The 144,179-nt window shown below is 39.1% G+C and overlaps 1 protein-coding gene and 1 pseudogene across 3 annotated transcripts; one reads left to right on the top strand and one right to left on the bottom strand.

Moving 5' to 3' along the window:
* The first annotated feature begins 24,531 nt into the window (after nt 1-24,531).
* LOC100581284 lies at nt 24,532-24,975 on the top strand (annotated as a pseudogene).
* Nucleotides 24,976-70,326: 45,351 nt separating this feature from the next.
* Nucleotides 70,327-122,019, bottom strand: AKAP11 (A-kinase anchoring protein 11). Of its 3 annotated transcripts, none has more exons than XM_003270026.4 (12): nt 121,731-122,019; nt 107,223-107,322; nt 101,092-101,208; nt 97,878-97,925; nt 96,438-96,572; nt 94,816-95,080; nt 89,750-94,250; nt 84,985-85,140; nt 80,446-80,529; nt 79,632-79,678; nt 75,889-76,049; nt 70,327-74,501 (listed from the first exon to the last, which is right to left on the bottom strand). In XM_003270026.4, exons 2-12 carry the CDS (start codon nt 107,271-107,273, stop codon nt 74,361-74,363), a joined length of 5,706 nt encoding a protein of 1,901 aa, XP_003270074.2. In that variant the 5' UTR covers nt 107,274-107,322; nt 121,731-122,019; the 3' UTR covers nt 70,327-74,360. The 3 variants fall into 3 exon arrangements, with proteins under 3 accessions (XP_003270074.2, XP_030669195.1, XP_030669196.1); XM_030813335.1 differs by lacking the exon at nt 121,731-122,019 and adding an exon at nt 121,282-121,406; XM_030813336.1 differs by lacking the exons at nt 80,446-80,529; nt 121,731-122,019 and adding an exon at nt 121,282-121,407.
* Between the last annotated feature and the right edge of the window lie 22,160 nt (nt 122,020-144,179).

The raw sequence follows: 144,179 nt of genomic DNA, 5'->3' as shown, positions 1-144,179 counted from the left end.
TGCGCCCGGCTGTGAATAATTATTTTGAGGGTCTCCAAAAACTCTCCCCATTTGGGAGCAGGGCTGGGGGTGTGGAGGGAAGACCTTGATCAGCCAGGGGTAACCAGAAGGCTTCCTGTCGGCGCTGGCCAGCCAGCTGAACTGCACTGGGCAGGGCAGAGGCTGGCAATAGGAGATGGGGGAGGATGCTGACGTGCCACAGACAGAGCACAGAGTTTTTCCTTGGTCAGGAACAAAGCTGTGCACACACCTCAGTCGTTAAGCTCTTAAAAAGGAGAATCTGATGCAATGAATTAAAGGGCATGGAGGAGCCAGAAAGGTGGGAGCAGAAGCCACGTCTGTGCCCTGCTTGGCTTTGCCCTGGCCCTGAGCTGACAGGCAGCACGTAGGCGCTGAATCAATCTCCCACAGATGAGTTTTTGGATTAAAAGCCAGCAATGGTTGAGGGAATTGATTGTAGACTAGAGGAAGACACACAGAGTGTACTGGCCTCACAGACAAAAGGTGTCTGTCTGCCTCCTACACAGCGTGGGTGGGCCACGCTCCTCAGTGTTCTCTGTGTGCTCTTTTCTGTCTAAATGTCAATCGTGGCCAGGTCTGGTCAGGGCAGTGAGACTGCCTTGTGGTAAGAAATCCCACACTTTCTCAGCAGGTTTCCTCTGATCTCAGGCCCTCTGGGCTCCACCTGGATCAGGGCCTAAGGTCCAGGATCTTTCTAGAAGCCCAGCATTCCATGCCTCATTTACCCGGCTTGAGGGCAGCTTCTGGTGAAGAAACCATCTTCACTTGCTTCTTTTTTGTTCTCCTACAAAACCACTGCCTCTCTCCATCCCATCCACTTGGCAACTCCCACCCCAACACTGCCATGCTTCACTCCTCAATGACAGTTTCAAGGTTTCTATTCCAATCCATATTCAGACTTAGGGGTCCCCTTGGAACACAACACTTAGAAGAGAAGAGCAAGATTCTAATCAGCAATGAGTCCCCTCATTCGGCCTTGCTTTCTACTGATTTCTATGTCTTCTCCTCCTGCTGTTCCTCCTGCCCCACACAGTCTTACTGCACCTGTGTGCCCTGAGTCAGAACCTCCACAACTTTTGGTGGGAAGAGGCAAGCTCAGAGGTTCTCTGTCCTGTCTTCCTTCTCTTGAACTTCTGAAAGCCCACCTATTCTACAGGAGCTCCCAGCTACACAGACCACGCACACTGTGCTGTTTTTCTACAGGACATGTTCTCCTGTTGTTTGTAGAATCTTGTGCCCAATTGTGCTTTCTGACTGCTAGCTTAGTTTGTTCTCAAGACAGGAAGGAAGTGTGATCTGATAAATAGAGCACTTGCCTGGAAATTGGGATACTTGCGTTCTCAATTGGTCTCACTGTGGAAAAAGTATGTTGACTCTCTGGGTAAACTGATATCTCGACAGGCTTGGGTGAATGAGCAGGAAACGTGGCAGGCATCCAGAAGGCACATCCTCAGTCACTGGCCCTTCCTGTATTTAGGCACACAATAGTCGCAGTTCCTGGATGGCTCCTAGGATCAGTAGGTACCCTACTTCATGGTCTTCTTCCTCCTCTCCTTTCCCCAGTCTTGACTATTTGGCTCCTGCAGCACTAGTTGATCAAAGAAACTCAAACCTTAGACACACAAAAAGTCAATTATTGTCCAATATGCTTCATAAACAGCTACCCTGAGAGTGCCTAAGGGCCAGGCATGCATCATAAGTAGCCTGGGCTTGAAATGAGTGAAGATGTACATAGAGCATGCTCTCAAGAATTCTGTTAAATGATTTCTCACTCGTAACTCCTACACATAAGGGTCAGGACACTTTCAGTCTTGAGTGACAGAAATTCAACTCAAATTAGCTTAAACCAAGAAAGAAATCCATGAGTTTATTCACTGGAATGCATTTGACCTCGGGCAAGGCTGATGTAAGGTTTCAGACAATGTCATCATACACGTGCCTCTGTCTGCACCTGCTAGACAGGTGCTCTCCAAAAGGTGAGAAGGTGGTTGCCAGCATAGAATTCCAGTGGAATGAAAATAGTTTCCAACAGTTCCAACAGAAAGGTCCTGGGAAGCCTCTGCTTGGGTCATGTGCCCATTTCTAAACCACTCCTGGGTCACGTGGCTTCCTCTGTGGCAGGGTGGGTCTGGCTCCAGTTGTGGAATACGTTCTCCACAAGACAGAAACATCCAGTTCCTAGAAGAATGGAAATGGATGCTGGACAGGCAAAACACCCAATGTCTCCCACACCACCCTGAGCCAGCAGTGAACCAGAACTGTAGAAACTCTCAGCAAACTGGGATGCCAAATGCATCCAGGGAACAGTCTTCCAAATCTCACAAGTTTCCAATAAAAGACAAAGAAAGAGCGGAGGCTGGATCTGTGGAACATAACAATGTGGCACTCTATTTCTTTCTATTACTGGATAAAGCGTTTCCAGTGTGGTAGAGCTAAATAGCCACAGACTTTGCTGCAATCATCAAAATGTTTTTATGACTCATGAGATAAATGAGAAAAACACACGGAAGAGTCAAAGTTACACTGAAGTTAGATTGTAATCACACCCTTTACTTCTAACAACCCGCTGACAAAGTTTCCTGCTGAGAGCACATTACTGACTTATTTTCTCCATAGAGGGCATCTGTCAATCCTAAAGCAGATTATCGCCTGGACGGATTATGTGAGACCTGGTTTTCACACAGGTTGGTGTCCTGTCAACAATCAATGCAGCTCCTGTCTCTACCACTGAGGCAGTCTGCTGAAGAGAAACACTGACCCACTGGCCCAAGAATCCAAATTTGGGGATATTGAGTCTTCTGATGGCCCACAAATCTGCTTAAATGACAACACTTTCTTTAAACACTACAAGAAAGGCTCATAGGTGGATGACGATGCTTTTCTGCACTAAAAGGATCAGTCCTCTTTCTAGTAGTGAGGACACTTTAACACCCTGATAGTCTTTCCAGGAAGTAGAGCTTTCTGAGACAGGCCTCCAAGTCATAGAAGAGGGCCTCAGACAGAGCTTTCCCTGACTTTGTGGTAACCGGGGTTTTCTCACCATCAGGCCTCTGTGCCTCCAATAGGCCCATGTCTCAGTAACAGCAAACCACCAAAATTCATTGAGCACCTGCTGTGTGACAAGCATGGGAACACAAAGATTAATGGGGAGAGATATTCCCTGGCAAGATGGCATTTTGAGCTCCAGTTGTGGGCCCCCTCATCTCTACTCCAAACACAGCAATAATATGTAAAACATATATTTCTGTAATAAATATAAAATCACACTGAAAAATCAGATAAATACTTCCATGAAAAAGAAAGAGTAACAAACAGTGTCAAAACCATGGGCCTCTTGGTCTCTTGGTCATGAAGGCATAGATGACCAAAGTCTGATTCTTTTTGAGTAACAGGGAGCAAAACCTTCCAGATATGGCAGAGGACCCAAGTCAGGATCACCACCTGAAGCCAGGCATGGTGCTGAGCTCCCTTGTTTGTAAAAGGAGGTGGAAAAGCTAAAACACTGGCCCTTCTATAGGCCAGTGGACTGGCAGGAAGCAGGCACAGCCCTGGAGCCCCATCCTGGGGGAAGCCACTCACCAGCTGAGTGGCTGCAATGCATGTATCCCCGGTACATGAAGTAAGAGCCCATCCACCAACATTCAGCCTGGATCCAGAACAGAGTTCCTGGGAACCAGAGAGAGGCAATGTCAAAACCACTAACTGGGGAGGAAAATAACCCAGAGCTATGGGGAGAAGTGCGCTGCTCAGGAAGAGCACACAAACCTAAATTTGGAAGAAAATTTAACAGGAAGAAAGTTAGACAACAAGCTCAAAGACCAGCAACATTTACACCCTCCAAATAGAAACACCTGAGCAATCTCAAAATCATTTAAAAGAAGCATGCTTAAAACCCTCAGAGATAAAGGAAGTAATTACATCTATAAGAAACAAACAAAAAAAAGCAGATATGAATAAACAATATATGGTTCTGAAAAGCAACCAAATACTAGTCCTGAAAAGAGAATATACTGTCATTGAAATTGAAAGCTCACAGACTGCCCAGAAGATAGCACAGAAGATAAAAAAGACATGAAAAGTGTCATCAGAAGCCAAGAGGACAGACTGAGGGACTCCAACAGAAGACTCACAGCAGCCCCAAAATGAAAGAATAGAAGAATTGGTGTAGAAAAAATATATAGAAGGAACTAACAGTTCATAATTTTCCAGTATTGAAAAAAATCATAGATTTATAGTGACCACTGGACACCAAATATATATATTCCTAACTAGACGCATTGTAATGAAACTGCAGAACATTGCTATAGAGAAAAAGATTTAAAATCTAACAGGGAAAAAGACAATCCACAAAAGAATAGCAATAAGACCAACAGCAGACTTCCCATCATTAACAATAAATATCAGAAGACAGAAGAGTGATGTGATCAAAGCTTAAGGAAAAATAAGTATTATTTACCTATTCAAACTATCATTTAAGAAGAATGTGAGGTAGATACTTTTAGACATATGAAGTCTAAGAACTTTTAACACCTATGGACACTCACTAAATGAAAAATAGTTCCTCAAGAGGAAAAAGGATCACAAAGAAGGAGTACAAATTTATTTTAAATGGTGAGCAAAGAAACTGGTAAATTATATTGATAATTTAACTACTAACTGTCAAAAATAACTCTTTTATTTTAAATTCTAGATGACAAAAATAAGGAAGATAGAGGAATGAGAATGAATGAATAATTTTAGATGTTATTAGAAAATTCATGTATGGTAAAGATATAACCTACCAAAAAGTTAAAGGTATAGTTTCCAAAGCAATGGAGAGAAAAAAGTGTTGGGAAGAAATTAAAATGTATGTATTTTTAAGATGTTAACAACAAGTCCAAATATGGTGATAATCACAATAAATATCAACATTAAATTCATGTATTAGAAGACAATCAATCAGGTTGAATTTTTTTAAAAGCTCATGTATTTTAGAAAGTGCACACTGTTGGCAAAGCGGTAGAGGGAGTCGAAGTAGATGTCAGGGTTTCCACCACAGAGACTTGGCTCTGCCACACATGAGATGAGGAAGACCTTACCTAAGGCAACTCTGGGATGGGGCTGGAGAGAAGAGGAGGGCCTGAAAGGACATACAGCAGGAAGAACTGATGGACATACCAGCCAACTGGATTGAGCTAAGTTCAAAGAGCCTCCTTACAAAGATAGCACAGTTTTATGCTGGGTAACATCTACAAATTGGTGATGGTTAAAAGTCAAGATACTGGCCAGGCAGGGGCTCACGCCTGTAATCCCAACACTTTGGGAGGCCGAGGCAGGCAGATCACCTGAGGTCAGGAGTTCAAGACTATCGTGGCCAACATGGTGAAACCCCGTCTCTACTAAAAATAGAAAAAATTAGCTGGGCATGGTGGCGGGCGCCTATAGTCCCAGCTACTTGGGAGGCTGAGGCAAGAGAATGGCATGAACCTGGGAGGTGGAGCTTGCAGTGAGCCGAGATCTTGCCACTGCACTCCAGCCTGGGCAAAAGAGCAAGACTCTGTCTCAAAAAAAAAAAGAAAAAAGAAAAATTGACTAGGCATGCTGGTGCATGCCTGTAGTCCCAGTTACTTGGGAGGCTGAGGCAGGAGAATCGCTTGAACCCAGGAGGTAGAGGTTGCAGTGAGCCTCGATCACACCACTGCACTCCAGCCTGGTGACAGAGCGAGACTCCATCTCAAAAAAAAAAAAAAAAGTGAAGATACTGATCAAATTGCCTACACAGACAGGAGAAGACTAAGGCACAAATCCTTGGCAACACCAGCTCTTAAAAGCCATACAGAAGAAGACCCAACCAAGAACCCCCAAAACAGATAAGATCAAAAGAGAATTTTGTTATATCAGTCACTGATTTAAGGGGTAGAGGGTCACCAACATCAGTTAATTTTAGAGGTCAAGATAAAGCAAGAACCAAGAAGCATATAGTGGATTTGACAATATGGAGGTCACTGGGGAGCTTTGGCCTCATTGATAAATGAGTCTTGTGTCAGATTGAATCCCAGAAACCTGATCCCATCTACCCACAGATTTTCTCCAGATGACCTTGGTTATTAATTAGACAATTTAATGCCCATAATTAAACATCATCTTCTTGTAGCCAGGATTCTCCTTGACCACTCTTGACACTTCTTCAAAATTCTCATGATAGACATATACACAATGGAATATTATTCAGCCTTTTAAAATAAATAAAATCCTGTCATTTGTAACAACATGGATGAAGCTGGAGGTCATTATGCTAACTGAGATATAGAAAGATAAATACTGAACAATTTTACTTACATGTGGAATTTAAAATAATCAAATTCATAGTAGGATGGTGGTTGCCAAGGGTTGGCAGAAGAGGGAAAGGGGTGATGTTGGTCATGAAGTATAAAAATTGTAACTACAGGCCAGGCACAGTGGCTCACACCTGTAGTCCCAGTACTTTGGGAGGCTGAGGTGGGAGAATTGTTTGAAGCCAGGAGTTTGAGACTAGCCCGGGCAACAGACCAAGACCCTATCTCCACACACACACACACACACACACACACACACACACACACAATTAGCCAGTCAAGACCACCCACTTGTAGTCCCAGCTACTCAGGAGGCTGAGGGGGAAAAATTGCTTGAGCCCAGGAGTTCGAGGTCAGAGTGAGCTAGGATTGCACCACTGCATTCCAGCCTGGGCAACAGAGAAAAAAAAAAAAAAGGCTTAACTTTGTAGAGGCAATATATATGTTAATTACGTGGAAAGCAGCGATTATTTCACAATGTATACACATATCAAAACATCAAGTTGTATGCCTTAAATATATACAGCCTTCATATGTCAATGATATCTTGAAGCTGTTACCAAAAAATCAAGAGCTCCCAATTCCCATAATATCTACTTCAAAGCAGCTGGCTTCAAGAACAGATGTTTAAGCTCTGCTCCCTGACTTCTCTGCCCCTAGTTTCAGGATTTTCTCACTTTTTTTTTAAGGAAGGGATGCACCTTCTTTTGTTTTGGAGGGGTAGAAGGAATCAGTCATCTTATGTTTATGTTCACAGTAGCCAATATTTACCAAGCACCTTCCATGTGCCAGGCACTGACCTAGGGGTTTTCATATACTGCATTTAATTTTCTCCTTACAAGCTTGTGGTAAGGCAGGAATTGTTGTTCCATTTTACAGAAGAAGGAATCCTCAGAGAAAAATTACAAACACTGCTTCTTTTCAGCTAAGGGTGAACAGAAACACTTCAGATGCCATCACTCCAGGGTCCAAGTTCTACTGTAGCCATGCTGAACATAAATAACATGCCATGGGTCCAATAACATGAGCTGAATTGTGGAATGATGAATACTTTTTTAAACATTTTGGGTAGAGTGTGTGAATGGAACTGCCTCAAGAAAGTAGACTTGGGGAAGGAGGGAAAAAGTAAGCGGGGAAGGAGGGGAGAAAGGGAGAAAAGGCAAGAAGAGATTGTGGGAGTAGTGGGGAAGACTAGTGGCACCAGGGACTTGGGCCAGAATGTGCAGCCACCACAGGAAATACTCAACCCAAACAGCCTCCCCGCCAGGAAGAGCAGACAGCTTACACCTGGCTTCAATAAAGAGCTCATCCTGCAAACCCCGCCTTGGTCTTGCAATGGTCATGAAATATTGGGTTTTTTAAAACCCAAAAGGCAACTTGCCTGGTGCTCTGCCACTTCAATCTCTGTATTGTTTTTGGAAGCAATGAATTTATTTATGTTCTGCTCATTAAAATGCTGTTTGAAAAAAAAATACTGCTATTTATGATGGCCCAAATTGAAAGATCCTTTTCCAATGAACAGAATGCAGGTGGAAAAGCTCATTGATAATTAATTGCTCCTTACCACCAAACACATTAATTTTTCAGCGAACCTTCAGGTAAGACAAACTAAAAAACATGTTCCTTGACAGCCCCTTTGCTTTCTGCTGACACAGGCATGTGAGAATAATGCTTTAATGGTCTTTCTACAGTCTCCTTTATAGCACCTGCATCATCAATACCATTTCAATGTTCTCCATGTCATTGCCTGGACTTGGACAAAAGCTATTGTCAGTCTGATCACTTATGGTTTCTTTAAGTTGATGATTAAGCCAGCAAAATTCTGTTTGAAACTGCATCTAATTTAAGGTTTCAAGATCCAACCATGTATTTCCACTTGTCTGTGGTCCCAGTATTCTACTTGTCTTAAAGCCTCCCCAAATCAGTAGATATGAGCTCCTAGCTGCCCCACTCAGCAGCCTAAGGACATTGGTGAAGTACTTTCTCCATGTCAGATCACAGTTTCTGAAACCATTTCCTCTCCTCACTCTCCTTGACCTCTCTTCATCATTTGGCTCTATTAACCACACTCTCCTTGAATCAATCTCTCTCTCTCTTTCTCCCTCTCTCTCTCTCTCTCTGTCTCTCTGAGACAGAGTTCTCGCAGATCTGTTTGTTTAAAATCTCTCTCTCTTGCACCTTCTCTCACCATGTGACGCCTGCTCCCCCTTTGCCTTCCACCATGATTGTAAGGTTCCCAAGGCCTTCACCTGATGCAGATGCTGGAGCAATGCTGCAGAACCATGAGCTAATTTCTTTCTAATATTACCCAGCCTCAGTTATTTCTTTACAGTAATGCAAAAACAGCCTAATACATCATACCTTCTTCTTCCCGTCTTTCTCTCCCTCATCTCTGAGGCCTGGAATAGAATTTGGACAGTTTACCAGGTTGCAATAGTCTAGGTTGGGATATAGTAGCATAAGATTCTGTCTCTTAGCTCTCATCACCCAGCACGGCTGTGGCTTTGGAGATGTGGAGTAACTTGGATGCTTCTGATAGGAAACTTTCTTAAGAAACTTAGTTCAGCTTAGTGAAGGGCATAAAATTCATGAAGATACTAAGGTGTTTCCTCCCACCTTAAAGCTAAGCTACATATGGTAATAAATCATTTTCATGAGAGAATAGCTTTGTGCAGCCATTCCGGAAAGCAATCTGGCACTACTTAAGCAAATTGACTACTTAGTTACACTGTATGACTCACCAATTCCACTGCAGGTGTGTGAGTCCATGAGGGAAGCTGTATGAGAATGGTTGTCGTGGCAGAGACTTGGAGGCAGTCTTGGTGTCCACTGGCTGAGTAGATAGGTGAAAGGGGTTATACACACCATGAAGACTCTTCAACAAGTAGAAGCTAAAAACCAGATGTACACACATCATTATGAATAGATCTTTAAAACACAGTACTGAGTTTCTGAAAAGGAAATAAACAGAATACAGTATTTAGCACAATAGTATTTACATAATTAACAATACCTGCCCATGTAATTGACCACCATTGGAGAATGCAAGGGAATCAACTTACTAGTTTTTAAAACTGGTAAGTAAAAGGGAAAAATCAAGCATTTATTCTGATCCCTTTCTAAAATATACCATGGATAGTCAAACAATACAAGGAGAAGTTTCTTTTTATAGAAATATTCCAGCTAGTAAACAAAGAAGAAATCCCAGAATTACAATATCATCAGTTTGCAAACTCAACTGTGGCAAATAGACTCTAAGACAGCCTGCAATTATCCCTGATACTTACACCATTGTGCAATCTCCTCTCCTTGAGTGTGGATGGGACCTGTGATTTACTTCTAACCAACACAATATGTAAAAGCTATGGGTGTCACTTCCATGATTATGTTACATACAACTGTAGCCTCTCTCTTGCTAGCAGACTTTCTCTGTAGATATCTGTCCTGCTGACTTTGATGAACTAAGCTGCTATATGGGGAGGCTCACAGGGCAATCAACTAACGGTGGCCTCTGACCAACAGCCAGCAAGGAAATAAGGCCCTTAGTTAGACAACCCCCAAAGAATGAAATCCTGCCAACAGCCACATAAACTTGAAAGTGGATCCTATATTAGTCAAGCCTCAGGTGACACCCCAGCCCTGGTCAGCACCTTGTTTGTAGACTTCTGAGACATCTGGAAGCAGAGGAATCAGCTGATTCATGCCTGGATTTTGATCCACAAACACTGAGATAATTAATATGTTTTGCTATAAACCACTAAGTTTGCATCAATAGTGTTACACAGCAATAGATAAGTAATACAAAAATAAATAGTCCTAGGCTTTGATCATCAGTGGCTGCTAATGTCACATAAAAAAGAGACAACCACACATTATGCACATCCTGACGAAAGAACACAAGACAAACCATGAAACACTCTTGTTAAAAAAATTAAATACAGATGTGATGAGATCCCTAGATTCAGCTACCAACTCAAAGAAACTACAAAAGAACAGAGGAACTCGTTAAACTACACCACAGGGATGCAATCAGCAAAATCTACATTTTGTTAAATTCTATGGGACAAAACACCTGAGTTTCTCAACAAACAAACTGTAGGGGAAAAAAAAACAGATTCAGTAAGAAACCTACTAATTAAAAGAGACTTACATAAACCAATCACTATGTTTGGGCCTTATTTAAATCTGGATTCATATAAACAAACTGTGGAAAAAATAATACTCATTAGAAGATTGGAAATTTGAGGATTAGCTTTTTGATATTAAGAAAATATTGTTCTTTTAAAGCTACTGACGAGGATTTTGTGGTTGTGTTATCTTGCAGAAAAACACACTCAAATATTTATGGGAGAAATGATCTGATGTGTGGAAGGCAGGCAGTGGATGGGATGTAGACGAAGTAAGACTGGCCATGGCCTGATGGTAGTTAAGGGTGAATGATGGGCACGTGGGATTTATTATATTCTTCTATGTCTTTTTGGATATGTTCAAAATTCCCCTCCATAATAAAAAGTTTTTAAAATAACATACAAACAAGAAAACAACAAACACTTTGAAACAACAGTCACAAGCAAAAAGGCACAAACATTAGACAAGCTGCATATGGGGGGGAGAAAAACAACAGTGCAGAATGGGGATTTAAAAAATGAATAAATAAGCAAATGAATACATAAACTAATGAGGGCCCCAGTGAACCAATGATGACGGTGATTATACACAGAAGAGTATGATTAACTCAATCCACTACTCACTCAGGTCCAAAAGAAAAAAAGTTTCTCAGGGCTTTATTTGTTAGAAGCTCCCCAGCCTGCCCCTTGTCTGAAGCCTGATGCTAGGACTGTGTACTTCTCTAAACTTCATCCAATTCCCTGAGGCTACATGCTAATCTAGATGTGCATCACATGTCCTTCAACGGTCTCCCTTCCTCTCTTAGATCCATTCTCTCCCCGCAATCCTCCCTGGCCCCCACCCCCACACTGATTTACAATTTTCGTGAAATACAACCTTGTCACTGTTCTGCTCAAGATCCAACAACGGTTTCCCAGTAACCTACAAGATACAACACAGTTAAAATCTGTTTCCCAATATTCAAGACCTTCAACAACTGGCCTGCCACTCCTTTCCTACTTTCGCCACTTCTCAACATGAACTCAGCACCCCACCCAACTCCCAGCACCCCACACTCCTGTTTCCCAGCTCAGCCACAGCCAGCCAACCCGATTACACCCTCCTTAGCACGTGCAGTGGTTCTCCCTTGATTGCTCCTAATCTTATCTATAACAGGGACACACCCCTCTTAGCTCTGCCCCAAGAGGAGGGGTTGCTAATCTGATTGGGCTGCATTACCAATGCACCAGCGAGTGTGTCCAGGAATTTGTTCCTTCCGGTGGGTTCGCGGTCTCACTGACTTCAAGAATGAAGCTGCGGACCTTTGCCATGAGTGTTACAGCTCTTAAAAGTGGCAGGGACCCAAAGAGTAAGCAGCAGCAAGGTTTATTGTGAAGAGTGAAAGAACAAAGGGTAGAAATGGACCCAAGCAGGTTTCTGCTGCTGACTGGGGTGGCCAGCTTTTATTCCCTTATTTGTTCCTGCCCATGTCCTGCTGATTGGTCCATTTTACAAACCCCTAGCTAGCTATAGAGCGCTGATCGGTGCGTTTTTACAGAGCACTGATTGGTGCATTTTACAAACTTCTAGCTAGCTACAGACCGTCCACTGGTGCATTTTTACAGAGCACTGATTGGAGCATTTTACAAACCTCTAGCTAGCTACAGAGTGCTGAGTGGTGCATTTTACAATCCTCTTGTAAGACAGAAAAGTTCTCCAAGTTCCACTCGACCCAGGAAGTCCTGCTGGCTTCACCTCTCATGAGGGGGCGTGGTCCGCAGCCCCACGCTGGGGTGAGGTTCTCTGACACTGTGGACTCCAGTTGGCTGAGGCCATAAGCAGAATGGAGCTGCTTCCCCAGCGCAGCTGAATCAATTCGCTCTCTTTCTAGGGACCTTGTTCATCTCTCATCCCTGAGACAGAATGAGTAAACTGAGGTAAGACTGTCTGGCTCTGAGCTGGCCCAGTCGTCTTGCTCTCTGCCCCCTCCCCTCTGTGCACCCTGTGCTCACGGGCAGGTGAGTAGGAGGAAGTAGCAGCTTCCCTAAAGCTGTGAGCCAGCTGAGAACCTCAGCCTCCATGGAGCAGAGAACCCCCGCCGGTTCTCAGGGCGATTTAAGATGATGCGAAGTTAGGTTAAAACCTAAACAGCTTCTGCACAGCAAAAGAAACTACCATCAGAGTGAACAGGCAACCTACAGAATGGGAGAAAATTTTTGCAACCTACTCATCTGACAAACGGCTAATATCCAGAATCTACAATGAACTCAAACAAATTTACAAGAAAAAAACAAACAACCCCATCAAAAAGTGGGCAAAGGACATGAACAGACACTTCTCAAAAGAAGACATTTATGCAGCCAAAAAACACATGAAGAAATGCTCATCATCACTGGCCATCAGAGAAATGCAAATCAAAACCACAGTGAGATACCATCTCACACCAGTTAGAATGGCCATCATTAAAAAAGTAGGAAACAACAGGTGCTGAAGAGGATGTGGAGAAATAGGAACACTTTTACACTGTTGGTGGGACTGTAAACTAGTTCAACCATTGTGGAAGTCAGTGTGGCAATTCCTCAGGGATCTAGAACTAGAAATACCATTTGACCCAGCCATCCCATTACTGGATATATACCCAAAGGACTATAAATCATGCTGCTATAAAGACACATGCACACGCATGTTTATTGCGGCACTATTCACAATAGCAAAGAGTTGGAACCAACCCAAATGTCCAACGACAATAGACGGGATTAAGACAATGTGGCACATATACACCATGGAATACTATGCAGCCATAAAAAATGATGAGTTCGTGTCCTTTGTAGGGACATGGATGAAACTGGAAAACACCATTCTCAGTAAACTATCGCAAGGACAAAAAACCAAACACCGCATGTTCTCACTCATAGATGGGAATTGAACAATGAGAACTCATGGACACAGGAAGGGGAACATCACACTCCAGGGACTGTTGTGGGGTGGGGGGAGGGGGGAGGGACAGCATTAGGAGATATACCTAATGCTAAATGACAAGTTAATGGGTGCAGGAAATCAACATGGCACATGGATACATATGTAACAAACCTGCACATTGTGCACATGTACCCTAAAACCTAAAGTATAATAAAAAAAAAAAGTAAAAAAAAAAAAAACCTAAACAGTACTCAAGTGAAAATCGTAAAGAGTGGAAAATGCCCTTAAAAATGTCTTAAACTGTTCCTAGAATACTGCCTGGAATAAAAGGCTATACGTATACAATTCTGTGTCTGTTCTCCCAATTCTTTGTTGGTCATTGTTTCTTTCTGACTTTCAATTAATTCTTCAGTTGATTCCTCCACTCTTCCACCAGCCTCGGCCAGGCCTCCTGAACAAAGTGCTTCTCTTCTCTGAGGGAGGCTGGAAAATCATTAAAATCATTTACAAGAGGGAATAAGAGAAACCGGGGCTGGCAGTGAGTGGGACAAGGGAACCTCTGGGGTTGTGATGAAGTTCTGTTTCTTGACCTTGGCTGTGGTTAATACAGGTGTGTTCACTGTGTCATAATTCATCAAGCTGAACACTGGTGACTGTGTGCTTTTCTATATGATCATAATACTTCAATTTTTTAAGGTTTATTTTAAACACAAAATTCTTCCCCTAAACTTTCCAGCAATGCTGGACTGTTCCAGGCTTAATGGTCCAGGACCCATGATATCTGCCCCCAGCCCTCTCTGTTTTCCTTTACCCAGTAGTTGAATTCCAGTAAATTAATTGAGGGTAGGATGAAAGTAAATTATAAAGTAGCTCCATTACTAACTTGCTGTGACTTTTGCAGCAGTTACCATGTTGTACAACAGATCTCTTAAGCATATTCCTTCTTTTAGTTTTAGAAAAATTTAAATATTTTTCTTAGTGTGACAGCTCTTACATAATATTCTAAAATGAATTTCTGTGCTGCTTCTTATCTTTCTACCGTTGGCTACCAAGTTATAACCCAAGAGTGCTGTCCTGGGCTACACTGCATCTTCCCCAAATTTATATGTCGAAGTCCTAACCCGCCAGTACCTCAGAATGTGATTGCATTTGGAGATAGGGTATTTAAAAAGGTCATTGCATTAAAACAAGGGCACATAGAGTGGGCCCTAATCCAAAATAACTGGTATCCTTATAAGAAGAAGAGATAAGGACACAGACAAAGACAGAAAGAAGACCAAGTGAAATCACAGAGAGAAGACAGCCACCTACAAGCTAAGGAGGGAGGCCTCAGCAAAAACCAACTCAGCTGACACCTTGATCTTGGACGTACAGCCTCCAGAATTGAAAGAAAATAAATTTCTGTTATTTAAGCCAACTTTATTATGGCAGCCCTAGCAAACCAATATAAGTATCAATCTCCCTTGCAAGTGAACTATTGTTGTAATAAATAACACACAATTTCATTGTGTATGTACCATCTCCAAGTAAACTGGAAACTTTTTGATGTTAGTGAATGTGACTTTTATTCCTTAGACCATCTCATAAAAAAAAGCACCATTTATATACATAATAGATGCTCAGTAAATATTTAAAACCCATTTCTTAAACTGCAGGATATATGAAGACCTCTTTGTCTTCCTCTGTTTCAGGGTTTCAGCCTTATTGACATTTTGGACTGAACAGTTCATTGTTGTAGAGGGCTGTCCTATGTGTTGTAAGACATTTAGCAGCTTCCTGGGACCTTCCCACTAGACACCAGTAGTACAAACCCCCTTCCCATTGTCGTGAAAACCAAAAACATCTCCAGAGATTGTCAAACCTCCCCTGAGATTCAAGCCACTCCTGGTGGAGGACTGATCATTTCTTTTTCTCCTCTTCTTGGATATTTTGTTTCAAGTATTATACAAATCTGGAGATTACTTAGAGTTACGTATTATGAATCCTGAGCATCATCAGGGTAACAAGAAATAAGGCCAAATTTATTGGGGGAGGGTGGCTGGTGCACCTCTGATTATGATTTGGTAGGGCTATTTTGTCAAATCTGGCCTGTAGGAAGAAGTTTCTATAGTAGGACAAGACCAAAGAAAAGACTAAAAATGTCAAGACGGTGGTTTCTGCTGAGTCAGAAGCCCAGGCCTCTCTTCCCAAGATTTCACCTCCTGGACACTGGTCACTAGCTAGGATCAACACAGGCAAGGAGTTATTTCTATCTCCAGTAGGATTGACTATTTTAAATGATTTGCGGATTCAGCCATTTCATAGCAAACAAATCCCACATCACAAAAACCACCAGGGAAATTGCCACTAATGAGTATGCTTGTTAACGACCTTAGTAAAGAAGGCAAGAAGGCGGTGGCTGAAACGGCTGGGCCCCAGAACTGTGGTCTCCCCTCTGAAGCTGGCCTCACACCCTGAGGCTGAGGTTAGTGTGAGAAGACAGTGTGACCTCTCACTTCCTACCCACCTCCCTCCTGGAGAACCATTTCAGGACCTCAGGATTGGCCTCTGGATCTCACCAACTAGTGCCCATGACTTTCACGGGTGTAAAAATAAAATTATGGTGGTGAAGCTCATGGGGTCATCCTATCTACTAAGAATCTGAAAGAGTGATGGGTCATGCTTTGTGGCCCAAACCCACAATCTAGTCTGATGGTTCCATTGCCTCTACCATCTGATACGATATCACATGGAGAGAAGAGGCAGAGCCTAGGAATAAGGCAGCCTGGAGCCAGATTATGGATGGGCTCCATGCCAAAAATAATAAATATAGATTATTTCTGGATGTATAAACTTCCCATGCCAAGAAGTCATTTTCTCTGATGTTTGTGGGGGAAGCATGGACATGGTATTGAAGACACCAGTGATTTAGTTAAATCACAGGAAACTCCTATAATCCCTGTGCTACTAGAATTCCCAGCAATACATTTATGTAAGTAACTATAACATGAGATAATAAAAAGCTACCTAGAAAGAAGAAGAAGCAGCCCAATACTCTTCAAGTCTCTTTAGAAGCAAAAGAAGTACTTTTCTGATGCAAAGCTTAGTAGCAGATATAGTAACACTTTCCATTTCCACTTTCTGAATTACTCATCGCACTATTTACCATCCCAGAGGTACCGAGGGTAACAGTGAGACAAAAATGTACCCCCCACTGGGACTAAAAAGGAAGTCTAGGTTGTATTTCACACCTGCTCCCTCTCCTTTAGCTCTGCATTGGGTGACAGATGCAAAACTCCTTCAGATTTGACTAAAGGTAACCCACACTCCTGGAGTTTGAGTGAATACCCACAAGCCACAGGCTAAATATGTCAGAGGGAGTTTTATAGGGGTTCCCACAGCTTCCCCATTTCCTTCCAGCTAAGCAACATGATGCCCAGGGTTCTTTTGGTGCGGTGCAGCTTGGAGATTTGATATATGCAAAGGGGTGCATCTGTTTCCAGAAGGGCATAGTTAGCTGCCATTGGCCATCATGCTCGACACAAACTACTCCACGTTCACATCATCACAATTTACATTATCTTCTATATCATTTTCTGTGACACATTAAATTCCCCATGCAAAAGCCATTTTCCTATCTCTTTCCTTTGCTAGAAAAAGAAGTCAATAACGACCACATTGCTTAGTGGTTACAATAGTTTTATTGCTTTTGTACTAGGTTATGATAGACACTGCACAGACATTTTAATTCCATTTAACAAAAATAAAACAGAAATACAATTTTCAAAATGAAATTGAGTACTGGCTGGGCACAGTGACTCACATGTGTAATCCCAACACTTTGGGAGGTCAAGAGCAGGGAGTTCAAAACCAGCTTGGGCAACATAGTAAGACCCCATTTCTACAAAAATAGAAAATCAGCTTGGCATGGTGGCATGCACCTATAGTCCTAGCTATTCAGGAGACTAAGGTAGGAGGATTGATTGAGCACAGATGTTCGAGGCTGCAGTGAGCAAGGATGGACGTACTGTATTCCAGCCTGGGCAACAGAGCTAGACCCTGTTTCAGGAAAGAAAGAAAAGGGGGTGGGGGGAGGAAGGAAGGGGGGAGGAAGGAAGGAAGGAAGGAGGGGAAGGAAGGAAAAAAGGAAGGAGGGAAGGAGGAAGGGAGGGAGGGAGCGAGGGAGGGAGGCAGGGAGGGAGGGAGCCAAGTACCAGTGCTGAGGACATGTAGTACACTAAAAGAGCCTATAATGTGAATTTCAGCTTTGTCTGCCACCTTGAAAAAGAGTAATAGAAAAGTCTTTTTTTTTTTTTTTTAACATATGCTGTGTCTCACAAGCCCTTCATCCAACGGGAAAACAGCAAGTGTGGAAAATTTAGAACATGTCTAGTATTAGGGCATAGCCCAAGTTGCTGTAGCAAAGTTACACAAAACACAGTGCCTCAAGCAGAATGGAAGCATATTTCCTTTTAACAGAGGAGCACATATGTTGTGGGTAGGGCAGAGCCAAAAACCTGACTCTGCTCCATGAGGTCCTCCAGGGACCCAGGATCATCTTCTTTTTTAAAAAAAAATTAAATCTAATTTCTATAGAGCCAAATACACTTTTCCAAGTGTTTCCACTTGTTGCCCTAGCAACATTTCCTAGAATGTTGCTCTCATCTGCAGCACCTCCTCTTTATTCTGCCCCAAAGGAAGGGTAAAAGAGAGTACAGAGCAATCAGTTTCTTTTTAAAGGGTATTAGTAAGAAGTTGCAACTCATATCCCATTGGCCAGAATTTAATCACATATCTAGCTTAAGTTACTCCAGGAAATGGAGTTTGTGTGCCCAGTTAGAACTTGGAAGATCATAATACAAAAAGGATAAAGGGGGAAATGAATACAATTATGATATGCCACAACGTCAAAATCTTTACAAAGCTTGGGGATTGGATTCTTTTCTAATATCTTTCAACAAATGAGAATATAGTACTAGAACGCAATTTGCAAACAATCAACACAGCAAAAGTTTCATGCAATGATAGTCACTTCTGGCGTCTTTGTTGTTAATTTTTGTCTATTACTTACTTCCACTTTTTTGCAAAGATTGGAATCAATTAAAAGCATGAAATTATCTGTCAAATCTGAGAGACTGATGCCAGATAGTATGTTTGTTATTTCCCTTTAGCACTATCCAAAATTTATTTTCAATGACTCTGGCAATCATAAAATGAAGAAGTCTGTGAAGCAAGAACACTTCAGCCCAAAGCATTTCTGCAGTGTTTGGCAAGGGTCTACAGTTCAGAGTTATCTGTTGACCACATCAAATACCTTGTGCTGTTTTTGAACTATGTATTTCCTATGCTATAAGTTATGACTCTGATCTGATCTTAATTTCCCATGACAATTACAAAAATGCAAGAAGGACATAGTTCTGTAGAATGTCAATATTCCTTTAGGTAGTCCTTGCTTTTGATGAAAGCATGACTAATTGTTGGCAGAAAAAAAGACAACTCTGAGTGAAGGAAAATAAAAGATGCTATCAGTGTGTTAATGAAGAGATTTTTATGGCCTACAAACAAATATATGATGATGTCAGTTCCAAATTATCAAAACAGCAGTTGATACAATGTTTTGTTTGTTTAGAAAATGTCAGTGCCTTAGAGCAATAACTGCTATAATCCATTGTCATGATGTATTGCACTGATGGCACAGCAGAAGTAGATATTCTTCCAGCCTCAGTAGTGATAATAATAGTAACAACAACATCAGTAATAGTGGTAGTTATATTTTCCTTGATTCTACTCTTTATTGGACACTATGCAAATTACTTTTTATGCAACCTTTCTTATAATTTTCACAATAATATTGCGAGGTAAATAAAATAGGCATCACTCTCAGGAAGCCTCAGTGAATAGGTTGACTAAGCTCATCTGGTAGTTGTGGCAGTGGTGATAATGAAGATATATGAAGTGCATTCTCTGTTCCAGACCATGTACTGAGCACAGTGAAGCTGGGATTCAGAGCCATGGCATCTTTGCCGTGGTGCCTCATAGACACAGGCAGAAGCCAGGTTTGTCACAAGCCACAGGATTCATCCTGCTGTAGGCAGCCACTCAAGTTGCCTCAGAAAGCATAAGTTCTGAGCATGCCAACAAGTCTTGAAGTGATGTGACATTCTAAAATTAATCCAATCCATGGGATGGTTAATACCCATTCCATCACATGAAGCACCTACTTCCTCCTACAATGTATTGCATCTGGTCTAAGAGGGATGGATAATGGCCAGACTATATAGTAAAGAAGTGCTGGAATGGAATTTGGGGCTATCGACAGCTGTGCTTTAAGTCAAATTCTCCGAATTTGTCTGAAGCAGACAAATACAATGGTGATCAGAATACCATACTCCACTGCTATAGTTTGAACATGTCCCCTCCAAAATTTAAAATAGTATTAGGAGGTGGGGCCTTTAAGAAGTGATTAGGCCATGAGAGCACCTCTCTCAAGAATGGGATCAGGCACCCTTACAAAACAACTTGACAAAGGGAGTTTGTCCCTCTTTGCCTTCCGCCTTCCTCCATGTGAGGACACAGTGCTCCTCCCTCTGAAGGATGCAGTTTTCAAGGAGCTGTCTTGGAAGCAGACAGCAGCCCTCATCAGAGGCCCGAACCTGCAGTCACCTTGATCTTGAAACTCTAACCTCCAGAACTGTGAGAAATAAACTTCTATTCTATATAAATTACCCAGTCTCAGGTATTTTCTTATAGCAGCACAAAATGGACTAAGACATCTCAAATACTTCAAAGTGGGGGAAAAAATTAAAGGAAGCATGAACCAAGTGCCAGGGAAGAGATTCCATGTCATTTTATAATTATTTCCAGTACCTAGCCCAGTGCCTTTCCAATTGTCAGTGCTCAATAAATAATTGTGATTGTATTTTAAGGGGGAAAAACTGAATTAACTATGCAGGTCATTTTATCTGTTTTCTGAATTTTAAATAATTGGGTTTATGACTAGTAAATTGAACAAAGAGATTTTGGTTAGCTGATTACATTGAGGTGATGCTACCTCGCATGATTAAATGGCAGATTTCTATGTTTTGATTTTCTTCTATTAAATAGATAGAAATAAGGACCCTCTTGTTGACAAATTTTTTTTTTTTTTTTTTTTTGCAAGCGCCTGCATCCACTCATCTAAAATGTAAACTTCTATTTGTAAAACATGTTTTAACAGCTTTTAGAAAGTCATGACAAATGGCAGGAGGAAGGCATAATGAAAGTCAAAAATTATTATTAACTACTTTGGATATAAGTGAGTTTAAAATAAACTTCCTGAGTTTTATTACTGTCATTATTACTATTAGCAGTTGTATTAATATTTACTTGAATCTTATGTCTTTAATAAAAAAAATTTTAAACCCAGAGAAGTTTTTAGTGTTGCAATGGCTATTAGAATTTTGTCTCACTTCCACAGAAGCTCACAATGACAAGCTCAACCAAATAATAGAGATTCTGACAGTTTCTAACTCTAAACCTGTATGTCTCAGCATGTGTCTGTCATCATACTTGCCTGGCCACCCACTCGAGGGGACACGGGGTAGGGTCTCTCTGTCTTAGGATTCGTTGTATTTAACCCACTTTACCACAGCCCCTGTAAATTCCCACAAGTTTTTCCTAAAAGAATAATCACCTTAATTTGTAAATTCCTTAAGGGGAAGGATTTTGTATCCTTTTTTCCTTAGTGACTATGAAGTTTCTTCTCTAGGTTTGATGAACGATCATTAACTTTGATGAAAAGAAACAGGGACCAAAGTGAACCTATCAGTCATCACATCAGTTGATAAGCAAACTGAAGATGATTTAAAGTGATAAATCCTGAGGTAAATGGGTAGATTTTTCACATTTTCGGTCACACACAGTTTCCAAGTCACATCTAGAATTGGCGAGCAACGCCTTATATACGCCGGGTCCATTGTTGCCAAAAAAGCCACAACCACAGTGATGAAGTTTATAAACCTGATGAAGACATTCACATCAATTCTGTTTATATTTATTGAGTGCATACTCGGCCCAGCACTATCATGGGCACTGTGAGAAATATTAAAAACTCAGCCGGGCACAGTGACTCATGCCTGTAATCCCAGCACTTTGGGAGGCCAAGGCTGGTGGATCACTGAGGTCAGGAGTTCAAGACCAGCCTGGCCAACATGGTGAAACCCTATGTCTACTAAAAATACAAAAGATTAGCTGGTGTGGTGGTATGTGCCTGTAGTCCCAGCTACTCAGGAGGCTGAGGCAGAAGAATCGCTTGAACCCAGGAGTCGGAGGTTGCAATGAGCCAAGATCCCACCACTGCACTCCAGCCTGGGTGACAGAGTGAGACTTCATCTCAAAAAAAAAAAAAAAATTTCAATGAGACTCTATAAAGAAGACATTACTAACAATTCAAGAGAGTTAACCCAAAAGATTATGGTGTCTGTGGACTTGTTGCTTGTGGTTTCCAACTTTCTAGTCTTAGGACCCTTTTAAACTCTTAAAGCTACTGAGAACTCCAAAGATCTCTATTTATGTGGTTACATCTATCAATATTTAGCAGTTAGAAATTAAAACTAAAAGATTCTTTAATATGTCGTAATGTATTTTAAAATAAGAATAAGCCAGGTGTAGTGGCTCACACCTGCAATCCCAGCACTTTGGGAGGCCGAGGCAAGTGGATCACTTGAGGTCAGGAGTTCAAGACCAGCCTGGTCAACATGGTGAAATGCCATATCTACTAAAAACACATAAAAAATTAGCCGAGTATGATCTCAGCTACTCAGGAGGCTGAGGCAGGAGGATTGCTTGAACCCAGGAGGTGGAGGTTGCAGTGAGCCAAGATAGCACCACTGCACTCCAGCCTGGGCAAAAGAGCAAGATTCCATCTCAAAAAAATAAAATAAAATAAGAATAAACCCATTGCCTGTTAACATAAATAACATATTCTTATAAAAAAAGAACTATACCTTTTAAAACAAAAAAAAATAGTGAGACTGATGTGGAAGCTCAATAAGTTACTCTCATAGAAGTAGAGGATAGAACAGGGGGATCGAGAGGCTGGGGAGGAAGGAGGGAGAGGAGATGACAGATTGGTTAGTGGATACAGGATTACGGCTGGATAGGAGAAATGAGCTCTAGTGTTCTTTAGCGCTGTAAGGTGACTAGTTAACAATAGTTTGTTCTATGTATTCAAATAGCTAGAATGTTTCAGCACAAAGAAATGATCAATGTTTGAGGTGATGGATATGCTAATTACTTTGATTTGATCATTACACATGGCATAAAGGTATTGAAATATCACACTGTACCCCACAGAGATGTACAATTATTATATGTCAATTAAAAATTAAAAAGAGATTAACATCAACTAATAATAAAATGGAATGATCATAAACAGAAAAAACAACAGATCATAGAGAGAAGGATTGGGAGGAGGGAGGTGCATATGGTCATGAAAGGACAACAGGAGGGACATTTGTAGAGAAGGAACTTCTCAATATCTTTACTGTGGCAGAAGAAACATGAAACCACACATGCATTAAAATTGCACAGAACTAAATATACACACGCATACAAAAAGATAGAGTCACTCTCTCCCCAGGCTAGAATGCAGTGGTGCAATCATAGCTCACTACAGCCTCGAACTCCTGGGCTCAACTGATCTTCCTGCCACAGCCTCCTGAATAGCTGGAATTACAGACATGAGCTGCAGTGCTCAACACACTGTATTATTTTCTACAATTTTCTGCAAATCTACATGTATCACAAATTTAAAATTTTAATTTAAAAAAATCAGTGAGAAAACTGGCATTGTTTTATATTTTTGCAAATTTCCTTAATATCTGGCTTAATAGGGGACAGCTGGACCCTCAAATCCACTTGTGCATTCAATCGGTTACAAGGTATGCTTTTGGTTGAAGTATATGAAGAAAATTCAGCCTCACACAGATATGCAATTGAAAAGAGGAGAAGTAGTATAACAGCCATTTCAAATCATTGGGATATTCTTCTCTAATAGTGCACCAAACCTGAACAAGTGGTAGTTTCTTAAAGATGGGCTGCAACGTGGAATCTAAAACCATTACATTAAAATCCATTAGCCTTCCTTACATTTTGAATTTTTTTTCTGTATTAGCCCATTTTCATGCTGCTGATAAAGACAGACCCGAGACTGGGCAATTTACAGAAAGAGGTTTATTGAACTTACAGTTCCACATGGCTGAGGAGGCCTAACAATCATGGTGGAAGGTGAAAGGCATGTTTCACATGGTGGCAGACAAGAGAAGCAAGCTTACGCAGCAAAACTCCCATTTTTAAAACCATCAGATCTCATGAGACTCATTTACTATCACAAGAACAGTGCATGAAAGACCCACCCCCATACATAATTCAGTCACCTCCCACTGGGTTCCTCCCGTGACACATGAGAACTGTGGGAGTTACATTCAAGATGAGATTTGGATGAGGTCACAGCCAAACCACGTCACTTTGCAATATCATGCATTGGTCTTTGGGAAAATATCAGCAGATCTCTGAAATAGTGACAATTCTAGTATAAATATCAAAACATTACATCCATTCATATGACCACTGTTCTCATTAGAAAAGCCTTTAAGTATTGCAAAGCTGCCAAGCTCATGGTGGCATATGCAAGTATCCCAAAATTCTAATTTTCACTTAAGAGCTCAAATTTTATCATTGGCTGTAAATACTGTCATTTGTTTTCCTTGTAATGTCAGACTCAAATTTCTCATTTTTTACAAAATGTCTGCCAAATATACAAGTCTGAATAGCCACAGCCTGTCTATCAGTTGGCCCTTCAAACAAATACGGTGTTCCATGGAAAAGCAGATAGTTGAGCTCGCAGCTCAAACAATCACAAAAGTGCCTTTCCTCAGGAGCCTGCATTTATTCATCTAAAATGTAAGTTTCTGCTTGTAAAATATGTTTTAATAGCTGTGAGAAAGTCATGACAGGTGGGTTGAGGCAAAACTATCCTCACAAATCATATTGCCACTGTCTGGTGGGGAAAAATACAATGATCATTAGTACAGTTTAGTGCCACTGCCTCAACTGGTCCTAAGGTACCAAAAATTGCATCCAATATCAGCAGTCCAAGTCCTTGCACACCTGCTCTCTCACAGCTTCTTTCTCAGTCTAGGCCAGCATTACCATGGTAGATGCCTTCCTGTGCACCTGGAAGCTCTCAGACAGCAAGAATTTCGATGACTACATGAAGTTAATGAGTGCAAGTTTTGCTACCAGGCAGGTGGCTAGCGTGACAAAGCCTACCACAATCATCAAAAAGAATGGGGACATTATCACCTTAAAAACACAGAGCATGTTCAAGAACACAGAGATCAGCTTTAAGCTGGGGATGGAGTTCGATGAGACAACAGCAGATGACAAAAAGGTCAAGTCCATTGTGACACTGGATGGAGGCAAACTTGTTCACCTGCAGAAGTTTAACGGGCAAGAGAGGACACTTGTGCCAGAGCTAAGTGATGGGAAACTCATCCTGACACTCACCCAGGGCACTGCGGTTTACACTCGCACTTATGAGAAAGAGGTATCATCTGCCTGCACTGTCACTGACTGCTCCTCTGCTACCCTTTGACTCAGCACCACATTGCCTCATTTATTTCCTCTGCATTTTGTACAAATCTACCTTGTTGAAGAATTCTTCTGAGGTCGCGTGCCTCAGAAGAATTCATATCCAGCTCCAGTTCCTGTTGTGTATGTGGTTTGTTTTTTAATGGCATTCAAAGTGTGCTCTGAGGTCAACAAAGCAGAACCAAGGCCAAAAAAAGAAAAATTGTCCAGTATCAGTGCAAAGTCAACCTCGTGAAATGGGCAAATCGTGTCTTTGAATTATTATGAAAACAGCAAAAACTCTTTTCAGGTATAACTGAAAAGGTTTCAGGACCCCACTTAGAAAACTGCCGAGGCAGAAGAACCTACCACGCTAATTTAAGGATTTAATTTAATCATAATTTAAGGATTTAGGGTTCTTAGTGTCCCTTGACTTCATTAGCGGCACCAGTGACTATTAACTCAAGTATAGAGTAATGTATTTAACATCATCTGATTATAGATTAATGCTTCTGTACCATTAAAATCACAGTAGTTTGCAATTGGCCACCACAGATATTGTTAGATGCCAGCATAAAATAAAAACCCCATTACCAATTCTCTTTTATTCTTAAAGGCAAAAGCATTTTCTGGCCATCTTCCTCTAAATTACCCCTGATGAATGGCTAGCAAGACAAGTTAGCTTTTCGGATTTCAGCAAGCTCTGCAGTGGTGAGCAAAAAAAGAGAAGAGGCTTAAATGTCCCCAACCCCACTTAATAAGGTCAGAAAGACCACAGCCCCAGCAGTCAGGATTCTTTTAAAGCCTTTTATCAGGTATGCCTCTGTGCTTGCCTTAGACTAATTTAAAAGCAAGAGTGTCAGAAAGTGAATCAGCGATTTACAGAAGAAAATGCCAGAAAGCGATTCTAACTTGGTTTTTAGCCCTATAGCCTTTTTCCTTCTATTGCAAATATACCCAGTACAGTAAGTGCTTTTAGGCATAGTGTATGGGGGGAAAAGTGCATTCTACTGCTAAATTGCATAGGAACAAAAGAGCTTGAGTATTTTCATTATAAAAACAAACATCTGACAAAAAATATATATATAGGCTAAGAGGTTGATATGGTAGGTTGTGAAAGGGGCCAAGATCTCTGCAGGGTAAAGGAGTTCATTCAGCGTGGTGCTTATTCATCCCAGTCTGCATCTTCCTGCACCTTGTTATATCTATAGAAAAGCAACATTGCATCATAAAAGAGTGAGCTCCTTTAAAAAAAAAAGCACTTGCTTTTTTAAAACAGTTTATGATTTAAGCAGATAGCTTAGAGAGTTTCCACATATCCCCCACACACACACCCATGCAGTTTCTCCTCCTATTATTACATCTTGCACTAATGTGGTACAGTTGTTACAATTAATGATTCAATATTGATGTATTATATTAACTGAAGTTCATGGTTTACATTAAGATGTACTCCTTACGTCATACAGTTCCATGGGTTTTGATAAATGCAGAATGTCATGTATCTACTCCCATAATATTATGTAAAACAGTTTCACCACTCTCAAATCCCCTGTGTGTCATCTGTATTCATCCTTCTTCTCCCCACCCTCCCACCCCCTGGCAACCACTAATCTTTTTACTGTCTCTTTAGTGTCTTGATGTGATGGATTACATTAACTATATTTCAAATGTTAAACCAACCTCACATGCCTGGAATAAATTCCACTTAGTTGTGGCATATACTAATTTTTATATATTGTTGGATTCAATTTGCTAATATTTTTTGAGGATTTTTTATCTATTATCTATTTTCATGAGAGACATTGATCTATAGTTTCCTTTCTCATTGTGTCTTTATCTGGTTTTGGTATTAGGGTGATTCTGCACTCAAGAATAAGCCAGAAAGTGCTCCATTTGCTTCTATTATCTACAAGAGGTTATAGAAAATTGCTATTATTTCTTTGGTAAATGTTTGGTAGATGTACCAGGAAAACCATCTAGGGCTGGTGCTTTTTTTTTCTTTTTTTTTTTGGAAGGTTATTAATTATTGACTTAATTTCTGTAATAGATATATGCCTATTCACAATATCTGTTTCCCTTTGTGTGAGTTTCCCATATATTTCTCCTTGTATTGTGTGTCTTTCAAGAAATTGGTCCAGTATATTTAAGTGTCAAATTTGGGGGGGTGGGGCATAGAATTATCTATAATATTCCCTTGTCACCATTTGAATGTCCATGGGATAAGTAGTAATGACACTTTTTTCATTTTTGATATAAGGAATTTGTATCTCCTCTCTTTTTCTTCGTTTGTCCGGCTAGAAATTTTATCAACTTTATTGACTTTTTCAAGAAACCACACAATTTCCCTGTGACAAATGTACCAAACCAATAAAAGATGTTGATCATAGTGCGAACTAGGTAAGCATATATGGGAAACTCTGCACTAAAAAGTTTTCTGTAAATCTAAAACTATTCTAAAGTAAAAGGATTGTTTAAATAAATAAAAATAGATATAAGCAAAATTCATATATGTGATGTATACAGTTCATAAGACACATGTGAAACATATCAACATTGTCAAGAAAGTTTGAAATTGAGGTATACTTATACTTTGGGAAAAGGCATGGGTAGAAATACAAGTATCAGTAGCATAAACAAGATATTGATAAAACATACATCAAACCAAATAATATACCTTATTTTCACAGTCCAGTGAGATACTTATTAATTTTCTGACCACAACACAATAAAACTAGAAACTGACAACAAAATAAAATTTAAAAAGTATCTTCCTGGAAATAAAAATTTGATCTATAAATAATTCTTTCATCAAAAATAAAGTAAAACTTGAATTATACATTCTTTAAGAATTAATGGCAGTAGGACTACTCCATAAAAAACTCAAAAAACATAGCCAATGTCACTTTCAATAGAAAATCCATTACTTTTAACATTGTTATTACATAAGAAAAATTTCAATTAAATCAAAAAAGCATTCAACTTAAGAAGCTAAAAACCAAAATTAAAAAGCAGTAAATAAATAAATAATCAGAAATAAATTATTTAGGAAAAAATAAAAGCATCAGAAGGAATAAGATGTATCACTGAATAGATGCTAAAATAAACTAACCTCTGAGAATAGAAAGCACAACTGCATAATAGTGGGAATCTTTTAAAGAGTTTATAACCCTACATAGAGATCAGATTTTTTTGTAAAGGAATACTGTGTAAAAAACTTATGACTGTAATAATTGTAGGAAATTAAAATTAACAGAATTTACCCAAGAAGAGATAGAAAAACTATTTTTTAATTGAAAACACAGGTAAAGATTTACACCCTGAAAGTGGATAAGGCCTGATTAATTTTATAGAAAAGTTACAACAAACATCCAAGAAATAGATAATTCCTGTGATATTTATTGGTTTTAGCAAAGAAAAAATCTGAAACATTCCCATTTTTTTAAGACTTACATAGCTCTGATCCCAAAACTCGACCACAACAACATCAGAAATAATTGCCTTATAATTTTGTTCCTGAATATTTATCCAAGAGAAAAATTTAAAATTGGCAAATATTTTAGTAGCCAAAAATAAAAAAAGCAAATATTCATGGTACAATAAAGGGATAATGCATATAATTAAAAGGGTTAATTTTAAGAATGCCAAGATGGTTCAAACTGAGAAAATCATTTATAAAAGTTACCATGTAAATTGGTCAAGAGAAAAAAAAACTGGCATCTCCGTAAATTCCAAAAATGCTTTCGATAAATATTCCTACTGATCAAAATATTCAGTAAAATAGGAATGGATGGATACCTCTTTATCACAATACTTATTTCTCTCTGTCTCTGTGTGTGCGTGTGTGTGTGTGTGTGTGTGTGCATCTATGTGCCTGTAATCAAGAGTCAAACATGCTTCAAATTAATCAAGAACCAGAAAGTTTTCCTCAATCACCATTTACATTTAACATTGAACAATCTAATCAATGCAATTGCACAGAAGGCCACAATGAGTCTATATTGGAAAGAAAGTGGGAGAATTCTATTTACAGCTGAAATAATCACAGCTTAGTAACGTGGAAGCTTACTAAACCAATATGTGGAAAATCAATTGCTTTCCCATAGACAAATAACAGTTAAAAATTTTAGGGCGAGTTGCACATGCCTGTGTCCAATAGCAACAAAATCATGAAATAGCTATTTGGGAAGAAGAGCCAGTTAGTTCCTAGATGCCTTCAGCTGCCCTCCCTCAGGGAGTCAGCAACTCTGGCTCAGCAGAAAGCTCTAAGCCCCTACAGGCAACCTCCCAAGTAATTAGTGGGTGGTCACCAATCACTTCTCACACTAGCAAAGCTGTGATTTCACTTGCAAAACCTAGGTCTTGCTAACTTGATTTTGACTCTGCCCCTTCCAACTCCTCTATAAGCACAGAAGGCAGTAGAAATATTAGGGTTCCTCTCCTGGAGTTAAAACCCCAGTGCATCCTGTTCTTGAGTGAATGATGCCATGTCTCCTGCTGGCCCTGAGTCTGCAGCCTTCCTCACAGATCTGCATCAGCCTGTCTTGTGTGTCATTTTCTCCACCCTTTGTGAACCAGTTAGAATTTGATCAGGGAAGCAGAACTACTACAGATATTAAGGAATAAGACATTTATTATCTGAATTGGGCCTTAGAAAATTGCGAGAGAAACTAGGAAAGTGGAGCTCTGAAAGGCATCAGAGAAAAGTCACTCCCTATCCCTGAGGTGGGTACATGAGTCAGGGCTTGCAGGAAGTGAGGCACACGCAGCTGCTGCAGAGGAACCGAAAGGGGGACTGGTTTGGAAGTCCATGGAAGGCTGGTACCTCCTCATGGTTGTCACTGTGTGAGCTTCAGGGAAGTATCTGTGGGTGCACCTGGAGTCACTGCCAGTGGGGTGACCTGGAGGCACCTGGAGTCACTGCTTGTCAGTGGGGTCAGCACAGGAAGGAGAAGGAAGACATGGCATTGGGAGAAACAAGGACAAACTGAAACCCACCGGGACCTCTGCATCTGTCCTTCACCACCTCTGACTGACAACTACTGATTCATTTCTGACTCCCAAAGCACATGAAAGTTTCTCTTGTAGCCAACCCTAACCTGGGTCAACAGGGGAAAAAAGTCTGGAAAAAGTGGTTCCTGAGTAGCTGTCTTGACATGGCACAAAACATTACACTTTGCTGAATAACTAAAAATAAACCTCATCAGCAACGCATGGGACTTCTATGGAAAAAACATATAAAACATAAAACATTACTGATAGACATAGAAAGAATATGAATAAACAAGAAAGGTATTGATGGATAAAAAAACTAACATTATGGAGATCTCAGCTTTCCTAATTCATCTATAAATTTGGTATGATCCAAAAGTCAATCAGGAATGCTTCTGAAAGATTGCTGGCAGAAAAACATAAAAAAAAATCCATCTTAGAAACAAGAAAAATTGGAGGTGGGGTCAGCAATAGGGAACTTGCCCATTGTATATTTAAAAATACATAACAATAATAATTTTATAAATGAGTCACTAGTGCAGGAATGGGTCAAATGATAAACTGAATAGAAACAATAAACAATCTCGTAATAGGTCCAAACATGTAGAAAATAAAGATCAATTTTAATCTCAATGGGGAAAATATGATACATTTAATGAAAGATGTTGGAAAATTAGGTAGCTATTTGGAGTGGGGTGAGAAATACAAAAAGATCCATACCCCTTTCTCTGTATTAAAATAAATTCCAGATATCTCAAAGATTTGAAGACTTGAAAAATAAAATTAAGTAAGTACCATAAAATGATATGGTAGAATATTTCCATAGCTGAGGGAATAAAAGTAAGCATCTCTTTCTCCATCTCTCTCTCTCTCTCTCTCTTTCTCTCCCTCCCTCTCTCTCTCTCTCTCACACACACACACACACACCACCACCACCTACCAAACCAGAAATTAAGACTGATAAATTTGTTTAAATCATCACCACATCATTAGAAAGGATTGAAAAAAAATTAACCTAGAGGAAAATATTTGCAGTATATACAAAAGACAAGGAATTTATAACCCCTATTAGGGTGTGAGGCACAGACATTCATGTTATCACTTGTGGAAGTATAATTTATATAATATGTATCAAAGCATAAATTTATATAATATGTATCAAAATGTTAAATGACCCAATAAACTAACTTTTTAGGAACTTACCTAAAGTGATTATCACCCAAATGGAAAAGAATACGCCCAAGGATATTCATTATAGCATTGCTTCCCATAGCCAATCAAAGGAGACTCTTTTAATAATAATGGGGCCATTAACAATAATGATGAAAACTTTTATCATTTGACCATAGAAATCTGTTAAGATACATTGTTGAGTAAAAATGCAAGTTACATAATCCCATTTATATAAAATTATATGCACATATTTTAAATAAATAAATGCACAGAAAGGTGTCTGGAAGGACATATCAATTTGTTAAGAGTCATTACTCCTAAAGGTTTGGATATCAAGTTCCCCTCTATCCTGAATTAAATTTTTACCTTAAGCATGTATAACGTAAAAATATTTAAGCTTGGAGTTTCTTTTAAACAAGGCATTTCTTTAACCTCCACAATCGTCCATCTTCAGGACTGCCTCCTTATCTCTTGGAGATCCCTCTTAGCCATCACACTCAAACTTGTTTCCCTCTAGAGGCGCAGGATACTTCTCCCTTCAACTCCTTCTTGGATGAGGCCTTTGTTAGGATCACTTATGAAAGCGTGATTCTGGCCAGGTGCGGTGGCTCACGTCTGTAATCCCAGCACTTTGGGAGGCCGAGGCAGGCGGATCATGAGGTCAGAAGTTCGAGACCAGCCTAGCCAACATAGTGAAACCCCATCTCTACTAAAAATACAAAAATTAGCTGGGTGTGGCGGCATGTGCCTGTAGTCCCAGCTACTCAGGAGGCTGAAGTGGGAGAACTGCTTGAACCCAGGAGGTGGAGGTTGCATTGAGCCAAAACCGCACCATTTGCACTCCAGCCTGGATGACAGAGTGAGACTCTGTCTCAAAAAAAAAAAGCGTGATTCTACTCCTAATACATGTTAATTGGAGAAAAAATTTAAATACAGAAAATCACCAGAAATACTAATAAGAATCGCCTGAATTCAGTGGCTTAACTCCTTATTGCCATGTTTCTACTTCCCATTCCCCATCATTTCTTGCCATGCTTTTTTTTAAATATTATGTAATTTGAGGAATATATCCAGGAAGTCATGGCGTGCAGTTCAGCAGCCCCTTTCTGGAAAGCTCTGGCTTTTGTTTATGCAGCAGGAGCCTCTGAACAGCTGCCTTGTCAGACAGGTCAGTGGATGGAAAATCTACAGAAATAAATTAGTTGTTACATACTCTAACTTCCTTTTTCAGAGCTCTATCTCGGGTCTAGATCTCAACTTATATGTAGGAGGTGGTGCCTACAGTCAAAGTGCTTCATTAAGGGCACACTCATTCTACTGGTACAATAGCCATCTTCTATTTGGAGGCTGCAAAAACCAACCACTTATAGGTTTCTTTCCATTCTTGTAACCATTTGCATTAAGAAGGATGAGATGGAACTGAGGGAGAAGTATTAATCAGGATTAGCTACTTCCCTGGAAATTAAATAATAACTCCCTAGATAATCTAAATGTCCAAGGCAAGGATAATTTGCTCTCCTTGAAAGGAGGAAACAAAGGTAAGGGAAAAGGTGAAATAGCAGTAGGGAGCAAAATATTTGGAGTGGTTGCTGTGTGCTAGATGTTTTACTGGTGCATTCAGACACTCAGAAATACATATACATTTGGGAGGCTGAGATGGACACATCACATAAGGTTAGGAGTTTGAGACCAGCCTGGCCAACATGGTGAAACCTTGTCCCTACTAAAAATACAAAAATTAGCTGGCGTGGTGGCTTGCATCTGTAGTCCCAGCTACTCGGGAGGCTGAGGTAGGAGAATCGCTTGAACCCGGGAAGGAGAGGTTGCAGTGAGCTGAGATCATGCCACTGCACTCCACCCTGGGTGACAGAGCAAGACTCCATCTCAAAAAAAAAAAAGAAAGAAAAAAAAATACATATACAACCCTCTTGTGCTACCAATTTTGTTACCTTTGTTTCAAAGAGGAGAAATATGAGGCTTCCAGAGTTAAACAAACAAACAAAAAAACACAGGCTAAGGTCACGCAGCTAGGGATGGCCTAGAACTTTCCCAAAAACTGGAGAAAATCAAAATGCACACCTACCCCCAGTTGTTTCATGAAATTTAATACTAATGAAATCAACTGACTTGTACAGATAAATTTGAGTGAAAGGGCCATTGAGAGAAACTATCTAGTTCTTTGACTTTTGATGGGGCTGGACCACAGCTCTGCAGTGCAGTTGAATTCAATTCAACATATCACTTCTTGCCTGCTTCTATGTATGAGGCAATGTGCTTTATAATCTTCAAAAGAATAAAACTGAACACAGTTCATTAAAATATACATCAACATATTATGATGAACTAAATTACCACAATTGAGGGCACCTGGAAATACTAATTCTGAAGTCCACTGTTTGTGAAGAATTTAAGCCTACTTACCAGGCTAGAGGAAAAAAAAAAGTCCTCTTGGCTTATCTCACTTTGAAGAAAGTACCAGCCTTCCACGGTTTTGTGCTTGCATTCCCACACTCATGTGCTAATCTATGTATGTTTTCCTGATTCACTGACTTACATATTCTACTAAATGGCTCTGTTCCCCTCTTCCCACGTGATAGATTTGCGTTCTGGTCAACACTAACCAACCCAAGGCAGCTAGGACAGGAGTGACGTCACTGATCATAACCAGAGGAGGAGCAGGCCTGACAGAAGGGAATGTATTGGATTGTATAATAATCACAGTTCATTACAACGGCGGCAGCAGGCTTTGGTGGGCCCAGCACCGACACGGGTCCTGATTTTGGCACAAGTGGTTACGCGACTTTAGAGAAACAACTTCAATTTTCCTTCATTTATAAATAAGGAAAAACAGAGATCTGAAGGGTCAAGATGTCTTAAGACTGCGTTCAGCACTAACATGCAAGCTGATAAAATCATGTAATTTTTTAAAACCACTACTTAACATGAATATATATTATATTTATTCAGTGTTTCATTTACCAACCAATATATTTGGAAAAATACAAAAGCTTTTCCAACAAATCTTCCAGAGGCTGCCCAGCTTCTCCTCCATATTTCCGCATCTTATCTAGCTGGAGCTATTTTCACTCCGTATCAGTCTGCTGGTGCTCATCTTTGGACAAAAATCAGATGGGCTACTGACTTTTATTGCACTAAGACTTTCTGATAAAGCAGGAAGTTACCGGCCTAAAATTACCCCCATCTTCCAATTTTCTTCCCACATTGATTATAATTTTTAATTCAGCTCCTCAACCTTTTACTAAATGCCAGCCCGTGAGCCAGGCAAGGTGCTAGGCCTTAGAATTCAAAGAATTGACAACCCAATTTCTGGTCTGAACACTTTTGGTAACAGCAAATAATAGTTCATATATATTGAATATTTACCAGGCATTGTTCTAAGGGATTTACATGTATTACTAACTTAATCCTCACCACATTTAAGACATAAGTGTTATTATTCTCGTTTTATAGATAATGTGAAAAAAACTAGAGATGACTCAGCAGCTAGGTAGCAGAGCCAGAATTCAAATTCAAGCAGTCTTGCTCCAGAATCCTTGCTCTTCACCACTGTTGAAAGAAACCAACACATAGAAAAGAAATTCCATGTCAGAGGACTTTCTACTCCACAAACCCCTGAACCTAATCCCTAGCAATAGGGTCCAGGGACCATTAAATGTTAAAAGCTGCATGCAGATGATGTTGATGCTTAGGTCTAGTTGAAAAGCACCATCATACAGAGACTATGACAGATGTGAGATTCGAGGCGGCACTCAGAATGGTTCAGTAAGGGGAGGTGGGAAAGGCTTGCCAGAGGAATGAACGTGAGCTGACTCCTGGTGAGTGAATAGGAATCTGCTGGGAGAACCAGAAGAAGCAACACAAAGTGAGGCAGGTGTACAAAGGGACGGAGGCATACGATGTTAAAAGATTTCACAAGAGCTGAGTGAGGGCAGAGAGGTGATAGGATCCAGATCACAGGAGGCTTGGAGAGCCCTGGTAAAAGAGTTGACTTTATCCTAGTAGCAAAGAGGATTTTAAGCAAGAACCAGTTAGGATCTGATTTGTATTTTTAGAAAAATAATTTCATTATTTACCCAAAAGTCATTCAGAAGCAAGTTGTTTAATTCCTGTGTAATTGCATGGTTTTGAGTGATTTTCTTATTCTTGACTCCTATTTTTATTGTGCTGTGGTCTCAGAGTGTGTTTGGTATAATTGCGGTTCTGTTGCATTTGCTGAGAACTGTTTTATGTACGATTATCCGCATAGTTATTCAACATCCAAAAGGCTGCCCAAGCATGATCACCTGATGGCTTCGGAGTTCCCAGCAGTACTAGCAGAAGCCATGTGGCATCTTGAGACTTAGTATCAGAACTTCCACAAAGAAACCTGATCAAAGACAGTCACAAGGTGAAATATAAAAAATTGGCCGGGCGCGGTGGCTCACGCTTGTAATCCCAGCACTTTGGGAGGCCGAGGCGGGCGGATCACAGGTCAGGAGATCGAGACCACGGTGAAACCCTGTCTCTACTAAAAATACAAAAAATTAGCCGGGCGTCGTGGCGGGCGCCTGTGGTCCCAGCTACTCGGAGAGGCTGAGGCAGGAGAATGGTGTGAACCTGGGAGGCGGAGCTTGCGGTGAGCCGAGATCACGCCACTGCACTCCAGCCTGGGTGACAGAGCGAGACTCCGTCTCAAAAAAAAAAAAAAAAAAAAAAAAAAATTGGAAAGTAGACCCCACCTCTTAATAAGAGGAATTGCAAAGTGCTGTGGCCATGTAGGAGATCTATCTTGGGAGAGGATAGGAGGAATAACTGAGTTTCAATATTCCATGCTGCACTCAGATTGTCCTTTCAATCTTTTCTACATCTTTTTATCCACAGTCCCCACTTCTATTTCTATCATCCTATGCCTAGGCAACCATTCTGACTTGTTCATCATGCATCTTTTTGTTTGTATAAGTTCCTGCGAAAGGTATATTGGTGTTTTGTATGCATGTGCTTTTGACTTATGTAAAATGTATTTTGTGAATATCTCACCTATTTCTTACTTTATCCAGGTTTATACCTTTAAAATCTCTTCTTAATGCTATGATCCATTTAATGTTATTCTTGCATTTATCAATATACTCCTATGAGATCATGATGGGTTTATGAAAACATTGTTGGATTTAGTTAGCTAATGTTTTATTTAAGGATTATGCATCTACATCCAACAGTGAAATAGGCCTATATTATTTTATAGTTGTAAAACATAGTCTATACTATGTTCTACATACTCATCCTTTGGTCTTTATGGTGACTTCCTTTATGGCTTAATAAATAGTCTATTTTCATTGTCTTTGATGTTCTCATATTTCACTGTAATCTATCTAGGTATGGGGTTCTCATTATCTTGCTAGGGGTCTTTTAATATGTTTTTGCATCTGTAATTGCATCTGTTAATCTCCATTATTTAATCTCCATTATTTCTCCAAATATTTCTTTTTTTAATATTTTTCTTTCTGGGACTCCTATTAGATGCATAATAGATATTTCCACTAATTCTATCTGTGCCCTTAGCTTTGGCTTTTCTTCTCAATTTTCTGTCTCTTGACCCTTTCCTGCAAACTTCTAGGAGAGTCCCTCAATCTGATATTCTTTTCTTTTCTTTCTTTCTTTCATTTTCTTTTTTTTTTTTTTTTTTTTTGAGACAGAGTTTTACTCGGCCACTTAGGTTGGAGAGCAGTAGTATGAACATGGAGCCTCACCCTCCTGGGCTCAAGTGATCCTCCCAACTCAGCCTCCCCAGTTGCTGGGACCACAGGCTCACACCAGCACACCTAATTTTTTAATGTTTTTGCAGAGACAAGGTTTCACTATGTTGCCCAGGATGGTCTCTAACTCCTGAGCTCAAGGGATCCTGCCACCTTGACCTCCCAAAGTGCCAGGATTACAGGCATAAGCCACCATGCCCAGCCTCAATCTGATATTCTAACTCACAAGCTTAGTTTCAGCTGTATCCTTCTAAGTATTAACCACTTCACCGCACTATTTATTTCTAAATTTCTCATACATATTTCCATTTTGTTCTTTTTTGCTTCTCAACTTGTTTCATATCACTAATATTGTCCCTTATCCCTCTGGGTATATTAATCATACTGTAATGTTCAGTGACTGTTTTGAATGCTAAAGGTGTCCAATTTATTGTTTTTAAGGTAGTTATTTTCTGGAAGCTCATTTTCCCTAGGAGTATTAGTTCCTGTTTTCTGGAAACGTGTTTTGGGAAAGAACCAAAAGCTAGACCCTGGTCTGTGTCACTGCGGGCAATTTTAAGGAAGAGGGGGATGAGCCCCAAGGTGGGGAGTCCCAGGCACCATAAATCATTGTTGGCTACTCCCAGCAGCTGCATCCTCACCAAGGAACTACTCCAGCCAGAGTGGTTCATTTAAGTCCTAGAGAGGCACAAAGCTGGAAGGCCACAGTATCCCTCGTCCTAAGAGCTAGAAGAAGGCTGCAAGTCAGCAGATCCATCTGTACCTGTTTCCTCCATTCCTCAGTTCAGCATGACTTTTGTACCATCCTGAAGTTGCCCCAGAGCACTGGTACCAGGTGTGCCACTGTATGGCATCCTATTGCTGCTGTAACAAATTAACCACAAACTTTGTGGCTTAAAACATTTATCCTCTTACAGGTCTGGAGGTCAGAAATCCAAAATCAGTCTCACTGGGCTCAAGTCAAGGTGTTGGCAGGGCCAGTTCCTTCTGGAGGCTCCAGAGGAGAATCCATTTGCTTGCCTTTTTCAGCTACTAGTGGCCACCTATATTCTTTGGCTTGTGGCCTCTTCCTCCATATTCATCACTCCAATCTAGGCTTCTATGGTCACATCACCTTCTCCTCTGACTCACTCCTCTTATAAGAACTGTTGTGATTACCTCAGGCCCACTCAGATCATCCAAGATAATCTCCCCATCTCAAGATCCTTAGAAAGATGACGTTTTCAGGAAGTGAACACATCTGGGAGCCATTATTCAGCCTATCACAGCCACCCAGGTTCATGTAGGCTGAGGAAACTTCGATTATACAGACACGTTAGATGCACCTACTATGTGCAGAGTATTGGGCCGCGGGAGAGGAGTGGATGTTAGGAAGCACAAACGCAGCCTGTGAATATAAATGAGACTGTAGCTTCACCTATAAATAGATGTATAGTACAGAAGCTGTACAAACGACAGACATGGAGATGAAGACGATGTGGGGTGAATATAAAATTAACCAAATTCACAGTTGTCGTGTTCCAACTCCGCCCTGCAGCATGGCTGTGCTGGGAGGACCTTCCATTGCTGGAGCATAGGCGCTTTCTTGGGCTTGATATGGGGATGTTCCTCTTGAACCATTAATCTCCCTTCTTAGGCAGGTTCTGTGCTAGGCACTTGGGACTCAGAACTGGGGGAGGTGGTGTAAAGATGGATAAATTGCAGCTCCCTCCTATCCTTAGAGAGTTCAGCCTAATGGGAGAGTCAGACACACAATGAATGGTACAGGATGACACCGTGTGCTACAGCAGGGTACTCACCAAGGCCAAGACACCTGACTACCCACCAGGCCGATACCAGTGAGAGCTTCACCAGTCCCCAGGTGAGGACGGAGACAAGGGCAGCCCTCGCTCAGAGGACCACAACTGCAGAAGGGCTTGAAGGAGCATGAGACATTCTGGACGCAGCCAGCATTTGGCAGCTTTAATGCCTCTCTCCTCCTGAGCTCTTAGGAAGAGATGTCATCAAAGTCCTCCCCTTCCCTCCCCCTCCAACCTTCCTTCTTTCTCTCCTTTCTTCTTTCCCATTTCCCCAGTGGGGGGATGAGGAAGGAGACCTTACAGGCCATTATAGTACCATGTTCCCCCCTCAACTTAAGTCCTTACCTGGCAACAAACCGAATGCAAAGGGCTTGGTAAGAGAGAGGGGAAAATCAGCTGCAGTGATGGCAGCCCTCCAGAGGCCTCCTGATCACTGTTTCATCTCCGGAAACTTTTATCTCACACTCTCACAGCACCTGCCTTCAAAGGCCTAAAAGCCTCACAGATACTCTCCCACCCCTTGAAGGTAGGCAGGGCTCAGCTCTCAGAACTTCACTTCACAGATAAGAAAAGGAAGCCAGCAGGATCGCACTCCTGTGCAGGTCTCTCGGAGAGCTGCAGAGTGCTCAGGCTCAGAAACACCCCTGACTCTGGACACTGGATCCTTGGGGAAGATAGAGCACACAAAGCCACAGATCTGTCGTTACAGGACAGACTCTGAAAATAATGATTCTCCAAATTGCCTTGGTCCATGACCTTTTTTACACCCTCATCCTGTTGCTAGAAAGGAAAAAAGACTAAAAAAGCACCACCTCCTTGAATCTTCCTCCGTAGTATTTATTTCCACTGCCTCACAGAGGAGAATGCATTAAAATTACCGCAGCAATGGAAAATGAGAAATGACTATTGTTTGATACAAATTGGACCAGATATCTTAGACCATTACTAGTGTGTCTCCTTCATAAACACTGAGTCAGGAAATCCACAAAGACCAAACTGACATCAGAGTTCCTTTCTGGCTAATAATGACTCCTTAACTAGACAGAAGTGAACAGCACCCAACTGTGGTGCTAAGCCTCTGTGTGCATTTCTCCCTAGGAAGAAATTGGGAGATTGCCCACGTGGGCTCATCTACAGAGCCTCGGCCCTGCGATTGCTACTACGTGTACTGCAGAAGGTTGGAGCAAACATCTGCTGCTCCCTGCACTGATCTTATGAGCAGTACTCACTGCAGAGGGTGTGCTGATGCTGAGAAGGCTGCCCTTGGTCTGTGCATGCATGTAGTGCATCAGACGACCAGGTTTCAGGGTCCACGTGGATTACCATAAACAATGCAGTCAAGTTAGAGCAGTGGCAGTAGGTTGGCTTTGATTCAAGCCCAGTTCAGAAACACAGATAGAAAGAAGAGGCCTCTGGCAAATCAGTCTCCCAAGGCGGACTGACTGGTGGCATTCAGAAAACCATCATCACCAAGTCATTACAGTAATTGTATTCACAATTTCCATGGCTTGCTTGAATGAGTTATGTTTGCTCCATGAGTAACACAGAATACACTGCCATGTTTTCACCCCAGATGTGTAATTAAATCATCCTATTCCCTCAGTCATGTACTTCCTATGCTTAAAAACAAAAAGGTGGTTGTACTTTATAAGATCAGCTTGGGGCTTTCCAAGGAGTCTATAATTTTAAAGCATTTGATCCTTACAAATTCGCAGTATCCAAGGAAATCCCTGAACCAGATAATGTGAGAATCTTTAAGAACACCGATGCTCCTGGAAGCATATTTTCCAAATATAAAAGAACAAATTCCATGATTTTCAGTCTATCAGTCTTTAGTAAATTTAAAAATGAAGGATCTGAATGAAAACTAACCCGTACTTTCTGTGAGGGCCCAGGAACCATTCCTAGCTTCTTCAATTCCCTTGCATCTCTTAACATACTTAACACAACAGGTGCAAAGTAAATGTTGCTGCTGTGCATTAATTCATTCATTCAAAAATGGTTTTTGAGTGCTTATTACAAGCCAGGCACGTTTAGGCACTAAATATACAACGGAGCAAAACAGACAAAAAAAATCCCCACCTTTTAGGTTTTATATTTTAAATTTTCCAACTCATCATCAGCAGGACAAAGATAAAAAGCAATAAAGTCACTGAGATCCCTGAATAGACTTTTCTCAAAAGAAGACACACAAATGGCCAACAGGTATATGAAAAAATCCTCAATATTACTAATCATAACGGAAATGCAAATCAAAACCACAATGAGCTATCACCTTGCATCTGTTGGAATGGCTAGTATTCAAAAGACAAAAGATAACAGATGCTGGCGAGAATGTGGAGAAAAGAAAATCCTTACACACTGTTGGTGGGAGTGTAAATTAGGACAGCCACTATGAAAAACAACATGGGGATTCCTTAAAAAATTGAAAATAGAACTACCATATTATCCAGCCATCCCCTTTCTGGGTATATTTTCAAAGGAAATAAAGTCAGCATGTCAAAGAGTTATCTATACTCCCACGTTCACTGCAGCATTATTCACAATAGCCAAGACATGGAATCAACCTTCATCAATGAATAAATAGATAAAGAAAACATGCTATATACAAAAGTCTAAAAGCATAGACCTTGAACTCTGAAAGAAGCTTAGAAGCCTTGGGGAAGGGGGATATTTTTACTTTTCACTTTATTTCCTCCTATGTTGTTTGGGTATTTTTTTTCAATGAGCATATTTTACTATTTTAATAAAAATATATTTTAAATGTATATACCTCCAAAAAAAGGAAATGTACTATATATACACAACAGAATACTATTCAGTCTTAAGAAAGAAGGAAATCCTGTCATTCACAACAATATGGCTGAACCTAGAGGACATTATGTTAAGTGAAATAAGCCAGATACAGGAAGACAAATACTACATGAGTTCACTTACGTGTGAAATCTAAAAAGGTTGAACTCATAGAAGCAGAGAGTAGAATGCTAGTTACCAGAGACCGGAGAGGTTGGGGGTAGGGGTAGATGGTGGTCAAAGGATACAACATATAAGCAGACAGGAGGGATAAGTTCAATAGTCTATTGTACAACATGGATACTATAGTTAATAACAATGTGTTGTATTTTTGAAAATTGCTAAGAGTAGATTTTAAGTATTCTCATCACAAAATTAAGTATGTGAGATAATGATTATATTAATTACCTGGATTGAACCATTCCACAATGTATACATATTTCAAAACATCATGTTGTGGCCGGGCACAGTTGCTCACGCCTGTAATCTCAACACTTTGGGAGGGCAAGGTGGGCAGATCACCTGAGGTCAGGAGTTCAAGACCAGCCTGGCCAACATGGTGAAACCCCATCTTTACTAAAAATACAAAAAACTTAGCCAGACATGGTGGCAGGTGCCTGTAATCCCAGCTACTTGGGAGGGTGAGGCAGGAGAATAGCTTGAAGCTAGGAGGCAGAGGTTGCAGTGAGCTGAGATTGCACCACTGCTCCCCAGCCTGGGCGATAAGAGCAAGACTGTGTCAAAAAAAAAAAAAAAATCTGTGTTCACAATAAATATATACAATTTATATTTGTCAATTAAAAATAAATAATAATGGAGAAAAAGTCACTGAGATCACAGACCCTGTGCCTTCTTTGTCACCACAACTGAACCCTAGGAATGGGAGGGTGGGGAGGATGGATGAAATGGAACTTAACAGGAGGCAATTGATTTTCTGGGGCCTGGATTTATTGCAGCAATTAACAGGGCTACTGTAAAATAGGTTGTTTATCCTACTGCCTAATCAAGAATCTCTAAATAATTTCTTTTTCTCTTCCTAGTGCAAATGTAAATTTTTAAAAATCTTATTTCAAATAATGCACAGTAGCTTTGCTAGTTGTATGAATAAAATTCAACTGGTCCAGTGAAAAAGCCAAACTCAAAATATGTAAGAAAAAAGGGGGATCTTACTTGCTCCCATGATTGGGACAGCAAAGAGGTCAGGCTAGCCTCAGGCACACTGGATCCTGGAATTTCAAAAGCCGTCTTCAGGATGTCAGCTCTTTCTCCCAGTCTCCCAGCCTCACCTTACTCTGCGTGCTCTGTTCCTGGCGAGCTCACTCCATGTAGCGGCTCAAGTGGCTCCTACAACTCCGGGTCTTGTGATCCTTTACCCTTGTGATCTTGGGGGTAAATCTGGCCTTAGGGACACCAGTAACTCCCAAAATGTAATCAGGGCAGTGTCTCTCTCTATACCCATGCCTGCCAGTCTCAGTCTTCTCTCTGCCTGCCAGCCTCACTCTCTCTGCTGTAGCGCACATCCCCTATGCAGAGGGAGAGGGGAGCACCAGGTCACAGAGGGTTCCAGTCTTTCTAATCCCCAGCTCAGCATATCTTGGGGAGAGAGTGGTAGCCCGCCATCCCAGCGGTCATATCAAATCCCTGGAGAGGACCCTGATTGGTCCAGCTCAGGACTAGACCATCAGGCCAATTACTGTGGCCCTAAGGATAGGATATCATGACTGGCCAGACCTGGATCATGCATCCATTACTGAAGCTGGGGCAAGGGAGGGCCCACCAAATGCAAATGCATTACTCTCCCCTAGCCCCAATGGATTTACATGACTCTTTTTTAAATCACCCAAATTTCTTACAGCTTCACCCCAGTTGCCCTAGTTAAAGCACAGCTTTCAAGTGCTCAGCAGTCCCCTGTGGCCAGTGGCTACCTTATTGGGTGGTATTGTTCTAGACCCTTGGCCAGGGCTCTCCTCTTTTACTCTGGGGAGTGCAAAGCATTTGCTCAAACATGAAGTCATTGTATTAGTTTCCTCTGGGGGCTGTAACAAATTACCACAAACTTTGTGGGTTAAAACAACAGAAACCTGCTCTCTTACTGGAGGCCAGAAGACCAAAATGGGTTTCACTGGGCAGAAACCAAGATATAGGCAGGGCCACATCCACTCAGCAGTTCCTGAGGAAAATCTGTTTCTTTACCTTTTCCAGCTTCTAGAGAGCATTCCTTGCCCATGGCCCCTTCCTCCATCTTCAAAGCCAATGTCATGGCGTTCTCAAATCTCTCTGCTTCCATTGTCACATTGTCTTCTGCCTTCTGAGTCAGACCTCCCTCTGCTTCCCTCTTATAAGGATGCTTGTGATTACACTCAGGGCCTACCCAGATAATCCAGCACAGTCTCCCCATTTCAGGAGAGTCCCTTTATCCATATCTGCAAAATCTCTGATATCATTTAAGGTAACATTCATAGATCTCAGAGATTAGGACCTGGTTATCTTTGGGGACCATAATTCAGCCTACCACAGAGGCGTTGGGGTGGAATGAGCATTCCAAACAGAGGGAACAGCCTGTTACGGCTCAACTGCCGGTTGGAGAAGGCACCCCCCAGAGCTGCAAGGCTACTGAGATTGAAGCATAGAGAGCTCAGAGGGGTGGATGAGATGGGGCCAGAGGAGTGAGCGAGAACCCCAGCACTCAGCCAATGCCACGTGAGAGATTTGGGTCTTTTCCTGAAGAGAAATACAAATCTGTTGGGAAGGGGAAAAGGGATGCATTTGCATTTTTAAAAGGTCACTCTGGAGAGTGAAAAAGAAACAGAAGGAGGAGAGTCACTGAGGGTAGAGGAAGACCAGATTAGGCTGCTAATGCGGCATCTCAGTGAGAGGTTGTGGTGGCTTGACTACAGTGGTGGCAGTGGAAATAGAAGGAGACAGATATGAGAACTCATTACTGGTAGCACTGATAGGGATTGGTAATGAATTTGCTTCTGGAGAAAAGTGAAGGAGAACACAGTCCAAAGGATAGCTCCTGGGTTCTGGCTTACATAAATGATGGGGCATTCAGAAAAACTGGAAGAAAACCAGAAGGGGGCATTGGAAAGAGGATGGGCAGCATGAATTTAGTTGGACCTCAATTTTCAGTGCCCTAGAGACATTCAAGTGGAGATGTCTAGCAGGCATACTAGTCTGGAGCTCAGGGATATGACTTAGGAATCATCAGTACAGAGGTAGTCACTAAAGCCCTTGCCTCAGATGTTGATGCTTGGGAGGGAGAAGGAATGAACAGAGCAGAGAGTCTAGGGCCGAGCTTTAAGAAACATCAATACTTAATGGCTTTGAAGGAAGAATCTTCAAAAGAGACTGAAAAAGAGTAGCCACAAATAGAAGGATGTGACACAAAAGCCAAGAGAAAAATGTGTTTCAAGGAGGAAGTGTCCAATAGGATCAAACAGTGGGAACAGATTAAATAGTATAAGGGCTAAAAACTACACATTGGGCATAAATGTAGCATCTAAGTATTGTTTTTTACAACTACCTCACTACCACCAAGCACATACACTGCACCCTGTACATATTAGGAATTCATTAAGTGCTGACATATCAATCTAGCAATATACACTGCATAATAGGAGGCAGTGTGGTGTAGTCAGGAAAGCATAAGCTTTGAATGCCAGCCCATCCACTTGTTAACTGGCATGCCTTGAACCGGTCATCCAATACTCTCTGGGACTTGATTTCCTCATCAGTAAAATGGGGATGGTAATAATAGGTTTAGTATGGGTTCAAGAAATTGTGACAATTAATGACTATTCTTCAAGGTGATTTTGGCAAACTACAGGTTAAGTGAGCTGTCCAAGGGCCCATCAGGTGCCAAACCAGTGTCTCTTGACTGCCAGTCCAGTGCTCTGATAAGGAAAAAATCTCTCTCGGGATCTCAGGGTTGTTGCTTTTTACCTCTACCGTTCTGGTTTTATTGTTCAACAGTCATTCTTGGATACCTGTGATGTGAGAGATCCTGGGTGTGGGACTGGAGATGGGAAGCAGAGTGAGATACAGTTCCTGCCTTCTAGCAGGTCTTGGTCCCATAAAGGAACAGAAAATATAAACAGATAATTATAATATCAAGTGATAAACTCTTGGGCAGAGTCTTCAAGGGCAAACCACAGTGGGAACCCCAGAACATGGGGGAGGGAAAAGAGAGAAAGTCTTGGTAAGTGAGAACAATACCTCCTGATTTAAGCTGTAGCTAGGAACGTGTGATTGCTTTTCTTTTCCTTCCATTAGAATCAAGAATTTCAGGTCCAGAAACGACTTTCTAAAATTTTCGCACTCCTGTATCAAAGATGGTGGAATTGAAGACCAGAGAGGTGAGGTATTTCCTAAGGTCAAGAGTTGGCAAAAAAAATCCAGGAGTCCCAGCCTCCAGTCTATGGCTCATTAAGCTCAGCTGTATCTCAGTAGTCATCCAGCACAGCGGGCTCAACTGACTGCTCAGCTGGGCTGGCCCATCAACTCAGATAAGAATCACCTGCATCAACACCTGGAAGGGATCACTTGAATCCCAAGAATCAGAGCCTCGAGGAATTGTTTGGCATTCACTGGCAGATTGTAAGAAATGTATTTCTACGAGAGATAAAATGTATTTCTATGGTTTTCTTTCCTTCAGTAGCTTATGTATCTGGTTTTAGGAATATGGGGACAAATGGTGGGGTAAGGAAAGGCTAACAGAACCTTCATTAAGACTGGGGATAAAAACAAATTGGGAATAAGGAGAAAAAGATGACATTCTCCTTATAGATCAAAGTAGAAATCATTGTGACAAAATCTCCGCATTAAAAAAAAAAAAGTCCTGCCATTGTGGAGAGCAGTTGGGAGACTTCTCAAAGAACCAGGAGTTGAGCTACCATTTGACCCAGCAATCTCATTACTGGGTATGTACCCAAATGAAAATAAATCGTTCCACCAAAAGACACATGTACCCATATCTTCATCATAGTGCTAGTCACAATAGCAACGACATGGAATCAATCAAGGTGCCCATCGATTGCAGAATGGATAAAGAAAATGTAGTACCTCTATACCATGGAATACTAAGCAGCCATAAAAAAGAATGAAATCTTGTCCTCTGCAGCAACATGGCTGCAGCTGGAGGCCGTTATCCTAAGCAAACTAACACGGAAACAAAACAAAATACCACATGTTCTCACTTACAAGTGTGAGCTAAACTTAGGTACTCTGGACATAACGATGGGAACAGTAGATACTGGAGACTACTAGATGAGGGGAGAGGGAAAAGGGAAGAGCTGGAAAGCTACCTTTGGGGTATATGCTCACTACCTGGGTAATGTACTTCAAATCTCAGCATGATGCAGTATGTCCATGAAACAAACCTGTACAGGTTCCCCCAATTCTAAAATAAAAGTTAAGCAAAATGGAAATTCAAGGCCCATAATTTCAAGAATATTCAATACAATAAATTTACAAAATAAGTTAGTAAAATGAGACATTAACCTCATAATTCAAAGCCATTTAAGGAACGACAGAGGGATAGGGAGAGAAATCTGACTCAAAAAAACTGAAAACGAAATGTATCATTGTTACAAGTAGATTAATAGATTGCTGTTGAGTAAATCTCTTGGAAGTTAAATTTTAAAATGAGGTTGATCAGGAATGTCATATACCACACACCATTTGTTTGTGAACAGACATCTGCAACAAAACCTGATGATACTTAAGGAGTTTGTTTCCTGAAAGTTAAACATGCTATCTGCTTTGTAAACCCTGTCTTTATAGATGGTTAAAGTATAAGCTTCTATCAGCTCCTTTCCTAACTGCAAATTCCATGTAGACTCCAAATGAATTTATCTGGAAAGTCCCTTGAATTCTTTGGAATGGAATTAGACCTGTGGGTCATTTTTCCAAGTCATGCCACGGCCACTTTCAATATTTTATAGTGACACTTTCTTAAACAACTTAAACAAGGAGGGACTAGTATAATCAAAGATAGCTAACCAAATAATCAGCAAACAGATTTGTCTGAAGATAACATTTTTAAAAGTAACAGTATACTTTTAAATGCGGTAAAGGCCTCATTTATCCAGCATTGTTAAGCAATGAGGTTGTCCATATAAGTGCATTGTCCAGATAGCAGCTGATTTACCCTTTAAATGACAACACTTCAAAATTATCTTGATGGAGATTAAGATGTACTACACCCGTCCTTGCTAGCTTACTTGAACCAATATGTTTTTGCTAAGCCTTTCTTTCAATGACTCAAGATCCCCAAATATTAATATCTATCATGTTAGCTGTAGGATTATCCAAGAATTGCCTGGAGTCCCTAGGATTTTAGCTGTAGACCCCACTCTCGGGGTTTCTTGATTCTTATATGTCCCTTTCCCCTTTTGTCCCTTTTTCTTAAAATTGTCCACAGGTCTTCCTCCAGCAGTCATTTCTCTCTTTTAATTTGATACTCTTAAAAGTGTCTTCTTCCTTTTTATTTTCAATTATGAAAACAACACATGCTCATTCCCTAAGACTTGAAAAATATGGAAAATTTAAGAATATTCACCTAATCATATACAGATATTCCACCTTTGTCTTTTTTTTAACTCATGAATTTGTTTTAAAATATACTGAGAAAGCAATAGCTGCAGTCATAAATAGTGATGTGTATTGCTTTTTGTGCTTAAGGTGGTAAACATTTTTTTCTTCAAAAGAAACATCTTAAGGGCAATGTAGTATTCCTACAGAGGAATTTTCTTCACTTAAATAGTTCTCCTTATAACTCACATGTAAGTAACCTCTGATTTTTCGATACCACCTTGAAGCAGCATACACATCTCAAAATAAATCCATTTCATAAAGCACGAGGGAAAAATGTAGATTGCATTGATTTTATGGAAAGACAGGGAAGAATTTACTTCATAATTTACAATTGAATAATATCCACCGAAATAAAAATGTACTAAAAGGATCATTGCAACATTGTTTGTAAGACAAAGGCTAGAAGCATCTTAATAGCCGTTTATAAGGGACTGGCTTTATATATCTATGAAATGAGATACCATGTTGCCATTCAAAAGAATTATATAGATCTATATTGAAGATATGAAATAATCACTATGATACGTTCAGATAGGAAAATACGAGGTGTGAAACTATACATATACATGTACACATGTATATGTGTGCAGATATATATATACACACACACAGATTGACACACACACATTTCAGATTCAGACACAGGAAGGCATACACATATATACGCCCTAGAAACTCAAGGTGATTCTGGAGGGATACACAAGAAACCAAACAGTGACTGCCTCAGCCTGGGGAGGCCTTGGGAGGCTATGGGTGGGAGTTTCATTTATGATTCACTCTTGGCTATTAATAGAGGGCTGTAACTGTGATTGTCACATCCCCATGTGCACGTATCACCCTCTTTCAACACCAACATGAATTCATTTAATTTTTAAAAGAATAATAACAATAGTAAACCCTTATTATTTACTCCATGCGAGGCAGTGAGAGCTTATAACATGTAATCCACTTCATCCTCACAGATTATTTTCTGTGAAGGATACATACAAATATTATCTCCATTCTGTGGATAAAGAAACTAAGAAACAGGGGAGTTAAGTAATTTGCCCAAATTGCACTTCTGGGAAGCAACAGAGCTGAGATTTAAACCTAGGTGGATGGGCCCCAGAGTTTGTTTTTAAAGCTCCAAAACATACAAGCTACAAGCACAAAACAAAAACGAAAGGCATGAAGCCATTTACAAAGGCAAAATTGACTTTAAAAATGAAAGAAATTATTGATTTTTAGGAAGGAAAAAAATCCACACAGGTACTAGGATACTATTTTTCTCTCACATCATCTTTAAAGCTTAAAATTGAAAGCAACAGTATAGTGGTGAGTGACAGCTATACTGGAAAAAGAATTATGCTGGGCATTTTTAATGAATATAGACAAAGTAGTTTTTATATAGTTAACACTGTAATAACTGGAAAAACACTCCCTTACTGCAGAATCCCTCCAACAGCATCACCCCAAGGTCCCTTCCCATTTCTATTTCCACACCTCTCCACGGGTGCCACAGCTCTCCCATAGAACTACTCAGGGACCCTGCGGTCCGGCCCTGACATGTCCCACCCCTGTGCTCTGTTGTGCTAGAACTGTTCTTTCCACCGTGCATTCCTGCCGATCACAGTCCTAGATGTCCTTCGAGGTCATGACCAAATTCCACCTTCCACAAGAACACTCTCCTGGTCATCTACGTCAAAGCTCTTCTCTCCCTCCTCTGGGGCTTCCTTAACAGTCCACTCAGTAGAAAGGTAAACACAAATAAAGAATGCAAAAAAAAAAATGAAGATTTTGAAAATGCTTATCTACCTCTCCCTCGAAATGTAGGTCCCAGGGGAACAAGAACACTATCTTTCCATTATTTGCCCCACCACCCTCACACTGTCTGGCACAATATTTGAATCACTGTTCAAAAAAGATTGCAAGAAATGGAATACAGGGAATGGTGTGAGTTCTTAAGAAACCTGGGGCAGATGGACGAGCAGGAAGTGTGAGCAGCCGCCGATCTGCTCTGGGATGTGAGGCATCTTTGCTCACTCCAAGGTGTGAGATAAAGATGCCTCTCACACAAGAAGCAGGAGTTTGCTGCCAAAGGAAGCAGATGTTTTGAAAGAAACAAAAACTGTTGGGTAACATATTTCCTTCCATAGTGGGACCTGCGTGATGCCACCAGCCTCCAAAACTCAATGGACCTGGGAGCTCCCAGGGCTACTAGAGAACTGCTAATGGCAAAAGATGAACTTGTCTTCACCCTATCCTCCCAATCCTCACCCCTGGTCTGTGTTGTGTGTGTGTTTAGGGTGGGAAGGTTTGGCATATTATACATCGAAGTTTTATATTAGCAAGAGGGTTTTTTTGTTTTGTTTCATTTTATTTTGTTGGAGAGGGTTTGATCTTGTGGGCCGTGGCTCTGAAGAACATTAAGGATCCAGGGTTAACAGAGTTGATCCACACTTCAACAGGAAGAGAAACTGTCCTTGCTGAATTAAATGGAACCCCTGAAGGAGAGAGAAAAGGAAAGCAGGAGAAAGACCAAAAGGGGAGTCTGGGCACCTGTGCTAGGTAGGTGTCCTGCCCAGAGGAAACACTATAGGATTCCCCCCTCCCGGAAAAAATGCCTGCACCACACTCTGGCCTCTGGGTGTGTTCCAATTGGCATAAGGAAGGAGGGACCTTTTGCTGATGGACCAAGTCAGCCCATGGGCCTTTGCAGGGATTACAGGGTAGGACCTGAGAGCCAGTTTGCAGCATTTCAATGCTCAAAGAAGCCAGGCTTCCCCCAAAACTGCAATATGCTTTCATCATTGGGTAGCATTCTAGATGCTCTCGGACAGTTTGGAAAGAAGAAATGGGTGAGGGGTTAGGGTGGAATCCCACTGAGACCTTCCAAAGGAAGAAAATGAAGGAGGTGACTGCAAGGTCAGAGCTGGGTGGCTTGAAGCCCAGAGGAGCATCCTTGGGGAAGGCAGAGGAAAGTACCCCTCAGTGTGAGGCAGCCCTGGAGAGGAAGTGGCCAGGGAAAATACAGCAGCATAGCCAGAGAGAGGACCCAGGGGTGACAAGCAGGGAAGCAGACCCTGGGCAGAAACCCTGGGTCACCATCCTACAAGGCCACCAGCTCCGCCTAGTGCTTTGTTCATATCTGCGAAGATACACAAAGCTCTTTCTTCCTTGTGTCTCCATTCATTTTACGCTAGCTCTCTTGTAAGTCAGTTGCTTGGTTCTATTTACCTAGCTTTTCCAGTCAAATTATCAATCTATACCTTTAGGAGCTTTATGAATATGAAGAAGAAAAAAATGCCTTGAGTGGAAACTCAAAAGTGTTACTTGGAAGTCTTCCCACTGAGAGATCCTTAACAGACATAGATAATCACACAAATTGCTGGAATTACTCTACCAGAGTTGTTGGAGTTGTTTAGCATAGACTTGTGTTAGATTATATCAGATGTGTTTCTTTTTGTCTTTAGGAATGAAATGACAAATTCTTCCCAGGTGGCAGCAAGAAAATTAAAAGCACAGCCCATCTGCACTCTTGCCGCAAATGGAAAAAAAAAGACAAAAAAAATCCCATTTCAAATGAATCTCTGCCATAAACTTAAGCACAGCAACAGATGTGAAAAAGTCCTGTGAGACAAAACACAACACACTCAATCCCCAATAAAAATAATCAATACTGGCTAAAGTGCTAAAAAACACAAGTGCTTCCAGAATGCTTCAGGGTATGCCAAGAATCCTACCTGGAGGACAGCTGCTGTTGACAACGCAGCCTGCCAGGGGAAGATTACCTGGAGGAAGTTCTTACATTTCCTCTGCAGAAGCGTGGGAGAATATGTGAGGACGGCAGGAGGAATGGCACGGCATGGGGTAGAGAGGAGGAAAAACAATCAAAATGGATATATGGGAGTATACATCATAATCACTGACAAATGATTCCTGGCGTGCGTGAGACCAGAAACTCAGCAGGGTTTTTTGGGGTTTTCTGTTTTTGTCTTATTTTGTTTTGTTTTCTTTGTGAGACAGTGTCTTGCTCAGTATCCCAGGCTGGAGTGCAGTGGCGCGATCTTGGCTCACTGCAACCTCCCCCTCCCAGGTTCAAGCGATTCTCCTGCCTCAGCCTCCTGAGTAGCTGAGATTACAGGTGCCCATCACCACGCCCGGCTAATTTTTGTATTTTTAGTAGAGACGGGGTTGGCCAGGCTGGTCTCAAACTCCTGGCCTCAAGTTATCCGCCTGCCTTGGCCTTCTGGAGTGCTGGGATTATAGGCATGAGCCACCATACCCAGCCACATTCACCAGTTTTTAAATGTCCTAATGCCAAGGATTATATGTAATTTGCTGGTATTACTTAATAGAAACACCACCAGATGTATTCTGGAAAGGTGAACTGATGTTCCGCGATGGCAGAGAAGCCAAGGCAAATGTAGAAGCCAAGGAAGAGCCAAGAAAAGCAAAAGCCAGTTGCCTTCATGCTGGGATGGTTTTGTGTACCGTGACTGTATTGTCATCATCACCGTAGAGCATTCAACAACGATCTGAAATGGGTGCTAAATGCATCTCCATGATTTGTTGTGTCAACATAGCACACACACTCTGCTACAGCTGACTCTCAATCAAATCCAATTACAAAAGGTAGATGGTAGTTATCAAGGTGGGTTAAATGAATTTTTACCCATGTGAAAGTCTGCATGGATGCACATACAGAGACACGCACTCGGTACCCTATGCCAACCAGAGTTCCATCCCTACAGCACAGGCTCACCCAAACCGTGGCCTTCCCCTCAATGACCTCATCCCCACTCCAGAGCCAGCCCTCGGTGTTACTGCCCATGGGTGTTTCGGACTCTTCCTCTCTCAGAAGTCACCAGAAAATCCTAAGAAGTGGTTGATACGGCTTAAGATCCCTTTGATAGGGGCAGGGCTAACTCAACAATTGTTATCCACATCCAGTGAGGTGCCTGTGGCCCAAAAGCCTTGTGGTTTCCAGGAAAATGTTTCATAGATGATTCTCCTCAATTTTTAGTCTCTTTTTTAAAAAGTCACTACTTTTTTAAATTGACAAAAAGTATATGTATCTATGGTGTACAACCTGATGTTTTAAAATATATATACATGTGGATGGCTAGATCAAACTAATTAACTTATGCATCACCTCACGTACTTCTCATTATGATTTTTGTGATGAGAACACCTAAAATCTGCTCTTTCAACAATTTTCAAGTATACAATACATTGTTATTAACTATAGCTACCATGTTATACAATAGATCTCCTGAACTTCTTAGTCTCTTGACTGGATTTAAATAACTGCCTCTCTGTACGTGCCTTGGCTATAGATATTACCAAATAAACAGAGAGATTTTGAAGACACATATACATTCTTTAGTGGGATTTTTCTTTTTACAGCTTTGTTCCACATCCAACAATAAGCGGGACATTTAAAATTTCTGGTCTTCATGGCTGAAAATGATAAATCTTGGTTTTATTTCAGTATGATAGAGCTGGTCAAAAATGTTAATTCCTGGAGCATCTCGTAGTGGCAGAAAGAGCCAGAAGTGCTCCCAAAAACATCACAAGAAAGGGGATACATCAAAGAGACATGGGATCCCACTGAAAGAGTTCCCAGTGGACAAAGCTGGAACCATTTGATTGACAAAGTAGTACTGGAGTATAACTTGATATTCATGAGTCTATGCTGACATAAATAGATATCAAACAAATAAACAAGTGGGGGAGATGTACATTATCTGTATCCTAATGTAAGATATTATTTGTACATTACAAAGGTACATTACCTGTATCCTTCATTAGGATTTACATTGTACATTACATTATGATACAGATAATGTATATTGCACAAATGTACATTGTATATTACTTACATTGCACATTTGTACAAACATATATTATCTGTATCCTAATGTAAGATATTAATAAGGAAAACTGGGTATGAGGTATATGGGAGCTCTTTGTACAATTTTTACAACTTTTTTTGCAAATCTGAAACTATTCTAAAATTTAAAGTTTATTGAAAGAAACTTGGATTCCTGAGTGCCCCATCCCCAGAGGCTGTGCTTCAGTATCTCTGATCTAAGACTCATTGGCTGGTAGGGGAGTAAGCTAACCAGGTGATTCTGTTGCAAGTTGCATCTGCAGTCTTCTAAAAAGCTGCAATTCAGGATCTATTTAAATCCAGGATCTGTTTAAATACAAAAGCAATTGGCCATTGAAATGTCTACCTCCTCTACGCTTGAGTGCCAGCAGCTCCAGAGACAAAAATGACTGTCTGCTACTTGCCTGGCCCAAGGGTACCATTCCCAGTGCTAGGCTACTCCAGAAACGTTGTCATATTATGCCATGGCTGGTCACCAAAGGCCACATTTCCTCAGGTTTTGACAACCCTCAAGTACAATCACATTCACAAAAATAAGCTTTTAAAGCAGTGATGATGTAACAAACAGTCCTGCGGCCTCCAGCTCTGTGAACTAGTGAAGTAAAGAAAATGAAAAGAGAATAAAAGATAGTGCTTCCAGCAGCCCTCAAACTGAACAGATTAGTGCAGGGAAAAAAGCTACTCACTCACTAGGAAGAGCACAGGCGGGAGGCACCATGCCCATCTTCGAGGCTCAATCCAACTGTGCTTGGTTGTGCATGGTCTAATGGTACTCTCCAAAACCCTCCGCTATTTATATATGGTCAATTAAAGCACGATAATTTTAGCTAAGGAGATGGTCTTCAATATTAAATAGGAGACTTGTGGAAGTATTAAAATAGTTTGGTTGGAGAAGGTAAACCTATATGGCCATTATAAATCTTAACCATATCATTAGAATAGGTTGCTATCAACTAGTATAGAACAGTTGGAGTGTGTCTGTGTTATTTTCTCCATGGGTATTTAATCCCTTGATCCCTTCATTTAGGCGACCTGATTTTTGGCAGGCATATTTTTTATTTCCTATGAATATGACATTTTCATAGTGACAAGATGGTCAGTTACTCCCAGATAATATCATTTGTCTTAATTTGCAGACTTTCCTGAAGCATCAGGAAAAACATAACAGATGGTGTGTGTGTGTGTGTGTGTGTGTGTATTTTCACATGGGCCACCCATACCATGCCCCAGCATGGGGGCCAGACAAATGAGTTCAGTCTGTGTACCAGGCAACAGTCTCCACCAACAATGTTTTCATTACTAATTCTTTCTTGCTCCCAGGATCAAATTGTAACACTCTCTGTTTTTAACCAAAATACAATGAATTCTCAGCCTAACCAACCTCAGAGGGAGACTTACTGTAATTTCCAACAGGCTAGCACTCTTTCAGAGAGCTCATGAGCAGGTTTGCTTTTGGAAAACAGCCTAGGGTTGGAGATTTTTGGTCTGAAGTAGGGAAATGTAGAAAAAAATTCATTGAAGAAATTTAGCCCAAATCCATGTTGCCAACCTCAAATGATTAGTTTCCATATAGAAAACAAAAATAAAGATGAGGACAAGATAAAGTTTATTCCTCAGACTGCTCTACTACATGAATCATCCAAACCCAGTAACCAGGATATTTCCGTCCGCAATACCTCAAAACAGACTCAAATGGCATTGAAATAAATTGTGTTTCCCCATTTTTAATGGCACAAAGTTCATTTGAGTTAAGCAAATGACATCATACAGGGGGGAAAACTGTAACCTTTAGTTACCTGTAACCATAGCAGACACTCTGAAATATGATATTTGAACTTATAATACCTGCTAAACCACAACAGATTCTGCAAATGTCAGTGTCGGGCCGTTAGGGAAGCAACTGATCAGAATCCCAAAGCCTGTCCCAGAATCCCAAGCCAGGATAATTTGTTATGGAGGCAAATTATTCCTGATATTTTAAAAATAATTATAAGTAGAGTCACTAATTAATCCTCACCATGCAGCACTCAGTCCTGATGAATGTAAACACTTGCCTCTTAGCAGGCATGACGAAGGGGAATGCAGGGAAGCTAACTTGTTCATGGAGCAAATCAGAGGAGAACCCACATTTCAAATGGAAAGTTCATCTCCAAATTCTGAGCTCAAGTCATTTTTCTCTGCATTGCTGAGAAATTGGCACCGAGATAAGAAAGAGGCCAAATTGAAATCATTACATGAATGCTTCTTGGTATTTGGGCTCTGATACCCAAGGCTGCCTTTTGGTTTGTAATTCTTTTTGAGATCTTTCTTTCCTGGAAATGGTAAATGCCCGTGTCCAGGAGGTGTAGGGTGGGGCAACAAATACCAGTCAAACGGGAAAAGACCCAGTTGTTGCATCCTGTTTTCTGTTAGACCACAGTTTCAAGTTCCTTCAGGGCAATTGTTCAAGACTAATTTTCCACCCTTTGGTGTCTTGTCAAAGAACTTTCTAGGGTCAGCAACATCAAATGGATGCTCTGCAAACAGTTTCTGAGTATGTGCCAGGCCCTGAGGATATAAAGACCCATACAACACCTTCGCTTATGGTCCAGTACAGGAAGATGTAAGAAAGCCTGACCTCTCCTCCTGGAATTCTGTGCCTGGACTTTTTCATCACTCACCACTTGGTTGGGGAACTGTCTACTGTTGAAATGACTGTCTCCTATCTTTAGGGATTCTCTAGAACAGCCCTGACCAATAGAAGTATAACATGGACCACAAATGATTTAAATTTTCTAGTAGTCGCATTAAAAACAAAAGTTCAAAAAATATGTGAAATAAATATTAATAGTATATTTCACTTAAACCAGCATATCCAAAGTAATGTCATTTCAACATGTAATCAACATGAATAAATTATTAAATTAGGAGATATTTTCCTTTTCACAATAAATCTTTGGGAAATCGACGTCTATTCTACACTGCAGCACATCTCAGCACTCATGTCAAGGGCTCCAGTAGCCACATGTGGCCAGCAGCTACCAAATTGAAGGGCACAACTCTAGACCCTAGCCTGGCTTCTTTTCTTTTACACTGGGGAGCTCAAAGCCTCTGTTCAAATAAGAAGGTAATGTATTCCTATTGCTGCTGTAACAAATTCCACAAACTTAGTGCCTTACCATACACATTTTATTATCATACAGTTCTGGAGTTCCGTCTGACATAGGTCTCACTGGGCTAAAATAAAAGTGTCATCAGGACTATCTTTCCTTCTGGAGGAAGGATCTATGTCCTGCCTTTTCCAGCTTCTAGAAGCCACCTGTACTCATTGGCCCTTGACCCCCTTCCTCCCTCTTCAAAGCCGGCAAGGATGCATCTCAGACTCTCCCTCTGATCGTGCTGTCCTCTGACCGTAGCTGGGAAATGTCTGCTCAGTTTAAGGAGATTAGATTGGATCCACCTGGATAATCCATGATAATCTCCCCATCTCAAGATCCCTCCTTTTATCCCATCTGCAAAGTCCCTTTTGCCATGTAAAGTAACACATTCGCAGTTTCCAGGGATAGGGACCTGGACAAATTTGGGAGATCATGAGTATGCCTACTACAAGTTTGGTTTTGTTTTCATTATAAAGACAAAAGAATAAATATTTGAACTTGAGGACTTGGAGAATCTATCAGGTTACACTGGAAAAACATTGATTGCCTTTTTCCCTCAAGTTCATTCAGAAAGAACAAAAATTTCTTCCCTTGGATAAGAAAGACAGAATCACTGTCATGAAGTTCCACCCATATCCCAGGATACGAATTTTTTCCTCCCACATGGCACTGACTCTTCATTAAAAATATTTTAATGTCTTCTAGATGCCAGACATATACCAATCCTAAAAAATAACCACAGCCAAATAGCAAGAGGAAGATTATGGCATAAGGTGATGGTTCTTTTCAAAGATAAGAGGGTTTTTTAAAAATTACTATTGTTTTATTTTGAAACATTTTTTCACACTGGATGCACACTAAGAGCGTGACATCTTTCCCCAGAAATGTTACTAATGAGAAGAAATAACCTAGGAAGAACCCAAATAAGCAATAGCAATTTTTTAAAACCTTTTGTCAGAAAAATATCAGAGTCATTAACACATGGAGCCAGAGATCAAAATAGAAACATAAGGCCAATACATTTGAGACTTTCTTAGGGACATAATTTTTAAAGACTTAAAGATTGTGAAGTAAGTATGTTTATCTACATATATCAATGCATCTTTTGATGCTAGCTTATTACTTGCAAGTGTCCTGCCGATAATGCCTATTGTCTGTCACCTGGCTTATGGCTTTAGCCCCTTTTGGAGGATAATCATAAAACCAAAAACTGTTGGGGCAGGAAGGAACCGCAGCCCATGCAGTCCAGTCCACTCATTGTGCAGATTCAGAAATAGGCCACTGGGGAGGCCAAATGACTTGCTCAAAGTCTTACAAGTAGCTAGTGGCTCAGCCAAAACCAGACCCTAGACTACAAACTGTCACAACATTGCTTTTGACCTGTTGGGAAGGGGTGAAATTCTCCCTAGCCACTCATTCATTCATCCATCCATCCATCCATTCAACCAGCATTTGCTGAGTGCCCACCACATGCAAACGCTGTTCCAGGGCTGGGGATGCAGCAGAGAACAAAACTGGGGGCCTTCTGTCCTTGGGGGTGAAGAGATAACAAATATATACTTATGCCAGGTGGTGAAAGGGCTAAGAAGGAACATAAAGCAACATAAGGGGCTCACTAGTGATGGAAGGTTGCTGCTGTTCACAGGTGGTCAGGAAATACCATATGGTTAAGGTGACATTTGAGTAGAGAGTAAATTTGGAGTAAAATTTAGAGAATGCTTAGAATAGAAGCTAATTCTAAACAGCATGGATATCATGAAATGTTAATAGAAAATTCCAAAAAGGATAGTGAGGATGTATATGAAGGGGAGGCCAGTGGGAATCAGTGAAATAAGGAAGGAGGTGGCTTAAACAGAGAAGGGACGCTGGTGGTGGCAGTCTGCAGTCTGCTCACCTGAGCCTCCACACACCTAAGCAAGTGTGACCTCCGAGGAACCCCCTGGAACTCACCTCTGCTGTCTGCCTGGCACAGGTCCAGGTGGCACCTATGAAGACAGGCCCCATGACCACAGGGGAGCAGTTCTGGCCTGAATCTGAGGAGAGAACCTGGGCAGAAAAGGATTTCCTTTTCAGTAACCAAAGAACTAAGAAAGCCCTCCTGATTCTGAGTGGGGATGGAGGTGGATGAGCCAGCAAGAAAGGACCTCAAAGGTCAGGCCAGATTAGAAGCCAGCCTATTTGAAACAAGGAATGCAAGCGACTGAGAAACAGTTCAAATCGTCAAGCTAATTGTGCCCAAGGAAGCTTTTCACAAAGTGTAATTCAGGCTTTTTGTAAACCATAGACTGTGCTGCTGTACCACCTTGAGGCTCCAAGTAACACTGCAGCTTTAAGAAAGCAGAGTTGGTCCTCAATGCCGCTGGACTTCTGTGGTCTCTGCCCAAAGCCTCCTTCTCACTGTGATAAAATTCTATGTACCCCTGGATTGGTGGCAAGCACTGCCCTGTAGTGAACCCCACGGGAGAGGCTGCAGGGCTGTTTTCGGGAGAGTAGCGAACTCAATGGCTGCCACTCAGCCCTGTGACGCTAAGACCAGCCCAGCCTGGCTGGGAGGTGCATGGGCACCACTGTCTAGGGTAAACTGCCAAGATGGCCATCTTAGCCTACCCCGAGCTCAAGCACCTCAGATCCTGTCCCTTCACGCTCAATCACAAAGCAGCTTCTGAGGCCATCAGACGTCCCTACTCATGGCTGAGGACCACAGTGGCCATTCAGCAGCTTTGCCTTCCTCTGCATACCCTGGCCAATGGTGTCCTTCCCTGTGCCGGTATTTGCTCCTGCTGGAAACTCTGGCTTAAAGCCCCCTCCTCCACCTCTTCCCTCATCCCACCCCTGCACTCTCCTCCTCCAATCCAGTCCCTTGGCAGGACAGCAGGCACTTCCTAGTTACAGCCTCGGGGTTGGGATTTGGATAGCCAAGCCTCTGTGTCAGGAGACGGGGCGGGGGTCCAGACGTGGGAATAGGGACTGGCGGAGTGGGGTGCGAGACCGAGGCAGAGATAAGACAGGCAACTGCAGCAGCTTCTCTCTGCCTGCCTCGGTGGAGCGCAGTCTTCCCCTCACCCTAACCTACCCCAATTTTAAGAGGCGAAAAAGAAAACCCAAGTAATGTGCGCTTTTCAGGAGGCAATTCGGGACACAGATAAGTTTTCTGGCTTTTTTTTCTTTTTAATAAACTACTTTCACTTGTGCCTAAACATATTAACCTGCATACTATTTCTTTTTTTTTTTTTTTTGAGACAGAGCAGAGTCTTGCTCTGTTGCTCAGGCTGGAGTGCAGTGGCATGATCTCGGCTCACTGCAACCTCTGCCTCCCGGGTTCAAGTGATTCTCTTGCCTCTCAGCCTCCCGAGTAGCTGGAACTACAGGCATGTGCCACCAAAACCAGATAATTTTTGTATTCTTTTTTAGTAGAGACGAGGTTTCGCCATATTGACCAGGCTGCTCTTGAACTCCTGGCCTCAAGTGATCCACCCACCTCGGCCTCCCAAAGTGCTGGGATTATAGGTGAACCACCACACCAAGCCTAAACATTATTTCTCTTCAAAGTTTTCTCTCTTATTTTTGCAAAAATTTCAGAAGCCACCTTATTAATACACCCACAACCTCTTTGATCAAATCTTGTTGAATAATATATTTTAAATTAATTTTCCACCATGAAATACAATATACCTTTAAAATAGTATATAAAGGATGTGTGCAATCTGGAGAAAGATCATAAATTAAAAATCTAGGGGCATAGAACTCATAGAATATTACTAGTACCTTAGAAGCCTGTGTCACATCCTCCTCTCTTCCCCCACCTTTAAAGGTCACTGTCACTATCAGGAAATCACTATCCTGAATTTTATATGCAATTTATTTCTACTCTTTTACCATAGAATTTTAGCTTGTTTTTTGAATAGTCCAGAAAAATAGACAAATACATGTATAGCCCTCCCTAATAAATTTAATATGTATTCTGTTTTTGCTTGGAAATCGTTAGGTTTTTTTGAATCTGTGGATTATCATCTTTCATTTCTGGAAATTTTCCAGCCGTCGTCTTTTCAAATATTAATTCTGCCCCAATTCCCTCCTTTTTCTCCTTCTACACTTTTTAGGCATGAGTTAAATCTCCTTTCCCTCAAGGTCACTTAAACTTTTTTTCATATATTGCGTTTTTGTCTTTCTGTGCTGCATTCTGGGTAAGTTTTTCTAATTCACTAATTCTCTCTCAGCTATGTCTAATCTGCTGGTAAACTCAATTGTTGAGTGTTTTATTTCAATTATCTTAGTTTTGATTTTTGAAAGTTTGGGCCAGGTGCAGTGGCTCACGCCTATAATCTCAGCACTTTGGGAGGTCAAGGCAGGCGGATCACTTGAGGTCAGGAGTTCAAGACCAGCCTGATCAACATGGTGAAAGCCCATCTCTACTAAAAATACAAAAATTAGCCGGGCATGGTGGTGGGCACCTGTAATCCCAGCTACCTGGGACGCTGAGGCAGGAGAATCACTTGAACCCAGGAGGTGGAGGTTGCAGTGACCCAAGATTAGGCCATTGCATTCCAGCCTGGACGACAAGAGGGAAACTCCACCTCAAAAAAAAAAAATTATTTTTTAAATCAGTATACTTTCAACAAGTAGATGACCCTCCATGATGTGGGTGGGCCTCATTCAACCAGTTGAAGGCTTTAAGGAAAACAGACTGAGGTCCTGCAAGGAAGATGAAATTCTGCCTCCAGACTGTCTTCAGACTCAAGCTGCAACATCAGCTCTTCTCTGGGTCCTCCAACTTTCCTGCCTGCCCTGCAAATTTTGAACTTGCCAGTCTTTGCAATTGCATGAGCTAATTCCTTAAATAAGTCAATCTCTCCCTCTGTCTCTCTCTCTCTCTATATATATATATCTATAAGTCTATAAACAAAGATACACACACACACACACACACAAATATCCTATTGTTTCTGTTTCTCTGGAGAACCTAATACATGCAGCTTCTCTCTCCCGTGCCGCATCAGTCAATCAAACCTGAAGCTCAAGTTCAGTGGGCTCAGCAAATGCCTTTAAGCCAAAGTTGGTTTTACTGCCTGCTTACAGTTGCACATTTCTACCTTCATTGGGTTTTTGGCCTGCATAAATCTTGCCTTCATGCCAGCCCAACAATACATTTAGGAATATTTTTTATATTTTATCCAAAATGTTTGTTTCCCACGGGTGGGTTGGTCAGAGTGGCTCATTCTGCCATATGAGTACAGATGAAGTCAGTAAATGAGCTGCTTTATTGTGCTTTTCCTTAACTTACCTTGCAAACCATTTAATCACGAAATGTGGCTCATCCCTTGGTGACCTCTGTCATCTGGGCATTGCTAAGCCATCTTCTTTTTGCAATATTCAACTTACTGCATCAAATAATAACAAGAGTAATGATTATAACTATATAAATCTGATTCAAAATCACCAAGAAGCAAGGTAAATCCTTCCTTGCGAAAGTTTTCTGATGGCTATGGAGTGTGGGGTTACATCGCATCACATTACGAACATCTTTTAATATTTCACTTTCTCTCCCATCCCTCCTGGATGGAGGACTGTTTGCTCCCCAACACCTGCCATCTCTCTTTCCTCTCATGTTAACACCCCGCTTTCTCTCGTCTCTTGGAAAGAGGAGGCGAGATGGAGAGGAAGAGGTAGATAATACTCAGAGATCACTGGAAGGTGTTACACCTGAATGGCCAGCATAATGTAGGTAGAATACCTGGAAGAGGTGCTGGGGCAAGATGAGCTTGATTTTAGACATACTGGACTCTAAAGACAGAGGGCAAAGGGAAAAGACCACCCAACAACTGAATAAAGGGACTAAGAGCTTGAAAAGGACATTTGTTCTTTCTGCAACTTTTTCTTCAGACCATGTTTTGAGAGACATGGAAACCATGCATGAAATGGCCTCTATTGCTGTCAGCTCTGACGGGCAGCAAAAGAATGAAGGCAAAGAAAGAAGAAAACCATATAGTTAAGCTGAGACAATAAAAACTTGTGCCTGGTTTCTGGAAGGCACCCAGAGATCCTTTTTACATGTTGTCCTTCTCAACATTTATCTACTTAAAATCCTTACTTTGTAAAGATTGTCAGCTGTATCAGTCTGAACCTCAAAGCAATACCACATAAGAAGACAAAGAGAATCCGACTACATAACAGTCAGAACAAAGAGCCCCAACCAAGATATTTCCAGCCATGACAATGGCCAGATTCATCATTGCCAAACTTGAAAAGGCCAAAGGTCAGTGTGGGGGTTTTAAAATGTTTTTGACAAATATTTATGAAACAAGGGAAATTTCACTTGTTTAAAATACATATGTGGGAGTAAAAAAACAGGAAAGAAATATACTACTATGTAAATAATTGTTATCTCTATGTGATATGGTTTGGCTATGTCCCTACCTAAATCTCATCTTGAATTCTAGTTCCCATAATCCCCACGTGTCATGGGAGGGACCTGGGGGGAGGTCATTGAATCATGGGGGTGGTTACCCTCATGCTGTTCTCATGATAGTGGGTTCTCACGAGATCTGATGGTTTTATAAGGGGCTTTTCCTCCACTTTGCTCTGCACTTCTCCTTGATGCCACCGTGAGAAGAAGGACATATTTGCTTCCCCTCCCACCGTGATTTTAAGTTTCCTGAGGCCTCCCCAGCCATGCTGAACTGTGAGTCAATTAAACCTCTTTCCTTTGTAAATTACCCAGTCTCGGGTATTAGCAGTGTTAGAACAGACTAATACACTATGTGTTAGTTATTACAAGTGATTTTAATTGTCATCTTTTTATATTTCTGTTTCTAAATATGGTGATAGATTGTAGTGCAATGGACAGAACTTGGGCATTGGAGCCTGCCAGACCTGAGCATTCATTACCACTATGCTCATTGGGTAAGAAACTTAACCCCTCTGAGCCTGAGCTTCTCACATGAAAAACAGAAATAATAATGACAGGGTTGATACTGGATTCAATGATAGGAAATGCTTGCCATAGAGAGTAAACAAGAATTATTATATGAACCTGCATTGCATTTTAGGTTCTCACTCTTTCTCTTTCATTTTCTATTTTAATTATTATTTTAAACAGTGCTTCTTTACTATTTCCTTATAAGCTCAATTTCCTTCTTACAAAAGTAATATATCCTTCAGTAGTTTTTTTCAGCACGGTTCATTGTAAACTCTTTCAATCTATTAGAAATTACTTTAAATTTACATTCACTCTTGAAAAATAGTTTTGAAGGATATGAAATTCTAGACTGACTTTTTTAAAATCAGCACTTTGAAGACATTATTTCCTTTTGGCTTCTATCATCATCTTTGAGCACACTACTGTGAATCAATTTTGTTTTGCAGGTAACCCATTTGTTCTCTCTGGTTGTCTTCAAGATGACCAGTTTTGCAGATTTTTTTTAGATGTGTGTGCATGTGCATACACATGCATGATGTGAAATACATACACAGAATTGCTTAGAATCTATATGGGCAGTTTAACCACAATCCAAAGTCAAGAAAACAGAATATTGTTGGCACCATGGGAGGCTCCTGTACCTCCTTCTCCCCTAGAAGTAACCAGTATCCTTACTAAATGATTTGGTCATTTCCTGTTTTTTGAAACTTTCAGATTTGTATCCAACTACAAGTTACAAAAGCCAATCTAAGTTTTGAAAGGTCCTGTATAGCACAGTGCTGATAGAACAGAAACTGGTAACACTGGTTATCTCTGGGGGTGGTGGGGGTGCTTGGTGGCTAGAGAGTGGTGAGAAAGATACTTGTCACTGTACATTCTTATACCTTTTGGAATTTAATACCATATGCATATATAACCCTTTCAAGAAGATAAATTAAAAATATAAAAGAAAATTAAAAGGATATTAACAGTTAATCACATGGAGCTAAGCAAAAAAATAAATAAATAAAAGTCCTTCATGTAAATTAAAATATTAGAAGTAATTAAGTTGGATAAAATATGAAACATCTGGAGGCCCAGTGGCTCACACCTGTAATCCCAGCACTTTGGGAGGCCAAGGCGGGCGGATCACCTGAGGTCAGGAATTTGAGACCAGCACGGCCAAGACAGTGAAACCCCGTCTCTACTGAAAATACAAAAAATTAGCCAGGTGTGGTGACGGGCACCTGTAATCCCAACTACTCCGGGGGTTGAGGCAGGAGAATTGCCTGAACCTGGGAGGCAGAGGTTGCAGTGAATGTAGGTCGCACCACTGCACTCCAGCCTGGGCGACAAGAGTGAAACTCCATCTCAAAACAAAACAAAACAAAAAGAAACACCTTCTCATTTAAACAGCTAGTAAGATACTGAGGATGCAATGGGTCAAATACCTAGCAAAAGCAAAGAACCCCAAAAACTAAACCACTGAGCATTCAAAGCCACTCTTTTCATCCTAAGAATATTTGTCAAACCTGAAGGAAAAAAAACTGTGATACAGGATAGTATTTTGGCCGACTCACAAGGCCAGAAAGGCAAAAGTCAGTTCTCCCCACCCCCTCCGACAAAGAGATTCTCATAAATTATCCCCTCTCTACTTGTAACCCCAAAGGGCTACACCTTCCAGACACAGGCCCTGGCCTGGATATGCAGCACATCAAGCCACCAGAGGGATCCAAAACCCTCAAAGCTTGAATTTAAATTAAGGTGCTCCAAGACTAGCTGTGCCCCCAGGCACCTGCCAGAAGTAAATGGAAATCCCCCAAGATACCATCATCCTGGGCCTTTGCTCTGGGATTTTAAATCAAGTTCTTTTGACCCCAGAGCCCAGGTTCTTAACAACTTTACTAAACGACTGTGGAAAAAATTAAGTAGTGTGTGGGAAAGGACGTGTTGGAACACAAAGGTCACCTAATCCAAAGTTATAAGCTGTTTGGATTTCTTATCAAAACTTGCAGGAGCAATCAGCCAGCACTGCGGAAACCTCTCCAAGGGCCAGAAATGCTCCTTTTCATTAAGGGGGTCTCGCCCATATTGCAAAGCTCCAATTTTTAGACCACGAGCTGAAATCCACTGCTAATTTCTCCTCATGGGACCTTATCCCCTCCACTAGGGTCACACATTTCAATCTGTCTCCACTAAAAGCACTTCATATATTTAAAGGCAGTTTTGAGGTTACCCCTACATCTCTCCTTCTTTAGGCCAAACAGCCTCTTTGTCTTTCACTGAAAACTCATTTAATACATTTTTAGCTCCTTGGCCTCATTAGACAGTCATGGATGTGGATGGTTCCATGTATCTCTGTCCTTTGTAAAATGGTATTGGGAACTAAACACAATACTCTATAGGCATGGTCTGGAAAGCATAGTGTCAAGTGAAGACGATCATCCGCCATGCCTTGGACTTAAAACCAATGACTTGTGGTGTAACAAACTACAAACACTTTCTTGGACCACCTGGCTGACAGCCAGCTAGATGTGTGTTTCTCAAGATGTGTCGCTTCTCTTCATGCTCCAGCCAAACTGGTCTTTGGTTTTCCAAAGAAGTCCTGTACCCCTGGGCATTTGTGCATGGCTTTTCTCTAGTGGAAACCTCTTCTCCCCACCTGCCCTTCTCACCTCCACCCTCCAACTCCCCTTGTCTGGTTGGTTCCCACTCAGCTCAAACCTAGCGTAAGCCTCAGAATGGCTTTAGGGAAGCTTTGACTAGATTCCTCTGTCTTTAGCTTCCAATACCTTTAAACAACAGTAATTAAATATTTACCTCACTTCATTATAAGGTTGATGAGAAAATAATGATTTCATTATATGGCATTTTGCTTAAAGTTGCAGTTTCTAAGATCCTCTCAATGACATAAGCGAGGACTTCACTGTATACAATCACTCATTTAATGACTCTCTGCTTCACTAAACAAGAAGCTCCATAAAGGCACGGACTATTTTCATCTCCTAGCACTCTGTACTTATGCAAGACCTAGTATTTACCCCACCTTATTAGAGCACTTAGCCATTTGGGTCTATGAAGGCCTAACTGGATCTGTCTTCCCACATACTATGTCTCACCAGCTCTGTATCACTGCACTTTGTCACTCAACCAAGGGACCCCTCCTTCTGGAAGCCATGGCTTCTCAGGGTTCAAGGACAGGGAAGTCCACTGGGTTTCAGATTAAGCAGCTTAATTAACCTCCCAGCGTTTGCCACAAGCCATCTAAAGTTAACTCAAAGATTTATAGGTTGGAAAAGCTATTGTAACATCATGATCTCCTGGAATCCACATTCACCTGCCACAGCCACCCACATCCCGCTATAAACAGAAAAGAGGTTAAGAGGTTAATTGTAGATATTAGTGGTTCTGGTGGCCCTTTTTTTTCTGATAGCCTTGTGACTCCTCAAAAGTCCACAGCATTTTAAGCTCTTATAGGATTCCTTAGCATCAGTTCCCATATGTTTAGAAGTGCCGGGTTCATATAATTTACTAAGTAACAGGGAAATAACTAAGTTTATATCAAGAAAGCCATAAAAATACAGTATTTGAAGGAAAATATTCAAGCCCTAGTTATAAAAAGGCAGTATGTAAACACAGAACCTCCCCACCTTTGGAGGAGAATGTCAAATCCGTGGCTGGTCAAAGGACAAAGGGAAGAAATAGACTCAAAAGTCTCTTATCTGCTCTCCCAGTTTATTTCAACTGTTTGAATATTATCCCTCAGTATGGTTACTATGTAATACTCTAATGCTTTTTGACATCCTTGAGGAGCTTACTCCAACAAAATCTTCATTCCATGGCTGAACAAAAAGGCCATACATGAAATGGCCTATGACACTGATATGATCGGGATGTGTCCTCACCCAAATCTCATGTTGAATTGTAGTCCTCAGTGTTGAAGGTAGGGCCTGGTAGGAGTTGATTGGATCATAGGGACAGTTTCTCATGAATGGTTTAGTATCATCCTCTTGGTATTGTCCTCACAATAATGAGTTCTCACAAGATCTGATCATTTAAAAGTGTGTAGCACCTCCCCCATCCTTCTCTCTTGCTCCTGCTCCCACCATGTGATGGGCCTGCTCCCCCTTTGCCTTCTACCATGACTGGAAGCTTCCTGAGGCCTCCCCAGAAGCAGATGCTACCATGCTTCCTGTAGAGCCTGCAGAACCGTGAGCCAATTGGACTTCTTTTCTTATACTCAGTCTCAGGTTTTTATAGCAATGCAAGAACTAATATAGACACATAGCACTGACTTCCAGGTAGACAATGATCTATTAACCACAAGCCTTTGGGAACACGCTTCTCAAAACGTTAGGAAGCCACAGTTATTCATTCCTTCTCTCCATATAAAAATGCCTCATTAAAATCTAGATACTGTATCTCTCATCCTTTAATATGTCAAAATAACTCTACTGAAAATGAAATGTAAATCTGATAGACTTTGCTCTTGGTAAACCTATGCTGGCTCTCCCTTCTCCACATACTTAAAAAAAAATAAAACTATGCTTTTAACAATTACTATTTGTTTTCTACTCAGGAGCAATAAACTCAGCACGTTTATAATTTCTAGAATGTTCCTCCCCTCTTTGAGCAACCCTAGAGAGTCACTAGAATGTTGTTCAGATTTTCTAAGCACATTATCTTATCTGCTTGAAGTCAGTGGGCGCATCTCAACTATCTACAAGGCCCCAGCAGGCAACAGAAATGAGGGAATTGGAGTAACTCATGCCACAGGCAAAAAGAGAACTTACTCTGGGATTAAAGGGGCAATTACTATTCAGCTCCTGCTAAATTGTTGCCATATAAGAGCCCAGTCACTGCTTCAGAGCTTTCAATTGTTTCAAGAAGATGAAAATATAAAACTTATTTAAATGTGAAATCTTAAATTTGGCAACTATTTTTAAAAGATTCTACACCAGACCAAAACATACAGATGGGCAGAATTCAGTACACAGAAGTCTGGTTTTAATCCCGTGCTTTAACAAATTCATTTAGGTGTCTGTTTAAAAGGGGGTAGGGGTGCAGAGGGATGAGTTAAAGTCAAAATCGGGGCTTCAATCCCCTCTTGAAATTGTTTTTCACTCTCTCCAGTCTAAAGTATTACCCTCCTTGACCAAAAGTTAAAATGAGAGGTGACTATAAAATTACAAAGGATAGAGAAAAAAGTGGAAAATATACTCTTTATTGATCTTGCTGTAAACTCAATGACGCAAAAACACTGATTTTTACTCTTTTTGTATTATACGAACAACAGTACATTCATCCTTAGATAAATGACCTCTCCATCTCACACTTTTAAAAAATCTGAGGTAATTCAAGCCCTGTCCCTCACCTTCCTCTCTGTCCTAGCTAAGATACAAATCACATATGATCCCTCTGTGTAAAACTGTCAAATGTCCTTTGCCACATTTCCCATTCTTTTTGAGCCATACTTCCTTTTTGGCATTATAATCTATGGAATCTTGCTCACTTCTTGTCAGCACTTTTGGTTTGCTTAGTAACTGGGGTGCACTTACAACCAAACCTTCTCATTGTTTGCTATTATTTCCTAGCATATTAAAACATTCATAAAAAAAATTTTAAAACCATTTCCTAATTTCTGGGCTTAAATTACATTAAGATAGGGCACAGTAAAACTATTTGTATGAGATTACAGTTATGTACATATAATTATGCATTTGTCCAAACCCACAAATGCACAAGAGTGAACTCTAATGTCAACTATGGGCTCTGGATGATAATGGTGTGTGTGTCAACGCAGGACCATAGATTGTAACAAATGTCCCACTCTGTTGCGGGGTGTTGACAGTGAAGGAGGCTGGGGAAAGAGGGTATACGGGAGCTCTGTATTTTCTGCTCAATTTTGCTGTGCACCTAAAAGTGCTCTAAAAATAGTCTATTTAAAAGGAAAAAAAAATTCTTAAGACAAAGTCAAATCCATTAGTAATTAAAAAAAAAAAAAAAAAAAAACCCAGCAGCTTTTAAGTATCCTGTGTACATGGTTTAACAGAGGTATGGTCTTACTATGGAAAGAGTGTTCAAACCAGGCCAGAAGAATTTCATAGCCATGTTCACATTCAAGGCAACCATAATATTCTACTTTGCAAAAACAGGTTGGGCAACCAGCCTTTTAAGTCACTGTGTCTGCATTTGGCGTATCTGTAAGTAGGTAGAATCTAGTATCCAGTTGAAAATATTTCTAACTTCTCTTGTTCTCAAAACCATGATCTAGCAGTTCAGTCCTCTTACGTGGTCTTCTGTCATAGCAGTCCCACTCAGTACAGAGCAGTTAAAGAGATATTACAGAATGAAAACCAAGACCAGGTATTTCTTAAATTTATTGAAGAACTCTTAGCTGGGAGAAGAAAGATCACAGGCTTAAACAATTGTAAGATAAAAGAACAATTAATTGCAAATAATTACAAAAGTAATTTCTGAAATTTTTTGAGCCACTGCTAAAACAAAATTTTAGTGCATCTCAAAGTTCGTATTTTGTTAAGTGAACATATTAAATTACTGAAAAGCAAAAAAGAGTTACTGTTACACAGTACAAGATCTTAATGTAGTAACTGAGCACAGCCAAATAAACAGCTATAATTATTCCAAGCTGCTTTTGCTATGTATCTGGTATATTAAACAAGAAAGTAGATTACTTTTAACACTGCACAAGTAACCAAAGGTAGCAAATCCAGCAATATTAAAACCGGATATTAAATAGTATTCAAACATTACAACAAAAACAAAATAAGAACCTCTAGAACTACAACTCTACCCTATGAAAGGAATGTACACAGATGGTTAAAAAAACCAATAAATAAATAAAGTGACAAGAGTGACTAATTCTGTGTCCACATCTTCAGAGCAGGAATACAGTAAATGAGTAAATGCTTAGAGGAGTTTTGCTGAAAATGAGAAAAAATGCATCTTACTTTAGTATAATTTTTTTAAATTCTCACTGAAGCTCTAATTCTCTTGTGCTGGTGACAGGTGGACAGGATTTTTAAATGCAAAGTATTCTCCCTACACCCTGAGTATGGATGCATCAGTTGTTTAAAATTCTGTGGAAAGTTTCCTTAGAAAAACATAAAATTTAAAGTGATATACTGATGGGAAATTGAATATATTAATTGTGAAAGAATATCAGCTAATTAACTAAGTAGACATTTAAATCTGGACTCTGTTGAAGAATCAAGGTTAAACTCTGCATTATGTGCACTAATGTCAGCCATCTAATATCAAAGTCAGATAAGTAAACTACCTTTCACTTTATACATAGTGCATTTAGTAAATAAATTCTCTTACCAGCAACATAAAGCCCTTGTTGGAGCAAAATTAAAGTATTAAGAACTGAATTAACTTACAACAAGTATCTGAAGGGTAAGTGGAACATTTTTCAAAGTATAAAGATGTTATCACATATATTCACCATGAATCCTCTTAAAGGTTTTATAACGCCATTAAATTATATCAATTATCCAACAGATATTGTCATTTTCTTCTGTGATTTATAAAGGAAACATTCCTTTTGTATAAATCAGAAGTATCTTAAAAATCAACCTTAACACCAAAATATACATGTAATTTTAACTTGGTTTAGGAAAACATGAAAGAACTGTCACATTTCAGTGTGAACAAGGTTCTGAAAACCCCCTATCAGAGGTCTCATTCACTTTTTTCCACATTATCACTTGAAGGTTTTGAAACTGGTAAAAAGAGAATTCAGCTCGATGTACATCAAAACTTTAACAGTTCTGAAAAAGACATATTTCATAAGGGCAAAAATGTACAGCACAGCAATATTACAATGTTACAGTATAAATACATCAAGCCAATTTGTAATAAAGTAAGACAGTTGTCTTCAAAAGAGCTGTTTGACTATAGAGCAACCAAATAGATCTAGAACATCTTTGGAAAAACCACAAAGTGCCTTTAAAGAAAGTTAAGTTTAGACTATACTTAATTAACAGATAATGCTCTAAACTCAAAATTCTTTTCTCTATATGAGGAATTTTGACACTTCTTTTCACACCTGCCAATATTTAATATTTTTAACTCACACTTCTTTTCACACATCTGCCAATATTTAATATTTTACTCTATGCCCCTGCACTGAATTGATGTAAGTGTGAAGTTCCACTATTATTATTACCACACATGCTAATACCTAATAACTGGTCTGTCATTATGTAGTGGTTAAATAAAAAAATGCTGAACTCAGCACAGCTCTAGCAAAATGCAAAGGAAATAAGAATAAGAAAAGCCTCACCTCAGAATGATTACACCATAACCAGAAATAAACATTTTCAAACACAAAGTTTCACAAAATAATATATCGTCACTTTAAAAGAAATTCAAAACTCTATTTTGCTGTTGATGAAACTTGTGCATACACTCAAGTTACTAAACACAATTTGATAGTTAGATACTTGTAAAAATGCATTCTAAACTTAATAATCAATTAATTCATAATTAACAAGAGCAAACATTCCTAGTCCTAACATTTAAAAAAACCCAGTCCAGTGCTGCCACATCTCAAGTTCTGAAACGCTAAAGGCAGAAACAATTCTGATTATACAATTCCTGCATTTCTCCACCTTAAAAAATACTTGAAGAAACTTCAGGAAACTTTATATTAAGGCTTGCTGTATTTCTGTATCTTAAATTGAGAAAAATCACAACCTACGATGTAACCTCAAATTATTTAAATAGCTTTTGGCATTTTTCTTGAAAAGCAAATTTGAATCTTTCACTATAAAACATTTCTATACCACAATTACTAATTCACATTAATGTGTAAGTGCCCTTATTCCCTATTCCCTGGCAGGTGCTATGTCTTCTACATTTTGTGCAGCTTTCAGAACAGTCAGTGCTCAGAAAAAATGAAAATGTAATAGAGCAAAATCAAAGCCCCCACAAAAAGTGATTTATCCTAGATTACAAAATCCAGTAGTGGAAGAATCAACATTTACACACCCAAATACACACACACCCACACATACACAGGACACAGCGAGAGATGAGAGCGGGGGGCGGGGGAGGTGAGAGACAGTGGGAGGAAGAGGAGGGGGAAGAGAGTGGGGGGAGCAGGGAGAGAGTGGGAGGAGGGGAGAGAGAGTTGCAGGGAGGGGAGACAGAGACAAAAGCAAAACACAACCTTGGTCCTCTATTCATGTCAATTTGCAGTTTCTGGACACAAACTAGTAGGAAATGCAGAGCCCAGAAAGATCATGTCAGATAACTTGACGAGACAGTGTAGATACAGTTTATTCGGGCGGGGGGTGGGAGGGGTGAGGTGGGAATCCCAATTTTTGTAAAAAAAAAAAAAAAAAAAAAAAAACCATATTCTTGGTAGAGTTTTTTTCAAAAATCCAACAATAAAAACTATTGGGCTTCTCTAAATGCATTTCCACATTAACATTAATTTTTAAAATTTTAACATGTTTTACAATTTAAGTTTTCACTTGTAAGATAAGTTGGGAACCCAAAATTGTCAAAAAGAGGAATAAAAATTCTTACTGCACAATCTTTATAGGCGTTTTATTTTAAAGCACCTTTTTAAATTTTAACAGTGGGTTTCTAAAAAGAAAACAGTAAAATAAAAGAGGGAACAAACTGGCAAGGTTAAAGTACTCCTTTACACACACACACACACACACACACACACACACACCACTTTTATGCCAGAATGACTGGCAGCATTGGCAAAGAATGTCATCTGATGAAAGGATGGGGGAAACTATCACTTATAGTGTTTATAGAAACCTAAAATACTAATGTTTCTGCTAAGAAATTAAATCGTTTGGGGAAATCAAAAAGCTACCAATAGCTGATCTATGAAATATGAAAATGAAACTGATTTTTAAAAACAGGAAAGACCAAAAATCTACTAGAAATTTTTAAAAATCAGCCTCAATTTTATTTTCTGATGGCAGACTAGTTATTAATTAGATACCATTTGTTTGCAAAGGAGCAAAATTATAACTCTATCACCGGAACCTATCCTCAGCCACTTCAGTGTAGTTTCTAGCAGCACTATTTGGATACAAAAAGAATGTGGTCAGACAATGCCCCTGAAAACCCCCTGGTTAGACCTTCCTTCAAATACATGTTCTTAGGGTCTTGACACACTACACACGTGTATAGAAGAATAAGTGAAGGTAGTATTCTGACAGATTACAAAAGTATGAACTATATATACCGAGTGATAACACAAAGCGCTCAGAAAGCTATATTTACTTGCCTCCCAACTGACTTACAATGTTAATATTCACTATTCAAATTTTATCCTAAACATCTTTATTGGCTTGTTCCCCTCCCCAAACAAATACTAAAATACACTGGTTTGGGGTTTGCTCTATGCATTTTCCAAGAGCCAATCAAACAGCGACTTGCATCTCTGCTTACTGGAAGCTTTTTCCATCACTTCATAGTATTGAAGCACAGCCTGCAGGAGGTCTCCCACTTTCCATCCTTTCTCTTGTAATTGTTTTGAAAGCTAAGAAACAAAGATATGTCAAACATTAACCAAAAACAATTTTATAACACAGCTTTTATTTTTATTTTCCATATTAGCTGTAACTTAAGAATCCTGCTGTTTACAATTAAATACCGTTTCTTAGTTATAACAAGGTCTTCCCCTCTAAACCGCTACCCCTCTACCCAAATTAAACATTTTCCCTTCTTCCCCTTTATAAACACATCTCCTCCAGAGAATGACACTTTGGGATCGCTGGAGACAGAGCTCCACAAACCTCACCAAGCAAATAGTCTGTGTGGGCGTGCAGAGGCTGAGTTTCTACAGGAAATTCTTCACCTAACTAAATACAACTGCCACACCCTCAATTAGAACATAAAACAATAAAGACAATGTCAAGCTCAATAAAAGGATGTGGATTTTCCTTCCACAACATATAGTGTGGTATTTTTCTGGAATACACACTCTAGCCTCAATGGAAACATGGCTTTCTAAGTTAAAGAATGTTAATGTTTCAACAACAAAACAATAAATAAATAAATAGGTTTAAATAAATCCTGTTGTCACCACTCATGACATGCCTTTGTCCATTTCTTTTTCTACTAAGTTCTGTAAAAGCTCTTAAGTTTTGAAAGATCTGTAAGTTAAATTCTGAAAAACTAATTTTGTGTAACATATATATGCTTAACCTTTTTAAAAACAGCTTGAGATAAAACTCACATAACACACAATTCACCCAAAGTGTCCTAGTCAATGGTTTTTAGTATGTTCTCCAAGTTGAATGCAACCATCACCACAATTTGAATATTTCTACCACACCAAAAGGAAAGTTCTGATAAAGAAAATTAAGGAACAAAAACCTTAAGACTGTAAACTGAAAATCTTGACTAATAAAGTACTTGGCACATAGTAAGCATCTTGTTTAAACTTTTATCAGCTTTTAATTATGACAGCTTCTCATACAAATGAAACTGGATTATCAGAGAAAGAGATATATTAATTATTAGGTACAATTACGAATCAATTAGATACAGAGAATAATTCAATTTTTTCATAGGAACACACACAATGCTTATTAATAGCATCTACCTTTGAGAGCTTAGTGTTATGTCAGGCATTAGACTAAGCATTTTTTTAACATTATATTTAATCCTTATAAACCCCTGTGAGGTAGATTCTATATTCATTTGCATAGTGCAGTTAGGGGCAATGAGACAGACTGGTGAATCTGCCTCTGGTTATACTGCTGGAAAGTGGCAGAGCTGATGTCTGAACCCAAACTGTTGGACAGTACGGCCTAAGAATTTAACCACTCTGCCATCACCAGGCATCTTGTTAGACCAACCACATGACAAGAACATCATATACTGTTAAATGTATCCTCACACTCTGTAAGGTAGGTACTTACTAGCATAAACTCCTTATTTGCAGAGTCGTGAAAATAAAGTTCTGCAACTTCAGCCTCAGAGGCAATGAGCCATTGAAGAATAATCCTTAGCTGGGGGTCTACCGTGCATGGCTCCATGTCAATATTCGTAATTAGCAGTGTCTTTCCATCTTGCCCCAAACCTGATATTTAAATGTAAACAATATAAAGTAAAACTCATCAATTTGACTCTCAATACTCTGGTTGTCAAGTAGATACAAATATTTTCTGTTTCTTAGGATCCTAATGAATGGTGAAAAAAAAATCCATCTTTTTCTAACCACACCATAACCTCAACTAAAACTTTTAAAGAGCAAAATAATGTAAAACAAAGAAATACCTTTGTTCATTTATTGATTGCAAAAATATAAAACACCATTTTAACATACTGAATTCAAGTTCTATAAATGCCATAATTTGATATAAATTATGACCAGTGGGTTAGAGAGAAAAATAAAACTATAAAGCTATCATTACAATAAAAATAAAAATGAGGCTGGGCATGGTGGCTCAGGCCTCTAATCCCAGCACTCTGGGAGGCCGACGTGGGCAAATCACTTGAGGCCAAGAGTTCGAGACCAGCCTGCCCAACGTGGTGAAACCCCAGCACTATTAAAAATACAAAATCCAGCCAGGCGTAGTGGGACATGTCTGTAGTCCCAGCTACTCAGGAGGCTGTGGCACAAGAATCGCTGGAACCCAGGAGGCAGGGGTTGCAGTGATCCGAGATTGCACCACCCAGCCTGGGTAACAGAGCAAGACTCTGTCTCAAAAAACAAACAAAAAAAACCCACAAAAAACCAAAAATCTCAAATAAAGAAGAGCAGCAACATTTGTGCAGCACATATTCCATCCTAAGTATTGTTCTAAGTTCTTTATATGTACAAACTCCTTTAATCCTCACAACCACTCTAAGAGGTAGAAACTATTATTGTCTCCATTCTACAGGTGAGAGATCTGAGGCAAAGACAGCCCCAGAGTCTTCCAGTGGGGAAGTGGCTGAGCCAGGACATTTACAGAGGCAGTCTGGCTCCATGCTCTTAAATCACTCATTCTTCAGACAGGTGAGGGGAAATGCCATATGCAACCACTTACACCCAAAAGCCAGATCAGGGAATTTTCTGGTATACTTCTAGTATCAAGATTATCTCAAATTTATTTTCTTTTTTTATGATAATTATGTTTTCATCACAAAGAGGGATCCATCTCTGTTGATGGAAATAATGACTTATGGGCCAATATCATGCGTTTAACATTCCTGCTGCTTAATGATACCTGAGCAATAAGGAGTGCTGAGACCAGGACCCCTCCACCCCTTAACACACACCACAAGAGGTGAGCACCAGGGCATGCTGGCAGACATCATGCCAATATGTACCAGTAATGGAAAGGTTGTTGACAGATATCTCTGATTCTCTGCTACAGCTTGCAGGCCATTCTAGACCACTATTAATTATTTTTAGGAGTTGTGTCGGTCCCTAATTTTCAGTTAAAAAGATTTGGTCCACATTACTCTCTAAAACTAAATGTATTGTCTTTTCCCTCTCCTTTCTCAAACACTCTCAATCAAAAATAGGTTTGGCATACCATGGTACAAGGCATGGTCTCTGGGCCTTTTTGCAATACTGAGGAGTTCAGGGGGCTAGAAGCTAACTACCCCACTGCTTCTTTGCACTGCTGGTGTTTTCTCAGTTCAGGACTCCTCGCTGCCTGGCCTACAAGAACCTCCAAACGGCTCTCTCTTTAGAGAAGTCACTAACCATTAGTGAAAAGGGGAGGGACTGACATCCTGCAACTACAAAATTATTTTTTTAAAAAAAGAAGTTTGTTGCCTTAGGATTTCCACAATTTTGAATCTTTCTATAAATCCAGACCAATCTATCTCCTAATTTACCAATCTCTAACAAATTTAAAGTTGGCTGTAACTTTCTATATAATGAGAAATACCTATAATCTCAAAAGCTCAGTAATGACATATCAGTATACAATTAATCTCCTGATTTCTACCAACTACAAAAGAAATCTTTAACAGCCTGGTTAGTACCAAAAGTAATCTTTTTCAAAATAAATTTCATATTTACATTAACTCGTATCTTCTTTTTTCTTAATCATTCCTCAGTAAAGCTAGTTAAGCAATCGCTAGTTCATTAGAGAATACTTACCACATGCATTTATACCATGTATAGCCTTTAGAATAACTGTTCACAGATGTTACTTGAGAAAAGGCATAACTTTTATAAACAAAGTCAACACTTTTTTAGTGAACAAGAATGAAACAAATATTGCAGTGGGGAATATCAATATCAAATATCAATAACACTAAAAATATTGCCCCATCTTGACTTTATATCTGATGAGAAAAACTGACTTCTAGAAGCCTTATATAAAGAATGTCTACTTACAGAGGCATTAAAACTAAAAAATAATAATCTTAAGTCTGAAGATTGCAGCTTAAAAATTGGGATGTGACTTCCCTAAACAACGTGTTAAACTAATTGAAAATTCAGGTGTTATAAAGTAAATTTCGAGAAATTCTTTTTAGCTATTTTCTGTTTGCCTGCTTCTAGAGAAGCAATTTTTAAAATATCACTAGTTCAAAAACAAATATCTCGAAGAGTGCAAATACTTTTATAAGTGCACTTTATACAAGACATTATTGGTATTTTCAAAATTAAGAAAAAAATTAGACTTTAAGAAAAAAATTCAACAACCACCTGAATATAATGAAAACTCAGCTTCAAAGTAAAGTTTCTAAATTCACTCCGATGAATAAACTCAGATACTCTAACATATGAATTAAGGATTACAAACTATGGTCCAAAACTCTGTGGCCAATGATATCTAGTACCGACATACTTGGAACTATGTTCATTAAGGAAGGATCTGAGTATTTTCTTCAAATACGTGTATGCGTGAGTGAAGCACTGGAACTGGGGGAGGGAAGAAGAATTAATTTAGAAATATCTTTTAGAAAACAAGGTAAGTAAAAATATTACTTACTGACTCACGTAAGTTTGACATGAAACGCTGGTTCTACAAGTTACCAGTTTGGAAGGAAAATATTATGAAAATAATATGCCATAGTTATAATAAATTATCTTATAACATGGGTAAGAATTTTAGCTTTTATATTTTGAAAATAATTATGTAGAGAGATTGTAATTAATTTCTCTCAAATAGTCAAATAATTCTCATAAAGTATTCCTTTTTTTTTTTTTTGAGTCAGAGTCTCTGGCTCTGTCATCCAGGCTGGAGTGCAGTGGCATGATCTCGGCTCACTGCAACCTCTGCCTCCCAGGTTCAAGCGAATCCTGCGCCTCAGCCTCTCAAATAGCTGGGATTACAGGCGCCCGCCACCACGCCCAGCTAATTTTTGCATTTTCAGTAGAGATGGGGTTTCACCATGTTGGCCAGGCTGGTCTCGAATTCCTGGCCTCATGCGATCCACCCACCTCAGCCACCCAAAATGCTGGGATTACAGGCGTGAGCCACCGTGCCTGCCCAGTATTTCTTTACACTAATGACAATTTCATTAGTGTAGCAATCAAATAAAACTACTCAACGAAGGATCTAAAAGTGGACACACGAAATTAGTTCAAGAATACCCCGATTTATAATGTTTTACACAGATAACCTAGAGCCTATCTGATGAAAATGCATGAAGACTCTTCCAGGAAACCTTATACAAAAGACATGCCAACACTTTGAAAAACAAATCAAATTACCTTCTACTTCGTCCTCGTGCTCTTCATCTTTATCATCTGGTCCATCACTTATGAATAAAATAGCAGAAGCAGTTACAAAAAAAACTTTAATAAATAATGGTATCAAAACAAATTCTTAAAAATGTGGTAATAAATGAATGTTACAATATGATATATGACATTTAGAAAGGGGAGAAATGACAATTAAAAAAGGAAGCTTTGCTTCTCACATCATTTCATGTTAAAATCTGAATAGCAAATGATCCCTAAGGTTATCACAACCAAGAAATCTTACCTTACCATGATATATAGTGCCATGTAATTTCATAATAATATTCAATTTAAAATCATTTAAAGTTGAAATAGTCTACTAATTTAATGTAGCATTTGAATATTACAAAATGCCAGGAATAATTTGTTAATGGTTTAGGTGATGCAATTTATATATTTTTTAATACAGTAAAAACACTTTTTACCTATACTTTTCTTATATATAAAATAAAATCACATACAAAAATAAAACGTAACAAAAAAACCCAACAGAAATCCTGTAGGAAGCAAGCTCTTTTGAATGAAATAATTGGTAGAATGAAAAATAGCAAGCAGAGCAACACATGCATAACAGTGACACATTTTGCAATTAGATGTCAGTCATGTCTTAGCATAGTTGAAGTTTTTCATTAGATGTGAATTCATCAAGCAGAATCATGTCAAAATACAGGAGAAAAGCAGGTTGATACATACTGGCACTGTAACCCACATTCTTTGAAGAATATGACATCATGCATTAGTGGTGACAGACTCATCAGTTTTTAAGTTTCTAGACTGGACCAACCTGTCTGATGTTGGAAAGGATAAATTGTCCTCATACAAATCTCCTTCTAAACCAAGACTGCTCCAGCTACTGCTGTTACCATTACTGCCAGAGGAAGAAAAAAACAGAGCTGAACTAGAAAATGAATAGTAGAAAAGATCTTTGTTTCCTTGGAACAGCTTCTGTCCTTGATAACTGCAGATGTTCTGAAGCTGCCACAATGAAGGGGAACATCCAGAGAGGAGAGAGACCATCACTCCTATGCTAAAAGGTGCCTGACAAGTTCAGAGATTCGAGAGGTTTTTTTTTTCTTCTCAATAGATCATGAAAATGATCTAAACTTATATTTTACAGTTTAACAGAATGGCTTTTAGGACAGTAAATGAATGCATGAAGTAGTAAGTTTCACAGGAAAATTAATGTCTTAGGACCAATCTTGAACTATAATTTGTGAAATGCCAATACCTTTCAATTTGGATAAAGTTAAAAAAAACAGGTTAACATTCTCTCAGGTCTTTAGATAGTGCAAAGCAGTGACAGGTATGGGTGAGGGGATGTTGGGGGGAGATGGGATGGAAGGCTCTATAAAGACATAGTCCCAAACAGACCTTTTCTAACTATTTGGGCAAAACATGTTCTCAGATTTTAAAATACTATTATGTCAATCATCTTCATTTCATATATTATGTATAATTCAGTAGGTGGCAAATAACAAACATTTTCTTCAGAATACAGCTAGAATAGCCAAGGCTTAAGCAAGCATTACACTTGTCTAGTTGGCCAGTCACAAATGCCACATACAGATAATGTCTTACACTACCTAATCAACTGAAGAAGAAAGCAACTATTTTCTAAAACTGCAGCAAAGCAATTTTTTAAAAAAGCAACCATGTTCAGAAATAAAATTAAATTCAAATTTTCAGATTAAAACCCTCAGCATGCAATTTAAAAATTCTAATCATTTCTAATTATTAAACATTAGTAAGCACATTAGTTTGCAGTGATAAGCAGCTATTTTTCCCAATATTAGGCTAGGCAATTATAAAAAGTAGTATTTATACAAACCAAAATTTTGGTTCTAAAAAAGTAAACATAAAATCATTTTATGTACATCAGTAAATGTTGATATGGCTACCAAAAAAATATGACTACTTCAAGTTCTAAAAAACTTCCAAGCAATCTCAAATAATTTGCATAGTTATATTCACTCTAACATGATCAAACTGTCACAAATCATAATGTATTAGAGAGTAAAAGTTAAAACTGAGCAGGGTCTTTTTAACATATGTTCAAACAAATATAGCTCTATTATAAAACTGTTAAAACCCATGTAGTTCATTGTCAGATAAACTAAAAATAAGAAAATATACAAATAAAGAATGGACAGACAGCTGTGAGCAAAGGAGAAAAAGAAAATTAATCATCTCAAACACTCTATTTACGTCTATTAATAGAATGATTATAACAAAGAAAAAATATATAAAATTTTTCTACCCATCACAGATTCTTCCACTTAATAATAAAAATCCATCACCTACCTATTACATAAACATTAAAAAAAAAACAGCTAAACGAAGTAAAGACTAAAAATTCAAATTCCCTCTAACCTTATCCCCCCTCCCTCTTTGTGCCTCCAAATGGGTATTTGAAGTCATTCTTCATAAAATGCCACTTCTAACTAGGTGACTGTACACATTTTTCATCTAACCAGGACAATTTTTTAAATGAAAGACCTCACCATTAATAATTACAACAGAACAGCAGAAGTAAGCCAAACTATCCTAAGTGGGAAGTATGATCACTCTGTATTAACCCAACATTAAAAAAACTTAGTTTCTTCACTTTAGAGTTTTCCTACTTCACTCTTGAAACACTACTCTGCTTCCATCATTTTCTTTTATGTCTTTTCATATTTCCTATGTCTAGCACAGGAGTACTCCAACCAGTGGTATAAGTACTACAGTGGTCCAGTACTGCAATGCTTTATTGTAGCTTTTAGCCATATCAAGACTGGTCTCGATTCTGACACATCTCACAAAAATTATCTGAAACATTCTGCAAATCTGGCCCCATCCCTTAACCTAATCTAATTCATAACTCCTGAGAGAATAACAAACTACCTAAATATTTAAGACAGTCAGAGACTAGTTCTTTTCTGATCAAATAATTATATAATCCTCCTAAACACTTTTGAAAATCTGAAATTAGTGTGTTTTTTAGTTGTTGCCCTCCACTGAACTTCTGCTTATAATGAAACTGCAAGGTGTTTTCAAATTGCCAAAGTCTTTTTTTTTTTTTTTTTTTTTTTTGATGGAGTCTCTCTCTGTCACCCAGGCTGGAGTACAGTGGCACAATCTCAGCTCACTGCAATCTCTGCCTCCCAGGTTCAAGCAATTCTCCTGCCTCAGCCTCCCAAGTAGCTGGGATTACAAGTGCCTGCAACCACGCCTGGCTAATTTTTGTATTTTTGGTAGAGACGGGGTTTCACCATGTTGCCCAGGCTGGTCTTGAACTCCTGACCTCAAGTGATCCACCCCCATCGGCTTCCCAGAGTTCCGGGATTACAGGCGTGAATCACCACGCCCAGCCCAAATCACCAAAGTCTTTATCTCCTGCCTTGATCTCTGTAGCAGAAAAGAACAGTATATATAGCAATTGTCATCAACAGATGCAACATATCTTGTAAATCAATATATTTTCAAGTGAGGTCTCTGAACCACCTGCACTGAAATAATCTGCGATGCTTATCAAGCATGAAGATTCTCAGGACCCTCCACTGACTTCATAAATCTTCATCTCTGGAGGTGAGACCCTGGACACTGTATATGCAACAAGCACATCACCAATCCTGGATGAGCCCCGCTATCTTTTTCTCTGTGCCAGAACCTTAATGCCACGCAGCATTACATTAAGTCACATTACAATTGTGGTCAATGGAAACACAGGTCTTTTTCTGACAAAATGCCATCAAGCCAGGTTTGCTCCCCACTTAAGTTCGAATATTAATCATTAATTTTCTGAGCCTAAATGCATTTATCCATGTTAAACATAATTATTTTAACCTCAGCCTGATTTGGTCTTTTTAACCTTTGTTCTGTTAATGGGATTCCTTTTTCAGCCTGTGTTGAATCATCCACAAATGAGTATTCCACATCATTAATAAATAATGCTAAGGAGGACAGAACCAAGGACAGAAACCGATAAGACGACTCCTTTTTTCTCATCAAATTAGATAACATCCAGCACAGTGGTTCAACTGACTACAAGTCCTCTTAAGGCTGCTAGCCTCTACCCACATCTCAGTCTCCCATTTTAACACCAGGATTTCCTAGGCAACACTGTCAACCCCACTGAAATCCTAGAAGCCTATGTTTCTCAAAATGAGAGAAGAAATTAAATGTTAGTTTCCTTTTCTAGATAAAGTTATAGAAAAGGGCCAAATCATGATTTGTGACATTGCCCCCACTTGCTTCTACCAGTTTTAAACACTGTCTTTTTGAACCTAGATTTTAAGAAATATTGGTGGTTTATATAGCACCATAATAAACTATGACAAAATATACTTTACAAAAATATTAATATTTCCAGGTTAATCCAAGCATCAAACAAAACTCTCCGAGATGAACTGTTCTATCAGGTGAAAAGCCATTTCCTTTCCTTATGCTACCTCATTCCCTTTTCCAAGAGTCGCCTTCCCTCCCACACCTAGTTTGCCATTTCCAGGGGCTAAGTTCAACTGATGGTTCACAGGTCCTTTCCACACATGCCTGAAACCAGCAATATGCTGAGAACCCTTTCCTCCCTCAAGACTCTGCTACAAATGGTATCTATTATTTCCAGTTATCAGTTAATGTGGATAAAGAGTTTATAGAATTTTATAGGTTAGTCAGAAATGCCTTTAGGTAAAGGTTAAGACTATAAGAAACAACTGTCTCATAATTAATAAAATATTTCAAACACCATGGTTATGAACAAAGTTAACTAAGAAAAGTTATATAGGAGGTAAGTGCCTTGTGCTCTATACAAAATCACATTTTTATAATGGCTTTGACTTACATATTTTCAATCATTCAAGCATAAGTGTTCCAGGTCATTTTGTTCCTAACAGCAGGACAAGTAAGGACCCTCGCCCCACCAAAAAGATACTATTTTAACTAATATCAGGAAAATTACAGGGCTACTTTGATGCCTTTTACAGATACCTGTCCTTTTTCTTGTGCTTTAAAGAAAAAAAAAGGACCCTTCTTAAAGTGAAAAAAAAAAATATTTTCCTCAGAAGTTCATAAAAAGTTTGGGAGAAGCTTAAAAGGCATAAAATTAAATGTATGCAATATTTTTCAAATCAACTATTGGCACACCCCAATAAAATTAGCTGGGCTACTTACTGTATTAAATAAGTGTTAAAAAAACAACTAGAAATACATTGTGAATAATAAAATACATTTTGAAAGTAATAGTATATTTTCAAATTTAGAATTTTTAAATAATAATGTAAATTTATAGCTCGCTTCTAAGATCTGAGGACCTAAGTTACACAATTATATGCAAAAGTGTAGTTACCTTTCACTTAGATGATGAAAACTGCTGCTTTCATCTTGGTGTTCATCTTCAAAACTTAAATTGGACCAGCTACCAGTGCTGTCATCACCAATACTGAGGTTCATCTGCTGGCTACCGACAGACTCGGTTGACTGAAAGTCTTCTACTTCTTTTGAACTAAAAAGAAGAAAAAAAGAAAAAAAATCAAATTGAAAGCATCCCAGATTCCGAACTTACAAGACTATCAATTTGATGATAAAGATGTTAAAAACAAGAAATGGTGTTCAGAATCAGACCAGTGGCTCATGTAATCCTTTATTTGAGTCTGCCAATAAAGAGACTGTAGGATAGCGTATTAATTTCAAAGTTAACTGAGGTACCCACCAACAGCCATAACTTACTTTGTTAATCTACAATGGATCTATCCCTAGGGCATTATTTCTCTAAATTCTATTTAAAGCAGTTCATTTTTCAACTGAGATCCCATGGGGGAGTACAAGTTCCTAAGTTTATCATTTGCTTTGTAAAACAGTACTTTTATTTATGTTAAAGGTGTCTCTTTCTGGCTTTAAGAACAAAAAAGTCGTTCAAGAAATTCTAGTATTGTCAATCAAGCCTGTATTCAAACTAACCAAATCTCTTCAAGATTTTGAGCACAGATCATAACCCCTTTCATTTTTCTCAATAAGAGGCATTTATACTTTTATTCCATCACCACAAGAAAGTCCATTCACTGCTCAACTATTTTAATTGTCCAACTACATTTTATGTTCAACAAAGTAGTTCAAAGTGATGTTTCCATAAAAAGAAAAAATGTCAGTCTTCTGATCAAAACCTTCCAATGGCTTCCCACCAAGCCACAGAGCCCAAATCCTTAAAACATACTGCCTGTCCCCTCTTATAACATCCATCTGAACTCCTACTGTTCTCCCTGGCCCACTCCTCCCATGTTCTCCCTGGCCCACTCCTCCCACTTCAGCAACACAAGCCTCTCTGTTGTTTCCCAAACATGCACAGTACCACCCCTAGGCCTGGAAATCTGTTCTCGGTGACTCCCACATGACTTATTCTCATTTCACCTTTGGTTTTTGGCTCAAATATTACTTTGCCAGTATTGTTTCCCCTGCTACCTATCCAAAACTGTAAACCAGCCCTAACGGCCACCGCCACTGTCACCACCAGCACTCTCTAACTCCCTAACTCCCTACCTTGCTTTATTTTTCCCCCAAAGCACTTATCACTATGTGACATACTATATATTTTACTTACCTATTGTCTTATTCCACTATAACATAAGCTCCAAGAGAATGCAGATTTTTGCCTGTTTTACTTACTTCCGTATCCCCCTAGTGCTATCACGAGAATAGCCCCTGAATTGCCCCCCATTTTTTCAGCTATTCTAATTTTGTAAGATACAGAATGATGCTGAGCATTCCAAGCATAGGCACATTATAGTTCTGAACCATTAATAGATTACATTGTTTTTTTGAATACTTTTCCTAATACGTGCCACATTCTCATGGTTTTTGGCTGAAATGACCCAAAGGATGAGGTCCAGAGAAGAGTTTATAATGACTGTGAGGTTATTTTGGCTCGGAATGATAGCTCACAATATAATTGTTTTGTTGGCTAAAAATGCACTATCAGCCGGGCACGGTGGCTCATGCTTGCAATCTCAGCACTTTGGGAGGCTAGGGCAGGATTGCTTGATCTCAGGAGTTCAAGATCAGCCTGAGCAACATAGTGAGATCTCATCTCTACAAACAAACAACAACAAACAAAAATAAATAAAAATGTACTATCACATAATTTCCCACTTGCATTCACATGCCACCTCTCTGTTCACTATAGTTCGTGAAATATTTATGGTCATGTTCATGAATCAAACAAAAAGGGACATCAGGTGAAATAATCCAAATAATACCTTAAAGAATAATCCATCTGAATGAATCTCCTTTCAAGCTTGAAAAACAAATTTAACTTTAGAAATAAAAAACGTTAAACGTAAACTCTACACACTAGAGTCAGCTTTCCTTAGTCAGTACTTACAGAACCCTAACACAATTATTAAGAAGAGAAGCAGGAAAAGAATTACTCCAGCCTTAATAAAAAGCTGAAATTGAACAGCACTGGCTTACAGGAAGAACTTTAGGGGCTATCTACTCACCCAACTCTAAGAAGGAAAGTGGAAATTACTGAGAAAATCAGTAACAAAGGCATTTGCTAGCCCCTGAGAGTGATGTCTTAAAAACTTTAGAGGACAGTCTCTTTTCCTCCCGTGAGGGTGGGAGGAAAGGGGGATGGATGGGTCCGTAGGGCAGACAGGACTGAACTGAGGAGAAGTAAAAAGTAAAATAGCCTGAAGCAACCTGTATGAGGAAAATTATTTCAATTGTAAAAAGGCCTAATTTATTACCTATTCATGAGAATATTTATTAACCATTTATTATGTTTATCATCATACTAGGAACTGGTATGTAGTGAAAAAGAAAATGTGGATCTAGGACACAGGTTTGCAATTGTTTTCTATAAGAGGCCATGATATGGTTTGGCTCTGTGTCCCTACCCAAATCTCATCTCAAATTGTAACCCCCAGGGAGGGACCTGGTGGGAGGTGATTGGATCATAAGGGCGGCTTCTTCTTTGCTGTTCTCATGACAGTGAGGGAGTTCTCATGAGAGCTGATGGTTTTAAAAGTGTCTGGCAGCTCCCCCTTCTCTCTCTCTCCTGCTGCCTTGTAAAGAAGACACTTGCTTCCCCTTTGCCTTGTGCCATGACTGTAAGTCTCCTGAGGCTTTCCCAGCCATGCAGAACTGTGAGTCAATTAAACCTCCTTTGTTTATAAATTACTCAGTCTCAGGTGGTATCTTTATAGCAGTGTGAAAATGAACTAATACAGGCCAAAAAGGAAGTACATAGGCACTGCTGGTCATACAGCTTCTGTCCCAACTACTCAACTCTGCCATTTTAGCACAAGGGCAGCCACAGAAATATGTAATTGAATGAGCATGGTTGTGTCCCAATAAAACTTTATTTATAAATACTGAAATTTGAATTTCATATAATTTCCACATCACAAAATATCATTTGATTTTTTTTCAACCATTAAAAAAAAAAATGAAATCTGTTCTTAGCTTGCAGTCCATACAAAAACAACCAGTAGGCCACATTGGCCCACAGACTGTAGTTTGCCAAGCCCTGGTCTAGGAGAAAGAAGGCTGCCTGATTAGGGCAAATAGAGACCTCTCCTAGTTCACCAGAAACCAACAGTATCTCTCATCTCAAGTAGATGCTATGGAGCAATTGGATCCAAGAATCCTGGCCAAGCTGTATCTCCCTATTTTAAGATGGATAAGAAAAGAGGCAGACCATGTCACGGCTTTAACAGAAGCTACTCAAAAATCTGGAATATCATGTGACTCAATTAAATTCCACCTCAACTTAAAGCATTTTCTCTTTCAAGCAGGACTTACAAATATCATCCTATCAACTAATAACACAAGTTGGTCCTGATATGTCTCAGGGACAAAAAAGGTTTAAAGTAAAAAACTGTAACTAAGTTGTTATTAAAGAATCACTGAGCATGGCTGGTTGTGGTGGCTCACGCCTGTGATCCCGCACTTTGGGAAGCTGAGGTGGGCAGATCACCTGAAGTCAGGAGTTCGAGACCAGCCTGGCCAACTTGGTGAAACCCTGTCTCTACTAAAAATATAAAAATTAGCTGGGCGTGGTGGTGGGTGCCTGTAATCCCAGCTACTAGGGAGGCTGAGGCACAAGAATCGCTTGAACCCGGGAGGCAAAGGTTGCAGTGAGCTGAGATTGTGCCACAGCACTCCAGCCTGGGCAACAGTGAGAGACTCCATCTCAAAAAAAAAAAAAAAAAAAAAAAAAAAAAAAAAAATCACTGAGCACAAGAGATAGCTACTGAAAAACAGGACACTGTAGGACTACCAGAAAGGACTGTCCTCTTAGATTGTGAACCAATCAAGAGAAATGGTGTAAGTATATAAAGAATTTTCACTTTCTTCCTCAGAGCAGTTTAACCATGGTCTTTATGAGAAAACTTACCCTTGTGAATGAAGAAAGGTATACAAAAATTTAATCTCAGAACAGTAAATTAATATAGTAATATTCTACATTTACTATAGAATCGTCCCCCCTTATCCATGGGGGATATGATCTAAGACACCCAGTGGATGTCTGAAACTGCAGATAGCATCAAGCCCTGTACACACCAGGTTTGTGGACCTGATAACTGAGATACCTTCTAAGTGACTAATAGCTGAACAGCACATGTAGTGTGGATAAACTGGACAAAGGGGTAATTCACATCCTGAGTGAGATGGCGTGAGACTTCATCATGCTACTCAGAACATGCAACTTAAAACTTATGAATCGTTTATTTCTGGAATTTTCCATTTAATATTTTCAGATTGAGGAAAGCAAAATTGAGGGGGGGACTACTATATAAAATTCTCTAGCTATTTATTTATTTCAACTTTACCTACTTCATAGCTCTATGAACTTGGATAAGGTGATTATTTTCTCCAACCCTCATTTTCCAGCTCTGTAAATGGATAACACCTTCCCTCCAAAGGGATCAGGAGACCAAAATATATAAAAGTCATGTGTAGGATATGAAACAATACATAAAATGCAACAGGGAAAACTTTTGTTTATGTAGGGTTAAAAATAGTCATTCCTTTATGAACAGGACCTAAGACATACAGGATCACATTTATCTTTTTCATTTATCATTAACAACCAAAAGAAATGTTAAACTTACCTGCTAACAGCATGCCCAACATTTGTGACAGCTGCTGTCATGATTTCTGTGGCAAGGCTTTCAGCAAAGCTGGCACCCTCCTGTCCGATCCCACTGTCGGCTGCCAGGCTGGTACTGCTCAGCTCTCGCTCAGCTTTTTCAATGGCTTCAGCAACTATCTTCTCAGCAAGTACTGCCTTCTTATCAAGATTAACATGAATCTGAGGGACACTGAGATGAAAAATCCTAGATTTCTGATAGCGGCTGCTAAATTTTGGATTAGAAGCTGGCTTACTACTGGCGAGAGAACCCTGTCTGAAAAAGTGCTGAGATGAATTTCCAGTGCAATTGTGGAGTTCTTTAAGGTCACAATATCTGCAAGCTTGACCTGTAAGAGGTGACAACTTTTCTGCATAAGTGGCCCTGTCTGCTGATTTTGTGGTCTCAGACACTCGGAACACTGTAGATCCTAGAGTTAGCTCTAGAGTGTCATCCACTACTTTTTTGGCATACTGTTCTACAGCCTGAACAACATTGTCTCCACAACCATATCCATTTAAACTGCCAGTGCTGTGGTAAAACCTGTGATTCTGTGAGGAAGGCTGAAGAGACTTAGGCAATTCTGGTGTAACATGACACTCATTATCTTCTTCACATCCAGATTTTTCAAACAAGCAAGAATCTGTTAAGGATTTTGGTAGGCCAACTAGAGAGGCTGTCAGCTCTTCTTTAGCATCTTTTGTTACGCTGTGAACGAGAGAGGTTGAAAAACTATACAGTTCAGAGCACTCATTTCTATATGGATCCAGGGTCCTTTCACAAGTTTGATTTTTACAAAAGTAACCTTCATTTCTTTTACTTTGTCTTTTTTTGTCTGCTTCTTGGTGGTGCTCTTTGTTTGAAAACATTAACAGTTCCTTGTTTGTTTTCATTTGTGAACTTGGCACAAGCAACATTCTTGAGTTGCACTGTGCTTTGGTTGTCTTAGCTGCTTCCTGTAATCCTGATTTAACAGATCGGTAGGCAAGCCTATTGGCATACTGATCCATTATCAACTCACTATTACCACCTTCCTGTTTTAGTATCTGAATAATGTGGCCTGCATATTCATCTGTCATACTTTCACAGCTGGGATACTTATACATCAGACCTGACATACAAGAACTTGGTGGTAATGAAAGAATAAACGGATCCACTTCTCTTGGGTGCACTACAGCCTCTATATCCAACTTCTCTTCTACTTTATAATCTTGGTCACCATCTACATAACAACTGTTCTTCTTTTGCTTGAAAAGCATACAACTTCGGACTTTTGCTATTTTCTCAGCTTCTGTAATGACTTCTGCTGCCAGATCACCTGCAAAATTGCATAATGTTTTCAAATTTTCATCTGAGGGGTTTAAAAAAGTAGGCGACACACTTCTTTGACTTTGCACATTTAAGCAAGGGTTTTTAACCTTGGGTTCTTGAATTATTTTATTATCTAAATGGGAAGCTGCCATTTCAGTTGCAAGAGAAAGGATGTGTGTAGCTAATGCTTCTGCAAACTGAACCTTCTTCCCTGAGTGCTCCAACTTCACATCCACTTCTGGGAGCTCTCCACTTTCACTACTCTCAACTTCTTCAGAAAGAGATCGCATGAGTTTCAACATGAACTCTTCTTTTTCTATAGTATTTTGTTCATTCTCAGACAAACTACCAACAGATGAGTTGTGTGGAGTAGAAGGTGGTGTAGCAGGTGCAAACTCTTTGGCTAATTCTCCCTTGAGCTTTTTAGTTAACTTCTTGATATCCCATTCAGAACTAGCCTGGGATGGTACTAGAGGAGTTGATGGAGGAGTATCAGGTATTACATTTCTGTCTCTGACTTTCTGTTTATCTTCCACATGCAAACCATCTACACAGGTAAGTGCTGTAGATGAGAAAGTATGTGAATGAGGAAAGGGGTTTTCCTGTCCAAAAGACAAGGGCTCAAGCGATGTATTATTCAAGTTATGCTTTTTCAGTGGTTGATCCTTGGCAGATTCCTTCAAGTCAGATTTCTGACCTGTCACAGCCGGAGAAGATGGCAGTGTCTCTAGGGAGGATCCATGAACCATAGAAACTTTACATTCTGGAACACAATCCTTTGCAGCTGAAAGTGAGCAGTGAGTTAAGTGATTTTGAGAGTCAGGAAATTTGGGAGACTTTTCTGGTGTCAACTGTGATTCTTCTCCAGAAACAGGCAAGCTTTCCTTGTATACTGCACTTTTATCTATATTTGGGATCACTGATTTGCTCTTATCTATGGAATGTTTAATAATAGATTTAGATAACCGGTCAGCAAACATGTCCTTATTGCTACTAGCTTCACTGCATTGCAGCACTGCCTGATCACAGTGGGAAAATGGAGGGGTTTTCTCCTTTATAGATTTAGTTAAATAATCTGTACGTTCATCAACCATTTTTGTAACTTCCAATGATGTCATTGACTCTAAAGTTTCATTTACTATCGTATGCCCCATTGCTGCAGAAAAGTTGCTAATAATTGCAGGATCATTTGGTAATTTTGAGGAACTCTGTATTTCAGTATCATCATTAGTTGGTTTAAAATCATTCTGATTACCTGGATTGTGTTCTGAAGGTAAACAAATATTTCTGAGACAAGCTGCTTTATCTTCTCTGTTTTTTGCGGCAATATGCACTTGGGCAGAATCACCATTTGAATTACTATCATCAGATGACAGATGAGCCTTGGCCTGACATGCAGTAGATGAAATATGATATGGGAGAAGGGCACTTCCTGCCAAGGGCACTGGTATAGAAGTAACAATTCCAGAAGTACAAAACAAGGCCTGCTGCACTGTGTATTCCTTTTTATATTCCTGCACTGGTTTTGTCACCATAATTGCTTGATTGTGAAAAGAAGGGGAAAACGTGACAGCCTGTGTCGATGGCACTACACTTTCTGCACTCACATACTTGATATTATCCGTAGAGACACTAACTGCTGCCTTTGTTGTAAAGGTCACATCAACTTGTGATAGCTCAATGAACGCTTCCTGTATTACAGATTCAGACAAATCTTTTGCATACGACTTCACTACTTTGTCTTCAAAGTCAAACGACCCACATTGTGGAGAGGCAGGCGTTTGAGGATATGAAAACTGACACACTTCCATGATGCCTTCAAAAACAAGCTCTTCAGCAAGATCTGCAGCAAACCTAGCAACTGTGTTTGTGAATATCTGCTTCTTTACATACTGTAAATCTTTTAAGGCATTTGATAAAGCTTCACTCACCAAAAAGTTAGCCAGGCCACTAATGGCACGTTCTTTTAGTGAAAATGCACGCTGCCTTCTCAGCTCATCAAATGCCATCTGAAAAACAGATGATGTCAATTTGACGGCTAAGTGGCACAAAGCATTGGTACATGAAGAGACTCCTTTCTGTAAGTCTTTAAACGCACTGCCAAAACTTTTTTCCACAAGATCTGCTGCAAATTTTTGGATGCTATCTTTAATCATTAAGGATTTATTTTTAGATTTATTTTTTTGATCAAGGCTTCCATGCTTAAAAGTTACAGTTTTATTTTCTCCATGTTTAATACTGTTAATATTTGATAGGGCATTAGTATGCTGGGTACGAAGAACTGAGCCTAGTACTTCACATGAAATGCTATTTGCATAGTCTTCATAGGTGTAATAAACAGAATCATGATTTTCATGAATCCTATCTCCACCAATATCTGTTTGGCAAAAACATTCAGCTGGAGTACAGCCTCCAAGAGGACTAAAAGCAGAGGATCGAATAGGACTAAATAAACCACTATCTTCCCCCGATGCCTTCACCGGGCGAGGAGAATCCGGAGCATCACACAGGTTACCATATGGAGATTCTGGTTTACGAGGAGTTGGCTTTCTAACATTAGCTGGGAGAGCTGGACGATCAAACTTGAATTTTTGAGGATTCATACATGATTTTCCATGTTTGTGCCCTTTCTTCTGCGATGACTTCCCTATGACGGGATCTTTATTAAACAGGCAAGTCTCTAAAGTTTGTTCTAGTTCATCAAACTGATCAAAACTATCAAAAAATTCACTTACTTCTGAGTCTGAATCCTCTATATCATCTTTCATCACAGGAATTTTAGGCAGCTCAAGTTTTGCTTTTAAGCTTTTTTGATATCCCTCTTCATCCAAGAAAATAACAGGACTTGGACTTGAACATTCTGATTCAGATGAGTAGGCAGGAGAAGACGAAAAAAATGTTTTCTGTAAATCACTATCTTTATCTGAAGCATTAGATGACCTATAGAAACTCCTTTGGGTCCAAGGCTCTGAAATTGATGTTGTGACTGAAGTTTTCACAGAAGGTAGTTCTTTATGTTCCAGGACATTCACTGAGGAAGTTGAGGGTTTAGCCAATGACTTCTGCTGTCCAGAGCTAATGAGAATCTTTAAATCATGGGTTTCTAAATGATGACCAGTAATCGTCTGGGAAGCAGCATCACACTGGCTCCTTAGCACAGTAATGTTCATTCCTGTAGGAAAAGAATGAAATGGTGAAATTATTTTTGAACAAAACTTTTTGGAAATTAACTTAAACCCATGGAATAAACTGACTTTAAACATATAATATTTATGTGTATCTTCTAAACTATGTTTAACAGAAAGATTCACCCAAGTAACATTTGAAAGTAAATATACTTTTTATAAAATAATTTCAGTTTACTCTATGGCTAGGGATACCTGGTCTATGGTATGTTTTGCATGCTGTCATGCATGTTAGAAAAATTACTGTGGAGACTCTGCCAGCTAACTCTTCTGAAATTTGAACCTAGGAATGTTCCAGACACTTAATGATGTAACCAGTGCGTGAATAGCACCAACTAAATAAGAAAACCTGAAATAAGCAAAACTGAAAACCAGATTACAATGAACTTAAAAATCATAAGGAATTTCCTCAGGTAATCAGAAAAAAAGTTAAAAGGTTTAAATTGAACCAAATCTCAACATAAATTTCAATTGAACAAGTCTGCCTTAAAATTTTCAAAACTGAAAAACTTTAATTCCCTATTTTACGAAAAAGTCTAATGAAAAACAAACCATCATTGCATGGCTTTGAAGTCTCTTCCTCTTCTAAGTGCTCAAAAGCAGTGACAAAGTCATCCTCTATGGATGACACAGACTGGTTAGTATCATCATCATCTTCATCAGTGGTCTCAAGTTGGTGCTTTTGATGCAAGAATGTGTCCAAGGTGTACCTTATACCAGTAGCATATTTACTTAGGAGACTAAAGATAAAATCAATCCTAAGTCTTGGTGATGTAGGTGACACTCTCATGACACAAAGCATTCCAGAAGGATGACTCTTTGGAAAGATAAAAGATAATAAAAACAATTTTAATTTCAAAAACAAAACATTATGAAGTAAAGCCTAGATATAAGACAATCTCAAAGAAAAAAAACAAACAAGAAATTCATGCATCCTGAAAAGCTCCTTGGTTTTGTAACGTTTACTTCTTTATTCTTTCTCTACATTTTCCACTTTCCAGTCCTTTTTTCTCCCATCTTCTTTTATCCAGGTATTCAAATTCTACCTAGTCTCCTGAAATGTTATGAAACTTACTAACTATCCATTCCTTTGAGCAATTATGTTTTCCTGTATTACTGTACAGCCCTATGATTTTCCTTAATCATTCACCTATCTCACTAACTATTATAAATTGTCTGGCGGCAGCAACCAAGTTCTATTTTCTTTTATTTTTAATCCCATTTTCCCGTAGTTTCAAGTATGATGCCATCTTCCTTCCTATCACAATTGTTAAAAGTCTACTCTTTTTACTTAAATTTCCCTAGTATTACAACTTACAACGTTTATAGCTTTAAAAATACAAGTAACCAGATTTTCCCCCTCAAACTACTTTTTTCAAGTAAATACTGATGAAATGATTTACTCAAAAAACTAGAAATCAAATATAATAGCTTATCACCCCTTATATCGTAGCAAATAAAGCAAAATAAATACGAATAAAGAACATAATTAAGGAAATGAGGCAAGCAGTTCTAGTTTTATTGGCAGACCTTATAAAGAACAACACAGCAGTTTTTTTAAAACTAAAATAATCCAAATTTTAAACTTTCTGGTTCAATTGTATATGTCTTCTCTCTTAGAATGCAAAGCATTTTCTCTGATGCATTATCAACAAAATCATACTTGGTAAAGAACTAAATGCTGAATATTATTAAACTAACCACCTATAAGAAATGGTAACATTTTTATTTATAAAGAACACATCAGATGTCCACTTTACATGGAATTTTTTTAAACCAGAAAATGAACTGAAGTACATTCTCTAAAACATATAGCATAACATTTATACAAATTTGAAATTGGCCATAATAGGGAAAAGTCACTGTAGCCTATACAAAGGTATAAGTAGTTCAAGAAATCCAGAAATAACAAATTTTCAGAAAAAGTTAACATGTACTTGCATACCATCTATAGAACTTCACAGTTGAAAAATATAATTTATAAGATATGATCAAAATTATTATATCCTTCAGGGATACCAATGCTTCATGAGTTAAGATTTCTTATTAATCATATTTCCTTGAGATACCATTTTAAAAAAATGTCATCCAAGCATTTAAAAGGTTAATCATCTTTATCAAATATAGTAAAATTTGCCCTAAAAATCTCATTAGAAATTATCTACAAAAGTTACCTGATTTAGAGGATCACTGCTTGTATCTGATGGTTTATTTATATTCTTCATACAAATAATTTCATTTTCATTTAGACTGCAGAAGTGGAGTGAATTCAGAATATCTGGAAGTTCCAAAGAAACTGCAGCTAAATCCTAATTTAAAATAATAACAGTAAGTAACACTGTAGAGTAACACTTTTGTTAAGGTTCCTATAATGTGGACCCTATCCAAAAATTTTAAGGTCTACTGGCTAGTAAATTTCCTGGTTCATAATAGCTAACATATATAGTTTATTATTCACAGATAATTTTTCAAAAATTCAAAAATAAAATATACTAAAATTATTAAATACTGGCTATCCCTGTAGCCTTTAAAATGTATTGATATCAAGCTATAAAAAAAATTTTACAGGGTACCTAACACATCCATGACAATTAAGCATTTAATAGTTTTTAGCAATGTCAACATATAGGTCTTACTTAACTTTATGAAATTTTTTTCATACAAAATTTTTTGCTAGAGAATGTTCATCCCAAAAACTTTTTTTTAGCTCTGTACAATATAATCCGTTTTTCTATCTTTCCTCTCCAAGGTATTGTATTAGACTTTAACTGATAATTTTAATGAAGATTAAAAGAAAAGAAAATTGCTTTTATTTCTTCTTCTTGTTTGCCCTTTATACACAAATATTTTACCCAGCTAAAGAATTATTAAAGTCTTTGACCCTTTGTAGAGTACTTTCCATTATAAACATGGTTTTATCAATAACTCTTAAAGGAGAAGAACATCATTAAAGAAATATCTTGGAATATTTCTCTTTCCAGCTATGTATGTTCTCAGGAATATATCCTCTCTTGTTCCTTCTGTCCAAATTATTTCCTTCAAGCAAGGCCACAATCAAAATATACAGCAGAGCTTTTGTCCATAATCACCTGATATGCATTATTCAGAAACACCTAAAAAATGTTATTTCCTCCTCTATGAGGAGACACTTTACTGCCACAAAAGGAAATATGTAGAAATCACGAATTTTTAAGAAGCAACACGAGGGAAAAAGAAAAGCATGCCTATCATATATACAGGAACTTCAACCACTGTTTATGTAACTGTGAAGCTTTCCTTTGCTGATCCCAATCTCAAATATCAGTCCCTCTGTCAATAACTGCCTAAATCAAACACGCTAAATTATTGCATTGGCCAATTGTTAATTTTTACAAATCTTACCTTTTAAATTTAACTCAATCTTAACTAAAAACATAAGAATTTTTACAGTTAAGGTCAAAATTATTAAAGCCATCAAAATAAACAAACAAGTCATACATTCTATATTATACACAGAATGGAGAAAAAGTCAGCCTGCGGTTTGCAACCTTCTCAGATAAATGACTTTTGTGGTCAAACCTAAAGCTGATTTCCATGACAAGAATACTCAGTAAAAATGCTAAAATTGACCATACCTGTATATGAGCAGCATCTGTCTCTTCATTAAAACCCAGAAATGTGACCTGAGTAAAGAACAAATAAACCTCCATTAATTTGAATTTTTAAATCTTTCAGGCTGGTGACAGAGCTGACAAACAGGAAAAAACAGACAAAGCATTAAAATGCTGTCTGCCTTGAAAAGGATTTTTTTCAAAGATGGGCCAAACATATTTTCACCAAAGATTGGGCTCCAAAATGCAGTTCTTAAACCTCATCCATTCTCCCTCACTAGCAAGTTCAATCAATTCTAACCCCAAAACATATTTCAAATACATCCACTTCTCTCCATTCCCCGGCCACCCTTCTCACCTACACTAGTACAATCCTCCCCCACCTGGTCCTATTACCATGCCACTTCCCTATTCAAACTCTTCCATGCTTCCCATGGCAAAATCCTAAGTGGGGTTACCTAATGCTTTCAACCTTCTACCATTTTCACTTACACACGAGCCCCCTTTCTGGGTCTGGAACACGCCCTGTACATTCCTGCAAAGGACTTCACAGTGGCGCCCTCAATCTGGATCTCTCTTTCTTGGATGGTTACATGCCTGGCTTCTCCTCATTATTCAAGTTTCGATGCAAGTGTCACCTCCTCAGAGAGGCCTTCCCCCTGGGTAGACTCCTGAGGCTACTTCTTCATTGACTCTGTGATACCACCATTTATTTCCTTCAATATCCTTATGCAGAGATTACTCTGCAGAACTTTATATAAACAGACTTTCTAAAGAATATCTAATGCATGAAGAACTGTCACATTATTAAGTAAAAAGGACAAGTCACAGAAAAATGACTTACAGCATGCATACAATTTCAACCTTATTTTTAAAAACATATGTATGGAAAATAATACTGGAAGGCAATACACCAAACTATAAGCAGTGATTAACTCTGGATGATGGAGCTATTTTTTCCCACTCTTTTCCCCTCTGCATTTTTTCCCTAAGTCATAAGATCAATGATAGTCATTTTCTTTGTTCTACTTTGAGTATTTCTTATTTTTCTACAAAGAATATATACTGGCCAGGTGCAGTGGCTCATGTCTGTAATCCCAGCACTTTAGGAGGCTGAGGTGGATGGATCAATTGAGGCCAGTTCAAGACCAGCCTGGCCAACATGATGAAACCTCATCTCTACTAAAAATGCAAAAAATTAGCCAGGCATGGTGGTGCATGCCTATAGTCCCAGCTACTCAGGAGGCTGAGACAGGAGAATCACTTGAACCCTGGAGGTGGAGGTTGCAATGAGCTGAAATCACGCCACTGCACTCCAGCCTGGGCAACAGAGCAAGACTATGTCTCAAAAAAAAGAAAAGAAAAAATATATATATACTACTTTTATAACCGGAAAAAGTGTTATTTTTTACATTTATATTCTCTATGTATTTGGCATCATAGTAAGACATTTTTTTCCATTTAAAGACAGTGTAGTAAACTGTCCACTAAGCAACCACTGTGGCTAAAAAAATACAATACTTAAATGACAGCAATATTAATAATCGATTCTCAAGAATGTGGGGACAATAGTATAGTCAGAATATATAGCAACACTGAATATATTTTCAATCTATTTCTGATGATTCAGAAGCAAGTCAGAATCTTATATTACTCTGAGATCTGTATTCTGATTAATTATGGCTATTACTTCACGTAAGTGTTACATACAGTTAACTTCTAGGCATCTAGGTGAATTGCTAACCTCTAGGAGCCTGTCTCCTTATCTATAAAACTTAAGGCAATACAACTTCCCTCTCATAGTTGTGAGGTTAACTGGATAATGTAGAGGAAAGTGCCTAGCACATTACAGGCACTCAATAACAGATAGGCAAATAACTAATTTCCTTCCTTTATTTGAAAAGAAGTGGAACAGAAATTCCATCTATTATTTCAAGTTTCCTTTACTGAATACAAAAGAGAAAATAAGCTGGCATAGGGTTTTGAAGATGCCAGGGGAGTTTTATATTTCCCATTGGTCAAGAAAGGCCTCACCAAGGAGTGTGGGCTTGGAAAAGCACTGCGACCTATCCGAGCTGGAAAACCGCTGGAGGACAGGACACAGGACATCATTTCATAGAAGATGAGCATATGTATTAGGCCTGTTATGTTCTGCCACTGTTTATTTGGAAACAACCAAGTAGATTAAGAGTGGCTTGGTTTTGCTAAAGTAAAATGAAAAAGGTTAGCAAAGAAAATAATAGTGAAATTAAGCTGACACAAAAAGAAGAGGATGAGGCAGCAGAACACTACAGGCCTAAAACATATGCTCATCTTCCTATGAAATGACGTCAAATAGAGAATTTCTCAAGGAATATTAAAAAAATCATCCACCCGAAAGAGAGTACATACAGTCCCCAATTTATGATGGTTGGACTTGTGACTTTTTAACTTTACAATGGATTTATGAGGTCTTAAATGCATTTTCAACTTAGAATATTTTTGATGAACAATGGATTTATCAGGATGTAACTCGATCGTAAGTCCAGGAGCATCTATCTATAACCACGATTTTATTAGAACCCTTATTTCAAAATAAAATGTTTTAACTTCAAATATTCATCAGTTGTGAGCTGCAATGACCTAATACATCTCGTATTTGGTAACAAATGTGATGATGAAGTACAGATATATTATAGAAGAAGATCTTACTCTTTTTATAGTAATAAATTCAAAGATTTGAAACACTGGATGTAGCAGAGAAATAGGTGAGCAAGGTATATTATCCTCAAGTAACAGAGTAAGTATCTTAATTTTAAAGATAAATTTCTCACTACTTTTTCATTTTTAATCAAAGCACTGAATTTAAACAGTCAAGAAAATAACCCAAAAAATCAACATAAGAAACATGCATTTGTTTTATGTTTCAGAGTAGAAAAATTCATATTAAAGTACCAGTTACTGAATATAGTAGGCATCATCTAATATAATGCTATATATCCAATTAGTACTCTGCATAGAATAAATGTGCTCATTTGTTTGAATTCATTGTCAATTAAGAAAATTATTTTAGCCAGTATTTAAAACAGGTACTTCTTTTTTTTTTCCCCTCTCCCGCCCATAAAACGGGTTCTTCTGATACATGTAACAACAAATAGAGATTTTAGGCATTTTAAAAATAGATCATAGAGTCCTACAAAGATGCATGAAAATATGCTGTGCATTATTAGGAAAGGGTTTAGAAAGTAATATGTTAAACCTCAGTTAAATTGGCATGCTCATCCTGCTGTAAACAGTCCTCTGGTGTTACACTGCATAGCTCCTTCTCACTCTGCAATAAAGACTTTACAGACTGGAACACATCTTCACTGAAGCTCTGCAGGGGAAAGAAAAAAAGGTATTTTAAATTTATTTAATTCTAAGACAAGGGTAAGAGATCCTGGAGACGTTTTAGATAATCACTCATTCTCTAACTAATATTCACTGGCACCTTTTGATACTGAATGTGGAACTCAATTCCACTGAGAAGAAAAGCTCCATTCAGCTGAAAAGGTTTAGGCAGAGTTTCACATGCCCAAAGCACATACTACTGGAGCCTGGGCATTCAACTTACTAGAAGATCACGTGAGATCTCACACCAGGTTCACTTACTCTTACCTTACACTAAAACTTAACAAACTACATATCTGATTTCCAAGTCACTGGCATAGAATAGAAGCAACAATTTATATGATTGAATGAGATGATGTGGGAGCTATGGTAAGGTGCACAACAGTGATTACTCCTTTAACAACAGTGATTATTCCATTAACGAAGTTGGAGACAGAAAAATAAGATAATAATCCAAAATAAGGTTTTCCATGGATCTTAAGGAAGCTGTCTGATGAAAATGAGAGGGGATTCCAGATTTCAGGGTGAGATATTTGTCACAAGTACAAGGAAAAAGTTATATAAAGAAAATAGTGAGTATTATAGTCAGGCGTAAATAGAACACTTATTTCCTTCTACCTTATGCCCCCTTCCACTGACTTGTCAATCTGCTCTTCAATCAGAAATGTCCTTACTTCCCAGTCTTCCCATGTAGAAATCCTATCCATCCCAAGACCTGTGAAGATTTTTCCATTCCTTAGTCCTAATAAATCTCTCTCAAAGTTCCTGCAGTATGTTGTGCATTAAGATCATTTAATCCAAACCAAAACATATTATAATTATTGGCTGGGCGCAGTGGCTCACGTGTGTAATCCCAGCACTTTGGGAGGCTGAGGCGGGTGGATCACTTGAGGTCAGGAGTTCAAGACCAGCCTGGCCAACATAGCGAAAGCCCATCTCTACTAAAAATACACAAATTAGCCTGGCATGGTGCCACGTGCCTGTAATCCCAGCTGCTCGGAAGGCTGAGGCAGAAGAATTGCTTGAACCTGGGAGGTGAGGGTTGCAGTTAGCTGAGATTGCGCCACTGCACTCCAGCCTGGGTGACAGAGTGAGATTCCATCTCAAAAACAAAAAAATATAACATTACTATACTCAGATTCTTTCCTACCCATTAAAACAAATCATGGAAGTCACAGACTGTGTTTCACTCACTTTGTTTCCCCATATTTCAGAACCTCACACTAGATTAACTCAAACAGCTGCAATCTTAATAAATTAAAATAAATGGAAATTTTTAGTCTAAGAGAAGAGGTACAAATATGAACTTAAAGAATTTATGATAAAAAGCTGTACTGTTACATTTGAATCTGACCTGTCATTACAAATTTGTAATTCTTTGAATACATGTACTACCTTTTTCCACTGAAAAGTCTTAGAAACAATGACCTTCAGTAGCAATGAGCATACTCAGCACCCAGCTTTTGGTCTCTAAATATCTATCACCAATAAAAAGAACTAGAGTTCCCTGGGGAAATGGCTGGTTCCAGGTCTGGGGCTGAGAATGTATGAAGCGAGCCTGGAACATCTAACTGTGCCAGAATGCAAGGAAATGCTCAAAAACTAATATGGTAATTTCAAAAAAACACAGAAGCCAGCTTCAAAGAATTCCCACTGGCCAAATATGGGACAACTTGGAATCAAGAAGAATGAAAATGGTAATGAATTATGACTACTGGATTAAAAAAAATCTGTGAGTCCATTAAAAGAGAAAAAGTCAGAGGAGCTCCTTTACCTAAAAATGCTGGCTAGTATGGACAGAATGACAAAGTTAGAAAACCCCAGTTGTAAATTCCCAATGCAATTACTGATTTAGGAAAGGATTATCCATGTATCCTAAATCTACTGGGTTAAAAGCTGGGGAAAAGGACACTCATACTGTCTCAGAGGATCATCTTATAGTTTATTAAGTGTATTAATCATAAAGAGATTATGTGCATTTATATTGGAGATATCTGGTGGTTATAAACTTAACCACCTAGTCAAGCCTAACATCAACAATATGGACTTCAGATCTGATAGACTGGTATGAACACAACATCACCTTTCAGGTGTCCTGTTGAATCTAATTACAGGGAAAAACAAATGAACCCAAATATAAAAATATTCTACAACACAATTGGCCTAGACTCTTCAGAAGATTTGCTGCATGAGAGAAGAATTTAGACTATTGGAATGGTCTAGAATGGGGAAGACCAAAGAGATACAATCCCCAAATACAGTGTGTGAACCTTGACTGGATCCTAGAAGAGAAGCAAGGAAAAAGTTACAAGGATACTTGAGACACAGGGAAATCTGTGTTTGGAATGCATGCTAGATGATGTTACTGAATTAATGATTTTCAAAGAGGTGGTAATGATACTGACATACTTAAAGATATTATGTTAACCGAGGGTGAATCTGAGTGAAGACGATATGAGGTGTTCACTGTACTAGGTTTTTTTCCCAGCTTCTCTGTGGGCTTGAAAATATTCAATATTTTAAACAATTTTGTTTTCCTTAATAAATGGGGATTTTCACACTAATTTAGAAACAGGAAATCAAAACAGGAAAAAATATGTGAAATCTGAATGTGAACTGTCAATATAAACTCATGACACTGTCAGTGCAAAGGCAACTCCTAGTATCCAGACCTTGGTTTTTAAATACTATTCACGGTTCTTTAAAAAAAAAAATAGCCAATTCCAGGTCTGAGGAAGGTAAAGTAGGTGAAATTGGGTCATCCTGTACCAAAAGGATACAACCAGAAAGTGAAAAAGCAATCAAAGTTATGAGCCTGAGACAAAAGGATATAGGCACCTACTTGGAGGGGCTCTCAGGTATCAATTTTGGAACAATTTGAGCAACTTAAATAGATGAATGAATGAATGACTGTAAAGAAATAAAAGGTTATAAAATATAGAACTGCAAAAATCCATGAGTCCAGAGCATTACAAATAAATTAGTGAATGAATGTGGGGAAATAAACTCACTTGCTACCACTGGTGTTAACTACGATGCCTTGTCATTAATCTGAAAACTGATAATTAAAGGGCATTTGCCCTGCCTCTATTGGAGATATTATATAGTTCATCTAAGGTGAATGAGGGAAGCTTTTCTTTAAGAATACCAGCAAATAAATGTGAAAGGAATGGTAGAATTAGGAAAATCACCATTCTGCAACTCCCATGAAATAATGAATTCAGGAAAGGGTAATCAAGGGATGCCAAAAACATTAGCTCAATGGTTGTTGGGGAAAAAAAAGGATATTTGCACACAGCCAAGTATCATCACAGATTATTTGCTAACCAAAAAACAGAAAATGTACTTTTACAATGGACAATTCTAGCAGGGTTATCACCTTAGTCAACTGATCAATCATAGCATCACTGATCATGGGAAAACCTGAAATTCTGTCCTCACATCACCCTATAAAGTATTCTTGCCATAAATGCTTAACCTGATCCAATTAAACCTTTAAACATAACTTCTACTTTACATGAAATATACAAGGGAGAGGATCAAATTAAGTAGCAATATGAGAAAACAACCAGACAAATCCAGATGTGGAACATGGTACGAGAAAACAAAACTAGCCTGGCCTATTCAAGATGTCAGAATTGAATATAACGAAAAAAAGGAAAAATTCTTTCAAACCAAAAGAAATGCTAAGTGCTAACTGCCAAAGGCAACAAAGAGACTAAGAGGCTAGACTGGATCCAAACAGGTAGAGTGAACTATAAAAGATATTTTGGGGGTAACACAGGAAATCTGAGTATGGCTGGGTATTAGATATATGGGAATTTATTTTTCTTGGATATGTTCATGGTATTAGTGTTATGTGGGAAGATGTTGTTATTTCTGGGAGAAGCATGCTGAAGTGTTCAGGGTGAAGAAACATTATGATCATAACTTGCAAATGGTTCTGCCTGAAAGTAAATACACACATACACAGACACAAAGCAAACAAGACAAATTATTAACTACTGTTGAATATGGGTGGTAGGTACGTGGGTTTGTGTGTGTATTATGCTTTTAACTTTTCTATATGCTTGAAATTTTTCATAATAAAAGGTTAGAAAAAATTACTAGGGTAGAAACTATAGCTATTTTTAATTTAGCAACATTAATTCCCAATAAATATTTCATGTAGCTCTATATTTAATGCAAATTAAAGTGAAATCTAAAGAATTCAAGTGTATCTTTCAATTTCCACAGTAGCCAATAGGGAAGTGTCTGTCATTAAGATGCACCAAGATGTAGACGGTGGTGTATGTGTGTGCATAACTGTTTATATAAACAGTATGTAATATCTGGATTCACATACTTTTATCTAAAAGGGATTCCAATAATTCAAGTTGAATTCAAATTAAATCTTTACTGAGTGCCTAATATGGACAATACGTTGAATAACAAAAGACACTAACCTGGTAATAATAGTATGAAATTTCAGCTGCTGCCTAATCCCTGAATCTCTGGCAATGTATGGGGTAAATATTCAAGTCAGGTAGCATCATTCTTGAAGACCATGGTTATCAGTTTGCTATTATATTTTGTATATATTATTAGTTATAATTTTTAGTTTGAAGCCAGCAGTATAATCAATTTAAAGCTATGGGTCTAGCTGCTAATCTGAAAAAAGTATAATAAATACACTATAGTTTACAAAGTGTAGAAACAGAAAATATTTTTTATTGTACTTTTTTCAAATTTAAAAGTGGACCCATTAAATTTAAAGGTAATTTACCTCAAAACATATGGAGCATATTACTTAAAAATGTAATTGGCCAGACTCAGTGGCTCACACCTGTAATCCCAGCACTTTGCGAGACTGAGGCGGGTGGATCATGAGGTCAGGAAGATCGAGATCATCCTGGCTAACACGGTGAAACCCCGTCTCTACTAAAAATACAAAAAAATTAGCCGGGTGTGGTGGTGGGCACTTGTCGTCCCAGCTACTAGGGAGGCTGAGGCAGGAGGATGGCATGAACCCAGGAGTCGGAGCTCGCAGTGAGCCAAGATCACGCCACTGCACTCCAGCCTGGGCGACAGAGCAAGACTCTGTCCCAAAAAAAAAAAAAAAAAAGTAATTAACATAGTGTTTAAGGATAAGTTTACTTTCTATTTTGCAGGCATCTTGTAAATTTAGAAGCCATCCTCTTAGAGTTAGCAGTCAAGCCTATACATCTTTTAGCTCTCTACATAAATGAATGGCAGGCCCAGAAGCTCATAGGAACACTGATAATTAGAATTTGGAAAGATTAGCAAAGGAGACAAGAGTTACCATAAAAGAGAAGGAAACCAAGAAAAACACTATAATGAAAGTCAAATATTGTCTTAACGTGTAAGGATTGGTCAATGGTGTCATATAATGCAGAAGATGAAGTCCAGAAAAAGAAATAACAAAGACTGTTAATTATCTTCCAGGCTCCATTCTTCCCTTCTTTGTTTATGGGTAGTGCCTCCAAAGTTTTAGCAAAGACAAAAATGTCAAGAAATGGAAGGTTAAACAAACTGTTTTAAGAAAGGAAGCGAGGGGGTTCCTCCTTAGACTAGAAGGAAGAAAGAATTAAGAATTATATTTCGTTTGCTCATTACTGATTACCCAACATCTAACATATGGCCTGGCTTATAAGAACTCAAGTGTGTATTTGCTGAATAAATGAATGAATGAATGAATGGTAAAGCTAAAGGTATATAAGAAAGCTTACACCTGACAGCCTATATTGCAAAAAAGCAGATGGATATCTATGTGTAGAGAAAAAATGGGGAGAAATCACTCTGATCTTTAGGAAATAAAATCACTGTAATCATGATTTTGTATCACTATTTTCATACATGCCAATCTTTACAGTAGTTCAATGTTACTAATTCAAATAATAAGATTCATTTAAACAAAACATCATAGCTGTAGGACTTAAAAAAAAAATCAAAATTTTAATTAAAACTTTCACTGAAAGAAACCTAATAGAGTGAACTTACTTTTCTGACAGATGCTTTAGTCTTCATGTGATTGTTTCTGAAAGTCGCCATAACTATTTTTTGTTGTATATAATCAATGAAGAGTTAATCCACAAAATACCTAAAGAAAACATATTAAAAGAAAACAACTTATTTATTAATCTTAACAATTCAGGCAATCATTTTGTGCTAAATTAATTTACTTTAACACAGTCATTAAAAGAAAAATAAAAATGAAAACAAACAAACATAATCTGAGCCCCCCCAATTTACTTGCAATCCAGCAAGAATATTTGAAAAATATATGAATATTGGTACCTTAATGAGATAGAAAATTATTATAAAAATCTTATATTTTGGTTCAAAATTATAAAATACTTTACACCCTTACCTATTCAATCTCACTGCCCTTTTTTATTGCAAAGCATCGAAGAGAAAGATTTGAAAAACAAGTTTTTTATAAAACATTTTAAAAATAAAAGCTTAAGTGGAGAATATTACAAAAAGAATTCCAACTTCCCTGCCTCCCAAAAGTCACTCTTATCTCTATGGCAACAGTGAATGCTCTTGACATTCTTATTTCTTGGGCAGAAGGGTTTGATAATACACGAATGAGAAATCTGCACATATCAAATTACATAAATTCTTTATATAGGAAGCTTAAGAGTATACCATTGACAAAATTTCAGAAGACATCCAAGTCAAATGATTAACAGTACTTAATACACACACACCTGCCAGGTGAAACACTCAAAACTAAGTCTCAACTTTTTAAAGATGCTTTAAGAGAAACAAGATAGATATGACCCTCCTGCATTCAAAGCCTTCAAAGGAAAAAGTCTTATCACAATAAAGAGTAGAAGTGGGGAACTAAATACTTTTTTAAAAAAATCAAATAAATAAAGATTTAACAAATTCTTAGTTTCAAGTATTTTCAGAAAATCAATCTGGTCTTATCAAGAATTGCCTAGTTGAAGCCAGGCACAGTGGCGAATGCCTGTAGTCTCAGCTACTCGAGAGGCTGATGTGGGAGGACTGCTTGAGCCCAGGAGTTCAAGGCCAATCTAGGCAATACAGTAAGACCCAGTTTCTGAAAAAAAACAAAAAACAAAAAAAAAATTGCTTAGCTGAGGTTTCCAAGATATTTGGTTAACATAAATTTATACTATGAGGAGATTTATACACAAAAACAAACTTCAATCTAGCCCCCACCGTCAGAACTTTTAAAAAACTAAATTTTAGTGAAGTTCAAATTCTATATTCTTTTGCTATGCAGATAAGACTATAGCGTGAGTGCACACACACACTTCTTTAGAGATTTCTACATTTTAATTTTTAGACAAAGAAGTACAATTGTATTCTATTCTGAACTAAGACAAGCCCTAGTGGTCTCTATAACAACAAAATCTGATTACTGAAATTGAAGCAGCATCATGAGAAAGGCTCAGCCTAACACAAGGAGTTCCCATCAGCACAAGGTAAAGGGTGATACCCCAGAATCCAGAAGAGGATCATGCATCTTCCTGTGCTGCCTCTTATTAGCTTTATTTCCTCTGGGTAAACTGCAATGTCTCTGGAACTTTTTCCTCAATGTATATGATACTGTATTTACCAGACAAGTTTACTGTGAGACTCAAATGAAAAATAATTATGGGAGATACTTTGAAAACTACAAAACACAGGCAAAAGAAGACTTAAATATTTACCTATGGACCAAAATAATCAAGTGGACCAAAAATTATCAAAACAAGGTTTAAGTATAAAAATGTATAGTGGCCAAAGCAAAAAGATAATCCTTTTATTTGTCCCAGGCCACTTCACTCTCCTTTCTTCTCCACAGTGTTCTCCTCAACTGCCAGAAAGCCTCAGAGGCAAATGGGCTTTTCTCAAATGTAACATAAAACATAGAAGCCAGCATAAGGGTTCCAAGAAACCAGAGACTGTCAAAGAGGGCTCCTAAGTAAAGTGGCACCTGCAGGGCAGTTTTGTAATGCGTGTCAAAACCCTGGAAATACTTCTTTGACTCAGCATTTCTGCTTTTGGGATTGCATCAAAGCAAATAATGATCCTAGAGCATCCAGCTTATTAACAAGGGCTCATAATGCACCAAGTGTTCTGTTTTGCTAAGAGGTTTATGTAAACATCTCATATTGTCCTTAAGACTACAGAATAGGACCCCAGTTTGACGATGAGAAAAACTGAGGCAAGAGGAAGCTTAGCAATTTGCCCAGGCCCACACAGTAAATAAATGGAGGTGGGATTCAAGTCCAAATTTTCTAACTCCAGCACTGGGGCTCTTCACCACTCCTCTACAGTGCATAAAGGTTTTATAGTCTGGTTCATTACAACTCAATAGAAACAAGAAGCAATCTAGATGCCAGAAACAAGAGAGTAATTAAATGATCTTAAGTTCATTCCCACAATGACGACATGGCAGCCATTAAAAACAATACTGCAGGACAAAGGAATGGCACACCTTACATCACTTTCTCTGAGTCTGCTCCTAACCTTGCCTAAAAGGGAAGTAGGGAAAAGAGATAGGAAACAACAATTACCTTTGCAGCTGCTGACTAAAGTCAACTGAACAAAGATAAACATTAACTCCCAGGAGACTTCACCATCAAATAAATGGGACCAGCTATCTAAATGAGCTGCTCACCCTCAGGTGCAACAAGCACCTAAGGTAGAAGAAACAGTTTCAAAGTGGGGCAGGGAGAGGTGGGAGTGCTCTGAAACAACATCCGGGATTTGACAGGGCTGGCTACCCCAGTTCACTTTACTCACAATTTTCCTGAATAGCAGATCCAGATAAAACACCCTTATTCAAGATTGAATAATAAAGCAAATGGAATTCCATTATGGGATCTGTAAAGGAACACTGAAAAACAAACATATACACAAAAAGAAAAAATCCAGACAAATATAATCATGCCCCTGCGACTCACATTACCTCAGAATTCAGATCATTGTTTGAAATTAATGAAAGAGAAACAGTTTAATTCTATATTTACACTCTGTTTCACTCACGGAAGAAAAACAACTTACTGCCCTACTCCACCACTTTTTCATTGAAACGTAAGTAAAATACTGTCTCAGGAAGAAAGAAATCTATTAGAGAATATCTGTGCAACATAAAAGTGAATCCAATATGAGATGATAGGACATACTTTTGTAAAGCAAAGAAAAAAATCATCTTTGGAAATGATGCAAAGATTGATGGGGGAAGAAAGGATAACAGCTACTAGAGCAGAATTTCTTTAGCATCTTATATAATTAGAGAGCACATCGTTTTTGACAGATTTCAGAAGAAGAACAAAAATACAGTACATTCACCTAAAATACATTTGCATTATGATAAACTTTTCATTTAGTGCTTTACTGCTTTGTGCCCTATTCTGGATGAAGAAACAAGAGTCCTAAGCAAAGAATAACTAAGTGCGTTATTTACAGTCAAAGAAATTAAAGTGAACCTACATGGCTTGGAAAAAAGCTGATGAGACAGGAAAGAGGCAGACAAGGCAAACAACTACAAAGTGAGCCACTATAGCTCAGGAAACACACAGAAAACTATCACTAAACAAGTGAAATCCCCTTACAAATAACAAAAAAGCAGAACAGACATTGCTAAAAACAATGGAAAACCAAGAAGATTTTAAGAAAAATCACAGAATGCAAAAGTAAACAAATGAAAGCAATTAGAGAAACAATTATAAAGAATACAGAGAACAGCGATATAGGGCACTTTAAATAAATACACATATCCTTTAGTCCTGCTACTTCACTTCTTAAAATTTATCCTACATATATACTTGCACAAAATTCACAAAGATATGTGAAAGACTATTCACTGAAATAAAATGAAAAAACTGAAAATAACCTAGATGTTCATAATTCAAATAAATTCACATGATCATTACTCAGCTATTGGAAATAATGAGTTAGAGTGATCCATACTGGCGTGAAAGAGCAAGTTGCAGAATGGTGTAAATAGCATGCTCTCACTTGTAATTAAAAAAAAAAAAAAAAACTTGGTCTAGCACAGTGGCTCCCAGCACTTTGGGAGGCCAAGGCAGGAAGATCACTTGAGGCCAGGAGTTCAAGACCAGCCTGGGCAACATGGCAAAACCCCGACTCTCCTAAAAATACAAAAATTAGCTGGGTGTGGTGGTGGATGCCTGTAATCCCAGCCACTCGGGAGGCTGAGGCACAAGAATTGCTTGAACCAAGGAGACAGAGGTTGCAGTGAGCCAAGATTGTGCCACTGCACTCCAACCTGGGGCACAGAGTCTCAAAAAAAAAAAAAAAGAAAAAATTATATACAGACACAACTCTGACACACATATGTAAATACTTGTGCATCCATAGGAAATGACTTGAAGGAGGTACACTAAACTGATGCCAGTGGTCACCCATGACAAGTGGGACTTTTAAATTCTATAAAATGTCATCTATCTACAATACGAGAAGATGGTAGATCATTAAGTAAAATAAGACAGGTTCTGGCATATTAGCATTATCCCATTTTGTGAAAAATCTGTATAACTACATGTGTGTATCTATATATGTCATATAAAAGAAGACATACACTAGATGAGTACAGACATTGGTTTCATCTGGGTAGATACAATCATGGGTGTTTCATTTTGTGTCTATGTATGTTGAGTTTTGTGCTTTTCTGAATGAATATAAATTCTTTTATAATTAAAAAATACATATTCTCCAAGTCTTTCCTTATCTCCTCTGACCTAAGAAATGCTCAAGTTGACATCACCTATTACTTGACCTTTTTTGTATCAGAGAATTAACCATGCCAGAGTCTGTGAAGCGCCTATCAACAATATTACCATTATCTTGACTCTCTTCCTACTGCACTAGTTCTCAAACCTCAGTACATGTACACATCAGCTTATTTCTAACACACACAACTCCCCCACCAGAAGATCCAAATTCAATAGGTCTACATGGAACATTGGAATCTGTAATTTTAACAAGTGCCACATGTAATTTCCGGTTGAGAAAAACTTGTCTCTCTATATATAAATTTCCTTTCCTAAATTATTTCATAACTTGTTACTCAAATACTAATATTTCCTAGTCTTCATCCTTATCCTCGTCTCATTTTATTTAGTTTTTCAAGGACACTTTATCCTTACCTCTGGTTTTAACTATGCAAATAACCCCCTAATTTATTCTTCAGTTCTGTATATCTAATTTCCTATTAGACACTTCCAACTAAATATCCCAGTTACTCCAAAATTTGTATGTTCAAAAGATAAATAAAACTTTCTCCCTAAACAATCTCCTCCTGTATTCTCTATCTCAGTAAGAGCCATTAAACCAACCCCAACCAGTAGGCCAAGCTGGAAGCTGGTCTTCCCCTCAATTCCTACAGACTACCTCGTCTAGTAAATTGCCAAATTCTGACCTGTCATTCTCCTAAACTTCTCTCACATCTACCCTCTCTCTTCCATCAGCTGAACTGCTACTTACTATTCACGCATCAGTTCAAAAACTTCCCTCCCTAAAATAGGCTTGGCTCATACCTCTCCTTTATCCCTCCTTGCCCAAACAGTAGCCACCTCCTTTGTGCTCCATAAGTGGTTTATAGTTTAATCCTCTGGTGCCACTGTTTGCATACTTCCCTCCTGTAGTAAGTTCCCTGAGGACAAAAGTGTTTTATGTATTTTTACATAGTAGGCATTCAAACATCTGCTGAACTAATAAATAAAAAGTAACATATTTAAAGAATAAAGTTCAAAGCATGATGTAGGCTGAAAAACATAAAACAGAATAAAGAGCAAAGTATGCCTTCAAACATTTAAATGAGTATGTCTACATTTAATGAGTTCGTGAAAATATATTTGTGTTTCCAATAATTTCTACTTTATAGTATCTGAGATCATATTTAGAGTAAATGCTCCAAATACACATTTTGACCAAATGCCAAATGGCCAAGTGTTAAAAATTAATATTCTGTTGAATGTAACCACAAGAAAATGGGATAGAATATATATGAAACATTGGTTTTAAACATCAGACAACAGGCAACACGGGATTGTGATCCCTGAGAGAAGGGAAACACTGGCTGCCAGCTACTTCCAGGTCACAATACAGGGACAGGAAAGCCAAGCAGTCCGGTGGTTTCGCTGAGTTTTAAACACAGATCAGTTTGGGGAGACCAAGATGGCTAGAATGTACAGGGTATTATGCTGGAGGGAGAGCTGAAAGTAAGTGAGAGCCCTAGAGATAAACCATAATATATTCCACCAGAATAGAAAAACCTTGTAATAATTCAGGCAATGATAGACTCCTCAGAAGAAGTAGCAGCCTTAGTAGAAGCAGCCTTAGTAGAGACAATAATTCAGCACTACTTTAAAAACTATTCTGGACCCACACTAATAAATTCTAAAAGCAAGCCCTGAAACAATCCAACAGATTCTAAATAACTGAGCACCCCAACTAAATCCAACACACTTCAGTAATGTAATAAATCAAGCAAGCAACAGTATAAACTCAATGGCTGGCATACAATAAAAATTACCAAGCATGCAAAGGAAGAGAAAAATATGAACCATAACCAGGAGGAAAAAAGGCAATAAATTAAGACCTAGAAATGACAGTGATGATGGCAGGAACAGAAAACGATTGTAAAACTATAGTACAAATATGTTCTATATACTCAAGAAGTGAGAGGAAAACATCATCATGATAAGGAGAGAAGGAGAAGATACAAAAGACACCAAAATTGAACTTTTAGAGATGAAAATTAAATATACTCTACTGAAACGAAAACCATACTGGATACAATTAACAGATTAAACCGGAGAAGAAAAGCTCAGTGAACTTGTAGACAATGTAATAGAAACTATCCGAAATGAAACATGGAGAGACAAAACTTAAAAACAAACAAACCTAAAGTGTAAGTGACTTTTTAAGCACCATAAAAGGTGAATAACTGGAGTTCCACGAAGAGAGAGATAGTGAGTTGAGCGAGTGAGACAGAGAGAGAGAAAGAGAGAGAGAGAGTGTGCGCGTGTGTGCGCGCACGCACGCACTGGGGAGGCAGGTGCAGAAGAAAAAAATATTTGAAGACAAAATAGCAGAGAACTTCCCAAATTTCATGAAAACCATAAACTGACAGTACCAAGGAAACTCAGCAAACTCTAAGAATAAACATAAAGAAAGCCAAGGCAAATCATAACCAAACGGCTGAAAACCAGTGATAAAGAAAAAATATTAATTGACCAGAAAAAAAGTACACATTATATACAGAGGAACCAAGGACAACAGACTTCACATCTACATGAACCAGAAAACAAGACAATGGAGCACTATCTTCAAAGGACTAAGAAGAAAAAAAAGCATCAACCCAGATATAATCAATGAAAATATATTTCAAAACTTAAGGCAAAATAAATTTATTCAATGAATAAGGGCCGTGAAAATTCACCACCAGTTGACCACCACTAGAGTAACTATGGAAAGAAATTCTTCAGGCAAAGTAAAACAATACCAGATGGAAACCTGAATCTTACACGAAGGAATAAAGAACATCTGAAATGGTAAATATGAGGGTAATAGAAGTTATTCTTCATTTTTCAATCCCTTTTAAACAGTTAAAATATAACCTTAAAAATAGTAACAATGAATTAGAGGGTTTAGGACAGACATATTGATAAAATGTATGACAAAATAGGATAAAAAATGTGGCAGGGGAGATGGAAACAAAAAAAGACTGTCATAGACTTCTACCTTAAATATGAAGTGATGTTATTTGAAGAAAACCTGTAATAAGTTATCTTGTAAATCCTAACACAAACACTAGAAAAATAGAATAATACCTAATAGGTGAACAGCAGAATAAAAGTGATGTTATCCCCCTTTTTGCAAATAAGGAAGCTAAGTTCCTTTCTTGGGTACAGACCTGTTATTTGACTTACAAAATCTAAAACTACTACAGCTATCACATACTATTTTGTTTTTCAAAACAACAGTCAATCATACAAAATGATTTTAGTATGTCTTAACATCTATTAAGATATTTGCTTTATAGTTTCTGCCTTTTTCCTTTTTAATCCTCAACCTCATTCCTGCATTCACAATATATATGTTGTTCTTACTGCTACAGGGTTTCTCAACCTCAGCATTACTAACATTTTGGGTCAGATAAGTCTTTGTTGTAGGAAGCTGTGTATGGGTGGTAGGACACTTAGCAGCTTCCTTGGCCTCCACCCACTAGATGCCAGTAGCACTCACTCAGTTGCAGTAACCAAAACTGTCTCCAAATATTACCAAACATTTCCTTGGGGGGCAAAATCACCACTTGCTCTATTTTAGCACTTTAGACTACAGTGCCTTATGTAACAGTTAAATGTCTACATGTCTGTGCCCTGCATTGGACTGTAAGTACTACCAACGTTCAACACATATATTCACCACGCATCTAAGTAACAGTGATTGAGATACAACAGTGAATTTCATTCCATCACCATGCCTTACTCATCTCTGCATTCCCCAAAGGCCTTACTCATAATAAGCAACCATACATTTACTGAAGTGAACGAGCTGAAGTGAAATTTCATCAATGACGTGAATGCAGACAGGCGTTTGGTGTCAAAAGCAACATCACCAAATAGAAAATAGTTAGGGCCACTTACCTAACGACTTTTTACAAAATTAATCCAAGGATATTTGTTCTGTCACCTTTGTTTTCCCAAACAGTCACAGAGAAAAATTATTGATTTTTCAACTGCATTCCAGATTGAGATCTACTTATAAGGTATGTTTGAGCCCAACTAGCCATTAGTATTGAAAGGAATAACATGGGTCTAGCTGACGAAGTACTAAGTGTGAATGGCTATTGACTTCAAAACTACCTATTCAGCAACAATAAACACAACTTTTAAAAACAGCATGCAACGGTCCATTGTTAGAAATTAATTCGAATAATCAGATTAATGCAGGAGGATAAAACAGTTAACATTTTCATAATAAAAAACTCATTAGACCTACATTTGAATACAGTTTTAAGAAATCACTGTAAAGGATGTATGCCCTCAAATGAGTATCTTAGTTTCACTATTGAGTGTGCAGCTGTAATATATTTGACTTTCAGAAATATTCAACAACTGATTTATAACAAAACTATGTATACGTGTATGGCAATATTATAAGGATGATATGCTATAATTAAAATGCTATGTAATTGAATACCTACAAAAAAATGCAACGACAAAAAAACTAAAATCTTGAGATTGTGCTTTCAACATGAATATGCTTCCTAGAAAATGGAGTAACATTCTTAATCTTGTACATAGCCCTATCCACAAGATTATTTCTAACAGAAAATATGTTCAGAATTTTAACCCAGGAACACATTTCTTTTTATCAGTGACATCTATGACGCCATGACTCTGAGTATATTGCTGAAAAGGCATTTAAGTAGCTCTTACAAATATAAGGATCTATCCTAAGCGGCCAGTAGCCAAAGTAAGTCAACAGATCTACTTTGCAGATGGGCCAGTCATAGGAAGCACCCAAAAGCCCACACAGAACCTATTAACTAACAGGGCATATTACAGCATAAAAAAAGAATGTGAAAAATAACTTTAAAGTTTCAAGCCTGGCGTGCTGAAAGAAAATTTTTTTCTTTGCAAATTGGAAGGTAAATTAGAAGGCTTTGCAAATTAGAAGGTAACTGGAAGACAGTGTTTTATATCAACATAGGAATATCCAAGAGGCTGGGTACAGTGGGCGCATACCTGTAATCCCAGCACATTGGGAGGCCAAGGCAGGTGGACGGCTTGAGCCCAAGAGTTTGAGACCAGCCTGGCCAACACAGTGAAACCCCATCTCTACAAAAAATATAAAAATTAGCTAGGCGTGGTAGCACACACCTATGGTTCCAGCTACTCAGGAAGCTGAGAAGGGAGAATCGCTTGAGCCCTGGGAGGGGGAGGTTGCAGTGAGCCAAGATTGCGCCACTGCACCCCAGCCTGGGTGACAGCGCAAGACCATGTCTCAAAATATATAAATTATATAAATAATAATACCCAAAAAAAGAACTAAAAATTAAGAGATTTACTTGGGGTCAGAGCTGGAGATGTTACTCTAGGAATAATCCACATGTAGAGAACCTGAAAGCTGGTCTCAGAGACTGGGAAAGAACAGAAATTCAAGAGAGCATCTATGGAGACAACCATGATAAAGGGTTCCAGGGCCGGTATAAAAGGAACCACAAATAAATGGCAGTCAGAAAGACAGGTGAGGTAGAGATTTAGAAGAATTTAGTGTCACTGAAGTCAAGAAATGGTTTTAAGCATGAGTGGTGAGCACTAAACTTCTAAACCTCTTGAGGGCAGAAATTCTTTCCTCTCTCAACATGACCAGAAGCCTGTATCACAGTACCTGCCACACGGTATGCTCTCGACAAATACTAATACTGTACCCTTGCATTGTGCCTGCCATATGCCAGACACTGTTTAATTGCTTTACATACATGAATTCATAATTCTCACCACAGAAGGTGCTATTATGCCCATTCTACACATAGGGAAACTGAGTCATCAAGCATTTAAGTAATTTGCCTGAACTCCCACACCCAGGAGAATCTGTCCTGTAAAGAAACTACTGGTTAGATCTGGTTAGAACATTACCAAGCTGAGAGCAAGTTCAATGCAGTGGTAGAGGAAGAACTCAAATTGCAAGATGTTAAAGCACACCTGAGGTATCCATCACTTCCTCCCTGTCCACTCTCCTTTTGTTAAAGATGTTGGCATGGCCAGTTTAAAACGTGCAGCCCTACAAACTTAGATTTGCGAGACAAATCTAAGTCTCTTCCTCATCCATTTTTCCCATTCCCATCTTTCCTCACTCCCCAGCCAACTGTGCTAGAAGCAGAAACCTGACCAATTGGATTCTCTCTCTAGAAACATTAACTGAGACTTGGAGATGTTTGCTGAGAACCAAGCTGCATAGTCAGTGAGTCTGGTGTTGGCATCATGGCAAACCAAAGTCTCATGCAAATCAAAGTTTTAGGGAAGTGGAAACCAAGAGCTTTAAAGAGAAGGCCAATCTGAAAGAAACTGGAACAGACCTGCGGTGAGTAGCAGAGACATAAGACCATGTGCTTCCAGACAAAAACTCGAAGAGTAACTGCCTGAAGACTTTCTGGTTCCCAAAACGCTGAATTGGAATCATGCAATGGACTTCAGCAGCACTGTATGACAAATGCTTTTTTTTTTTAAGTAGGCTAATTAAATTGGCTTTTTCTTCCTTGCAATCAAAGAATCCTCAAACCATTACGGGAGGTAAAAATAAAAACACTTGAGTAAGCAGCTACTATGTGCTTCCCACTAACTTTTTGAGGTGGGTATGAAGAAAATAAGGCTCATTTAATTAATAGACCTGACTCCCAAACCCAAACTCTTTACAATATACCTCATTTTCAGTCAAGTAACATCCGCTCTGTTCCAGGCCTCTACCCCATTTATTTTATTTCCCAAGAAACATTCTCAGATTATTCTAAAAATGATAACTTTTCTCCTTTCACCATGTCCAGTCTCCAATCTACAAATTTCAAATGCCTTTACTCCAGAAGTTTTTTGTCGTTGTTTGTTTTTTGAGGCAGAGTCTCGCTCAGTCGCCCAGGGTGGAGTGCAGTGGCACGATCTCGGCTCACTGCAATCTCCATCTTCCAGGCTCAAGCGATTCTTGTGCCTCATACTCTCGACTAGATGGGATTACAAGCATGTGCCATAACACGTGGCTAATTTTTGTATTTAGTAAAGACAGGGTTTTTCCATGTTGGCCAGGCTGGTCTTGAACTCCTGGTCTCAAGTGATCCACCCGCCTCAGCCTCCTAAAGTCCTGAGATTGCAAGTGTAAGGCACCAAGCCTGGCCCAGAAGTATTTTTTTAATAACCTTTTATATGTAAGGATGACTGGCAGAATCAAGACATCTGGATCTTTCCAGGCTGTTTTTAAACTGATGAAGCATTTTTCTTTCTCTTCCCCATATTACCAGCTCATTGACCCTTAACTCATGCCCAGGTTTAACCTAAAGCTTTTCTCGACCTGTCCTCACCCTTCAATCCTTCCAGGTAGTTGATTAATAAAATGCAGACCACAAGACAGGAAAAAAAACAAAATCAGTTACCCTATCCAAAGTTACTTCAATTAGTTTCGAAAAACCAAACACCATACATCCTACAAGTTTGAAACCCTTGCCAAAAGGTTATGAAGACCAGCCAAAAAATTTATTTTTCTATTTCTGAAAATTAGTTTGCTAAGATGGAGTAAGAAGGAATTTTTTCTAATCAACACTGGTCTCCTCTGCCCATTCACAAAGATATTTTCTAAGTCTTTCACATTTTTGTCACGTATAGACAGAATTCCTCTACCTATTTACAACTGGCAGTTTCTCTTAAAACGGCCTTTAATATATTGTCCAAATTGGTTTGAGTTCCTTTTCCAGACAGTTCCTAAAATTAAAAAATAAAAAAATTAAAAGTACCATATTTTTTCCAGCCTCTAAAAGCAAAAGAGGACTTCTTCATCTTCCAGACTTATCCCTGGAGTTCAGGGGGCTAGAGAAGGCTAGAGAATTTCTCACTATGGTTCCATGTCTTAGGCAACTTCCCATATTCTCAACAACTGCAAAACATCACTGGCCTAGGAGTCCACTGCTAGGCCCTTATCAATCTTGTCAATACTGCAGTTATGTGGGTACATACACTAGTCTCTAGCTCAGCTTGGGAACCCACTTCTTCCCTCATTCCCCTACATTCTTTGACCTTTCATAAATTACTGTTACAGCTACAATTAATAGTGACATTCACTGTCCACCCCTGGGTCAGTTTTGTCAGGAGGAACAACGACAACAAAAAATGAATAATCAGGGTACCGTTGGAAAAAGTAAATGTGTTTTAAAAAAAAAAAAAATCATTCAATTGCACTATTTTAACTGACACCAATCATGCCAGGCACTGGGCTGCCATCCTAAAATCATGACAGTAAAAAAAAATGTATCTGTGCATTACTGATACCCCATTTTTTCTTAGTACTCCATATTTTGAGTATTTTCAGACATAACGAAATCACAATCGACATGACATTTCTAAAACAGTGGGAAGCAGCTAAGCAAAACGAGCATTTTGCAAGTGATCGAAAAGCTGAAAAGAGAACAGGAATTAACTCGTTTGTACTAAAGCTATTATGTGTCTCAGCAGTCTTTCTCACCATGGAACTCCTTAACATCTAAAGCTAAGCCACATCCAACTTTATATGGTTTTAGAAGACAGAGAAAGCAGAGAAAAAAAAACGAAAGCTGGTAATATAGGGAAGAGAAAAAATGTTAGCTTTTACTGTCATTGTCACCTTTTTTTTAATACTTCGGTTACATCTACATATTTTTTATAAAGCAGCTTTGATGCCTGGATTAACAGCAGTATACTCAATCCATTCGGAATGCTTTATGGCCAGCCTTAAGCCATTAACAGCCTAGGAGGGTATTTGACAGCAAATCCAAGTATCAATACTCCGAGGAGCCGCTTGACGCCTTCCGTTTCTGTCACAAGATCTGAGCAGCGCCCGCTTCCAGGGCTCCGGGGTTCTGATAGTGAACGATGCTGTTCGGGAACAAAGTGCAACGTCCTCCTAACCGCTGCAAATGTTCCTGTGCGCACACCACGAACACACACTAAGCACGCGCACCACGCACCCGGGGAGCCGTCTCTGAAGACCACCCCGGGGATGGAAACAGCCTGTCATTAAAAGGGGCGGCAGCTCCACCGCCACACTTGGGACCCCAGGAAGACGCGTCTCGAGACCCAGCACCTCCCTCTACTCTGGGCCGGCCGTGTGCCGTGAGTTTCCTCCCTCGGCCGCGCTCCTCCCGCCCTCCTCCCTCCGCCATGCGAAGGCGCAGCTCTCGGGCGGCCCCGAAGCCAGAAGGGGGACCACAGACAGGCGGAGGGGCTGGGGCGCCGGAGCCGGGCCGCTCCATCCATGCCGGCAGCACACCCGCCGCCACCCCATCTAAACGCAGCCTCCGCGGCAAGCGCGTCGGCGCCTGGCTCACCTGGGGGCCGCAGCCTCCGCAGCTCACGGACATGTCACCGGCCGCAACGACCGGTGAACGAGCCGGGCAAGCAAGCTGGCCCCCTCCCGCGCTGACCCCCAACCCTCCCCCCTCCCAGCCCCGCGGCCCGCCCCCGCCCTGCCCACCCCTCGGCTTCCGCCGCTGCCGCCGCCGCAGCTCCGGCCCGCAACACCGCCTACTCTCCACGCCTCCCACTATCTCTCGCGAGAGGGCAGCACGCCTCTCGCGAGAAGAATTCCGCGGCCGAGCCCGCGCAAAAGTGGGTGGGCGTTTAAAAAGGGAAAGAAGGAACAGGAAAAAAGCCTCCCCACGTGCTCCGGAGCAGCCCGCGGGGCAGCCCCGCTGGTCACATGACTTAAAGGGGGTCTCTCCATTGGCCGGGACCCGCTCAGCCTTGGGAGCTTTAAATTCGAGGGCGACCTACGAACCTGCGGCGGACGTCTTGCGCGCTTCCTGGTCCGTTGCCTTGGAAACGGCTTAACCCTTTCCTCTGGCAAGTCCCCAGGCCTTGGCTTGCTCCGCAGATTGGGTTTCAGGCTCTGCCTCTTTTCCGTCGACCCCTTAGTCTCAACAGCCTGGGGCCAGTTGGGCTCCTTCTTCGCCACAAGGCTAGTTTTGCTTTCTTCCGAATCCCGGGGCCCTTCCCAAAGTGGCAGCCCCACCAGATCCGAAGACCCAAAGAAGGCTCATCCTTTCTGATGGCTCCGCCCCTTCTCCCAGCATCTCCAGGGAGGACCACTCACAGCGCACCGGGCAACCGGCCCTATCCCAGCCAAGAAGTAGTTTCCAGGGTTCTCAGGGCCCTAGTGCTCACCCTGATGTCTGTGCATGGTATGGAAATCGGAAAGTAAAGCTTTGGTCACTGGGAAGCCTAGCCAGAGATGAAAAGCTGTTATGCTGATTATTTTCACCTAAAATCAGAAGGGCCAGCCCAGTCAAATTGCCCTGTCTCCTAAAGGGCATCTGTTCCTCAAGAGTGGAAACACCTGGCAATAAGAAAGACAATTTGGAGTGTGTCCTTGTTATGAGTTAAGTTTTGCCCTGTTCAGAGGACAGGGTCGCGGAAGAAAGGGTGCATTCATTTGTTCATTTCTTCATTCAACAAACACTACTCCAGGCTGTTGATTGAACAATGATGAAGCCAAGTAGTGTAGATTCTAGGGAACTTATCCGAGGGTGAAAAGAAAAAAAAAATGGTTTTAAGCTGTATGCAAAGAAGTTACAATAAGTGACGTGATGGTGATGGTGATTGAGTGGCTGGTAAAGGGGATGCCCTTTTTAAGGAGGAGCTATTTTAGCAGTGATTTGAATAACAGTCAAACGCAAAAATCAGAGCGTAGAGCATTCCAGGAAAAGGATAACACTAATTCAAAGGCCCTAAGTAAGGATCTATTCTAGTGCATTTGAGGGAAGAAGAAATGAGAAAGTAAACTTTCTTGAGCCTGGAGATGGAAACTGTAAGACTTAAAGAAAGAAACACAAAAAGCAGCTTAGCAGAGACAGGTTTATTTTGGAGAATAAACCTGAGAGGGGCTTCTGGCTGATTTCAGTCAGGAGTGTTCTCTCTTACAGACTAAAGGTATTTAGTGGTTTAGGGAGGGAGAGCATATTGTAGGCTTGGAATGTTTCTGGGTGGAGGAAAGTTTTATTGCCAGGGGTGTAATGTCTCTGGTTGGAGGGGAGGCATATTTCTGATCACAGGGGGTTTATCTCAGGGTTGGAATGTTTCTAGTCGGAAGTGTCATTTGTGGTTTATGGTCATGCTGACATTAGTCATTAGGCTGATGTTTCTGGGGCTGGATTTAGGCGGTTTTTAATCAAGGGAAACTTAAAATGGCAGTGCTTGTCCAAGATGGTGATGCTCTTGCTCTGTCAGAAACTAGCATGGGCCAGATCCTGTAAGACTTTGTTAGCCAAGAAAGGAATTGAAAGTTTATTCTAAACGCAATATAAGGTATTACAAAGTTTTTAATAGGGGAGAGACACCCAGAGTTTACTTTTTTAAAAAAAATGTCTTGTCCTTGAAAAGAATGGGTCTTAAAGAGGCCAAAGCAGACGTAAGGGAGATTAGGAGATTTATAGGCCAGGTGAGAGACAGTCATGAAATTTAATTTAATTTCCAGTGATCTCAACATTTCTAAAATCCATTAGGTCAGAGTCCTGATGCTGTTTCTGCCTTTGTTGAAACATGTGGATTTCTCCTAATTACTAGGAAAAATAAAATGGAGGATTTTCTTTTGTAACCTGGGGGAAAACAAATGGCTGAAAAGGTAGGGCCCATCTTTATTTTTTTTCCCTCCATTACGCTACACTGACAGCCCCACCTTGTCTGTCTATTCTTAAAGTCAATTCTGAGGACAGAAAATGAAATTATACGCAGATACTTATTCTTTAGTGTAAGATTTGAAAAGATAGAGGTTGAAAGCTCAGAAATCAAGAGGATGTTTCACCAAAAGAAACAAATCAGGAGACGAGTTCCAACTCAAAGCTCTGTCATTAGTGATGCAACCAAATCAAGGTTCCTTATCACCACTGAGTCTCCGCTTCCTCATACATAAAACAAAGCAATTTAACTAGCCTACACCTAAAGTAGTTAAGCCTAAATTACACTTTAACATGCACATACCAGTAGGACGGAAGCTGGAAGGGGAAATCAAATGACTTTTTATGAAAACCTAACAGAGTCAGCGGCTCAACCCAAATGAAATTAGACACACACACACACCAGCTGAATAATTCTGAAAGTGGTTGATACAGATACCAAGAATGCTTCCCTAAGAAACCTTGGCCTTCTCAGAGTGTGAAAACGGAAACACTGCCACCTGCTCAACCTCGAATTCCGTTTCTCTTAAGCTATTTTGAACCTGTGTAGTATTAAATAATGATTCATATGTTCCTAATCAGAGTTTAAGAACTAGATAGCAAATAAATTTTTTAAAAGATCTGAGGCAATATCCTAAAGTTAAGCTAACACCTTAATTTTAATGAAAGCAAGATTTCAAGATACATAGGGCTACTTTTTAAAAGGAAATACGCCAAAAAGAGAAAAAGTACTATTTTAACAAAGTAGGACCATTGTTTTAAAATGCTAATTGAGTACTTTTTGAGTGTTTACAGCCCTCATAATGATTAACTGAAACAGCTGCTTGGTACTGCTAATTTAGATGAACTCTGGGCCCAACTCTCCCAATTGAACATGTATTAACAGAGCCCGAAATAAATCCTCCCAACTCACCTTAGCAAGACAGTCATTGTGGTCTCTTGTGCTAGCTACAATTATTTGCAGTACAATTAATACAAAGTGAGAAAAAATTAGGATTGAGATCCAGCTCTGCTGTGTCCCCAGTTCCTGGATTCTTTTTAAAACTGTGTTTTTTAACAGTTTTACTGAGATGTAATCCATTTACCATACAATTCAGTGCTTCTGTTAGATTTACAGTTGTGCAACTGTCATCAAAATCTAATTTTAGAAGTTTTGTTCCTCCCTAAAAGAAACTCACATACTCAGTAGCAGCTAATCAACTTTATGTCTCTAAAGACTTGCCTATTCTGAAGCTGGAAACCATCATTCTAAGCAAACTATCACAAGGACAGAAAACCAAACACCGCATGTTCTCACTCATAGCTGGGAGTTGAACAATGAGAACACATGGACACAGGACACAAGGTGGGGGACATCGCACACCGGGGCCTGTCGGGGGCTGAGGGGCTGGGGGAGGGATAGCATTAGGAGAAATACCTAATGTAAGTGACAAGTTGATGGGTGCAGCAAACCAACATGGCACGTGTATACCTATGTAACAAACCTGCACCTTGTGCACATGTACCTTAGGACTTAAAGTATAATAAAAATAAATAAAATAAAAAATAAAAAAGACTTGCCTATTCTGGACAGTTCATATAAATGGAGTCATACAATACATGGTCTCTTGTGTCTCACTTCGTTCATTTAGCATGTGTTAAAGGATCATCCATGTTGAAGCATGTATCAGTACTTCATTTATTTTTTATTGCCGAATAACAATTCCATTCTATGTATATAGCACAGTTTATTGGCCAACTTATCAGTTGACAGACAATTCAGTTGTTTCTATTTTTTGGCTATTATGAATAATACTGCTTTGAACATTCCTATACAAATTTTGTGTGGATGTTGCTGATTCTTTTTAATACTCTAAAAAATAGAAGACGTTCTATTTATCCCATTTACAGAGTTCATGTTTCTCCTCCTAGCACCGTTCCTTTGCTTCCAGGATTTGTCTTTTTTGCCTGCTGGTTGAAGTATGTGCACTCTATCTCCAGAGGGCTGCCATTTCTACTGCATCTGACCATGCCACTCCCCTGCTTACAACCCTTCGGTAGCTTCTCATGGTTTTCCTCATAATCTGCTTTTCTCCTTTGCTCTCATATCATTCTCCCTTTCAGACTGTCCCCTTTTCAGTTCCTCAAAATAGGACCAGACCCTGCCTGCCTCATCACCTTCCACAGGCTGTTTCTTCAGGATCCAATATTCTTTCTCTGTCCATCCCTGTTAAAAGCTGAATGCCCAAGAATCCTTCAGCTTTCAACTCTGCTGTCACTTCCTCAGGAACTCTTGTCCTAACTCCCCAGACTAAGTAAATCCCCTTTATTTAGGATTCCCTACTTTTTCTTCAACACATTTATCAACTTATAACAATTTTTATTTGTGTGGTTACCTGGTTAATGTCTGTCTCCCTCCTCCACTAAACTGTAAGGTCCATGAGCAAGGGCTGTTTCTGTTTTTGCTTAGGAGTTCCTAAGGCACATAGTAGGTACTCAATAACTATTCAAAAAAAGGGAAGGGGGGAAGGAGGGTGTCTCACCAGACTATTCTTTATTCTCTTTAATTTGTATTGCCAGGAGTCCTCAGTAAAGTCCTGATAAACGTTATAAGCCAAATCTGTGCTATGTTAAGGGAAATTAATGTCAAGGCATGTCCCATGCTTGGGATGGTACAGCAGGGGGAAAACAGGTGTCCCCTGCTCATGCTCCTCACAGAAATGGGGTGGGGAGAGGAGAGACCAGTGGTGTACAGAGGAGCCAGGGCAGCAGGGTGGCAAGTCAGGGAACACAGCCTGTGTACAAGGGCACCCAAGAGGGTGCCTAGGAACCCCTGTGTGTCTCCTAGGGACATTTTAGTGGACTAATTTCCAGCAATCAAATTGGTGGTGTCTCCTCCACTGTAATTTTGTAAGTTAATGGAAATATTTCTTTCATTTTTAGACATACTGTAATAGAAACAAGACATTTGGGTTTTAGGCACATGAAAGAATTATGACCCAGCAAGGTTGAATGATTTATTCTAGATCACATGGGACACTAAATGGAATAGTTCAGACTAAAATTAGCTAGTTCGGTCTGGTCCTACCTTTCAACAAAACTAAGCCTAATACACAAAGCTAGCCTCTCTGCTTAATACCCTTGGTGACCTTCTGACTACAAAGGCAGGCATCATCTTTCCCCAGGAGCTTTGGAGCTTTACAGTAGCAGCCTCTGACAGCCAAGAGCAGATTCCATGTCGCTTCCTGTTTGAAAACTTGAGTCTCCCTTTGGCCCACTTGCTGAATTCCTGCCTGAGTGATATTTCCTGCCTGAGTGATGGTCCCAGCTGGTGGCTCACTTGTAAAAGTGAGATGTCAAGTCCTTCTTTTCTACATTGTTCAGTTTTGGGATTTTGTTTTTTATGATTATGAATTAATACACACATTATATAGAACATTAGAAAATACAAGAAAAAATAATGGAGCAGACCAGTTATTTGGTGGTTGCTTTACATGTATTATTTAACTTATTATTATTTTGTGTTTGTTTGGAGACAGAGTCTCTGTCACCCAAACTGTAGTGCAGTGATCATAGCTCAGTGTAGTCTTGAGCTCCTAGGCTCAAGTGATCCTCCACACTTACCTCCAGTGTAGCTAGGACTACAGGTGTGCACCACTGCATCTGGCTATTTTTTAAAATTTTTTGTAGAGACAGAGTCTTGCTATGTTGCCCAGGCTGGTCTTGAACTCCTGGGCTCAAGCCTCCCAAAGAGCTGGGATTATAGGCACGAGACACTGCATCCAGCCAAATTTATTAATACTTAATAAACCAATGTATTAATAAAACATTCTGAAAGGGGAAAAATGTGGAAATTACAGTTTCATCAGCCATTTAAATATGTAAAGTTGCTTTTTAAGTTCAATAGGTGAAATACCTCTTTCATGCCTTTGGTTTGAATGCATAGATATTATATCACAGTCTACTATATAGTTTATAATGTACATACTGTCAACCTTAATGAGATTCAGAAAATATGATTCAGTATGGAGTTTATTTGAGCATAAAGCTTGAGGATGACAACCTGGGAACAACAATTCCAGATGAATGGGGTCAGCATTCCAAAGTGGACAAGTTAAGGTTTCACTTATATAGTCTCAGAGAGAGAAATTTTAGCAGGATTATCACATTTTCCACAGGAGACCAGTGTATTACAGCAATTTGATTGGTTATAGATTGCTACATTCCAAGGAAGATGATTTTATTACTCTGTGAGGAGGAGTAGTGATCTGAGAGGGTCTTATATCTGGTGCCTTTTGATCTTACTAATTATTTACAGAAAAAAAAACAGCAGAAGTTGCAGCTGCATGCCATGTGACTCAGGCTACTGAGCCATGTTCTTCTCAAGGCACAGAATAATGTAAAGTTCCAACAGCTTTAAGTTTAAATGATTTAATTTCACAGCACTTACCTAATTATTTTGTAGCAAGTGTTTTTATAAGGATAGAGACACATCTTAACCACTGTTAAAATTATACCTAGTGATATTTTAATACACAGTGGCACTCATTAAATGCTCAATTCTAAAATCATAGAATCCTAACTATACTAATTAGTAAATATAGTACAAATGATAATTCAGAAGTGCCAATCCAAATTAAACACTTCTTAAACAGCAAAATCAATCTGAGTCCTACTGTATATTTTACTCAAATATAATGATTCTTCTGATTTAAATCATAGCTAATTACTGAATTATAATACTTCTAATACGTAAAACATAGATGTACCTTCTTTTAAGAAAATGTAATATGTACTTGCCCAAAGTTCAAAAACAAGTAATTATGCCTAAATGTAACTACTTGATAAGATAAAAGAGTTTGTTTAAATATCATTGCTCTGCTGATTTTAATTGACCTGTTTATAGTTAAATTAGAAGTGCAAGGTGTTATAAAAAGCTTATGTTACAGACATTACAAGTTCAAAGAAGCATGAATGTTATCAAGCATTTCAAAAGCATTTAGCATAAGTAAATAACAAATAGTTTAATTTACCATATAAAATTTATACACAACTTTTAAAAATTGTCTTTCGCAAAAAGTGAGATAGACTTCCTCTTCATGTGAGCCAATAGCATACATGCTTACCGCTTTAAAAAAGATGTGAGATGACTTCCCCTGGATTATATATCTAAAGGACAAGGTCAGCTTTTGGAATATTGTCCTAACTTTATGACAAGATAAAACAGATCCTAGAACAAGTATTTCTGGGTCTGTCATTCCTGTTGCTTAGCTGCTTTGCTTGAAAAATGAAACATTAATTCAAAGTGTCAATCAGAGCATCCTTATTCATTAGTTAGCTCACATGAAATTTAGCAGAAGTATCCTTATGAGATTAGATCTTTAAAGGAGGTAATAGTCATGCATATGAAACATGAATATTATTAATACATGCCTACATATGGTACAGAAAGTCATTAAACACTGGGATAAAAATCTAGGCTGAAAAGTGGTAGAACTTTTAAGACTCCCGAATGCCTCCTAGCCCAGGCTGTAGGAAATCCTTGCTCTATTTGCGATTTTAAGCCACTAAACTATGTTAGAGATATCTAGTGTGTGCCCTTAACTAGTTTTGATCCCAATTTATTTTGGATTGCCCAAAGTCATCTTGAACAGATTTGTTCAAGAGGCTGTACTTAGTGTCTGTCTTTTTTTAGATGGTCAGTAGCTATTCTGAAATTGCATATAAACTCCTGATTAAAGTAATATCTGCAGTAAAATAAGTTCTGATAAAATATCATACTAATTTTCATATATGGTTTGAGGAAATGGCATTTCTTTTCTGTGAAAGAGAAGCCAACATTTATGAGGTGCTTCTTGGGTTTCAGTGTCAAACCCTATGCTCCTCAAAGTTTAATATTTGTCTATATTTTTGTAACTTTAAAAAAATTATCATGAACACTTCTTGCTCATTTTACTCTTTATGTAATTCTAAGCATTCTCACTTAAGTTCCAGGGAGGAATAAAATCCTCCAGTGAAGTCCACTGAAATGTATACTATCCTGTCTGTTTCTTGATGATTACTACCTTTCCACATCAGCCTCCACTGAAGTACCCATATTTCTGCCTGGTCTCTAGCTACATGGTCAGTGCAGCTCTCTGCTACAGCATCCGCTCATTAAGATATGACTGGACAATGCCATCCTACAAACAGAGAGCCCTCTCTACAGAAATGATGCTTGATTCTTAGATATCATACAGAATCTATATTCCAGCCCCTTCTGCCAGGACATGGCAAATGCTTTCTCTCCTTGTTCTCAGTAATCTAATTTACCATCTCCATTGGGGACTGGGTTTTGTAATACCATAGTGTTTTCTTCTATGATCCAGCTTCTACTGTACCTTCTCATTTCTCACCCAGGAATGGCAATAATATATTAAGAGATCTAGCAAATCCTCTGCTTGCCCTCAGACAGAAGTGTCTTTCAAATGACCTACATGTTATAGAAAATTGTCATGAATCCTGCCCTCTGTTCATTTATTCATTTTGGCCAACACAAGGTTCTACTTTCCTTGACTCATGACTTCTAACAACTCTAGGTCAAAAAATGAAAGTAGTGGAATACAACGATGTACAAAATATACACAAGAACAAACACCTACTGGGAAAAGCCAAAGGTTTTCTGTGATCCCTGCCAAACATTCAGTTCCCCTGGGCCACCTTGATAATTTCCTCACTAAGCTCCCTTCTTCTCAGTAATATAATACCACTTTCAGAGCTGTTCCAAGAACCAGTGGCTCACTTCCACCTATGCCAGGGAACCTCCAGAGGAGTCACTTGGATAGTAATATTGGTCCACAAAGCCATGAACAAAATTGCTGTGGTCTGAGGACCCTTCTGTATTTCTGTTTAGGGTGATTTTACATTCTATTTTGACTGGTACAATCACAGTTGCTGCCTGTTGTTAGCGCCTCTTTTATTTTTCAAAAATATCTCAGTTTAGAAAAGAAAGTATTTGGATACCCTGTTTATATCCTGCCTTAGGTAGAACCTCTTCTCTACCTGTCAGTCAAAATGGACCTGTCCTGGGATACGACCCCCAAACTACTAGCTGGGCAGAAATAATCAGCCAACCCCTAAAGCTGTAATATATTTTCAATGTGGAGTCCTAATTCGGGAAAAGGAATCAGACCGCAGGATCATGGGAAAGCAAAAAGAAAAAGCAGATAAGTTATAAGTCTGCCTTTCTTCATGGTCCAGGACACACAGCCCTCTTGCACATTTAACTCACAATCTTCCTGTGCCCAGCTATCACCAGACCCTTGGCTGATAGAAAAATGCAAATTAGCTCACTGAAACCTTAGTGTTATCAGTACTGCACAAAGCCCTCTTCACATAACAGAAGCACCATCCCATAAAATCTCCAGCAGGCCTTTGTCTCCTTGCAGTCAGCTCCTCTCTTGCTGACCTGCCCATTACTTCCTTGAAACATACTTTCATACTTTCTCTAATAAATCTGTCTTTCTTTACTTACAATTGTCTTGGTGTATTAGTCCATTTTCACACTGCTGATAAAGACATGCCCAAGACTGGAAGAAAAAGAGATTTAATGGACTTACAGCTCCACATGGCTGGGGAGGTCTCACAATCATGGCGGAAGGCAAGGAGGAGCAAATCACATCTTACGTGGATGGCGGCAGGCAAAGAGGGAGAATTTGTGCAGGGAAATTCCCATTTTTAAAACCATCAGATCTCATGAGACTTATTAGTATCATGAGAACAGCATGTGAAAGACCCACCCGCATGATTCAAACATCTCCCTCTAAGTCCCTCCCACAACACGTGGGAATTATGGAAGCTACAAGATGAGATTTGGGTGAGGACACAGAGCCAACCCATATCACTTGGTAAATTCTTATTACCACTTACACAACATCAGCCTCAGATAGTCACTATCTGCAACATTCAGTGCCACCCTTCCCACTACCAAGATAACTAACTGATCGTTTCTTCTTCCTGTCAGCTAACTTGCCTATTTAAATGTCATCCATTCTCATCTCGGAACACAAAATGTGCATTAACTACATTTTCTAACCAAGGTACTTCTTGGGCCTACTTATGTTTGCAGCTGTAGAATATGTTGAAGAATTCTAAGCCACCAAGAATAACTGACAAGTTTTCTCAAGGATGTTAAGACCTTCAAACGATATGTCAACAGTGGTACCCAGGGACAACCCTAAAGGAATGTTACTAGTCTCAGTGACATCTTGATAATTTCTCTATATATAACTCTTAACAAATCCAAATGTTACTGTTCTCATCTCCTCATCATGACCATCGTGTATGTAACACATAATTACAACTCCTAATGCTTTCAAATTCCAGAGTGTACTTCATTAGTCCCTCCTTCATCCTGCCAAATTCAACTCCTATTCTTCATACTTTATATTTGGGAATATGTAGTTTATGTCACCTCAGACTCTCACTCCACTGGAAATAAATCCAATACTTTAATAAACGGAATACAAGAACAAAAACAAATACTGAGAGCCTGCCACCTCATCTCTGCCTGCCATTGGGATCTTTGGCCACTGCCCTACAGGGAAGATGCAGAGACCCATAGTGCTGGGATTTCTACTGCCATTTGGTCCCTAGAAAACTCATTAGTGCAGTTGGAGGGAGTAGCATTGCCTCCTGTCCCAAGGATCTGACTCTCCTTGAGAATTCTTGAAAAGACATTTGAGAGGAAGCCTATATGGGATACATTTCCCTAGTCTCTGACTCTGGCCATACACATTACTCCTGTTTTACACATTATCTTTGGTTCTTCATAACCAACTTGACCAATATGCCACTTGAAGGCAGGTAGCGACTGTGCCTTATTGACTCCCAAGGGTCTGCCACAAAATCAAATAATTGTTATCAACTGTTATCAACAGGCACATTTCTGCTGTTCCACAATATCTTTTAATTCTTTCTTTTCATATGGTTTCTTGAGGCTTGGCCTGAGGAATAGGGACAAAATAGCAGTGAAGGTCTGGCTTGGAGTCAGCAGCCTTGACAATGGGGTACTTAGGTTGGGTACGATCCAGTTACTAAAGAGTCTAAATCAAGCATGAGCTGTGGTCTCTAATAGGGAAATAAATAGAGGGGTCCCAGAAACAAGCAAGAAGCCAACCTAGCATAGAACCAGAGGAAAATCTTCAGATAGCAGGAGGGCCAAGCTGTTCAAAGCAGAACTACTCAGGTAACCTAAGACAAAAGAATTGCTAGAGGTGTTGCATTTTATAAGGCAAGTAGCTTGGGAACATGACTTCCTGTGTGCTCACTTAAAAGACTCCTGAGGCCACTATCACCTCCAAAACAGAGGGTTATAGTTCCAAGAAGTACTTTATCTCTAGGTCTGAGTGAGGAAAGGTAATGAAAGACAGCTGTGTCCTAACACGTTTTCTATTTCAAGAGCCTGGATCTCCAGTGCTTAATTTGATCAGTCTGACACAGGTTAGGAAGGAAATAAGGAAGCTTAGCAAGTGCTGAAAGCTGTAAATTTTCATCTTGGCTTAGGCCCTCTGTTACATTCATCTACTAGATTGGAACAGGTTTTAGGCAAGAGAGCTAGGTGGAAATTCAGTCTGGAGCTCAGAGTTCCATGTTCCAGAGACAGTTCATGCATGCACCAGGTGTCAAAGGATCAAACACCAAGTATAAGAGATGATCCAAAAAGCTAATAAAATATAGCATTAGAGAATCAGGAGATACTCAGAAATCCAGCCTGACAATGGGCAGGCACTAAGAAAGTTTATCAACAAATAAAATGGCCTCTATCCATGTGGGTGTGGGAGCAGGACACCACAGGGGACAGGGATGGCCAGGACTAGTACTCGGTATATATACTACTGTTGCAGAATTTTTGCCCCTTAGTTCAGCTAAATTCAGGTTCTTATCTCACAACCAGGAAAACTTAGGCACGCAGACACATTGAAGGGTGGGGAATGGAATTTATTGGGCAAAAAGGAAAAAAGAAAAAACTCTCAGCAAAGTGAGAGGGGTTCCTGCCAACGGCTCCTGTCTCACAGATTGAATACCAGGCCACCCCACAGGAGCTGAAGAGCCCAGGCTCCTTCCCCTTGCACAAGGCAGAAACTTCTCAGTGGCTCCACCCCATTCTCCCAGTGGCAGGTGGGCTGGAGATTCTCCAGGGATTCTCCCTCTTACCTGCTTCCTGCATCTATCAATACCAGTGACCAGTACTCAGTCAACTCCTTAGTTACCAAGGACCTCAGATTCAACGAAAAGAGAGAACTCAAGTCTAATAAATTAGGAAACCATGTTTTCAGAACGGGGGCATAAGATTAAAGCTAGAGGCCACGGTAGGATATTTTGTGTATTCTGAAGAGGTTTTGAGCCTAGAACCTGGCTCAGGTTGTTCTGCAGGGAGAAAATGAAGGCAGAGGTCAGAACTAGTTAGGATATTGTTTTAAATTATAAAATATTTAAAATAAATGGAAAATAGGCCAGGTGTGGTGACTCACACTTGTAATCCCAACACTTTGGGAGGCCAAGGCAGGTGGATCATCTGAGGTCAGGAGTTCGAGACCAGCCTGGCCAACATGGTGAAACCCTATCTCTACTAAAAATACAAAAATTAGCCAGGCTTGTTGGCGTGTGCCTGTAATCCCAGCTACCTGGGAGACTGAGGCAGGAGAATTGCTTGAATCCGGGAGGCAGAGCCTGCAGTGAGCCAAGATCATGCCACTGCACTCCAGCCTGGGTCACAGAGACTCCATCTCAAATAAATAAATAAATAAATAAATAAATAAATAAATAAATAAATAAAAACAGGTGTTTTATTTTAAGAAGTAAAACGTTCCAGGGAGAGCTAAAGCCCCTTTCTCAGAGTCCCTTTTCTCTTCCTTTCTCTTCATAGGAACCCACCATCCTGAAATTGATGCATATAATTACCATGAATGTTTTTATACTTTTACTACATGTATATGAATCCATAAACAAGACATACTGTTGTTTGAGTGTTTACAATTTTTACAAAAATGGTATAATGTAATATACAGTTTTACAGCCTGCTTATTTTTTCACTCAACATTGTTCTTGGAATTTATTCATACTGATTGGTCATATTGATTTCATTCACTCAGTTGAATTAATAAATGACTTTATTCATTCTCCTATTATTCAGTGCCTCTCGTATTCATTAATACAATCTTACAATAAGCATTCTTTCAAGTACCTCTTTGTGCCTATATATATATACTAGTAGCAGGACTGTTGGGTCACAAACTAGATGCATCTTTAACTTATTAGGTATTACAAAATAGGTCTCCAGGTAGTTGTACTGATTTAAACTCCTATCTACAGTGTGTACAAATTCCCATTTCTACTCATCCCTGCCAAAATTACACAGTTTTGCCAGTCCAAGGGACCTAAAATGATATCTCATTTCCCTGCATTTCTCTGACTGCTAGTACTACTGAACATATTGTTCGATGTTTATTGATTCCTAAATTTCTTTTCTGGGAATTCCCTGTTCATACAATCGTCCATTTTTCAAATGGGTTGTTTGGTTTTCTAAAAATTTACTTGTATGAATATATACAGATAGCAAAGTGGCACACAAAAAAGATGCTCAATATCATTAGTCATTAAGGAAATGCAAAATAAAACCATGTGAGATACCACCACTCTCCTATTAGAACTTCCATAAAAATGACAATACCAAGTGTTGGCTAGAATGGAAGCAATGAAAACAAATACTCATATATCGATGGTAGTAATGAAAATGGCACAGTCACTTTGGAAAATAGTTTGGCAGTTTCTACCTACCATATGACCCAGCAGTCCTGTGGTGTTTTCCTGAAAGGAAAATACATGTTCATACAAAAATGTATACAAGTTTTTATTGTGGTTTTATTTGTAATCACCCCAAACTGGGAACATTCCAGTGTCTTTCACCTGGTGAATGGATAAACAAACTATACATCCATATAATGGAATGCAACTTAGCAACAAAGAGGAAAAACTGTAGATATAATCAATATTTGTATATTAAAGAAGCCAGACTATAAAAGCTGCTTATATATGATTCCATTTAAATGACATTTTGAAAAGGCAAAAATACAGGAATAGAAAATAGATCAGTGATTGCCAAGGGCTGAAGTGTGAGAGGGATTGATTACCTAGAGGCCCTACAGACCTTTCTGTAAGATGAAACAAATGTTATATGCATTAATTATAGTGATGGTTGCAAAATTGAATGCATGTATTAAAATTCATACAGCTGTTGTAAAAAGGATGAGTTTTCTTGCTTGTAAATTACACCTCAATAAGCTTGACTTAAAACATAAAGTAAGTGACTTTAGGAGCTTGTATGCATGTTGGATGCTAATCCTTGATGGCTTGTATGTTTAAAAATATTTTTACAGTCCACGGCCTGTCTTTTTAACTTTTATATGTTGTTTATTATTGAATAAAGCTTTTGCATTTTTTTAGTCAGATTTATCAGTTTTCTTAAATTATATACATGTTTATTTTCATTATAAATTTACTTAAATCACTTTGGACTCAGCATGATCTTTTTACCCATTCATCAAACTGTTCTGGTGTGAGATAGCCAAGTTCAATAGCAGTTTCCTTTAAGGTTGATCCATTTTTGTGTGCTGTCTTAGCAATTTTTGCTGCCTTGTCATACCCTATATGAGGATTGAGAGCTGTCACCAACATTTGAGACTCATTCATCAGCTTGTTGATCCTTTTTGTATTGGCCTGGATTCCCACCACACAGTTTTCTGTAAAGGAAACTGAAGCATCCCCCAGCAGCCTGGCTGAGTGTAACACATTTTTAATCATCATTGGCTTGAAAACATTCAACTCAAAATGTCCATTGCTGCCTCCAACTGTTACAGCAACATGATTCCCCATGACTTGGGCTGCACTCAAGGTCATTGCTTCACACTGAGTAGGGTTCACCTTGCCTGGCATGATACTACTTCCTGGTTCATTTTCAGGCAAGATCAGTTCTCCCAGACCTGATCAAGGGCCAGAACCCAGAAAACGAATATTATTTGCTACCATCATCAGACTGCAGGCAGTAGTGTTCATGGCTCCACTGAGCTCAACCAGAGCGTCATGAGCAGCCAGAGCTTCGAATTTATTTGGAGCAGTGACAAAAGGCAAGCCTGTACGTGCAGCCAATTTTGCAGCAACCTTCTCTATCAGTCTCTTTTCTTAAGATAAAAATGGGCTGCCCTTTTTATATATTACTTAAAATAATCTTTCCCTAACCCAGTGACAGAGAAAATATTCCCTTATATTTTCTTCTGAGAAGTTCGCAGTTTGCTTCCCACATGTCATTCATTTATTAGGAACTCATTTGGAATATGGTATGAAGAAGGGACTTAATATTTTTTCTTTTTTCATATGAGCATCTAATTATTCCAACATCATTTGCTGAATAACGTTTTTCTTTTCTTAATTTTTAACCATCAACTTTCTTAAAGTCTAAGGAACATGGCTGACATTGCCCAAAGTTTTCTGTCTTCACATTTTGTCCTCTACAATAATATAATGACATTTTACAAGCCAAAAACCTTGTTATTTCTGTATCTCAGAACACTCAAACAGATTAGGGGCTGTGTTGGAATTCATTGTTTCATTTGCCTTCTGAGAGATAGCACTGACAGCAAATCAAATGTTTATTATATGTTCTCTTTTAAGGTAAAAATTCTAGGAAATAACTAGAACTGAAAGTCTCCCCATTTAAGCTGGTTTTTTAAAAAATTCTTATTCAATTAAAAAAATCTCCATTCATTCTCATAAAATATAAACAATCTATCAAGTATTCTGCAACATATATTGAGCATTCATAATGTACAAAAGATTAATAGCATGGTTAAAAGATATGTTCCCTAAACAATACTGCACACTAGATTATTTAGACTACCACAGTCTAATAGAAATATAATGTATGCCATTATATAATATTAAATTTTCTAGTACTCTCAGTAAAAAAGCTAAAAGAAACACGCAAAAATAATAGATTTTATTTACCCCAATATATACAAGATATTTTCAAGTCAATATACAAATTTTTGTCTAGCAATGTAAGAATCTTTTATTAATAAAAATGCCAAAAATAACACCATTGCTTTTTCTGACTATGAAAGCATCACATTCATTATTTTAAAATAAGAAACGCATAAAAATGGCAAAATCATTTGAAAATGATCTCTAATTCTATGTAGAAATCATCACGAAACATTTCATTGAACATTCATCCAGAATTTATATTAGTATATACACACATACATACACATATGTATAATTCAAAATAGGATTATAAAGCATATATACTGCCTTCAATTTAGTTTATTACTTAATACGTTATATTGTTTCCATGCCAAACACAAGGAAGGTATAACTATATAACATTCTTTTTTTTTTTTTTTTTCTGATGGAGCTTTGCTTTTGCTGCCCAGTGGAGTGTAATGGCATGATCTCGGCTCTCTATAACCTCCGCCTCCCAGGTCCAAGTGATTCTCCTGCCTCAGCCTCCCAAGTAGCTGGGATTACAGGCACCCGCCACCATGCCTGGCTAATTTTTTGTATTTTCAGTAGAGACAGGGTATCACCATGTTGGCCAGGCTGGTCTTGAACTCCTGACCTCAGGTGATCTGCCTCAGCCTCCCAAAGTGCTGGGATTACAGGCATGAGCCACCACACCTGGCCATATAGCTATTTTTTTAAGCTGCTTTGCATCCCATGAAATAAATGCATCATGATTTGTATGAACATGTCCCTATCATCTGGCATTTAGATTGTTCTCAGTATTTCACTATCTCATGCCACACTGTGATTAACATACTTATGCATACATTTTGAACATTCCTCTATTTATTTTCAAGGGATAAATTCTAACAGTGGAATTACTGAATCTTATTAGGGTAGAAAGATAATTTTAATTTATATTGCCAATTTATTTCCCCAAAATGCTACACCAATATACTCTCCCACCAGAAACATCTTAAGAGGTAATAAATTCTGGGCTTTAAGCAATTAGTATACTGTTTTTTTGGTAACCCACTCCCAATTTTGAGGCTGCCTATGTGAACAATATAACATTATTATGGGGGCATTTTACATTCTTTTTTTCATACTAAGTTGCAAAATCCAATGGGTATTTAGAAAATTCAGAGGAGCTACATTTCATATGTTCAATAGCCACATGTAGCCAGTGGCTACCATATTGAACAGTGCAGATTTGTACCAACCTTCCTTTGTAAATAACTGCAAATGCAGGATAAAACAAAATGAAGGCAAGAACCTAGAAAGTTAAGCTTATCACAGAATCAGATTTTATCTGAAGGCATTTACCACAATGGCTAAATTCAAGCGTTATTTTTATTATTCCTAGGAGCTTAGGAGAAAGATAGTCAAGCTAGTACCAACTCTTAAGTGGGGACTTTCACAGGAAATCTCCCCGCTAAGCTAAAACACCAAAGGGCAGCACCTGAAGGGTCTTAGTTCATTTAGGCTGCTATAGCAAAATACCATAGACTAGCTAGTTTATACACAAGAAACATTTCTTTTATAAAATAAATAAACACTTCTTTCATAAAATAAATAGGGAACATTAATATCACTTTCAGCTCTGGAAGCTGAGAAGTCCAAGATCAAGGCAATGGCTGATTCAGTGTCTGATGAGGTTTTGCTTCCTGATTCCTGGATGGCCTCTTCTTGCTGTGTCCTCACATGGTGGAAGGGCTAAGGGAGCTCTCTGAATCCTCTATTATAAAGGCATTAATCCCATTCATGAGGACTCCACTCTCATGGCCTAATCACTTCCCAAAGACCCCCCTGCCAATACCATTACCTTGGGGATTAGGTTTCAACATGTGAATTTTAGGGGGACACAAACTAGACTATGGTGCTCAGCATAAAGGTGAGCCAGAAATTAACCCATGCCACACCTTCACCTTCAGGGTAGAAAGCTGCCTTTAACACATTTATTAAAATCTTGTGAATCAAAGAAATTATAAAGTCAATTACAAAATGCTTGAAATTGGATAATAATGAGACTACCTATTAAAAGTTGTAAGAGGCCGGTCAAGACCAACCTGGCCAACACAGTGATACCCTGTCTCTACTAAAAAATACAAAAATTAGCCGGGCATGGTGGTGGGTGCTTGTAATCCCAGCTCCTGGGGAGGCTGAGGCAGAAGAATCGCTTGAACCCGGTAGGTGGAGGTTGCAGTGAGCCGAGATCGTGCCACTGCACTCTAGCCTGAGTGACAGATCAAGACTCTGTCTCAAAAAAAAAAAAAAAAAAAGTTGTAGGATGCATGAGTCCTTCCCCAACCGACTCAGTTGCCACAGGTCTCTGCGCAATGGAAGTTAGCATATGGAATTAGCGTGCAATTGCAGGTTTAGTGTCTGGGGAGCTTACCTTCAAGCCTGAGCATCCATGGGATCCCTATTCTGTGGCTCTTTCCTGCTTCCACCATGCTGGTCTAGGATATCTCACTGAGATTCTGCCTGGACTTCCTAAGTACCAATTCATTCGCTTGGGATATAGGCTGTGTGGAGTCTCAGGCCACTTACCTCCTAAACGAATTGAAGTTGTCCCTTGGATTCCTAGACAAGCAGATGACCATCTTGAACCCATATATATCCTCTAAAAAAATAGAATAAAATTCTATTTTGAAAATGTTTAAAGAAAGCGTATGGGATGCAGCTAAAGTAGTACTTACAGAAAAATAGACAATTCTACATGCTTTTATTAGTAAAGACACTGTATTAAACACCCAACCCAAGAAGTCAGAAAAATAAAACATACCCAAAGAAAAGATTGCCACTATTACTGCACAGTTTTACAGATAATTCTACCATACATTCAAAGAACAGGTAATTCTATTCTTACACAAATTCTTTCACAGATTGGGGGAAAAAAAAGGAAAAGCTCTTTCATTATGTGACCTACTGTAACCTTGGCTCCCAAACTAGACAAAGGCAGTGTAGTATCACTTGTGACCACAGAGGTTAAGAGTTTTAAACAACATTCCAAGTGAAATACTCTCCTCACCCATTCAAAGGACATTTTTTGAAGACCAGCTAGGAACCAAGCTTTGTGCAGCGTGATGAGGACAGGATGAATAATATATGCTCTCTGTTCTCAAGCAAAAGCTAATTAAATGGAAAGATAACTGTGTTAATAATTATGATGCAATATAATTGCTTTAGTGGGGGTATGTAATGGGAACACGCTGTAATGGGAATAGAGATGAAAATATCTAAGTATTATACACTCTTGGTGAGTTTTGAAAGGTTCTGTTGAGGGTCCCCGTGAGACTTTACGGATGAGCAGAAGGTTCACAGGTGAATACGAGGTGGTAGTGGAGGTGGAGAGGATGGGAGGGATATAATGCAGGGTGATGCATGTGTTCGCAGGTGTGCGTATCTGTATGTAGTGTGTGGAGGATGAAAAATGGACAAGGATGAGAAATCAGAGGAGAGCTTGGAAGCGTTCCTTTCATTTGACACAATACACAGAGGGAAGAAGTGATTTCAGTTAATACCGAAGGGTTGAAGTTATCAGAGACTGCAGAACAGACATGAGTGGGTATAAAAGGAATACAGATATAAAATAAATAAATAAATATTTTCAGACAGGGACTCAATTGATCCTCCCACCTCAGACTCCCAAGTAGCTGGGACTACAGGCACCATGTCACCATGCCCAAGTAATTTTTGTATTTTCAGTACAGATGGTGTTTCGCCATGTTGCCTACGCTGGTCTTGAACTCCTGGGCTCAAGTGATATGCCCACCACAGCCTCACGAAGTGTCGAGATTACAGGTGTGAGCCACTGTGCCCGGCCAATACAAATATTTAAATTCACAGAGCTTTACAGTAAATTTTTCACTAATCTCGGTTTTTAACTTTTAATTTTTATTTGTGCCTTTTTTTACCCATTTTATTCTTTCAGTATATTAAAGTTCATATATAAAGTCTATCAAGATAATTTCTATCTTGATGAAAATAGAGACCAAATTTTACTTTTAAAATTAAGATTACTGCAGGCCAAAACAGCATTAAACATATTGCCAGCATGCTGTAATCACTTTCAAATCAGCCAATATGCTTTAATAATATCATTTCCCATTGAAATTGCATAGCTCATCAAATCATAATTAAGCTAGAGTCCTACATATTAGTGTTTTTTGTTGGTTGAAAATTTGTTATCATGCAGTAATGAGCTTCTAGACATTTATGCCTTTAGGCTGAACAACCTTTTATAGTAGCCATGAGATGCTTGATATTCTTATTATCACTTTAATGGGCACTGGCTTCTGTCCTTTAATTGGTTGTCACATTCTGCTGAAGTGCTGCAGGAATATGTATTGAACAAATTGTAGGAGTGAGTATTATGTTCTGTTTCAGATTTTTTGTTATTAATTTCTAATGTGACTGCACTGTAGTAAGAGTCCCCAGTTTGTATGACCCAGGTTCTTCAAAATTGTTGACAATTGTTTGTAGCCCAGAACATAGCTTTTCAAGACTTCAGTTTATTATTTGTAAAATAGGGGCTGGTGATAGCATTCAAGATCCTCTTTTCTAGTTACCTTGAAAGTTATTACCATCAAGAAATGATAAAGGTTCGAGGTGATGGACATGTTAACTACCCTGATTTGATCATTATACAATGTATACAGGTATTGAAGTATCACATTGTACCCTATAAATGTACAATTATGTGCCAATTATAAACTTTTTTTTTTTTTTTTTTTTTGAGACGGAGTCTTGCTCTGTCGCCCAGGCTGGAGTGCAGTGGTGCAATCTCGGCTCACTGCAAGCTCCGCCTCCCGGGTTCACGCCATTCTCCTGCCTCAGCCTCTCCGAGTAGCTGGGACTACAGGCGCCCGCCACCACGCCCGGCTAATTTTTTGTATTTTTAGTAGAGACGGGGTTTCACCGTGGTCTCGATCTCCTGACCTCGTGATCCGCCCGCCTCGGCCTCCCAAAGTGCTGGTATTACAAGCGTGAGCCACCGCGCCCTGCCAAACTTTTTTTTTTTTTTTTTTTAGTAGGAGCTGGAGTGGCCGGTCGTGATGGCTCAAGCCTATAATCCCAGCACTTTGGGAGGCCGAGGCGAGTGGATCACCAGGTCAGGAGATCGAGATCATCCTGGCTAATATGGTAAAGCCCCATCTCTACTAAAAATACAAAAAATTAGCTAGGTGTGGTGGCATGCGCCTGTAGTCCCAGCTACTCGGGAGGCTGACACAGGAGAATCGCTTGAACCTGAGAGGCAGAGGTTGCAGTGAGCCGAGATCGTGCCACTGCACTCTAGCCTGGGCAACAGAGCGAGACTCCATCTAAAAAAAAAAAACAAAACTGGAGCTAGAGTGAATGAGGAGGCTGAATCAAATCAGTGATCTCTAATCCTGGCCACAGGTAAGAATCATCAAAGGAGAGTGATTCAAATGGTGGTGTCCCAAACCCCTTCCCAAGAGATTCTAGTTGTGTAGGTCCAGGGTGGTTCCTGAAAACTTTTTTTTAACATAATCTGCAAATGATTCTTAGACATTCAGCTAATCATTGGAAACTGCTGAACTAGCTCTGTGGTTTTAAAAATTAATACTATGGGCTATGACCTATTAGTGTAGGGATGTGCCAACATCTGTTTTTGTAAACATTGTTTTATTGGGACCCAACCATGCCCATTCATTTACCTACCGTTTGTGGCTGCTTTCCTGCCACATCGGCATAGAGAATAATCCTGACAGAGACCACTTGTCCTGCAAAGCTGAAAATATTACTATCTGGCCCTTTACGTAAAAAGTTTGCTGACCCTTTTCATTAGGGGGTTACAAAATCAGTTTAATAGGTTGCAATCAGTATTTTTGTTTACAATCAGTATTTTTGTTTGTTTGGAGACAGAGTCTCGCTCTGGCGCCCAGGCAGGAGTGCAGTGGCATGATCTTGGCTCACTGCAACCAAGGGGGCTGGGCTCACTTCATCCTCCCAGGCTCAATTGGTCCTCCCGAGCTCAATTGGTCCTCCCACCTTAGCCTCCCTAGTAGCTGGGACTACAGGCATGCGCCACCAAGCACAGCTAATCTTTGTATTTTTTGTAGAGACTGAGTTTCTGCAAGTTGCCCAGGCTGGTCTGGAACTCCTGAGCTCAAGCCATCCACCTACCTTGGCCTCTCAACGTGCTGGGATTACGGGCATGAGCCACTGTGCCCGCCACAATCAGTAATTTTTTAAAAACAAAATAGAATAGAAAATATTAAACTATATTGCATGTACATAAGTGCTATTTTGTTAAACTTGTGATATATAAACTTATCTGCTTATATATCATGTATATATGTGTGTGTACGCACAGTCACGCATCACCTAATGGGGACACATTCTCAGATATGCATTGCTAGGTGATTTTTTTCGCTGTGTGAACATCACAGTGTACTGACACAAACCTAGATGGGATAGCCTACTACACACCTAGGCTATATGATATAGCCTGTTGCTTCTAGGCTACAAACCTGTATAGCATGTTACTGTACTGAATGCTGTAGGCAATT

This window comes from Nomascus leucogenys, chromosome 5 (genome assembly GCF_006542625.1).
Source record: "Nomascus leucogenys isolate Asia chromosome 5, Asia_NLE_v1, whole genome shotgun sequence".
In the NCBI taxonomy this organism is placed as follows: Eukaryota; Metazoa; Chordata; class Mammalia; order Primates; family Hylobatidae; genus Nomascus; species Nomascus leucogenys.
The sequence above is the reverse complement of the archived record's forward strand: the minus strand, read 5'-3'. Positions and strand labels throughout refer to the sequence as shown.

Bases quoted from the DNA above. Each gene is read 5' to 3' on its own strand.
- AKAP11 (XM_003270026.4), bottom strand. From the start codon at position 107,273: ATGGCGACTTTCAGAAACAATCACATGAAGACTAAAGCATCTGTCAGA. The intron at 94,251-94,815 runs GTTTGTTTTTCA...CTTTTCCTACAG, and splicing joins TTCAAAGCCATGCAATGATG to GAATGAACATTACTGTGCTA. The intron at 80,530-84,984 runs GTAACTACACTT...TTCCTCTGGCAG, and splicing joins TTTCATCATCTAAGTGAAAG to TAATGGTAACAGCAGTAGCT.